General features: G+C 44.2%; 1 protein-coding gene across 2 annotated transcripts; it reads left to right on the top strand.

Moving 5' to 3' along the window:
• The first annotated feature begins 19328 nt into the window (after window positions 1-19328).
• On the top strand, window positions 19329-122059 carry LOC120985716 (proto-oncogene Mas-like). Of its 2 annotated transcripts, XM_040413818.1 has the most exons (4): window positions 19329-19471; window positions 111569-111640; window positions 117116-118135; window positions 120624-122059. In XM_040413818.1, exon 3 carries the CDS (start codon window positions 117182-117184, stop codon window positions 118133-118135), a length of 954 nt encoding a protein of 317 aa, XP_040269752.1. In that variant the 5' UTR covers window positions 19329-19471; window positions 111569-111640; window positions 117116-117181; the 3' UTR covers window positions 120624-122059. The 2 variants fall into 2 exon arrangements, with proteins under 2 accessions (XP_040269752.1, XP_040269753.1); XM_040413819.1 differs by lacking the exons at window positions 111569-111640; window positions 120624-122059 and having other exon boundaries at window positions 117116-118366.
• The last annotated feature ends 7261 nt before the right edge of the window (window positions 122060-129320 follow it).

Below are 129320 nucleotides of genomic sequence, written 5' to 3'. Positions count from 1 at the left end.
GGATGTGTTGGTGGTACATGCGGGGGGAAACGATTTGGCGGCGAAGCCTATTCGGGAGCTGATTAAGGAGGTCAAGTGGGATTTCTTACGGTTGTGGTCGTTATTCCCGGGTATGGTGACCGTATGGTCTGATATTGTTCCCCGGCAGGTGTGAAGGGAGGCTCGGTCTGTGGATGCGGTGAATAAGGCGAGGGTAAAGGTGAATAGGGAAATCAGTCGTTTTATGGCTAGGAACGGGGCGGTGGTAGTCAGGCATAGGGATTTGGAGGCTGGAACGGGGGCTTTTTGGAGATCGGACGGAGTGCATTTGAATGAGGTGGGGCTGGATATGTGGAGTTTGGCGTTGCAGGATGGCATTGAGGTGGTCCTAAGGTTGTGGAGGAATGCCCGGAGTTGAGGTGGTCAAGTCCGGTCGTTGGTGGCGGTGGGGGGGTGTTCCTTGGAGTTGGGCACGGTGGAATCTGAGGAGAACTGGGGGGGCCCCACGGTGGGGGCTGGACTCCCAGGTCGACCGAGCGGTTGTGGTGAATCGAGGGGGGGGTCATTCGGTGGTGCCTTTGAGCTGGGCGTTACGGCTGGAGGCAAGAATGGCTCACCCCGGTTTGACAGCTCAATGTTTTTGGGGCTTCAAGGACCTTCCCCCATTGGGGTTTACAGTATTATGTTATGTTATTGTTGTAATTGTTATTTAATAAACGCTGTTGTGGCCATTACATTTCCAGTTGGTGGTCTGAGTTGTTATTGAGATTGGGGCTCTGTGGCGGGGAGGTGTAATGGTAGTCAAGGGGTAAAAGAAGGATACGAAGGTAAATGGAAGAGGCGAACGAGGATAACCAATACCCTCGTCATGCAGCACAGGCCGCAAAGGTACTTTCTGGAAAAAAAGATATGATTTTTTTCACCCACAAATGAAAGAGATGGATTTAACTGATTTTCTTTCACTATCACAAATGCAGTGCAGGGCGCAAATGTACTTTTTAGCAAAAAAAAATGTATTTGTCCCCCCAGGATCTAACAGATGGATTTACTGAATTGATTACACTCACATATGCAGCACAGGGGTACTTTACAGAAAAAAAAATTGAATATGTCACCCCCTGGGTCCCTGAACTCACAGACGGATTACCTATATTATTTTCCCTTCCCCTGGCACATATGCAGTGCAGGTGCACTTAAAAAATGTGTATATGCTGCCCACTGAACTAAAAGAACAGGATTAAATTATTGTCCCTGGCACATATGCTGTGCTGGTGCACTGAACTTGAACAAAATGGTCACCGACGCCAACCTAACTAACAGACGGATAAAACTTATTTTTCTGTGTCACTGGGCTCAGGGCAGGGTACAAAAATGTTGCATTGCCCCCACACACAAAAATAAATAAATACATAAATAAATAAATAAAATAAAAAATGCTGTCGATCGCAGAGTTAACAAGTTCTGATCTCAGATAGATTCTTTCCTATTCTCTCCCTCACAGCAGCAGCATCCTATCCCTACACTAGTAAGAGCAGAGTGATGTGTGGCGCTACGTGACTCCAGCTGGGAGGCTGGGTCACATGCTGCACTGACCAATCACAGCCATGCCATTAGTAGGCATGGCTGTGATGGCTTCCAAGGGAACACGAGATAAACGCTTGTTGATTGGCTGCCCTGCAGCCTATCAAAAAGCGCCATTAAAATTGCCGAACACCGAACTTTTACTGAAATGTTCGGGTTCGGGGTCCAAAAATCCTAAAGTTCGGTACGAACCCGAACTTTACAGTTCGGGTTCACTCAACCCTACTGGCTAGAGCACCAAAATACCTTGTCCCGGCCTTGTCTGACTCCACATGAAGTTTACTGGAAAGCTTACTGAAATTGTTTTATTGCAGGTGTGCTGAAAAGTTCAGTGTTTCTTGTACTCTCTCCTATTGAGCAATCTCAGAAACTTGAGGCAAACATGAGACATTGTCTTGTGTTTTGATGATCGGCTTTAGGATGAATCACCAGTTACCTTCAGCTACCTTTAAGAAAATGCTGGTACTTGAATTGCACAAAAATGTTGCCACATTTTGAGATTTTTTATGCTGCTGTCTTCAGTGTGGCTGTGGCTTATTAGGAGGCTGTGACCTCTGCAATCTGACGGATCATTTATAGCGGAAACTGTTGTAAATTATAATGCAAATACAACACACAAACTGGAAAAGATGTGACAAATTTACTAAGAGAACTGGGCATCTTACTGTACGTCAGTGCGATTTGTAGTATTTTTAGGGGAGAATATCATAAGGCACCATATGGCAGGGCATTAAAGTATTTGCTTATTTTACAAACAGGAATATTTCAGCCAATCGCAGAGGGTAACTGCTGGGAATTCAGAGTCCTCATGACTGTTTTCCCTGGCTCTGATCACCACAATATTCTAGTGGTTTACAGCACCTGCGTTCTGTCAACAGAGAGCGGGAGTGTCATTTTGGCCGTCCGCGCCTAACCACAGCCTCTCTGCTTTGTTATTGGGACATTATAGATACTATAAACTATATCCCTGATCCTGCGCTTTCAGATCACTCTCAATTATCCACAGAGAAATCCAGCGAGAGAAAAACTAAAACAGGGTAGAAATTAAATAAAAATAAATATAGAGATCTCAGAAATAAATGAAACATTAAAAAAGCATTTTTTAGTACTATCTGCTCTTGGGAGGCGCTTTTTAGTACAGGGTATATTATAAAAGCTTAGTGCTACTTATGGAGGGGTTTCCATACCTTGTTACAGTAAAAGCAGAAGAAATCCAATCAACAAACAGCTCTCTACAGAGATGTACAGTAGTCTGAGCATTGTTTTACGTGATTGTTGATATTGTTTATACCGTATGCTAAGAGTCCAAGAAGCTCCAACATTGCCACAGAAATCTGTGTTTTGCTATCGTTCAATGTACTACAACTCCTAATGTGCATTTAATTAAAGAGAGATGTTGATTCTGCTATATCTGGCCTGGTTATTAAGTTCATGGGCACACCATCTACCATCAGGCAGGAACCTCAGAACCAGGAGCATACACATAGGAATCACTGGGCCCCATAGCAAGGATCTAAACTGGGCCCCCATGCCCCATTTATAGCCCCTCCAACTACCCGTTCCTGGCCAGTATATACAACAGTGTACTCATATATGAGGTATAAATTACAGCTCGCACCGCACATGTCAGTACACTGCAGTATATATTATATATCTTAATACACTGCATCTATTGTACCTTGTACCTCATATATCAGTACACTGTTGTATCTAATATATATCAGTACACATTGCATCTATTATACCTCACATGTCAGTACACTGCTGGATATACTATATATCTGAACACACTGTATCTATTATACCTCATATCTCACATATCTCTACACTGCTGTATATACTATATATCTGTACACACTACATCTATTGTACCTTGTACCTCAAATGTCAGTACACTGCTGGGTATACTATATATCTGTACACACTACATCTATTGTACCTCGTACTTCACATGTCAGTAGACTGCTGGGTATACTATATATCTGTACACACTGCATCTAATATGAGAATTAAAAAAAAAAAACACTGCATATGGTTCCGATTGCACTGTGGGTGCCCGCACCACGTGATGCCCTGATTACCTGTCAGGTGTGGGAGGGGTATTTATAGTGCAACCATTGGAGTTTTTACTTTTATGTCATGATGAAGGACCTACATTGACAATGGTCTGAAACATGTAACAAGTACAAGTCTGTGTGTACCGCAAGTTTTTAAAGCCGCTGGAATAACGTTTACTCCTTGAACACTTGAGATGGATTTGACAAGTTCTTTTCTGAGGTTTGATTATAGTGCAAACCAGGCGCTATGTCCGCGCTCGTAGCAAGAAGACACAGGTGAGAGCTGCTCTTTTCTGTTTTGTTACTTTGCACCTGGTCAGCGTGCACTCCCTGTGTGTGTGTTCACGCTAAGCGGTTTTGATTAACTAAGGCGGGTGAAACGAGATGTGCCCAATGGAGGAAGATGGTGATCGTATGCTCAGAATGCAGGCCGTCTTTGATATCTCGGACCAATCCATACAGGATAAACTTAATGTTAATGGACTCATGTCTTCACTAGAGAAATTGTTAGTGAAGGAGATGCGTACTTGGTGGGACTCAACCACGCTGCAGAAATACATGGCTAAGATGATGATCCAGCGCGGCTTAAGGTTGAAAAAGAAACCCACAACAGTGTATTCGGACACCTTCACAGCACAATAGCAGACGATTCTCTCAGATTGCTCAATCAAACTCATGCAACTGATTGTGCAACAGGAGTAACAAACCCTTGCAGATTTAAGGGAAGAGATAAAAAGAACTCAGGATTCTTTGATACCGTTTGTGGACAATATGGTGTTCAAGGAGTTGGATAATAAATTAAAAGAAAATCTCACAAAACTGGAGGATACTATTATTCAATCCAAACAGATAAAATATAACAGTGATTTGTTGGACTACAACACAAATACCGTATACAACTGGTCTGATTCTAGAGCTAATTTACCACGATCCATCTTGAGAAGATCTCGCTCTAAAAAGAAATCATCGTCTAAAGTCTCTTTCAGTTCAACTGACATTGATTCCTCCGATTCAGCAACCACGGACAACTCAGGGTTAACTGAGGCTACAAGTGGAGGTCTTCCTTCAACAACCGTTTCTCATCATAGAAGAGCAGCAAAAAACGAAGGGCGGGGAGGCGGCATAGAAAAAACTTGCAGATATCCCTCCCGATACAGGAAGGAGTAGAGGACTTACAGGTGGTTAACCTGTCAGCCTCTATTCTGTCGAGCGATCAAATAAATGTCTTGAAAAGGGGTTTATAGTTTTCTCCCACATATCAGTTTGATTTGTATAAGGCCTCATGCACACGACCGTTGTGTGCATCCGCGTCCGTTCCGTCATTTTTCACAGTTTAGCGGAGGTCCCATTCATTTCTATGGAGCTGTGAAAAAAAACTGATAGTCCTCTGTTTTTTCTCCGCGTCCGTGATCCGTGATTCCAGTCCTTCAAAAAAATATAACCTGTCCTATTCTTGTCAGTGGAAAACGGAGGACGGACCCATTCAAGTCAATGGGTCTGTCAAAAAAAAACGGATGCACAACTGGTATGTCATCCATGTCCGCGTCCGTGTCCGTTTTCTTCTACAAGACCTTGGTGCAATAAAATTACACTTTTCATTAACCTTAAAAAAAGGAAGACACAAGGAAACACAACTGAAGCAAAATCGGACACGGACCACTGAAGCCAAATCACTGACAGTGAAAGAACACTGTCGTGTGCATGAGGCCTAAGACTAAATTGGATGTTAATTATTTAGCCCGTAGCTTTACCTTGAAAAAACATTTTGAAGATGCGGATATTAATAATGGAGGAGAAGTGGATCAGGATCCTGCATGGGATGATTTGTCTATGCAGGACACTGATTTATCCCAGGGTAGTTCTATGATGTTTTCTGAATTAATGCAATTGGCATCTTTGCAAGAAATGCGTACAAAGCCGGGGGACCTTGAAGCAGTGAATATATATTTTTCTTTTGTGACTAGCAATAGGGATTTTTATCCCCTTCAGTCAAGGTCCCCGGCTTTGGATCGCCATCAAGAGGTGGTAGAGAACGATTTGTGTGCCCTGAATGATAAATGCAGGATGGCTAGGTACTCGGAGTCCGTAAAATGTAAGAAACATTCCAATATGTCTCCAGCTGAATTGAGAGCATTGCGGGAATTGAAGGACAGAGATGATAGTCAGGAGTGCTGATAAGGGAGGACCGGTTGTGGTGTTAGATAGTGCGGTATATAAAAACACGTCTGTTTATACTGAGTTGAAGAGCAGCCCTCTCCTCCCGTATCAAACAGAATTGATGAGTATTCTTACACTGGGCTACGATCTGGGTATTTTTAATAAGAAGGAATATGAATATATTTATGTTGCCCATCCAGTCATCTCTATTTTTCATGCCCTCCCAAAGATCCACAAAGGTATAATCCCTCCCCCATTAAGACCCATAGTGGTGGGGATTGGATCTTTTTCGGAAAAGTTATCCGAGTGGGCTGATTCCCTATTGCAGCTATTGATTCCCATGATCCCAGGGTTCCTGAAGGATACCAGGTCGGTGCTGCAGGCATTCTCAGAATTTAAGTGGGAAGATGGGTTTAGATGGATTACTGCAGATGTAGTATTATATGCAAACATCCCCATGATTTGGCCCTTAGAGCACTGTCCTAGTTCCTTGATAGGTATAGTGACTATACCAAAAAATTTCAGGAATTTATGGTTACAGTGGTCAGTTTCCTCCTCAGGCATAACTTTTTTATGTTTAATGATGTTTATTATTTGCAGTTATCGGGAGTGACGATGGGGGCTAAGTTCTCGCCCTCCATAGCCAATATTTTTATGGCATGGTGGGAGATGAGTTTTCTCCTTATCGAGATTCTCCCTTTCAGTGGTTGTGTGCAGTTGTATGGCCCCTACATCGATGACCTGCTTATGGTATGGTCTGGTGATGTGGCGGCTATACCGTTGTTCAGTAGCTACATGAATTCATGTCTGGACTCTATTTCATTTGAAGTCCACCATGATTTGGATTCTATTAATTTTTGGGATTTGTGCCTGTGGGGAGACAAAAATACAGCTGCAGTATATACAGTTACACATAGAAAGGACAAGGCAGGGAATACCATTCTCCATGCATCCTCGTGCCACCCATCGCATGTTATCAAGAATATTCCTAAGGGTCAACTTATTAGGGCTAAGCGGAACTGTACTGATGAGGAATCCTTTAGGTGTGAAGCGAATGGCATTATAAGAAAACTCCAGTGTTGGACGTATTCTAGGAAAGCAGAGTGGAACCAATTTGGAGCAGTCTCCAAACTGGAGAGAAAATCACTGATTTTGCCTGAGAATCGAGGATGTGGGGAGAGATCTCGCCAATGCCCAGATAAAAATAAAAGTAAGGTTATTACATTTGTCACTCAATATAGTGAACAGTATAGTGAAATTTGTAAAATAATAAAAAAGCATTTACCTCTTTTGAAATATGATGATCAATGGTCAGGAATTGTGGACGAGGGTATTAAATGCGCGGCTCGTAAAGCCCCGACCCTCGGGCAAATTCTTAGCCCCAGTTTGTTTAGGGATACTGTGACATCTAATCCCACTTGGATCAGTTGTAAGGGAAGTTACAAATGTGGTCACGGCAGGTGCATCTGCTCTGGTCAAATGTTAGTAACTAACTCTTTTAAATCTACAGTTAATAGAAAAGAATTTGAGATTAAAACTTATCTCAACTGTAACACCAAGAATGCCGTGTATCTGATTACATATGTAGTGTCCCACTAGGTAAAGGTGGGCACTACACAAGGGTCAATTGGGCCACGTCGTACTCTACCTCCTGTGGAACAGTGGCAGTGTATTTCACAGTACATTTTAATGCATTTTAATGTGTATTTAATGTGTATTTTTTTCCTGTGATATGTGCAGCAGGCCTATTGGGGTGTAGTTAGGCATCCTAGGCACTAGGGGGAGCCAGTGAACACTTAGTATAAATACTTAGACCCAGACAGGGAGGAGTTAGTCTGTAGTCAGGAGTCTGTGGAGACAGAAGTGAGAAGGCACCAGCCCGAGGTTTGCTGAGGGCCTCCTCCTGACATGCAGCTGGATAGTCCAGGCTGCTAGTTGCAACCAGGAGGCTAGTGAAGGATCATAGCCTGCTTGAAGTTCCCTGAGCCTATGTTAGCTCAGAAGATTAACCCCAAGAGAAGAGTTTGCCTCCTGGGAGAAAACCTGCAGTTCCCACAAGCCAAGTAGAGCCAGTGTTTCCAGCTAGTACAAGTAAGCTGAAGGGCAGAAGGAGTAGTAATGTAAAGCAAGGATGAATACCTGAGGAAGATTGTTACCAAGGATAAAAGCCAGCATTGAGGTATCAGGGCCTTGGGATAAAATCAGACAGGAGTTCTAAGGAACAGCGTACACTATTTCTGAGGAGAAGGTACAGCCTGATTCTGAGTGTGTTGTTGTTTACCCTCTGAGTATCTTGCAAGGAACAGTATACCTGCCATAATTGTGAAAGCCTGCTTGTGAAGTGCATCTGATATGTGGAACTGAATTGACATCCAATTGTACAAAGTTGAACTGTTTCTCAGTAAAGCAAAGTTTGGTTCACCATACCATCGTGTACCTTATTTACTACAACTATAAATCGGTGTGCCACCGTTACAGGCACTGGCGTCACGTTTCTTAAAGGGACCTTGCCCAGGCACATTAAACACCTGCAACATCCAGGGCACCTCATCCACCATCAGGCCTGGTCCCTAAATACAGAGTGTGTCCCAGAGGTCTACTGTGCTAGCCTCTCCTTCACTGCTGTACGCCTGCCCATGGTTCTGTAGTGTACGCTGCAGTTCTCCTACAAAACTGTGAGTAACCCTCGCTTGCCCAAAAACCGTGACCTCACAATCGCAATACCCTGCAGGTCTGGCGTGCTGCACATGTATGGACTGTTAGATACAAAATGTGGGATGTACGTCCAATGATATAAAAACAAGAGTCTGTAAGCATATTTCGGATGTGCCACACCATGAGAACCGCAACGTGTCTGCGGTTTGCTTGCACTTTGCGGTTCGGCATGGTGGGGACACATCTAAATTGAAGGTACAGGGCATTGAGAGAATCACTATCCCGAAAAAGGGGAGGAGACCAGAGGAGAAAATTGTTAAATCGTGACACATACTGGATGTTCCAGTTAGCCACACGTTACCCGGAAGGGTTAAATAAAAGACATGACCTCATACTGCAGTATTTCTCCCTGGGATCATTTGTTCATTAGCCGTGACAATTTATATGTTCTGTGAAGAGTAATGCACTGTGTTTATATTCTTGATTCAATATGTGATTTTATTGCAGCACAATGTATTTTTTCATGCTTTGCTCAATATGTGAATAAAAAAAAAAAACACTGCATTTGGTTCCGATTGCACTGTGGGTGCCCGCACCACGTGATGCCCTGATTACCTGTCAGGTGTGGGAGGGGTATTTATAGTGCAACCATTGGAGTTTTTACTTTTTTGTCATGATGAAGGACCTACATTAACAATGGTCTGAAACACGTAACAAATACAAGTCTGTGTGTACCGCAAGTTTTTAAAGCCGCTGGAATAAAGTTTACTCCTTGAACACTTTAGCTGGACTTGACAAGTTCTTTTCTATGGTTTGATTATAGTTCAAACCAGGCGCTATGTCCGCGCTCGTGGTAAGAAGATATAGGTGAGAGCTGCTCTTTTCTGTTTTGTTACACTGCATCTAATGTACTATATAACCAATGCAGAGTGTGCATGTATATAATATATATAAATAGATAGGTAAATTCAGATACCGTATTTTTCGCCCCATAAGACGCATTTTCCCCCCAAAAGTGTCTTATGGGGCGAATACTAATGAGCGCTTCCATTATGGAAGCGCTCATTAGTACCGGAGGACCAGGAAGCGGTGAAGGCCCTGTACTCACCGCTTCCTGTTCCTTGGCTGTTGGTTGTGCAGTGGCTATGCACAATGTGAGAGCGCTCTGTGACGTCATGCTGTGTGCGCCTGTTCCCAGCGGCAGGAAGAAGCATATCGTGGGCGGAGAGAAGCTACGCCGTCCAGGAACAAGAGAGGTAAGTGGGTTTTTTATTTTATAAAACATGGCAATATGGGGCTGATGTGAGGCAATATGGGGCTGATCTTTGGCAATATGAGGCTGATCTGAGGCAATATGGGGCTGATCTGAGGCAATATGGGGCTGCTGGAGGCTTATCTGAGGCAATGGGGGCTAATATGAGAGGCAATGGGGCTGCTGGGGGCTGATATGAGGCAATTTGGGCTCTTATCTGAGGTCTGATTGGAGGTAATTCACATTGGGGTCTGAGCTGAGGTCTGATTAGTGGTCTGACCTGAGGTCTATTTAAAAATATTTTTTTCTTATTGTCCCCCTCTAAAACTAAGGTGCGTCTTATGGGCCGGTGCGTCTTATAGGGCAAAAAATATGGTATATAGATAGATGGGGTGCAAATGAAGAGAAAGGAGGAGGACCTCTTCTTACCACTCCATTCTAGTCTCAGTGGAGAGCTCACCCTGCAGTCCTTTTTCATGCTGTTGAATGACCTGTGATGATGATCCGTGGAGTTCCTTTAGTAGATGTACAGGACCTGTGATGACATCACATGTCCTTTAGCCTTCTCTACTGATGATAGGGGTACTATAATTGCCTGGACAGTGATGAGTGCAATAAGGATGAAGAGCCATTGCAGTACGCAGCCCTGCAGGGTATTGCGATAGTGAGGTCACGGTTACTAGGCAAACGAGTGTTGCTCTTGGTTACTCACAGTTTATAGGATGACCCTGGGCAGGCGTACAGCAGTGATGGAGAGGCTGGCACAGAAGTCCTCTGGGGCACTCTCAGTGTATAGGGACCAGGCCGGTGGTAGGTGAGGTGCCCTGGGTGTTGCAGGTTTAATGTGCCTGTGGCAAGATCCCTTTAAGATTTGTGACGCCAGTGCCGGTAACGGTGGCACACCGATTGATAGCAGTAATAAGTGAGGAACGCAGTTTGCAGTGAACCAAAACTTTCAGTGAACTATATACAGTTCTTTAGGTTCAGTTCCATATGACAGAAGCAGTTTCAAGCAGGCTTTTACAATAATGACAGGCAACAATGTTCTTGCAAGATACTCAGAGGGTTGAACACACTCACAGATCAGGCTGCACCTTTTCCTCAGAAATCCTGTGCACTATTCCTCAGAACTCCTGTCTGTCTTGATCCCAAGGCCCGTATGCCCTATTGGTGGCTTTATCCTTGTTAAAGAAACGTCCTCAGGTATATATCTCCTTGCATTAAATAGACTCTTCTGCCCTTCAGCTCTCTTGTCTGGCTGGAAACACTTCTGCTCTGCTCTGTACTTTGTAGGAACTGCAGGTTTCTCAGGAGGTAACTCTTCCCCTGGTAACAAACTTCTGAGCTAACTTTGGCTCAAGAACCTCAGGCAGGCTAGACTGCACTAACTAGCCTCCTGGACTACACTCCTCTTTTCCTGTCTGGGACTAACTATATATATTAGGGGTTACCTAGCTCCCTCTACTGTCTTGGAGGTGGAATTACACCCTAACAGGCCTGATACACAGATAAACAGGAAAAATGCACATAAAACATCATATAAATTACAATGGTCATATTAGCCCACATTTACCTAGTGGGACACTACACCATTGCTGCACTACTATTGTATTGGAGGTACACCACTGCTCAGAACCAAGGTGTGCCCTAAGAGAAGAAAGGGTGCATCCTCCTTTTACTGCACAGCCCTAGGGAGCAATGGTTTGAGGAAAGCCACTGTGATTGATAAAGCCAGAACCACTATCACTCCCATCCTCCAGTCCAGCTCCTCCTCGCCCCACTGCACATATTTGTTATGGTATTACAAGAGGTTAAAGGGTTTTCTGAGACTTTATGCATTTTCAAACTTCCTAAAAATGAACTTGAACATGAAAGTAAAAAAAATATTACCCTATACTATAGCCATAAATGTATAACTTTCACTGGCCCTCCATTGTTGCTACCAGTCAATCCATGCCGTCACTCTTTGCTGAGAAAGTAAAATGCTAAATCCATGTTAGTTACATTATATGCTAAAGAGGCCTTATGTATGGTTCACTTTATGGGCTTTATGAAAAAGAAAGTATACAGTTTAAAAATGAACACTTTTCACTTATACACCCAGAAAGCTGTATAGCAGCACACAGATTCTTATTCTGCTCCGTACTAGCATATTGCAGAGCCACAAAGATTTTGTGTGCTGGCTTACCATATTCTGTTAGGTGATATTCTTCCCTTGGAGTTGAACAGTTCGGTAGATATGAGATCCAATGGAAAATGGATAAACAATTATAAGGCAATGAAATAAAAATAACAGGAGCAAGGGGGAGGAAATGCATAGTCCTCAGAAGCACAAAGGCTCCTTTATATTCAACCTCCCACTAGAAAGCTCCCCTAAGAAGCAACTTTTATTATATAATTTAAAAAGAAGTGTGTAAAGGGGGAATATTAATCACCAATATTTATGCAAATATCAATAATTAATATTCATAAATAGTAAGAGCCGTCTACCGATGACTCTGCCTATTTATACCTTTATATTAATAACACTATGCTTTCACTTTGCTTCACACTACCCGCTAAACTAGCTGCAAGCGCCTAACTGAGCTAGCTACCGCTAATAACAACACGTTACACAGTAGGTATAATACAAATAATACAAGATATTTATTATCACCTACAGTACACAATACACACTATACAGCACCATAAATACAGCACTAAATACACTATTCAATCCCAAGTTCCACCCACAAACTAACTATACAATACACTTACATACATTCATTAGCAGCGCACCCAACCTGACTCTAAGCTATCCCTATGGGAGGCAAAGGGTTAACACACACTCAGCTGCTGCTGGGGTAAGCCGACAGCAGTGAAGGGGTAAAGATTAAAGGGCAGCTACAGGGGTAACTGGGGCTGCCTCAAGGGTACAGGGCTGAGGTTAATGCTGCAGGAGTTCAGCAGCCAGGGTTAGGGGATAGTTGGTGAGGACAGGGCCTGCAGGGATAAGGATTACAATGGGATGTGTTGGTGGCCGGGAAGGGGTTACTATTGTTGGGGATATAGGGGGTATGTGAGGTGTAGGTAGGGGCTTGACAGGTAGATACTTAGCCCTTCCAGGGTTACTAGGCCTTCTCCAGGTGCACGTCATGGAGCTGCTCTCTCCCATGTGTCTCTGGTTGTAGTCCAGTTCCAAATGCCCCTGTTCCTGGCTTGGGCTTCATATATCAGCCTCAGAAACAGCCCACCTCCCCCTCCTCAGGGATGTGACATCATAGTGTGACTGTGACGTATGCCTGCACTCAGGACAGCCAATTGGCCCCCTGAGGCTAGCAGCACCACACGCCCAGCCATGTCACAAACACAAGGTGGGGCAGAGCATAGTAACTAGGCTGATAAACTCAACAAAAGGCCTCAGATCTATTGATCCCTTAGCTTTTGAAGTCACCAGCCACCTGGAGACATATCCACCCCACTGCAGGAACTGGCTAAACGCTGTCCCTATGGGGGCATTTAAGTATATATATGTATATAGATACTTGGGGCGCATCTATATACACATATATACTCATTATAAACCTGGGGCATACATGGGCAGTTATAGGCCTATATATATATATATATATATATATATACACACACATACACATATATATATATATATATTTATATATATACCTGGGGTAGAGCCATGGCAGATACACATATACAGATGCATGCACTGCATACACACATCCCCATATATAAATATCTACATGAGAGGGAATATATACACGGCCATACAGGAAATATATACTAACTATAAGGGGACACATACACTCACCTAAAGAATTATTAGGAACACCATACTAATACGGTGTTAGACCCCCTTTTGCCTTCAGAACTGCCTTAATTCTACGTGGCATTGATTCCACAAGGTGCTGATAGCATTCTTTAGAAATGTTGGCCCATATTGATAGGATAGCATCTTGCAGTTGATGGAGATTTGAGGGATGCACATCCCGGGCACGAAGCTCCCGTTCCACCACATCCCATAGATGCTCTATTGGGTTGAGATCTGGTGACTGTGGGGGCCATTTTAGTACAGTGAACTCATTGTCATGTTCAAGAAACCAATTTGAAATGAGTCTGCCGCACGTCAAGGCGATCTCTGTAAGACGGGAACCTAACTCTAAGTTCTACCTGTTAAGTGCCATGGCAGCGACCATGAAATTCAGGGGGTGTAGCTTCCACATGCATGCTGGGTCCCCTTTGATTTTTATCATTTTTGGTGCCAAAATGGCCTCCATTGAATACAGGGGATACAAGTACCAATATACATGGACTCGGCATGCATGTTGGTACTTGCATCCCCTGTATTCCATGGAGGCCATTTTGACATGTGGCAGACGGGCTCAAATAATTTTGTACAAAATATATTTTCCAAGCATCTCTACTTACTTTAGCATAGCATAAGCATTATAATATGTTTTTGTACTTTATTTGGTTCGCAGAGAGCTGTTGCATTATATGTTGTGTTGCTTTATGTTTCCAGTCATAGCAGCGTACACCATTTGGATGGGGTGTGCTGACCAACCCCTTTTGTGTTTCCAATATATGCGTGCAAGTATGTAATGTCATACATACAGTAGCGCAGGTTTTGTAAGTGTATGCGCAAATAAATTAAACTGAATGTCACAGATATTTAAAATGCTCAAACGTTATACAGGAGATGTAGCGCAGGTAATGTCGCTGTCACCAGCGGTGAAAAAATTCAACTGAATGTCACTGATATTTAGGATGCGCAAACCTTATACAGGAGATGTAGCGCAGGTAATGTCGCTGCTGTCACCAGCAGCTAACGTTATACAGAAGATGTAGCGCAGGTAATGTCACTGCTATGTCCAGCGGCTAACGTTATACAGGAGATGTAGCGCAGGTAATGTCGATGCTGTCACCAGCGGCTAATGTTATACAGAAGATGTATCGCAGGTAATGTCGCTGCTGTCACCAGCGGCTAACGTTATACAGGAGATGTATCGCAGGTAATGTCACTGCTATGTCCAGCGGCTAACGTTATACAGAAGATGTAGCGCAGGTAATGTCACTGCTATGTCCAGCGGCTAACGTTATACAGAAGATGTAGCGCAGGTAATGTCGCTGCTGTCACCAGCGGCTAACGTTATACAGAAGATGTAGCGCAGGTAATGTCGCTGCTGTCACCAGCGGCTAACGTTATACAGAAGATGTAGCGCAGGTAATGTCGCTGCTGTCACCAGCGGCTAACGCTGTACAGGAGATATAGTGCAGGTAATGTCGCTGCTGTCACCAGCAGCCAAACAATTGCATGCAATTTAGCACACATTGCGCTAATATATTTTGCAGCCAGATAAAACAATAGTCCTTAACCACTTCCCATCTGGGCCATTTGCCCTCTTCCTGACCAGGCCTAATTTTGCAAAACTGACATATCTCACTTTATGTGGTAATAACTCTGGAACGCCTTTACTTATCCAAGTCATTCAGAGATTGTTTTCTCGTGACAGATTGTACTTCATGATAGTCATAAATTTGAGTCAATATATTTCACCTTTATTTATGAAAAAATCCCAAATTTACCCAAAATTTAGAAAAATTAGCAATTTTCTAAATTTCAATTTCTCTGCTTTTAAAACAGAAAGTGATACAATAAAATATTTATTACTTAACATTCGCCATATGTCTACTTTATGTTGGCATCATTTTGGAAATGTCATTTTATTTTTTTAGGACGTTAGAAGGCTTAGAAGTTTAGAAGCAATTCTTCAAATTTTTAAGAAAATTGCCAAAACCCACTTTTTAAGGACCAGTTCAGGTCTGAAGTCACTTTGTGGGGCTTACATAGTGGATACCTCCATAAATGACCACATTGTGGAAACTACACCCCTCAAGTTACTTAAAACCTATTTTACAAACTTTGTTAATCCTTTAGGTGTTCCACAAGAATTAAAGGAAAATGGAGATCAAATTTTTAAATTATCCCTTTTCTGGCAGATTTTCCATTTTAATCCAATTTTTTCTTTAACACATCGATGGTTAACAGCCAAACAAAACTCAATATTTATTACCCAGATTCTGCAGTTTACAGAAACACCCCACATGTGGTCATAAACTGCTGTATGGGCACACGGCAGGGCGCAGAAGAAAAGGAACTCCACATGGTTTTTAGATGCCATGTCCCATTTGAAGCCCCCCTGATGCACCCTTACAGTATAAACTCCAAAGAAGTGATCCGATTTTGGAAACTAGGGGATAAGGTGCCAGTTTTATTGGTACTATTTTTGGGCACATATGATTTTTTGATCATTCATTATAACACTTTATGGGGCAAGGTGACCAAATATTGGTTGTTTTAGCACAGTTTTTATTTATTTATTTTTACAGCGTTCACCTGATGGGTTCGGTTAAGTCACATTTTTATAGAGCAGATTGTTACGGACGTGGCAATACCTAATATGTATACTTTTTCTTATTTATTTAAGTTTTACACAATAATAGCATTTTTAAAACAAAAAAATTATGTTTTAATGTGTCCATGTTCTGAGAGCTATAGTTTTTTAATTTTTTGAGAGATTTTCTTATGTAGGGGCTCATTTTTTGAGGGATGAGGTTATGGTTTTATTGGTACCATTTTGTGGGACATACGCCTTTTTTATCACTTGGTGTTGCACTTTTTGTGATGTAAGGTGACAAAAATGGCTTTTTTTGACAGTAATTATTATTATTTTTTTATGGTGTTTATCGGACTGGGTCGATTATGTGATATATTTATAGAGCCGACCGTCACGGACACGGCAATACCAAATATGTCTTTTTTTTTTTTATTCCTTACTTGGGGAATTTTTTTTTTTACATGTGAAACCTTTTATTTTATTTTATTTTTTTAACACTTTATTATTTTTTTTTTTTTTTTACACTTTTCGTCCCCCATAAGGTCATACAAGACCCCTGGGGGACATTTACATCACTTTTTCTTTCTTTTTTCACTGTTGATTTCTCCTGTAACTGGGGCTGACATAGTAGCCCCAGTTACAGGAGAAATACACCCCCCCAGAGAGGCTGTAAAGTGCAATACAGCGCAATACAGCCTCAGTGCAGGGCTGATCGAGGTCTCTGAAAGCGCATAGTGCTTCCTGCTCTGCATATACAGAGCTCGTGAGCGCTGTGTATGCAGCGATCCAGAAGGCAGGGACACCTGGGCACTGTCCCTGCCTTCTCTAAGGGTTGCCCTGCTGTCACTGACAGCGGGCAACCCGATCAGCAACTGCACGATTAGTGTGCAGCTGCAGTTTCTGAACGGACGTTCTGGAACGTCCATTCAGAAATAGAGAATCACCTCCCGGACGTTTATAGTCAACGTGCGGATGGGAGGTGGTTAAAAGGACTGTTGGGTCTCTAACACCTTTCAACATTCAAAACTCTCTAAAAAAAACACAATTCCTCTCCCTACACTATCTGCCCCTTCTGCTGCAGCTCGCCCTGACTAAGTCTAAGCCGAACCACGTGTCATCGGGAGCTATATAGCACCCGATGACGCGTTTTGGCAAGCCAATCACTGTAATGCCAGTAACCAACATGGCTACGGCATTACAGTGAGTGGCACTACTCTATCACACGTTTATTGGCTGCGTAGCAGCCCACAAATGTGCAGGGAGGAGACTTGAGCATCGCGCTCGAAGCACTTGCGGTGTTCGGCCGAACACCGCAATGTGCCGAGCATCGCGATGCTCAAGTGAAAATGGTGTTCAGCTGAGCATGCTCTCCCAACACCAATTCTCACAGCTCCTTCACTCATATGCTAACATACACACGGTCACATGACCCTTATTAGACAATATAGGCTTGCAGGTCCTTTAGTCTTCAGCTCACTGACAGACACACAATTTTACAATCAGGTTTCCATAACAACTGAGCCAATTTTCTTCACTGTTATAGTTCAATGTTAAGCGGGCAGGGCGATGTGGAGGTCACTGTTAAAGGGGTGGGGTACTGTGGAGATCACTGTTAAGGCGGCGGGGCACTGTGGAGGTCACTGTTACGCCTCATTCACACATCCATGTTTTGGTCACTGGTTTCCATCAGTGATTTTGAGCCAAAACCAGGTGCGGCTATAAACACAGAAGAGGTGCAGATCTTTCCATTATACCTTACGTCTGTGGAGGTTCCAATCCTGGCTTGGGCTCACAATCACTGATGGAAATCACTGACCAAACCACTGATGTGTGAATGAGGCTTTAGGAGGGACAGTTAAAAATAAAATAAACAGTGTATAACTGCTAGGGTATGTAGTGCTACTTTCCCCATTAAAAAAAACTAAAATTGATTGGCATCCTAGGCACCCTTGGAACAAATTCAGTAAACACACAAACAGACCAACACTTCATACTTTTTCTAGTTTAAAGTATTTTTTCTGTGTGTGTAGGGAGAGTATTCAAACACAGAACAGACATTGATGGCATATTGCTAGGATATGTCAATATCTTATCATATTGGTCAATTGAACACCACCACCCATGTTAAGAATTGCTTTTTTCAACTTTTCTGTGAAACAATAGAGGTACTATGTAGGGGAAAAACTAAAGAGATCTTTATACCTAACCTGTGGCCCTTTGACACTAATTAGACATAAATGACATATAACGGTGTGCATAAGTGTCTTTTTATTGGAATACGACGTTACGATTTAAGCCTCATGCAGATTTTTTTTCACGCATTTTTTACGGATTGAATAGGGACCCATTCATTTCTATGGGGCCACAAAAATGTGGACAGCACATGGATGTCATCTGTGTGCTCTCCACATTCGTTTTGGCTGTTCCGCAAATTATAGAACATGCAAAACAGACAACAATAGTCATTTTCAAGACGGGGACAATGAAAAGTACAAGATACACATGGACCACGTCCATATTTAGCGGACAGCAATAGATACGGTTTCGTGCAGGAGGCCTTAAAGGGGTTCTCCAGGCTTTTAATATTGATGGACCCAGCACCCTGCCGATCAGCTGTATGAAGGAAAGGCATGCGCTGTCTCCCTTCTATTTTCCTGCTTGCCTATAGACACAGCAGCGGCGAACAGGAAGAGACAAGGGACACGGCACACGTGCATTGCACTAGCCTTTCCTTCATACAGCAGATCGACGGGGCGTCGGACCCCCGTCGATCTGATATTGATGACCTATCCTGAGGATAGGTCTTTAATATTAAAAGCCCATAGAGAGCCCCTTTAAGCGTAATCATGATAATGTAAATGAAGGACCATTCTCCAACTAAATGCTTGAAATCTATTAGGATTCATTTCCCATTTTTCATTAAAATAGAGACATACAGAGGAGATCTCACATACCCAGTGTGAAGAAAACTTTCACAATCTGTTCAATGAATTCCCCTTTATTACTTTCAATGGATATTTTAACATTTTTAGCAACTTGTGACGATATGAATCCCTATTTAGTGCAATACCCCTGACTGATATGAAATCATGTTGATACATAGAGCTCTAGTTCTCCGCAGTGTACACAAGAAGGAGCGAATCTGTCATCACAGTCACTGGGTTGTGCAATACCTGAAGAGCATTAATGGTATTCATTTTGTTTTAGTAAGAGTGGGTGTGAGATCACCTTCCCAACAGGCTGTTGTGTACACACTTGGAAAATAAAAGCACTGATTCCGAGACCAGCCAGCAGTAAGGAGAGATGATTGTCGCTCCTGTACCTGGATACATGTGTAATAAGTTGAAGATTTACAAACCATAAGACAACTGAAATACCATCAATGTAAATGTACGGTAAGTACTTCAAATTACAAAATGCCCTGTCCTGTATTTTCTCATATATAGTGAGAATATATGTTTTCTATACAAATTCATTGAAATGTCATATTTTTACTATACCACCAGAAATGTTATAAAATGTGCGAAAAAAGCTACTACCTTCTAGCTTATGCATGACAAGAATGTACGGTATTGAATGTGAGTAAGGTGTATTATTACACCTTACAAGGACATGCATTAGAAAGAAGACAACGTATTTTTTTGCTTTTGTACTTAAACAAAGGGAATACATTTACATCTGTTTTATTAGGGGCACATATCAGGTTTTTGGAATACCTTTTCAGCTTTAACTGGTCTTTATGGATTTTCATATATTTATTTTCTTTTCAAATCAACTGAATAAAAAATGGATCCATTGTGCGCACATTGAAGTTACTAATTACTGAGGTTTCTACAGTACATACAAAAAAATGGACCAGTCAACCCATCCCATTCATTGGAATTTAACTGATGATAAAGTTCATCAGTAAAAAAAGGATAAAACAAAATGCCAGTGTGGACAGAGCCCTCCTGTGCCCATGAAAAACAATTCCTGTCATGGTCATTTTTTATTGTTCGGTCACAAATTGGAATCAATGCAAAAAAATTTACTTACAGAGGTAGAACATGGCCCAAAAGAAGTCTTAGAGTATTACAGCTCTGTGCAGTTCATAGGTTGGATGGACGTATAATACTGTTGTGTGCATGAGTCTTTAGAGGTTGTATAGAGCCTTAATACTGTTGTATGCATGAGCCTTTAGGCTGTGAAATTGGATTAACAGTAACTAATGATGGGGTAAAAGATATATATATATATATATATATATATATATATATATATATATATGTATATATCATATGCTTATACGCATCCTAGGGAAACGCTAGAAAGTTTGCCTTCTTCTGCCATCTTGTAAAATATCCTCCTGCCACAATATGAAGTATAGTATAGTAGTGTATCATCTGGTCTTATTAGAAATATGAATATTATCACAAAATGGCCAGAAGGTTAGCTAAAAAGGAAAGCAAAGGATACTGCAGGATTGGCTACATATTTACAGTAATAGCATTTTATGGAAAGTGCTTATAGGTAGCCAGCTAGGTCTAAAGGAATCCTTCTCACGCTTTTCAGAAGATAGACATTGCGTAAAGAACCATGCAGTAAAGAAATGGCCATTTGTGGTAATCAATTATCCACATCACCTGTAAGACAGTGGTTAGAACAGAGGAACTGGACTGTGCTCTTCTGTCCTCCATATTTTAATACATATATAAAAGACAGCTATACAGTACATAAAAGAAGAAAAAATGTACACTGTCATTAGTGGTATTAATGAGAGCTATGGAAGCCTATAGGTACTTCAAGTTTTTATATGTGGCAACTCGCTGCTCTCACCAGTATGGGGACCCACCAACCCAGGAAGTCAGTAAGGATTCCAGTTACCAAAAACCCAGCTATTGGGTGGTCCATTTCCAATAACAAAAAGGTCAAGTTGGACAGTGATTTCATTTTTATACGGACAGCCTGCCTAAAAGTCCATTTGTTGTAGACATTGTGAAGAAAAAAAAGTCAGATACTTTACATCCTGGGAGACAATCAGCTGCCATTGTCTGGCAGTAGCTTATTGTTCTGGCAACTGATATAAGCATGCAAGTATAGCCCATTATTGTCACATGGGGTTTAAACCTTTATACAGTAGTTGCATAATCATTTGAGTATAATACATTTTACTATGGTAAGGTACTTCTAGGATTACCCGTGCTTTGTCAATTTCAGTACGCTATACGTTCTGCCAACACTCTAAGACTAACGTCCTCTATAATCTGAACCTCCCACTCCCGTCTCCAATACTTTTCTCGAGCTGCACCATCAGATTAATTCCCAAATCACACAGCTTTAAACCTGCGCTAAAATTTCATCCATTTGGGCAGTCCTATCACATTCCCTAATATGACTCCACAGAACTTATCCCATCAGTAACCCCCAGACTTCTTCACCTTAATGCACTTTATATCTGTGCAGACACTGGCCAGGGACTGTCTCATGCAGATTTATGCTTACTACTGTACCTTGCTTAGTTTGTGTCCAAAACAAGGCTATCCAACCAGAACATATGTAGGGGCTGGTTTTTCGAGATCTCATTTTGAATTAATGCACTTTACTTGGAATACAATGTATTATTATTAATATTGGGGGTCATGGCAGTTGCTTGACTTTGATGATTATGTATATTGATCTGTGATGCTGTACAGTTTTTTACTGGAGTATTTTGTTCTAATTTTAACTAATAAAGTGCTATTTTTAGGGCCAGTTCACATGACCGATTTAGAAAAACGCAAAAAAAAAATCAGCGCAGAGCCGCATGGTTTTTTCAAGTGTCATTTTTAACCAATGGGTTTTCACTTCCATGCAAAGCTTAATTATCTGATTGAGGTTTTTGAAGCATCAAAAAAAAAAAAAAAAGCATGGGCTTACATGGAGTTGTTTTTTATTCTGCTTCCTATACATTTCAATTGGAGATTCAGCGCTGATTCTGCCCCAAGATAGAGCATGCTGCTCCTTTTTGGCACATTTTTTTTTACTGCTTCCCATTGAAATGAATGAGATGCTGTTTTGAGACAGAAACGCTGCCAATTCAGTGCCAAAAAACTCAGTGTGAACTGGCCCTTAACGTGAATATTATGCACTTTTTTCTATTAGGTTGATCCTGTAGTTTGATGAAGTGCTGTCCTGTAATCTTGTGGCAGATATACTCAGTTGCTTATTTTTTTTGACACTGTGAACCGACAGTATGTAAATAGTGATGTCGCGAACATAAAATTTTCAGTTCGCGAACAGCGAACGAGAACTTCCGCAAATGTTCGCGAACTGGCGAACCGGGCGAACCGCCATAGACTTCAATAGACAGGCGAATTTTAAAACCCACAGGGACTCTTTCTGGCCACAATAGTGATGAGAAAGTTGTTTCAAGGGGTCTAACACCTGGACTGTGGCATGCCGGAGGGGGATCTATGGCAAAACTCCCATGGAAAATTACGTAGTGGACGCAGAGTCGGGTTTTAATCCATAAAGGGCATAAATCAACTAACATTCCTAAATTGTTTGGAATAACGTGCTTTAAAACATCCAGTGTGTGTATACGATCAGGTATGATGTTGTATCGATCAGGTAGTGTAAGGGTTACGCCCGCATCACAGACATTGACAGACCAAACTCCCCTTTTAATGCACCGCAAACAGTTCATTTGCACAACCGCAAACTCCCCATTTGCACAAGGTTGGATACCAAGCTAGCCACGTCCCGGTGATGTCATTGAAGGTTTCTTCCTCCACCCAGCCACGTACAACACCAAGGGTCCCCGAAAGGTCAATTGAATTGATTTTTCGAACGGGGAGATGGTTAAAAAAACGCTGGCTCCCTCCCCTTTGTTTTTATCCACGGTGACTGCGTCTGCGCCGTGCAATTTACTGTCACACCCGATATGAGTGGTATTTTCTGTAGTACTATTCTCATCAGTTTAATCCCTCTAACGTCCCCAATCTGGGTGCCATTTATTGAATAGATTTTTCGAACGGGGAGATGGTATCAGTGGTTGGCACTGGCAGTGGGCACACTACAGTCAGTAGAAGCGGGCCTGACACACACTGGCAGCAGGCAAGCAACTGAAATTACACTAAAGTGTAAAAATTAAATGCCTTATTTATCGGCAAGCTACTGTGCCACCCGGTATGAGTGGTTGGCACTGGCAGTGGGCACACTACAGTCAGTGGAAGAGGGCCTGACACACACTGGCAGCAGGCAAGCAACTGAATTTAGACTACTGTCTAAAAATTAAATGCCTTATTTATCGGCAAGCTACTGTGCCACCCGGTATCAGTGGTTGGCACTGGCAGTGGGCACACTACAGTCAGTGGAAGCGGGCCTGACACACACTGGCAGCAGGCAAGCAACTGAATTTAGACTACTGTCTAAAAATTAAATGCCTTATTTATCGGCAAGCTACTGTGCCACCCGGTATCAGTGGTTGGCACTGGCAGTGGGCACACTACAGTCAGTTGAAGTCGGCCTGACACACACTAGCAGCAGGCAAGCAGCTGAAATTACACTAAAGTGTAAAAATTAAATGCCTTTTTTATGCAAAGTCCTGTGCCAGCCGGTATGAGTGGTGGGCACTGGCAGTGGGCACACTACAGTCAGTGGAAGTCAGCCTGACACACACTGGCAGGCAACTAACCTTAGATTAAAGTGTAAAAATTAAGTGCCTATTTTTTAAGCAAAGTCCTGTGCCACTCGGTATGACAGGGGTGGGCACTGGCAGTGGGCACACTACAGTCAGTTGAAGTCGGCCTGACACACACTAGCAGCAGGCAAGCAGCTGAAATTACATTAAAGTGTAAAAATTAAATGCCTTTTTTAAGCAAAGTCCTGTGCCAGCCGGTATGAGTGGTGGGCACTGGCAGTGGGCACACTACAGTCAGTGGAAGTCAGCCTGACACACACTGGCAGGCAACTAACCTTAGATTAAAGTGTAAAAATTAAGTGCCTATTTTTTAAGCAAAGTCCTGTGCCACTCGGGATGACAGGGGTGGGCACTGGCAGTGGGCACACTACAGTCAGTTGAAGTCGGCCTGACACACACTGGCAGGCAACTAACCTTAGATTAAAGTGTAAAAATGAAGTGCCTTTTTTTTAAGCAAAGTCCTGTGCCAGCCGGTATGAGTGGTGGGCACTGGCAGTGGGCACACTACAGTCAGTGGAAGTCAGCCTGACACACACTGGCAGGCAACTAACCTTAGATTAAAGTGTAAAAATTAAGTGCCTATTTTTTAAGCAAAGTCCTGTGCCACTCGGGATGACAGGGGTGGGCACTGGCAGTGGGCACACTACAGTCAGTTGAAGTCGGCCTGACACACACTGGCAGGCAACTAACCTTAGATTAAAGTGTAAAAATGAAGTGCCTTTTTTTTAAGCAAAGTCCTGTGCCACACGGGATGACAGGGGTGGGCACTGGCAGTGGGCACACTACAGTCAGTTGAAGTCGGCCTGACACACACTAGCAGCAGGCAAGCAGCTGAAATTACACTAAAGTGTAAAAATTAAATGCCTTTTTTATGCAAAGTCCTGTGCCAGCCGGTATGAGTGGTGGGCACTGGCAGTGGGCACACTACAGTCAGTGGAAGTCAGCCTGACACACACTGGCAGGCAACTAACCTTAGATTAAAGTGTAAAAATTAAGTGCCTTTTTTTAAGCAAAGTCCTGTGCCACACGGAATGACAGGGGTGAGCACTGGCAGTGGGCACACTACAGTCTGTGGGCCTGCAGCTCCTCACACACAGGCAGGCCAGGCAACTGCAATATGTATATAAAGGAAAAAAAAAAAGCAGACTAATGTTGCAGCCCTAAAAAGGGCTTTTTGGGGTGCTGTCAGGACGCTGTCCTTACAGCAGAGATCAGATGAGTCTTTCAGGACTGGAGTGGACACTGAATTCACTAGCCTAGCTATCGATTTCCCAATTAAATCAGCAGCAGTTACAGTCTCCCTCCTCTCACTAAGACTGCAGCTTCAGAATGAATCTAAAATGGATGCTGTGCAGGAGGTGGGAGGGTCTGGGAGGGAGGGTATGCTGCTGATTGGCTGGAATGTGTCTGCTGACTGTGAGGTACAGGGTCAAAGTTTGCTCAATGATGATGTATAGGGGGCGGACCGAACATCGCATGTGTTCGCCCGGCAGAGGCGAACAAGCTATGTTCGCCGGGAACTGTTCGCCGTCGGATAGTTCGGGCCATCTCTATATGTAAAGTCTATTTCTTGGTTGATTATTTGTATAAAATACGGTTGAACCAGTATATTTACCTTTTGTGTCATCCCAATTTACTTAATGATTGTAAGCTCTTGCGAACATGTGCCTCTTTTATCTTGTAGGAATTGTTCACTAGTGTTTTACTTTTACAATATTTGATTTTGACTAGAGATGAGCAAATTTAAAAAAAAATTGATTTGCCGAATTTTTGGGGAAAAATTTGTATCGATCCGAATATATTCGCTGAGAATTACGTAGAAAAACTGCTATTTTCTGGCTGCTGAGAGCCTTTATAGTGGTGTAGAACACTGTGCCTTGTAGTAACACGCATAGGGAGTCTGCTTTGGTAGTGAAATAATACTGTGAGTCAGTATGACACGCAGATGACAGACGTCGCTCTTAGAATCACTGCACACTTCACTTATTTGGGCAGTCACGTGGCTAAAACTGACCAAATAACTCAAGTATGGAACTCAGCCTTACAGGTCAATGTTACAGCCAAGAAGAAGCGCACTCCATTTACACCAGCTGCTTCCACATCGCCAGCTGATTCCACATAGATGTTATCAGAACCTGTTCTATTAAACGCTTATACAAGTAGGTGGAGGATCTGTGGATGGCACTGTTATGGGGGATCTGTGGATGGCATCCACAGATCCCCCATCCTATAACAGTGCCATCCACAGACCCCCCTCCATCCTATAACAGTGCCATCCACAGACCCCCCTCCATCTTATAACAGTGCCATCCACAGACCCCCCTCACACCATAACAGTGCCATCCACAGACCCCCCCTTAACAGTGCCATCCACAGACCCCCCCACCCCATAACAGTACAATCCACAGACCCCCCCACCCCATAGCAGTGCCATCCACAGACCCCCCCCACCCCATAACAGTGCAATCCACAGACCCCCCCACCCCATAACAGTGCCATCCAGACCCCCCCACCCCATTACAGTGCCATCCACAGACCCCCCCACCCCATAACAGTGCCATCCACAGACCCCCCCACCGCTTAACAGTGTCATCCACAGACCCCCCATTGCCGCTCCAGTACAGTTATAAAATGTGTAATTCAATTAATAATGATTCATGCTGCCCCCTCTGTAGTATAACATTCAATATATCCTACTCACAGGGCTACTGTTATATCGTAATGCAGGCCGGCTGGGCAGGCCTACTTTATGAATGAAGCAGGCCGGGCAGGCACGTGACGTCAGTCAGTCACGCTGCCGCTCGTCTGTCCGGCCGGCCTGCATTACGATATAACAGTAGTCCTGTGAGTAGGATATATTGAATGATATACTACCGAGGGGGCAGCATGAATCATTATTAATTGAATGACACATTTTATAACTGTACTGGAGCGGCGGGGCCGGAGCACAGTGAACGCACCGGCCCCCAGCTCCTCCTCACAGTCCCTCCCCTCTGATACATCGCAGCCTGTGATGCTGGAGCATGGCAGGCTGCGATGTCAAAAGGTGGCGGAACGCCGTTCCGGTGCGTTCCGCCAGAAAAAAAGCCCTGACTATGACTCTTCTCAGGTAGATTTGACTCTTTTCAAGGCCTGGGCTGCAATGATTATGATGCTGGTTCTCAGCAACCACTTACTTTTAGCTCATGAGTGACACGCCGCTAAAATCTGCATTTCTGTCACTATTCTATGCTGCCCTCAGTGAGGTCAGCATAAAGTTGATGACAGTTCCCTTGAACATACTGGGCTCATTACTGTGTCTTTGATTTCTTCTATTAGATATATTATATATATATTTTTTGTGCCGTCTGAGGTTTTAGGAGAGCAGACCTTTCTCCACACTTTGCTGTCCTCACATAGGTCAGCATAATCTAACATTTGATCCACTTTGAAGGGAAATTTGTAGCTATGAAACTGGCTGACCTGTTACCAGTGACAGATTATAATAGGGGCGTTTGGGTCGGCAGCCCCGGGCCCAGCACTGACCCAAACTCCCACATACTGCGGCGGGGCACTGGAGCGTATAGTTCCCTGACCCGCCGCCGATCAGCGCCACAGGCTTCAGGCCTAGTAGGCCTGAGGCCTATGCGGTAGTGAAATCCCGGCGCAGACGTGCGTGAAGACGTCATTGCGCGTGCCTGTGCAGAGACGCAGCACAGTGAAGTGTGCGCGCCTGGACATAGGTGAGTATTTAGTTTTTAGGGTTTTTTTTGTTTAATTTTTAATTTTATGTGCCAACTTTGGGGGATATGGGGGGGCAGTACGTCAAGGGGAAATTGCAGTTTGGGGGCAAATTACTATGCGGGGGGAAATATTATGGGAGAGATTACTATGTGGGGAAAATTAGTATATGGGGCAATGTGGGGGAAACTACTGTGTGGGGGCAATGTTGGGGAAACTACTGTGTGGGGCAATGTTGGGGAAACTACTGCGTGGGGGCAGTGTGGCAGAAATTACTGTGTGGGGGCAGTGTGGGGTAAACTACTGTGTGGGGGCAAACTACTGTGTGGGGGCAGTGTGAGGGAAACTACTTTGTGGGGGAAACTACTGTGTGGGGGCAGTGTGGAGAAAATTACTGTGTGGGGCAATGTGGGGTAAACTAATGCATGGGGCAATGTGGGGTAAACTAATGCGTGGAGCAGTGTGGGGGAAATTACTGTGTGGGGGCAGTGTGGGGGAAATTACTGTGTGTGGGCAAAGTGGGTGAAATTACTGTGTCTGGCAGTGTCACGACCATGGTTATGGTCGTGACTTCTGGATCCGCATGCAGTTACCTGCGGTTTGGTTTTATTGTCAACCACATGGTGAGGGCTGCTGGTATGTTGCCTCACATGTGGTTGCCGCTGGCAACATAGCAGCCTGAGCTGTTGCTAAGCAGCTTGTTGTCAAGTGCATGCGGTTGCACCTGGCTTGGTGTGTTTGTATGTGTGCACTTTCCTTGTTTGTGGTGCAGAGGTTTTGTATGTGTGTATTGTGACACTTTTCGTCACCTGCGGTTGCCCATGGCAATGTGTGGTTTGTGTACATGTGGTGGCAGTGTCTCGGCCTTCTGGCTGTTTCCCAGGACATGGTTGCCACGCATGTCGTTGCCTGCGGTAACAGCTGCAGTGTAATTGTTGATTGTACACTTTCCCTTTAAGTGGCTTTTTCCCTTGCCTGGTGCAGGAAGGGTTAACTCCCTTCTTAGTGTGTGAACACTGGGTGGGTGTATGTGTGGGTGTGGCCACTTGGGGCTATTTAGCTCCTGCTGGATGACAGACTCTGAGGGGTACTTCAGCCATGGGTAGCTGATGTCATCCTCCTGGTTATATACCATCTGCCAGTGAGGGCCACCCTTGTGCTCATAAAACTTCATGTATGATGTTATGAAGATGTTTCTGTGGTCTCTTTGTTTATTGCAGCTATGGTTTCCTGGGTTCCTGTGTGATGTGTGTTGTGTGCTGTGTCCGTTTGTGATGTTGTGGACAGCAGCACTTATACATGGGTTCCAGGCTGAGTGTCTGTGGCAGGTAGGTGTTGTACTAGTTGCATCTACCTGCCATATGCTGTTTATGTTCCCCTTTCTTTGTAGCTTGGCCAGTGAGACTCCTGTTCGTCCGTATCTAGGAGGAACAGGTCGTCTTACTCTGCTCCTAGTCCAGGGCCACCCTGAGGGCGAGTAGGAATATTAGGTTCCGGAGTATGAGCCCTCCTACCATCAGGGTTGGCTCATACGGCTAGGAGACAGGGTCAGAATTAGGGACGTATTAGGAGGTGACCTGCTCCCTGATTCCTGTCCTGGCCTTGCAGCGACCACCATCTTCAGTCATCGCACGGCTGAGGGTTTTCCCCATCCTCAGCCGTGACAGGCAGTGTGGAGTAAACTACTGTGTGGTGGAAATTACTGTGTGGGGGCAGTGTAGGGGAAATTTCTGTGTGGGGGCAGTGTGGCGGAAACTACTCTGTGTGGGAAACTACTGTGTGGGGGAAACTACTATATGGTGTCAGTATGGTGGAAATTACTGTGTGGGGCAGTGTGGGGAAAATTACTATGTGGGGGAAATTACTGTGTAGGGGCAAACTACTATATGGGGCAGTGTGGGGGAAATTACTATATGGGGCAGCGTGGGGGGTCTTGTTCTTGGGGAGGCACTGTAGGGCCAATTCTATTTTTTTTGGGGACCCTATACAGGGATTATTGCCTGGAGCACAATATAGAGTGTTATTATTACTGAGGGCACTCTAGGGGACATTATAACTGCTGTGGACACTATAGGGACATTTGGGGCAATTTATCAAACTGGTGTAAAGTAGAACTGGCTTAGTTGCCCATAGCAGCCAATCAGATTCCACCTTTCATTTTTGACAGCTCTTTTTAAAATCCAGTTCTACTTTACACCAGTTTGATAAAGGATGTCTACTGGGGTCACTATTTTTTCCAACAGTATAGTACCTGTTGAGTCGAGATACGGCTGAAAGAATTTGCCATGGCGATCTAACGGAGTAGAAGAGGAAAAGAAGGTCTACATGACAGGAGATGTCTGTGGATGTAAGAGGTAGGTGGTGCTGTATTCCCCTCCAAGTTTTTTTTATTATGGAAAGTGGAGCCTCTAGGTCTAACAACAATGACCCGGTTGCTCCTAGAATCTAATTTACATACAGTACAGACCAAAAGTTTGGACACACTTTCTCATTCAAAGAGTTTTCTTTATTTTCATGACTATGAAAATTGTAGATTCACACTGAAGGCATCAAAACAATGAATTAACACATGTGGAATTATATACATAACAAACAAGTGTGAAACAACTGAAAATATGTCATATTCTATGTTCTTCAAAGTAGCCACCTTTTGCTTTGATTACTGCTTTGCACACTCTTGGTATTCTCTTGATGAGCTTCAAGAGGTAGTCCCCTGAAATGGTTTTCACTTCACAGGTGTGCCCTGTCAGGTTTAATAAGTGGGATTTCTTGCCTTATAAATGGGGTTGGGACCATCAGTTGCGTTGAGGAGAAGTCAGGTGGATACACAGCTCATAGTCTTACTGAATAGACTGTTAGAATTTGTATTATGGCAAGAAAAAAGCAGCTAAGTAAAGAAAAACGAGTGGCCATCATTACTTTAAGAAATAAAGGTCAGTCAGTCAGCCGAAAAATTTGGAAAACTTTGAAAGTAAGGGCTATTTGACCATGAAGGAGAGTGATGGGGTGCTGCGCCAGATTACCTGGCCTCCACAGTCACCGGACCTGAACCCAATCGAGATGGTTTGGGGTGAGCTGGACCGCAGAGTGAAGGCAAAAGGGCCAACAAGTGCTAAGCATCTCTGGGAACTCCTTCAAGACTGTTGGAAGACCATTTCAGGGAACTACCTCTTGAAGCTCATCAAGAGAATGCCAAGAGTGTGCAAAGCAGTAATCAAAGCAAAAGGTGGCTACTTTGAAGAACCTAGAATATGACATATTTTCAGTTGTTTCACACTTGTTTGTTATGTATATAATTCCACATGTGTTAATTCATAGTTTTGATGCCTTCATAGTCATGAAAATAAAGAAAACTCTTTGAATGAGAAGGTGTGTCCAAACTTTTGGTCTGTACTGTATATTAAAACTTCATTTTTCTGCTGACAGATGCCCTTTAATACTTTTTGTTAAATAAAAATATAAAGACTAAGAGCTGTTTTTTCTTTCCATTTCATTACAATATACAGCTTGGTGATTCAGATAAGACCTGTTCTGAAATGAATGCATGCAAATAAGTATTTAATATGAGAAATATAAAGGGTTCTTTGTCAGATATCTACCACAAGGCCCCTTTTGTACTATGACAACATTCTATCTGTTTATATGGGTTGATGATTGTCTTCTGTACTCATCTAGAAATAACTCATTCATTGCCTGAGTTAAACTTTTAACTGAGTTAAAATTTGTAATCTTGAATCTGAAGTTTAAAAATCAAAGCCCGAAGTTATTCACTGAAGTCTTGCGAGACTTCGGAGATAAAAAAATTTCACATCGCTGGAGCCCATGCATTTGAATGCTGTCCAAAGACGGATCTCCGAACAGCATTCAAACGAAGTTTTGACCGAAGCGACTTCGGATCTATGATCCAAAGCTCGCTTCACTGAACTCTAATTTTAGTATTACAAAGTACTCATTAGTGCCAAGTCCAACAGAGCAGGAGTCACTCTCAGGGCTCATGCACACGACAGTATTTTGTGTTCCGTATACGGACCGTATTATGATTCCGTATACGGTACCATTCATTTCAATGGATCCGCAAAAGATGCGGACAGCACTCTGTGTGCTATCCGCATTCGTTGCTCTGTTCCGTGACCCCGCAAAAATGATGAGACATGTCCTATTCTTGTCCGTTTTGCGGACAAGAATAGGCATCTCTATAATTGCAGAAGGCACGCGGGCGGCATCCGTTTTTTGTGGATCAGCAATTTGCGGACCGCCAAAAACGGCACGGTCATTTACATGAGCCTTTATACAAGAGGTTATTGAGCAAGAAAGCCCACTCAATAACTTTGATATTGGATTTCATAAGGCCTAATGGTGGTGGATTTGCTAGATGTTGTATATCAGAGGTATCAATTCTTTTAAGAATTTCATTTTCTCTTGTTTGGTCAGTTGTCAAAATGTATTTATTCTACTTATAAATTTGTCCTATTCTGTTTTAGCCAATTTTATCTTCTTGTTGACTGGCTTTTATTTTACAGGAGTTTGGGGAACTTTTCCCCTTTACTTTTGCATAGAAAAGTTCCATAATGTGCCGTGATTGTTTATGTAGTGCTGATGCTTAGGCAGGGTGCTGAATCTCATTGAAGATATCGCCAAAAAATTGAACCACAATCTTCACTATATGAAAATCGAAAAACTTTATTAATAATATATAATAAATACATACATGATGATAAAAGGCAGCACAAAGGTGGACCACAAAGGTGAGGAACAGGACCCAAGGGGGGCCGAGAGGTCAGCACACCAAAGGTAGGGAAAAGAATGTAGGATGAAAAACACCAAGGTACCTCAGGACAATAAGCCCCAAACAATACTGCAATGGAGGCAAATATGAGGATGAAAAGACTTGGTGATTGGAAAAAATAAGCATACCCTGGATGGTGTGTCGATCTCTCAGCCACCTCCTGACCCAACGCCGTTTCGCCAGTAACCTGGTTCTTCCGGGGATATAGGATAATAGACCAAACTTCCCCTATTATAGTGCCCACACAGGTGTGTAAGGGAATAATTAAAAGCCTAAGGACACCTCCACCAATGGATATGGAGCTTCAAATACTGTGGGCCAATCAGCAGCATCACATGGACGTAATGGGGGCGGGGCCAAACCGACGCGGTGGTCACACAACAAAGCACGTGACCGCAGCGTCAGAACCGCACCATGGCCAACACCCCTACCATAAAGTAACGGCCAATCTGAGGCCAAGAAGGACATGCTGAGGGAGGAGCACATATGGCACGGCCGTCATGCGGCAGAGCACATGACCGCGGTGTCACAGACCCAACATGGCCACACCTCCCGCAGACCGTAAGAGAACAAAAAGGGCAGGACAGGTACGACGCGGCGGCCACGTGACAGGGCACATGACCGCAGCGTCAGAAACCCATAATGGCCACCGCCTCCACCAAAAACCGATGATCAGTCGACAGCATACGAAGAGAATATCAGGGGCAGAGCAAATATGACGGAGCGGTCACGTGACAAAGCACATGACCGCAGCGCCATAAGCACACCAAAACCGCATTGATGTGCCATCCTGGATAAGCTACCTACCTATAATCCCACTATGCAAGTCCATAAATTGAGCACCAAACGCGTTTCGGAGTGTTGCCTTACTCCTTCCTCAGTGGTAATGCTTGCATAGAGTGTTGGCTGTCTTTTATATCCCTCCTTCATAAGTTCCTAATAAAATATGGACTAGATTCCCACATAATAGTGTTCCTAGTAAGATATGGACCAGATTTTAAAAAAAAAAAACGCACTTGCGGTTTTGATGCGTTTTCCATGCGTTTTTTGGCGGGTCAATGCGTTTTTTGTCCATATAGTTCCCAATGGGCCTAAATATCATTCCCAATAAGTCATTTTCCTTTTAGACACTGCTTTATAATTAAAAATGTTGTCACTACAATAAAAACTTTAAAAACGTTAATAGTACTAGGCTTAAATAGCAATACAAATACATATAGACCAATATATGTAAAACAATATATAAATAGTATACAATACATCATATAACAGATAAAATCATATGAGGTACACCGAAATTTTTCTTCCCGCAGTCTTCTCATCTGATGTACTCCCCTGTGGACTCAGTTCTCAAAGGTCAGATGGGTGAGGGCCCCCCACGGAGGCGAATCCCCGTGCACTAAACTATACGGGGGTATCGCATCAGCGGGGGGCACCCACCCACATAATCAGGGGGGATCACAGATTCAAAGAAAGCCAAAAATTTCGAGATCGGCATTCAATCCATTAGGTAGCATACTACCAAATTCGAATATTCATCTGGATTCTGCCCTTGACATCCTAGCAATATGATCTCCACCCCTCCAATCTCGATCAATTTGTTCCAATGCTACGAATGTCAGGCCCTTCGGATCCTTATTATGTGTCATTTTAAAGTGTCTAGACAATACATGTTTTTCATATCCATTCTTAATATTTGAAATATGCTCCGCTATTCTTGTTTTTAGAGCTCTTTTGGTCCTTCCAATATATTGTCTAGCACATGGACACGGAATTAGGTATATCACATTACAAGTACTGCATGTGAGGAATTTGTTTATCTCAAATGTAAAAGAATTTTGAGTTGACACTATTTTGGTGTTTTTTTTTAGGGAAGGATGTGTTCCTACAATTGATACACCTTCCACACCTGTGGAAACCCTTCATATTTAGCCATTTTTGTATGGATCTCTCATTCGTTTTTGGATTCTTAATTGAAGGGGCTATTTTAATTCCCAAATTGGGGGCTCTTGTGTATACTATTTGCGGTAATTTCGATATTAGAGGTCCTATAGTTTTATCCTCTTGAATAAAGTGCCAATGTTTATAAATAATCTGTTCTACTTTTTTGTATTGTATATTAAAAGGGAGAATTATTCGAGGGGTTTCTTCTTCCTTTTTTTTTTGGGATAGTCCTTTATTATAAACTCTTCTTTCATTTTTATCGCTTCTTCTTGAAATTTATCATTCCTAGTACAGTTCCTCTTTATCCTATGGAACTGGCCTAAAGGAATGTTCAGCAGCCACCTAGGCAGGTGGCAGCTGGAGAAACGAATAAAGCTATTTTTCGCAACCGGTTTCTGATATGTGTTGCAAATATAGTAATCTCCATCTATCCTAATTTGTAGATCTAAAAACTCAGTACATTCATTGTTAATATTTGAGGTAAAAATAAGATTAAAATGGTTACTATTAATATCTATTAAAAATGTCAATAAATCTGATTTGTCCCCTTTCTAAATAAAAATCACATCATCTATAAATCTCTGCCAGAGCACCAGGTCTGTCCCCAGCCTTGCGTCTATAGTTTGTTGTTCCCAGGATGCCATAAATAGGTTGGCATAGCTGGGGGCAAACCTGGTGCCCATGGCAGTTCCCTGTTTCTTGAGGTAGTGGTCATTTTCTAAGTAAAATTAATTGTGTGTTAATATAAATAATACTCCTTCCAGTAAAAATTGTATCTGTTCTTCTTTAAAAACTCCACTCTGTCTCAACATTAATTCCATTGCTGCAATACCTTGATTATGATCAATAATAGTGTACAGTGACTGGACATCTAATGTCCCCATTATCCATCCTGGTTCAACCTGTAAATTTTCTACAACCTGAATAATTTGAGTCATATCTCTAATATATGATTTTGTATTTTTCACTACTGGATGAATTAATCTATCAATGTATTGTGAAAGGTTCGCTGTTAGGGAACCAATCCCTGATATAATGGGGCGACCAAGGGGTTCTGTTGGATTTTTGTGTATCTTCGGCAAGCAATAGAAGACAGGTAGTCTCCGTTGCGTGCCCAAGATATATTCATACTCATGTTCCGTCAAGATATTCTTCTCTAGACCTTTTTTGCAATATTGTGTTAATAACTCATAAAATTCTTCCGTTGGGTCTTTTCTTAATTTCGTATGTATTAAGGCAATTTGCCTGGATTTGTGGGAGGGGCTGGTTGCTACCTCTAGCCTACTTAAGGCACTCCCCTTACCTTGCTCCTTACCATTCGAGGTCAGAGTTGAATGAGGATCCACTTCCTGGTTCTCTCAGACGCCATCTTGGTTTTCTTACCCACAAGTTTTTCTGCAGCAGCTGTGTCCAGGAATCCTCTTGCAGGCCTTTTCCATCCGTCCAGCTTCTTACCCGGGTCTTCGTTGTAGATCACGTCCCAGGGACTCCTAAACCGTAAGTCAGACCTACCTGTCACGCCAGGATCGGTTCCTACGGCGCACGGTACAGCACGGGTCCTCGCCTTACGGTTTTCTCTGCACAGTCGCATTTCAAAGCCTTTTTCGCGGCGTCATTTCTTACAAATTGTTCGGCTAAATTATGCGTATTAGAGAAGCGATCATTTCGCACAAACTGTTTTTCCCTTGCTTCATTTAAACGATTGTCATTTCGGTTTGTGTTTCTGGTCGGCACTTATTCATAGTATATTCTATGCACGATTGCTGTTCGCATCAAAATGCATACGGTTAAGCTATTCATGCTAACTTCTGTTTCCCTTCATACTAAGATTCGGTTATTCTGCTATGTATTCACATAGATCTTTTCGTGAGTTACATGTCATAATTTCATGTATTTACATTTGGTTAAAAAGTTGCTTGGTTAAGTAGACAGACCATTTCATGCTATTTTTAAGGTATCACTTCTTACATCAAGGGTATGAATCCAGCTAACATTTCTGTATAGACCATTGAACTCCCACGCGTACTGGAGTTTTTTTTTTTTTTTTTTTTAATTATCCATTTCAATTTTACGTTACAGGCCTCATTTCTTTGTTGTTAACCATGACACTTAAGGATTTAATTGCTTTTCATGCATACTCGGGTTGAATCACACGTACTGATCCAACCAATCATACGTTTCCTGCACAGTAATATACATATATATAACTTACATTTTATGTTCCCCTTACACACCATTATTATAACACACATGTTGTTGGTATATAGGCCATGGCCTCCCTCAGATATCTTATTAAAGCCATGCCAACATTTCTGAGTAACACATATCTATTGCGCAGTATCAACATTTTATTTGCAATCATACGCAAGCAAACCTTAAAACATTGCTGCTACAGGCTATAAGTCTGTTTTCTTTCCAACAATCCACACTCATCATACTACTTTCTTTTACCCATTTCAGGCTGTCAAGCTTATATACACTGCTCAAAAAAATAAAGGGAACACAAAAATAACACATCCTGGATCCGAGTTAATTAAATATTCTTCTGAAATACTTTGTTCTTTACATAGTTGAATGTGCTGACAACAAAATCACACAAAAATAAAAAAATGGAAATCAAATTTTTCAACCCATGGAGGTCTGGATTTGGAGTCACACTCAAAATTAAAGTGGAAAAACACACTACGGGCTGATCCAACTTTGATGTAATGTCCTTAAAACAAGCCAAAATGAGGCTCAGTAGTGTGTGTGTGGCCTCCACGTGCCTGTATGACCTCCCTAAAACGCCTGTGCATGCTCCTGATGAGGTGGCGGACGGTCTCCTGAGGGAACTCCTCCCAGACCTGGACTAAAGCATCTGCCAACTCCTGGACAGTCTGTGGTGCAACGTGACGTTGGTGGATAGAGCGAGACATGATGTCCCAGATGTGCTCAATTGGATTCATATCTGGGGAACGGGCGGGCCAGTCCATAGCATCAATGCCTTTGTCTTGCAGGAACTGCTGACACACTCCAGCCACATGAGGTCTAGCATTGTCTTGCATTAGGAGGAACCCAGGGCCAACCGCACCAGCATATGGTCTCACAAGGGGTCTGAGGATCTCATCTCGGTACCTAATGGCAGTCGGGCTACCTCTGGCGAGCACATGGAGGGCTGTGTGGCCCTCCAAAGAAATGCCACCCCACACCATTACTGACCCAATGCCAAACCGGTCATGCTGGAGGATGTTGCAGGCAGTAGAACGTTCTCCACGGCGTCTCCAGACTCTGTCACGTCTGTCACATGTGCTCAATGTGAACCTGCTTTCATCTATGAAGAGCACTGGGCGCCAGTGGCGAATTTGCCAATCTTGGTGTTCTCTGGCAAATGCCAAACGTCCTGCACGGTGTTGGGCTGTAAGCACAACCCCCACCTGTGGACGTCAGGCCCTCATATCAACCTCATGGAGTCTGTTTCTGACCGTTTGAGCAGACACATGCACATTTGTGGCCTTCTGGAGGTCATTTTGCAGGGCTCTGGCAGTGCTCCTCCTGCTGGGTAGTGGTCCTGCTGCTGGGTTGTTGCCCTCCTACGGCCTCCTCCACGTCTCCTGATGTACTGGCCTGTCTCCTGGTAGCGCCTCCATGCTCTGGACACTACGCTGACAGATACAGCAAACCTTCTTGCCACAGCCCGCATTGATGTGCCATCCTGGATAAGCTGCACTACCTGAGCCACTTGTGTGGGTTGTAGACTCCGTCTCATGCTACCACTAGAGTGAAAGCACCGCCAGCATTCAAAAGTGACCAAAACATTAGCCAGGAAGCATAGGAACTGAGAAGTGGTCTGTGGTCACCACCTGCAGAACCACTTCTTTTATTTTGGGTGTCTTGCTAATTGCCTATAATTTCCACCTGTTGTCTATCCCATTTGCACAACAGCATGTGAAATTGATTGTCACTCAGTGTTGCTTCCTAAGTGGACAGTTTGATTTCACAGAAGTGTGATTGACTTGGAAATACATTGTGTTGTTTAAGTGTTCCCTTTATTTTTTTGAGCAGTGTATATTTGCTCAACACGGGTTTTTCCTGTAAATTTGTCATACTACCAGGTACGTACACCTGCTCATATGGTATTTCTACCATACATTTCATTTCATCCCCCTAGGTTAGAGTGATGGCAATAGGGTCACAGGCATCCCAATAGGTATTTACCCCATTTTGGCAATCGCCATCAGTTAGTGGTCCCGCGAGGCCAACACCCCGCCTCAAACGTTTCAGAGGCAAACACCCATCGAGCCACATGTTAGCTAGCCGCCTCGCATGTTGCATAGAGAGGGCCTCACCTGTCACTCCCTTCCCCTGTTTTCTGTCTTACAGTCACCGAGAGGCCTAAAACTCCTGCCACTACGACGAGTGGCCTCAATAACCCCTCGCACCAACGCATAGATAGAGCCTCTCAAGCCGCTTGGCAATTAGCAGGGCCTCATCTGTCACTAAACAAGTATAATGTTTTCGCCATTCGGCCTAGCTAGTACAATTTGGTGGTTTCCTATACTAATTAATTGTTTTGTTTATAGTATGTCTCAGGAAGGGGTAGAGGATTTCTCCCTGCCTAGCACCCCGGCTAGAGCTGTCACTCCCACACAGGGAGGAGAGCTAGCCAGTCCAGCATCGATCAGATCCTGGACGATCCCACGTATAACCACGGAATTGAGTAGACGACAAATCCCCTACCCCGCTACAGCAAGGAAAGCAGAACTTTTCAAACTGCTACGCACATCTACAAATAACATGGATGCCGGGGAAGGACCTAGCCAGTCCAACCCAGGAGATATACATGCCATGTTATCCTCACTCCATGAGCAAGGTCAACTCCAGGCTGGAGAAACTTGAGTCGGACACCACGGCCTTTACTCTAGCAGGGCCACCCGCTGCTGCTTCACAAGCACCAGCCGACTTGCCATTAGTTGCTCCAGCCATGACCCTGGATGACCAGGAAGTTAGCCCGGCTCATATGATACCTGAGCATATAAAAAGGGATATCCTGGAAGGTAAAGACGTCAACCTGGCTTCCCTGTTGATTGCCTCCCAGGATATTGTTGAGAATAAAACGTATGCTTATGATGATGTATCTGTTGTTGTCAGGTCTAGGGATGCCCGCCTATACAGGAAACTGACTATCCCTGAATTTGTACTAGCTTTTGGTATTTACTAGGATGTCATCTGTGCAGTCTATCCCAACAGAAGAGAGGAGTTTGATCTCTATATGCACAAGCTGGTAGACCTGGGCAACAAATTTGGTGGTTCAGCCTTCTATGACTACCATAGGTCTTTTTCTGCAAAAGTGTCTGGAGCCTTATCCCAGTACGGAACACGATCCAACTGGGGAAGGATTGATACCATCATTTTTTGCAGACACTTTGCAGGTCTAAGAACACTGGCTTGTGCATACTGCTCCTCCACAGCCCATACTATGAATTTTTGTCCCAAGACGGCGGACGAACATGCCTCCACGCAAGGAGCTAGTTCCTCTGCGGTTCCAGAGAAGTCGTCACGAGACAAACTGGGACGCCCAATCAAGTTTCTGAGCAAGTACCAGATATGTAATAATTTTAATGTTGGGTCTTGTAATTACAGTGGATGTAGACTATTGCATGTCTGTTCAAAATGTTTTAGGGCACATGCAAAGACCATGTGTCCAAATAAAATGTATTCCAAGCCTTACCTAACGTCCATTAATATGCCAGTATTCACTGCATTTATGTCTCAGCATCCATCTAGACACCTAATAGACTTTCTTATCTCTGGTTTAACAGAAGGCTTCCATACAGGTATCCTACACTTACCAGTCGGAACTCTGGAATGCCTTAATCTACAATCCGCCCAACACAACCCCACAGCGGTTGATACCCTCATAGCTCAAGAAGTGGCTGAGGGCTTTGTATTGGGGCCTTTCAAAACTCCCCCATTCACAGAATGGCGCACTAACCCCATTGGTATTGTCACAGGGAAATCTTCCCAAAAACAGAGACTCATCATTGACTTATCGGCACCCCACTCTTCGGCCAAACCCAGTCTTAATTCCCTCATCCCCTCTGAGGAATTCTCCCTGCAATACACCACCATAGATCACGCCATTACCGCTATCATACAAGCAGGGGTTGGAGCCTGGCTCAGTAAGACCGACATTACCAACGCCTTTAAATTACTACCAATCCACCCCACACTGTGGCACCTGCATGGCATCAAGTGGTCCGGGAACTACTATTTTTTCTCCCGGTTAACCTTTGGGTCCAAAAGTAGCCCAGCTATTTTTGACACATTTGCCGAAGCATTATGCTGGTTACTATTGAACATAGCCAGATGCCCTACGGTATTACATTACCTGGACGATTTCCTACTGGTCGAGGAGAACACTTCCCCTCCTACTAGTCTCAAAGCTACCACTAAGCTATTTGAGCAACTAGGTGTACCTATCTCCCCCAAGAAAACAGAGGGGCCAGACACGGTTATCACTTTTATGGGTATCCAATTAGACTCTGCCAATAATGCAAGCGAGCCTACCACACGATAAGATATTGAATATTCTCACTTACATAAACAGCTACCTTCAGCTCGGTACTTGCAACCGCAAAGAGCTACAGTCTCTGCTGGGATCACTAAATTTTGCTATGCGAATCATACCTCAAGGCCGCTCCTTTATATAACGACTATTGCATCTTTTTCCACTTTTCCTACATGACACGCACAGGTTGTCCTTAGATACCCAAGCTACGGCAGATCTAAACATGTGGAAGAGATTTTTATCCACTTGGAATGGTAAAAGCATGTTCCTCCCTCAATTGACTGACTCATCTCCCACCATTTGGTCAGATGCGGCATCTACCACTGGTTTTGCATCAATTTTTGGGAACGAATGGCTTTGGGGCAGCTGGCCTTCAGCAGTTCAGGATTTGGCAGGTTTTTCCACTACCTCAGCTCTTTTTTGAGATCTATCCCATCGTGGCGGCTGCCGTAGCATGGGGTCATTTATGGGCAGTTCGTTGCTACTCAGATAACCAGGCAACCTGTCACATCATCAACAAAGGTCGTGCCAAATCCCTTACGATCATGAGATTTCTGAGGAAACTCACTTGGTTGGCAGCTTGTCATAATTTTTTCCTATGTTGTTTCCATGTTCCAGGTGTATGTAACACAGCTGCTGACAATTTGTCTTGCTTTAAATTTCAGGCGTTTCATCAAGCACTCCCATCAGCGGCGCCCACAGCCACCATCACTCCAACATTTCAACAACTCATACTGGATTAGAAACCATCATGCAGCATAGCAGGACATTGTCCCAATTGGCACTTTCAAACAATACACACAAAACATACAACAGAGCTTTCACACTATTCAAAAGATTCCTTCTGGAACGTAACATCATGCAACCATTTGTTATGACATCTTTTTTGGGGTTTGCTTCCTTTTGCCACCTTTAAACTTAAAATGTCATATAACACCATCAAACTCTATCTCACTGGCATCCAACACCACATGCTAATCTTACACACAAATAACAACAGTTTCATGGCCTCTCACAAAATTAAGACCATACTCAGAGGTATTCAGAAAGCAGAACCCACACATACAGCCCAGAGGCTACCCAAAGATAACCATATCGTTAAAGCATTATCTAACCTGCTTGACTTAAAACCGTTTGACACCAATACAAACTCTATCATCAAAACAGCAATATACATAGCTTTCTATGGATTTCTAAGACCGAGAGAATTCACTACAACCTCCACGACCCAAACTACTCCTTTCCTCCTCCATTCCCACTTGACAAAACATATGGATCATTACATCCTGACTTTACCTCACTCCAAAACCAGTCAGCACATACCCGTAAACATTCCGTACTATCCCACGCACAACAGATGGTGTCCAGTCAGGGTTCTTGATGCCTACATACAGCATCATTACTACAGCTGCAAGGTTCAGTACTCACCACTACAACCTTCATGACCTATGTCAGGTCTTTGCTCACACAACTGGGCCTCAACGCAGCCAACTACTCAGGGCACTCCTTTCGTATAGGAGCCAGGTCCACAGCCTCCAGTGTAAACATCCCAACTCATGTTATCAAAACACTGGGGCGCTGGAAGTCATCCGCTTACTCACGGTACATACCTAACCCAGTACAAGAATTAAGGGATGCTTTCAAAAACATGTCTGGTTGATAAAATGTATATGTATTGGTTGTCTGTAAATAAATTTGTTTACTTCAATTTTGCCCTCTTCTTTCTCAGGCCTACCTCATCGTCGGTTCCGGCACACCACAACCGACTTGCTCTTTTTATTATCCTACATTTATCTATGGTATTTCACACTGTACTATCATAAGCACCTAACACAAGTATTAAGGCAATTTGCCTGGATTTGTGGGAGGGGCTGGTTGCTACCTCTAGCCTACTTAAGGCACTCCCCTTACCTTGCTCCTTACCATTCGAGGTCAGAGTTGAATGACCCTCCAACCACACCACATTTTAACATTTATTTCCTTTCTATTTCTTTTCCTGGGTAGGCCCTCTTCTTTCTCAGGCCTACCTCATCGTCGGTTCCGGCACACCACAACCGACTTGCTCTTTTTATTATCCTACATTTATCTATGGTATTTCACACTGTACTATCATAAGCACCTAACACAAGTATTAAGGCAATTTGCCTGGATTTGTGGGAGGGGCTGGTTGCTACCTCTAGCCTACTTAAGGCACTCCCCTTACCTTGCTCCTTACCATTCGAGGTCAGAGTTGAATGACCCTCCAACCACACCACATTTTAACATTTATTTCCTTTCTATTTCTTTTCCTGGGTAGGCCCTCTTCTTTCTCAGGCCTACCTCATCGTCGGTTCCGGCACACCACAACCGACTTGCTCTTTTTATTATCCTACATTTATCTATGGTATTTCACACTGTACTATCATAAGCACCTAACACAAGTATTAAGGCAATTTGCCTGGATTTGTGGGAGGGGCTGGTTGCTACCTCTAGCCTACTTAAGGCACTCCCCTTACCTTGCTCCTTACCATTCGAGGTCAGAGTTGAATGACCCTCCAACCACACCACATTTTAACATTTATTTCCTTTCTATTTCTTTTCCTGGGTAGGCCCTCTTCTTTCTCAGGCCTACCTCATCGTCGGTTCCGGCACACCACAACCGACTTGCTCTTTTTATTATCCTACATTTATCTATGGTATTTCACACTGTACTATCATAAGCACCTAACACAAGTATTAAGGCAATTTGCCTGGATTTGTGGGAGGGGCTGGTTGCTACCTCTAGCCTACTTAAGGCACTCCCCTTACCTTGCTCCTTACCATTCGAGGTCAGAGTTGAATGACCCTCCAACCACACCACATTTTAACATTTATTTCCTTTCTATTTCTTTTCCTGGGTAGACCCTCTTCTTTCTCAGGCCTACCTCATCGTCGGTTCCGGCACACCACAACCGACTTGCTCTTTTTATTATCCTACATTTATCTATGGTATTTCACACTGTACCTAACACAAGCACCTAACACAAATGTATTAATATCTGTAAGCTGCCTCAAACATTCAACGTTGTATTTCGCTGTTTCCCACAGGACCACAGCTCCCCCTTTATCTGCTGGGCGGATAGTCAGGTTATTTTCTGTTTGTAGCTGTTTTATTGCCTGTATTTCCTGTGGGGTTAAATTATAACTTTTTTGGGGGCGTCTGTCTGTGATTTTTCGTAAATCCATTTCTACATTTTTTTGGAATGCTGTAAATTCAGGACTAATCTCCTGTCTGGGAAATTTAAATTGATTTGAAAAATTCCCATATTTAATTCACCTTAACCCTTTGTGGTATTGGACATTTTATCTGAAGTTATTTCCCTCTTTTTTACATTGGATATTTTATCTAAGCTTTGTCTCCATTTTATGTACTATATTGTATAACATTGCCTTTATTTTTATGGTGTGTATTAGAATATTCCTATATTATATTATAGTTGCTTTTTATGTTTTTATTGCTATAGAGGTGTTTAATAAATTGTACTGTTCTAACTTTCATGTCTCTATGTGACCCCATCTGCCGAGTGCCCTCTTGCTAATTGCTTCGTGTCTTGCTAATTGCCTATAATTTCCACCTGTTGTCTATCCCATTTGCACAACAGCATGTGAAATTGATTGTCACTCAGTGTTGCTTCCTAAGTGGACAGTTTGATTTCACAGAAGTGTGATTGACTTGGAGTTACATTGTGTTGTTTGTGTTCCCTTTATTTTTTTGAGCAGTGTATAAGGCTATTATATATTATCTAGATCATAAAGACATAGGTCTGAAGACCTAGCATTATGCATACAGCAATACACAGTATTTGCAGGTGATAAGTATGGTCAAAAATTCATGATTATTATCAAAATTCATGAAACCTAAAGGAGGTGAATATAAAAGGAAGAAAAGGGGTGTGGAAAAGGGTGCAAGGGTGCACGGTGCAGTGAAAGAGCAAGGAATGGGAAGAGAACGGTGAGTGCATATAATTAATCATGTATCAAAGAACCATATAAACCCAAAAAAGTTGAAGAAGTTCATAAGCTGTCAAAATTAATTTGTGGTCACATAGCCAAAGAGGGTCATGATATTATTGGATCCAAGACCGGTTTAGGCAGAAAGATTTCCAAAGGAGGTTATATACGACAACGCTTCCACTGACATAGTCCACCGCTCCAAAGGTGTCACAGGTATACTAAAATGTGAATAAAAGAAACACAACAGGTTAAAAAGCAAGGGGATAAAGAAAAAAAATAAAGTTAAAAACAAGGGACCAGGGATGCGCAGAGGCACCCCAAGAGAACTCAAGTTATGTGTGTAAGCTCATCTGTTATAGAAAAGGGGCAAAGGACATATCCTCATTAAATCCCCTGGGTGTCATACAGTCTAACTCATGGATCCAACGCACTTCTTTTTGTGCCAAGATCTTTTTCCAGTTACCACCACGTAATGTGATATACACTCTATCAATGCCACAAATTCTGAATTGAGAGCTGTCGCAGTCGTGGAAAAGTTTAAAATGTTTGGGAATGGTTTTTAACAAGGTGATGTCATTTTCTTCCTTGGCAGCTTCGATACCCAAAATGTGTTCACGTGTCCTCCTTTTTAGTTCTCTGGAGGTCAACCCAACATAGATACGTTGGCATGGGTACATCCCCAAGTATATCACACCAGATGTATTACACATAATGGCATGTGTGATGATATACTGTTTACTATTCGTAAATGGATTACAAAAAGTGGAGGCCCTATCAATGTTGGAGCATGCAACACACTTCCCACATGGGGAACACTCCCATGTGGGACCTTTTGAGTTAGGATTCAACTTTGCCCGATGGCCAGGATGATAGCTATTAACCAGAAGATCTTTTAGATTTTTTGTGCGTCTATACGTGATAGACTGACGAATTGGGTAGTATTTTCGCCAGGGTAATCTCATTGAAGAGCCCAGTCCTGTATGGAGATTTATTGCAAGTACTCCATGGTATGGAGACCTATTGGCAATGCTCCGTGGGGAAACAAATGTGCATAGAGGTACCTCCCAAGGAAGAGAACATCTCACTGGCACCACATCTTGGAAGTGGCTCCCTATGAGTCAAAATCCAACTTTCCAACAAACATAGATAGATAGATATAATGTAGACATTATAAAACTTGTTCCATGTGTCTGTTAATCTACTTTAAATGTATTTTCACAAAATGCTGAAGATTAGCCACCACAAATTTGCGTGCTGCAAATCTGCAGCATTGTAGAGCACCAGCCAAGTGGATTAAAACATTTTAGCAACACGCTGCAAAAAGAAAATCTGCAGTATATATTGACATGTGGTGCGGATTTTAAATCTGTAGCATGTCAATTCAGGCTGTAGATTTCCACTGCGGGTGAAATCTCTAAAAAAAAAAGGCACCAATATATTAAACAAATCTGCATGTAATCAGTGGCGCACCTACAGGGGGGGTCCAGCGGGTCTGGACCCCCCCTAGAACAACCAACCGAATTTTTTTTTTTTTAATCCTTCAGGGCCGCACCGCCGATCACCACAGGCGGCGCGGCCCTGGATGTAATTTCGGCCGCGGCGGTGGGGGGGGGGGGGGGGGGCCGGGGGGACAGTGGGAGTACTAGGAGATGAGCGCTTCCATTGTGGAAGCGCTCATCTCCATATCTAATCCATCTGTATCGCCGTCCTTAGGACAGCGATACAGATGCCTGTGCTGTGCTGTGGCAGGGGAGGGAGGGGCGTGTCCCTCCCCTGTTCTTCTGATAGGCCGCAGGCACTAATGCCTGCAGCCTATCAGAGGCCGGCTCAGGCAAGATGACGTCATCATCACGCGCCTGAGCCGGGCAGCACACAGCAGAGCAGGGACACAGGCCGGAAGAGCCTGCATCGCATCGCTGCTGATGGAGGTAAGTATCAGTGTATTTTTTGCTTTATTTTTGTTGTTTTGTTTTTTTTGGAGGGGTGGAGCTGGCACTATGGGGGCACTAAAGGGGAGACTAAAGGGGAGAACGGCACTCTGGGGCATCTGGTGGTACTTTTTTTTTTAGGTGGCACTTCTTACTGGCACATTATGGGGGGGGGGGCCATGGGGGAGAGGAGCACTATGGGGGCTCTAAAGGGGCTTTTTTTTTTACACATTATGGGGAGAACGGCACAAGGGGGCATCTGGTGGCACTATAGGGGCATTATTTGGGGGGCACCATGGGGGAGAGGAGCACTATGGGGGCTCTAAAGGGGCTTTTTTTTTTTACACATTATGGGAGGCACTACAGGGGAGAACAGCACTATGGGGCATCTGGTGGCACTATAGGGGCATTATTTGGGGGCACTATGGGGAAGTGGGGGTACTAAAGGGGCCTTTTTTTCTTATTGGCACATGGGGGCATTATGGCATCTGGTGGCACTAAGGGGGCATTTTTTACTGGCACATTATGGGAGGCACTATAGGGGAGGGCGGCACTATGGAGGAGTGGAGCACTATTGGGGCATATGGTGGAACTTTATGGGGCGGCACCATGGGGGAGAGGAGCACTATGGGGGCATCTGGGGGGTCTAAAGGGGCTTTTTTTTAATTGACATATTATGGGGGCACTATAGGGGAGAATGGCACTATGGGGCATCTGGTTGCACTATAGGGGCATTATTTGGGGGCACTAAGGGGAAGTGGGGGCTCTAAAGGGGCCTTTATTCTTATTGGCACATTATGGGGGCATTATGGCATCTGGTGTCACTAAGGGGGCATTTTTTTACTGGCACATTATGGTAGGCACTATAGGGGAGAGCGGCACTATGGGGGAGTGGAGCACTATTGGGGCATATGGTGGCACTATATAGGGGTATTTTATACTGGCATACATTATGGGGACATTAGCTCAACAGCGGGCACTAAGCGGGGGTATTTCATGTACTGTCATATTGTAGGGAGAATTATTAGTACTAGGAGGTATTATGCGGAGCTTTGCTAATACTGGGGGGCTATGAGGAACATGATTACTAGTATGGGCACTATAGGGGCGTTATTACTACTAAGTGTGCTCTGGCAGAGAATTATTTCTATTTTGGGGAGCCCTGTTATTTTGGGGGGCACCCTGCCACAGTATCAGCTTAGCACAATAATTTTTGGGGGACATTATCTTTATACTATTAGTGTCTGGGCGCAGTTATTTTTTTAGAGCACTGTGTGCCAATAATTGTTGAGGGGGGCACTATCTGTGTGGTAGTAGTATTTCCAGGGGGACTGTTTCTGTAGTATAGTATTGGGGGCACAGCGGGCACAGTATTGGGGGTGGCAGGAAAGGGTGTTCAGAAGATGTGAAGATGATGGAAATGTGGGAAACTAATGTCTGTTTGTTAATCTCTGCAGAGATGGGAGATGGCTGAAAAATCATCATGGCGGTCTGGTCTGAATGGAGAAGATGAGGAAAGAGAACGTCTACAACAAAGGTGACATCACTGGATGGAAGAGGTATGGGGCGCTATGTAGGAGAGGAGATGCTCCGGCTCCTCCCCCTGCCATTTGCAGAAGGAGGATTCAGAGCTGGGTGAGGACGGTCAAGGGGGGCAGCAGGCCACGGGCGGGTGGCAGATGGTGGGGGGGAACCACAGGCAATGAGCAGGATCTGGGAGGGAGGAGAGCGGAGGAGCGTCCTGGCTGTAGCTTGTTATATAAGCAGGCAGTGCAGCCAGGACAGACCCCCCTCTCCGTATGATGTGTAGAGGCCTCAACTATAGAATGTCAGCTGTACAGTGTTTGTTGGGAGTGGCCTATTATATGTAGGAGGGGCTTTTAATAATGGGCGGGGCCACCCTTTCCCTGCATTTTTAATTATAAAGGGGGCTTTGAAAAATTCAATTAGCATAGCGCACTACACATGCCGCATTTTTTTGCCTTTCGGACCCCCCCTAAAGAAAATTCCTGGGTGCTCCCCTGCATGTAATACATGTGGAACTTGCAAACAATTCAGTGCTGTTTTGCCGTTGAAATGGCCCTAAGGGCTATAGACACTTTTACCACAGAAAAATGTATTTGACATACCTGTATGTTAGTGGTTACCTTGAATAAATAAAGTTGCACTAAGCTTCAGTATACAGTCTTCATTCCTTCCTTCATTTTCCTGTCTCCTGTTTGCAAACTGATCCTAGTTTCTAACTTTTCTCGTGTGGTTGTGTCCCTAGATGCTGGACCTTTGTGACCAGGATGATGGTGTCTGCAAACTGCCTTGTATGTGTTTTCATCCATATCTACATTCTGTGTGATCTGCCCTACTTGGGTTCTTTCCTTCTCTCCATACTCTGATCTGCCATGCACAAACTCCTCTCCAAAAATGGTCCATCACCTACTGTTATCCCATTCCCTAACACTGAAAGAAGGAAGGGCAAACAGAACCATCAGAAACAGGAGCAGCACTCTGATAGATTTATGTCAGATCCAGCAGCACCACTAGATAGGCGAAGAACACGTACACACTCAGCGGAAGAAAAAAATTGCAGGAAATGTTTTAATAAAGACTAAATAGAAGGTTGCTTTCTTTTGCATTTAAGAATCAAATGAACAAAAAAATAAGTGAAATGGTGTTCATAGACTTTGATTTTAAAACCTCTACAGACATACTCACTAAGGTGCCACATTTTTACTTAGAACATTAGCATATTCATTTACTGATGCAAAGTGTGGTATGCTTTTTGCCCAGGACTGCAAACATGTCAGTAGAGGTGGACTGAATTAGATGCACTAAAGTTTAGGAAACAAAGAAAAACACTTAAATCATACTGTACATAAGATAACTGCTGCTCAAAATTGTATTAACCCTTGTAAAGAGTATTATAACTTTGGTGATTAGTAAATACTAGAGATGAGCAAGGTTTTCAAAAATTCGATTTGGACGCTTTGCTGAATTTCTCCACGAAATTCAGTTAGTTATGAAATAATTTGTCACGAACCACGTTCAATCAGGTCTATCCCGGCCTGCAGTTAAACTTGCGGGAGAGTGTATCTTGGTGTATATCAGTGTACATTGCACCAACATGCATAGCTAATCCTTTCAGGTAGCAAAACGGTTACTGTGCGTCAGAATAACAGACAGGTCACATATATGGACGTGCGCATCATTGTGCAGGCCACCAACATTCCTAGCTAATCACTTATGTTAAACTAAAAGATATGTATTCAGCAGCTTTCATTAAAGCAAAAAACCACTGCACACTCCTGCAGGAGCTGTGTACAACTAGCTCTTTAGTGGAACAAAAGTGTGGAGAAAAAGGTTATTTTAATCCATGTTGTGGCAGTGCAAGCACATGCCTTTGAATTCCTTCTGTTAGCTGTAGAAGGACTGTGCGTCACTATTAGGCTACATGCACACGACCGTTGTGTGTTTTGCGGTCCGCAAATCGCAGATCCGCATCGTTTGCGGCCCCATTGAAGTGAATAGGTCCGCATCCGAGCCGCCAAAACTGCGGCTCGAATGCGGACCAAAACAACAGCCGTGTGCATGAGGCCTTAGGCTCTGTTCACACTTCAGTTAGTCAGTATTCCAATCATTTATTGTCAGCCAAAAGCAGGTGCGGCTCAAACCCGCAGAACAGGTGTGGACCTAATGTCTGTAGACCTAATCCGAGAGTAGACTTGGCTCCTGAATTTGGCTCACAAAAACTGACCAAATAACTGAAGTGTGAACTCAGCCTTACAGGTCAATTTTAGTGTCCGATGTAATTTATCGGCATGGACTAAACCATGCAACCCTGTAACAGAGTGGGGATAGTTTCAGCAGTAAGCTTGTGTTGATATTACTGTTTATTTTTCCCTTCTTCTGATCCATAAGAAGAACAGCCCAAATAAAGCAGATCCTGTATTTTGAGCATCCTTCTTGACATGATCAGTATTTGGTAGGCATTTGATCAGTATTTGTAAGGCAAAAAAAGAAGTGGGTTCAAAACAGATAAAATGTGATAGAAATATGTGCATCCATTATGTATTTTGGACCTACTCCTGCTTTTGGCTTCCAAATCATGATCAAATCCTGTTGCAAAACACTAACCATGTGATACGGGCCTCATGCTCAATTTTCATGCATTTTGGCCATTTGCATCTGAAATCGGTTTTATTCAGATGGAAAAGAAGCCATGCATGCAGGAATTTAATGGCCTCTATCACACGGTCAGTATTTCACCAGTATTGGTAAGGCAAAAAAACAGGATTGTGTCCAAAACAGAGATAAGATGTGATGGAAATATTTGTCTTCTGTGTTTTGGACCCACTCCTGCTTTTGGCTTCTAAATCCTGATGCAAAATATTGACTGTGTGATAGAGGAATTATGGATGCTCAAAAGACAGGACTCGTTATTTTTAGATTTCTGTTCTTCTGGCGGATCAGAAGAACATAAAAATAAATGGTGATGTCAACACGGCCAAACAGGGACACTAGTGGTACCGTAACAGACTGGTGAGGGTGGCAACAGCATAAAGAGTCATAATAGTGGCCCCGTAACAGACTGGTGAGTGTGGCAATAGGCATGAAGAGTCACAAAAGTGGCCCCGTAACAGACAACATAGTGGCCCAGTTACAGAGTGGTGATGGTGGCAGATCACTGTAGGAGCAGATAGCAGTAAAGACATCAGACGTGTGGCATCAGGTGGGTGGCAGCATCAGAATAGTAGCAGCAGCACATGGGCAGAAATCACAGGCTATTTGTCACAATGTTCTGGTGTGGCAGCACACTACAGTCAGATCATAACTGCCAGAATAATCTAGTCTGCTGCATCAGACACCGGTGTTTGGAAATTCAGGTTGATCCATGCCTAATTCATATTTTTAAAGGTTAGTCTCTCAGCATTTTGTGTTGAAAGGTAAGTTATTTTTGGGGTAACAATACCCCCTGATGCCACACTACTGGCTGGGCAGGAAAGCTTGCCCAGGGAAAACTCAGCCAGTCGCGGCCACAATTCAAATTTGGATGCCCAGTAGTCCAGGCGATCTTGGATCTAGGGTGACAGGGTGCAATCCAAGTATGCCACCTGATGGTTCAGGTTCTGCTCCATGTCCTGCTGCTGTAGGGTGGTTTTGTCAGTAGGCAGTTGAAGAAAACTACTCAGAAACTCAAAACTTAAGTTGCTGCTCCTGCCCCCTCCAGCAGTCATGCAGTGGAGAGTGAGTTCAGAGGGTCCACCCCGGTTAGACCTTTGATTAAACTGCTATGCAAGCGGGTGTGGACCCACTGCGCCACTGACTGGATTGTTCAAAACACAACCGCTGGATAACAGTGGAAGCTCTGACCTGTTGCTGCTGCTACCACCACCATTTCTTCTGCTGCTACTTTTGCTGGCTACAGCAACATTTTGCAGCAGGTGAACTAGATAAACACACCTATATATTAGACTGTCTGTTGACGCTGAGTCTGATGCACAGTAAGTCTATGTATAATAGAATATATTAAGCATAAATGGCACAGCAGATGAACTAGATAAACACGCCTATATATTAGACCACCTGTTGATGCTGAGTCTGATACAGAAACGGAAGGCATACGTTGTACCTTCCATTTTTTTTGCAGATCCATTGAAATGAATGATTCCGTACACGGTCAGTATATGGAATGCAAAAAAACAGAACATAAACAGAAAAAAAAACTGTTTGTGTGCAAGAGGCCTAAGTCTTAATGGCACAGCAGGAAAACTAGATAAACTCGCCTATATATTACACTACGTGTACCTGTTGACAATGAGTCTGACGCACAGAAGATCTACGGTATGTATAACAGAACAGATTGAGAATGAATGGTGCAGCAGCTGAACAAGATTCACAAGGCGATTCCACTGAGTCTGCACTGTCCTTACAGTGTCTAAAAACTCTCTCTAAACTGTCCCTGCACTGTCCCTATCCAATATTCTACAATTAAAAGCTTTGTGAAACACTGTCCTTAGTGCTTGTCATTTCTGTCCCTATGCTCATCTAACAGTAAAATGGCAGAGACTGGGCGGGATGAGACTTTTATAGGGCTGTGACATGACAGGGGATGGCTATCTGCGGATTGGGTGGTTGCACAGCATTATGGGTGATCTTTTCCTGGACTTCTTACTTTTACTTTGTAACATGTGTAGCTGCCATTTAAGGAAAAATAGGATTCATTACCATTAGTGTTGGGCGAGCATGCTTGACCAAACTGTTGTTCGGCTCGAGCATCGCTATGCTCGGCACATGGCGGTACTCGGAAGGGACAGAGTGTAGGGAGTCTGATCGCAATCAATTCACTAGAAAAAAGTTTCAAAGACCCAAAAGTCCTTTTAAGGACTATTGTGTGTCGTGGCAGGCTGGCAGTATTTTATAGCTACAGTTCAAATTATTTTTTTCCCCCCAGCATTTTCAATGCTTTTTCTATAGAGGGTGTATGAAGTGGCTAGAGACAGCTGTCCAATACCTTCAGTGTGTTAGGGCCAGAGATTGGAGAAATATAACTGAAATCTATTTTCCCTTTTACATACTTTTTCCATATACTGTGCTTGCTGTGAACAGTGACATCCGTGCCACATCTTGTGTGTCAAGCGTGCATATAACATTTAAATATGCGCAAGGCGAGCAGTAAGGGACGGGGAAGTGGCCTTGATGCTGATAGTTCATGCAGAGGCCGTGGCCCTGGGCGCGTTGAAACTGTGCCTGCTGCCAGAGCACAAGAAAAACAATCAGATACCTAGCTTCATGTCCCAGTTTGCAGGGCGTCGCAGGACAAAACTCTTGAAGTCAGACCAGTGCGACCAGGTGGTCAGTTGGATTGCAGCAGATAATGCTTCCAGTCGGTTAAGCACCACCCTGTCTTCCACCAAGTCCAGTCTCAGTAGCCAAGAGTCTGGTCAACATATTCCTCTCCCTGATCCTCCTTCCTCTCACCATGGAGAGTCTGGCCAAACAAGTGATCCCACACTCGGAAATTCCGAGGAGCTCTTTTCATCGCCATTACTTGATTTGGCCCTCTCTCTAAGCACGCTTGAAGAGGGACATGAGATCTTGTGCCCCGATTCCCAACCTCTTGAGCATCCACAGTCACAAGAACATGATGGTGTGGAACGGCAATTAGTGTTTAATGAGGTGAATGATGATGAGACACAGTTGCCAATGAGTCAACCGCAATTACTGTCTCAAGAGGTTGATAAAGAGGATGAGACACAGTTGTCAATCACTGAGGTTGTGGTTAGGTCAACAAATCAAGAGGATGATCAGAGTGATGAAGTGAAAGAGGAGGTGGTGGACGATGAGGTGTTCCGCAGTACGGCGCTTTTTTGAGGAAAGTGTGGACGACAAAAGAATAGTAGTTTGCAACCTGCGCCACACCAAAATGAGTCGGGGCGTGAACACTAGCAACCTCACAACAACCAGCATGATCCGCCACATGGCATCCAAGCACCATAATAAGAGGTCCGAACGCCTGGGTCCACAATCTGTGTCTGTGGGTCACACCACTGCATCCTCTTCCCCTATGGTACGTGCTGGCCAATCGCCTGTCGAAGGCGCACGAGGATTCCTCCCGCCCTGCACCTGGACCTTCGAAAGCACCATCAGCAACCACATCCACTTCTCTGTCCCAGCGCAGCGTCCAAATGTCATTACCCTAGGCATTTGAACACAAGCGCAAATACTCAGCCACCCACCCACAGGCCATAGCACTAAATGCGCACCTTTCAAAATTACTGGCCCTGGAAATGTTGCCATTTAGGCTTGTGGACACTGAGACCTTCTGCAGCCTGATGTCAGCGGCTGTCCCGCGGTACTCTGTCCCCAGCCGCCACTATTTTTCGAGATGTGCCATGCACACCAACATGTGTCCCGAAACGTCACACGTGCCCTGACCAACGCAGTTACTGGGAAGGTCCACTTAACCACAGACACATGGAAAAGTAAATTTGGCCAGGGACGCTACATTTCCCTGACAGCACACTGGGTGAACATTGTGGAGGCTGGGAGTGAGTCGTACCCTGGGATGGCACAGGTGTTACTGACGCCAAGGATTGCGGGCCCTAATTACATCAGGGTTTCCGCTAGCACCTACGTCAGTGGCTCCAACCACCACTTCTTCTCCTCCGCCTCCTCCTCCACTTCCACCTCCGAATTATCCGTGTGCAGCCCTGCAGTGATGAAGCATCAACAGGCCGTGCAGAAGCTGATATGCTTAGGAGACAAACAGCACACCACCGCAGAGCTGTTGCAGGGGATAAGAGACCAGACTGAGCTGTGGCTCTTGCCACTCAACCTACAACCAGGCATGGTTGTGTGTTGTAATGGCTGTAACTTGGTGGCGGCTTTGGAGCTCAGCAAGCTCCTACTCCTATACCTAGCCCACGTCTTAAACTTAGAGGTTAAGCGGTTTCTCAAAACCTACCCCAACCTGAGCTACTGGTGAAGGTGCGCCGCGTGTGCGCACATTTCCGCAAGTCATCTACAGCTTGAGCCGGTCTGTCAATACTGCAGCAGCACTTGAAATTGCCAGCTCACCGGCTGTTGTACGACGTGAGCACGCGCTGGAACTCGACGTTCCACATGTTGGCCAGGCTTTGTGAGCAGCAGAGGGCAGTAGTGGAACACCAGCTGCAACATGGTCATCGCCTTTCCAGTCAGCTTCCGCTAATCAGAAGCGAGGAGCGGGCATGGATGTCTGACCTCTGAGGTTTTAAGAAACTTTAAAGAATCAGCACAGATGTGAGCGGCGATAACGCTATTATCAGCGTCAATATCCTACTTCTGTGTCTACTCAAACACTCGCTGCTCACAATTAAGGATGACGCTTTTCATGTGGAAGCGGTGGAAGACATTACACAGGGTGATAGCCAGACCACCCTCCGTCCAGCTTCTCAACTCGAATTAGATGATGGAGAGGAGGAGGAGGAGCAGGAGACGGTTGCCTCCGCTACAGAGGGTAGCACCTATGGAAGTTTAGTTCCATCTGTTCAGCGTGGGTGGGCAGAAGAGGAGGAAGAGGATAAGGAGATTGAGAGTGATCCCCCTGATGACGACAGTGAAGTCTTGCCTTTTGGTACTCTGGCACACATGGCTGACTTCATGTTAGGCTGCCTTTCCTACGACCCGCGCATTATACGCATTTTAGACAACACGGATTACTGGTTGTTCACCCTTCTCGAACCCCACTAAAAAGAGAACTTCTCATCTCTCATTCCTCAGGCGAAGAGGACGAGCAAAACGGTGCAATACCAGAAGGTCCTTGTTGAAAAATTACTCCAAAGTTGTGCTCTCCGCATCCGCATTTCCGGATCGCGGCCCCGATCTTCCGGTCCGTAGCTCCACTTGAAAATAGAGCATGTCCTATTCTTGTCCGCAGCTGCGGACAAGAATATGACTTCTCTATTTAGTGCCGGCCATGTACGGCCCGGTATATTGCAATTTGCGGATCCGCAATACACCACGGACGTGTGAATGGACCCTTAGGTCAATTTCAGATGAATATATCCAGTGTGGAAAACACTCCATGTGGAAGCATAGTTTCCTGTTATGGACGCTGCTCCTCTAATAAGACCACACAGAATTATAATGATTTATAATGCTATGTGTTTCTGTCCAACCTTGCATCTACTGAATTCGAGCTCCTGCACACAACCGTATCCGTTTTTGCGGTCCGCAAATTGCGGTCTGCAAAATATGAGTACCGGCCAAGAGCCTGCCACCTTTAGGAGTTTTTTTCTTTTTACTCCTTCAACAAATGTCCTATCCTTGTCCGCAAAATGGACAAGAATTGTTCAAATTTTTTGCGGGGCCGCGAAAAGTATTTATAAATGCAGATAGTTAGATGTATAGGTCCGCATTTGATCTGCAAATAACACGGATTGGATGCGGACCAAAACTACTGCCGTGTGCATGAGCCCTTATACTAACAATACAATTCACTAGATGCATGTTTTTCTCACTCTGTAATTGTTCTTATGGCTCATGCACCGGACCTTGTTTTTTTGTCCGCATTCAATCCACATTTTTTGCAGGTCGGATGCAGGTCAATTCACTTCAAGGGGGCCACAAAAGATGCGCATGTCGGTTCCATGGCCCCGCTAAAAAATAGAAAATGTCCTATTCTTGCCCGTTTTATGGACAAGGATAAGACTGTTCTATAGAGGGTAGGATGCTCCATTCCACAAAATGGTTATGGCCATGTGCATGAGCCCTTAGTCTGCCATTTGAAGACATGAAAACATTACTATTAATGGTAAACATTCATCAGCCCCCTCACACCAAATGGTTCCTGATCACGGTTTTGCCCATTATTCAACTTTGCTACTAAGGATCCACAAGACAATATAATTATAGATGAGCGAATCGAAGCTGACGAAGTGGAATTCGATTCGGATTTCAGCAATTATTTGATTTGCACCAAATCCAAATTTCCTCACGTTTCTTGGTAACGGATCACATTTTTCCTAAAATGGCTGCTGCATTTGTGAGGACATGGAGCAAGGAACTCTGGGAAGGCTGCATCACCTATAATGCCATGCATGCAGCCAATCAGCAGCCAGCCCTGTGATGTCACAGCCCTATAAATAGCCTCAGGCATCTTGGATTCTGTCATTTTTCCAGTGTACTTACTGCAGGGAGAGACGTCAGCAGGCGCTAGGGACAGTGCTAGAAAAAACTTTATTGTGCTAAAATAACGATTTACAAGTGCAGGGAAAGATTATTCAAGGTGTAGGGAAAGGATAGGGAGGAATCATTCCACAGCATTTATGTTGAACAGGGTTCAGTAAGCGAGGTTACAGCCTGGGAAATAGGAACACTCCTATTACACCTTGCTGCACTGACTGGGGATCCAAATTGCAAATATACAGCTCTGTAATTCCAGCAAACCGTTCTTATTATTGGCGTTTTACAGCCATTAGCAGGGTTTATCACATGGAAATATTTCTACGTCTTATTTGCCCTTGTGCGGTGCAGTTATATGTTCTAAAGCATTTTTTAGCTTGTATTAGTGGGAAAAAATGGGCTTATTTGCCGTTGTGTGGGGAAGTGCGAAAATTACAGCCCTTTTTGTCGTGTATTAGTGGCAAAAGAAAATTTATTTGCTATTCAGCGGTGCAGTTATATGTTCTAAAGCCCTTTTTGTCATGTATTAGTGGCAAAAGGAAAATATATTTGCCGTTCAGCGATGCAGTTATATGTTCTAAGGCCTTCTGTGACGTGTATAAGTGGAAAAAAATAAGGGCCTATTTGCCGTTCAGCGGTGCAGTTATATGTTCTAAAGCCCTTTTTTGTGTGTATCAGTGGGGGGGGGGAAGAGCTTATTAGCCGTTGTGTGGTAAAGTGAGAAAATTACTGACTTTTTTGGGGTGTTTTAATTTCCTTTTTATTTATTTATTTTATCTAACAGTATGTCAGACAGAGAAGTGCCAAGCCCTGCACAGGGGAGTGTCACAGGCCTAAATGTTTCTGGAGCAGGCAGAGGTCGCAGCAGAGTAAAGCCTCATGCAGACGTCCGTAGAACACGGTCCCTGAGATACCGGACTGGCATTGCAGGAGAGCATGGCATCATAGCCACCAATGACGCCATGCGCTCCTACAATGCCAGTCCGGTATCTCACGGACCGCGTTCCACGGACGTCTGCATAAGGCTTAAGGGGCCGTGGCAGCAGGGGTCACAGTGCAAGCTAGCAGTCGTGTCTTGACCAGCAACCCAGCGGTTCTTGAATAGTTGACTCGATCTTCGAATTTGTCGCAAGTGACATCAGACACCTCCAGCCAAGAGTCGGTGGGTTCGTCAGACACAACCCTTAGATGGCATGGCCCGGGAGCAGGCCCTGTGCCCTCACCTGTCCTCAACCTGCTTCTTTCCTTTTCTGTTCCCTCAGCCAGAGAAGTATTGTATGCTGTGGGCTCAGCTACTCAGGACGAGCTACTAGAAGACAGTCAGCAACTACTGGCAAGCCAAGATGTGGAGGAGACATCCGCCGCTTCCTCCACTTGGCGGGCAATTAGTGATGAGGAGAGTGGCGTGGGAGCTGGTGTTGCAAGCTGTCAGGCTCCTGACCCAGAGACGGTTGAGGAGGACATCCGTGACATGCAGACAGTACTCGATGATGATGATGTAGCTGATTGCACCGGGTGAATTAGGGGCTTCATCATCAGTGGGAGAAGAGGGTGGCAGCTTGCTCCTGAGGCAGCAGCGGAGCCAGCAAGTAAGTCGCTAGCGTGTCCGGGAGTCAGCAGGGTGGCAGCAGTGGGAGGTCGGTAGCCAAACATGCCCAGGGTAGACCACCCGCTTCGCAGGAGCCTACTTGTCCAGGAAGTAGCGTTGCACCAGTTCACGCTGGTCTGCACCTCGTTTGCCTGGGCGAACGTAGTCACACGGGCTGGGGGGGACTGATACGTGTCCTTCATCAAGAAATTGAATCCTGGCTTTCTCTGCGACAACTCAAAATCGGAACCATGGTGACCGACAACGGGAAGAACATGGTGTCAGCATTGCATCAAGGAGGTCTGAGCCATGCTCCCTGCATGGCACACGTGTTCTATCTGGTTGTCAAGTCTTCCACACATCTGCAAGACATTTTAAAAATGGCCAGGAAACTTTGCATGCACGTCAGCCACTCATACACCGCAAAGCACACCCTCCTGCTGCAGCGGCAGAATGGCATACCCCAACATAGACTGATATGCCTGATATGCGACGTTTCCACCCATTGGATTTCACCCTCCATATGTTGGACCGACTGTACGAACAGAGAAAGGCCATAAACGATTTCTTGATGATCCAAGCAGACAGGAGTACTCCCCTATGTAACTTCGATGTCAGCCAGTGGCAGCTAATGCGTGACACCTGCCGTTTGTTCAGGCCCTTTGAGGAGGCCACGTTATTTGTTTGTCGCCAGGGCTATGGGATGAACAAGGTCAATCCACTGCTTCATGTCCTGGAACAGATGCTGGTAAATCTGGCTGGTCAGGGGACTGGAGACTTGGTGCCTAGGTCTCACAGCCATATGAGCCCTGTGGGGGCTGGACTGGAGGAGGAGGAGAACATTGGAGTACAAGCAATGAGTACTGAAATGGGTGGTTTTTCTACACAGGTGAGGCAGAAGACCCAGACACTCTGTGGCAGTATGCACTGGAGATGGAGGCAGGGAGTCCCTTCGAGTCACTTGCACAAATGGCCCAATGCATGCTCACTTGCTTGCGTAGTGACAGCTGAATTGTCACCATTAGGCAAATGGATGAATTATGGCTCTCCACCTTGTTGGACCCTCGCTACCAGTCCAAAATGGGGGACTTTTTTTTGCACCTGCTGAGAGGGAGGACAAACTGAACTACTATAGAGACATCCTATGTAGTGAGTTGGCCGCTGCCTATCTGCGCCATTGTCCATCCTCTCGCAGGTCTGACCGAGGGGGCTCTCTGCACTCACGTTCCACTGCCATCGCTGCTGGGGAGGGGTGGGGTGGTAGGAGCAGTACCAGCTCCATCAGCAGCAGCCTGAGTCTAGAGTCGCTGATGAGCAGCTTTCTTCACCCGCATATGGAAGAAACTAGTCACCAGCAGCTAGACATAGAGCAGAACCTGAACCAGTAGGTAGTGGCATACTTGGAGTGCACCCTGCCAGCCGTCATTGAAGATCCGTGGACTACTGGGCAGCCAAACTGGATTTGTGGCCGCAACTGGCTGAGTTTGACCTGGAAAAGCTGTCCTGCCTGGCCAGTAGTGTGGCATCAGAGTGGGTGTTTAGTGCCGCAGAAGAACTCGCCTGTCCACCCAAAATGTGAAGATACTGACCTTTGTCAAGATGAATCAGGCATGGATTAACCAAGATTTCCACCCACCAATGCCTGATGCATCAGACTAGATCATCCATGGTGCTACACCAACACTGAAAAAAGAGACTTGTTTCTTCTAACTACCTGCCTCAACTACTATTCTGATGCTGCCACCTGCCTGATGCGACACATCTGATGCCAAGTGCTCCTTCTTTCACCCACCATCTTCAGCTTGTACTGGTATTGCCACCCACCTCCCCACTCTGTCACTGGGTCACTCTGTGGTCTCCTGATGCTGCTGCCACCTCCACACTATGTCACCTTGCCACTCTGTGGTCTCCTCATGCTGCTGCCACTTCCACACTATGTCACCTTGCCACTCTGTGGTCTTCTGATGCTGCTGTCACCTCTACACTATGTCACCTTGCCACTCTGTGGCCTCCTAATGCTGCAGCCACCTCCACACTGTTATTGTGCCACTCTGTGTCCTTCTGATGCTGCTGCCACCTCCACACTATGTGACCTTGCCACTTTGTGGTCTTCTGATGCTGCTGCCACCTCCAAACTATGTCACCGGGTCACTCTGTGGTCTCCTGATGCTGCTTCCACCTCACCACTATGTCATAGGGTTGCTTTGTGGACTTCTCATGCTGTTCCCAACCTCCCCATTTCATGACTGGGCCACTATTTTGCCTTTCCGCCTCGCTGACATCATTTATTTGACCCTGAGCTGTCAGAAGAAAGGAAAAATTAGACGCACAACGGATCCTGTCTGTGTAGCAGCTGTAAGGCCTGTATGGTCCCATCAGAATTGGCTTGTGATTTGTTAGCCAAAAGCAGGAATGGGTACAAATCACAGAAGACATGCACATATTCTATTCACGTGTCATCTCTGTTTTGGATCCACTCCTGTTTTTTTTGGCATTAACAATACTGATGGATTACTGACCAAATGCTGACCGAGTGAAGGCAGATGCTCAACAGATAGGATCAGTTTTTTTGGGGTTATTGTTCTTACGGATCAGAGGAAGGGCAAAATAATCAGTGACGTCAACACAAACTTACTGCTGACACCATCTCCACTCTGTCAGGGGGGCTCTACTTGTATAAGCGTTTAATAGAACAGGTTCTGTAGACATCTATGTGGAATCAGCTTATGACGGTGTAAAAGGAGTGCGCTTCTTAGCGCTAACATCAACCTGTAAGGCTGAGTTCATACTTGAGTTATTTGGTCAGTCTTGGCCCCGTGACTGCCCAAATAAGTTAAGTGTGCAGTAATTCTAAGAGCGACGCCTGTCATCTGCATGTCATACGGACTCACAGTATTTTTTCACTACCAGAGCAGACTCCCTATGCCTGTTACTGCAAGGCACAGTGTTCTACACCACTATAAAGGCTCTTTACAGCCAGGAAATAGTAGTTTTTTAACGTGATTCGCCACAGATAAATTCGGATCGAACAGAATTTTTTTTTTAAACAAATTGGCAAACCGACCGAATCTAATTTTTGAAAAATTCGCTCATTTCTAAATATTATTTAATTAGTAGTACTGGAAATAAATGCTACAAGCAAATCATTAAATTCAGCACCAAATATGGACCTGTGTTGGCTACTATTAACATGTATTTTGGACCATTACACAGTGATATTAATAACTGTCTTTAGTTATAGAGCCAAGAAGATAGTGGAATTAAAGGATTAGAAAAGATAGCTGTTTTTTCCATAAACAGCGCAACACCTGTCTAGGAGTCTGGTACTGCAGCTCAGTTTTATTGAGGTGAATGGGCTTACACCTCCCTTTAACTGATCCAGCAGGTTGTCCGCTGCATTTTTTGTCTGGCCGAAACCAGGCACTGATGCCGAAAACAGGCTGTATCCCCACAGAATACCATTATAGTCCAGGTAGTCTAGCGGGAAACGGGAACGAGAACAGTTTGGTGGATCAGTTAGGGCTCATGCGCATGGCCGTGCCCTCTTTTGCGGTCCGCAAATTGCGGATCCGCAAAAAACGGATGCCGCCCGAGTGCCTTCAGCAATTTGCGGAACGGAACAGAGGCCCATTATAGAGATGCCTATTCTTGTCCGCAAAATGGACAAGAATAGGACATGTCTCATAATTTTTGCTGGGTCAAGGAACGGAGCAACGGATGCGGACAGCACACAGAGTGCTGTACGCATCTTTTGCGGACCCATTGAAATTAATGGTTCCAAATACGGAATCAAAATACGGTTCGTATACGGAACTCAAAATACTGTTGTGTGCATGAGCCCTTAAATGGAGGTGTGAAACTACCCTTACCAGCAATATCACATACAACCGGTGGACAGGTTTGAAAGAAAGTAGTCATATTTTTATACACCTGGACAATCCTTTTAAGGCTACATGCACACGACCATTGTGTGTTTTGCAGCTCTCAAATTGAAGATCCGCAAAACACGGATGGCGTCCGTATGCATTCCGCCATTTGCAGAACGGCACGGACAGCCATTGATATAATTGCTTATTTTTGCCCGCAAAACGGACAAGAATAGGACAGGTAATATTTTTTTTTGCGGACCACGGAACAGAGTAACACGGAGTGCTGTCCACATCTTTTGCGGCCCCATTGAAGTGAATGGGTCTGCATCCAAACTGTTTTACAGATCTAGTCTAAGGGAACAAAATTCTTCTCCGTCCATGATGTAGCCATCACACGGGTTGAATGAGCTTTTATAGGCTTAGGTACCTCAAGACCCCTCTTCTCATAACATATAGTGATAGCCTCCCTTATCCATCTGGACAAGGAGGCTTTCGCCAGTTTTTCCCTTTTTGTTTTTCCCCAATGGAAAATAAACAAATGGTCCGTCTTCCCGAACATATTCGTCCTTTGGACATATATCTTTAGGGCTCTGCCCACATCCAGAGAGTGAAGTCTAGTCTCGTCCTCTGATGACGGATCCGGGGAAAAAAACTAAAAAAAAACCTGTAGCTCAAACTGCTGGCAGTGTCCTTAGTACAGTGATTCTCAAATAGTGGGGAGCGCCAGGCTCCGTAAAGGGGGGCTCGTTCAGGGCCGGCCTTTGGGGTGTGCGAATTTCTTCTGTATAATGCCGGCAGGCAGGCCGGGCGGCCGGCGCGTCCCTCAGTGATGTCACGTGCCTGCGTCGCCTGCTTTATGAATGAAGCGGCGCAGACAAGTGACGTCACTGACGGACGCGCCGGCCGCCGGGCCCGCCTGCCGGCATTATACAGAAGAAATTCGGATATACGGTACTATTAGGAGTGAGGGGGGCATGTTTAATAACTTTAAACGGCGGCGGTCACACGGAATCTGTGGATGGCACAGTTAAGGGGTGGGGGTCTGTGGATGGCACTGTTATGGGCTGGGGGGGCACTGTGGATGGCACTGTTATGGGGTGGGGGGTCTGTGGATGGCACATATATAACAGTGCCAGCCACAGATCCCCCTGTAACAGTGCCAGCCACAGATCCCCCTGTAACAGTGCCAGCCACAGATCCCCCCCATAAGTGTCCGTCATCCACAGATCCCCCCATAAGTGTCCGTCATCCACAGATCCCCCCATAAGTGTCCGTCATCCACAGATCCCCCCATAAGTGTCCGTCATCCACAGATCCCCCCATAAGTGTCCGTCATCCACAGATCCCCCCATAAGTGTCCGTCATCCACAGATCCCCCCATAAGTGTCCGTCATCCACAGATCCCCCCATAAGTGTCCGTCATCCACAGATCCCCCCATAAGTGTCCGTCATCCACAGATCCCCCCCATAAGTGTCCGTCATCCACAGATCCCCCCCATAAGTGTCCGTCATCCACAGATCCCCCCCATAAGTGTCCGTCATCCACAGATCCCCCCATAAGTGTCCGTCATCCACAGATCCCCCCATAAGTGTCCGTCATCCACATATCCCCCCATAAGTGTGTGTCCGATCCACATTTCTTTCTTTTTTTATTCTCTTATACGTTAATAAGGATACAGTGTTATGCAGAGGTGTACTTATAACAATTTTATAGACAAATGATACTATTTACAGTCGCGCGGGGGGCGCGAAATGTTTTCTTCTTCCTAGGGGGGGGGGGTTGACAGAAAATAATTGAGAAGCACTGCCTTAGTAGAACTTTATCTTTCAGAAAGATTTAAGTAAGGCTCGGCACATGCCAGGGCCTGTATCTCACTTACCCGTTTGGCCAAAGTAATTGCCACTAAGAAACTTTCATGGACACGAACTTTAAATCTGAGTCCTGCAGTGGTTCAAAGGGAACATTGCAAAGTTGATCCAGAACCACACAAAGGTCCCACCTTGGATCGGGTCAATGACCTGAGGTCTGATTCTTCTAATTGCTTTAACAAACCTCTGTATTAGTGGTTCTCTGGATAACTGTCTGCCCAATGAAGCTGATAAAGCTAATACTGTATATGGACCTTAATTGTACCTGGCTTTAGGCCTTTGTCAAAGCCTTGCTGCAGGAATTCAGGATATCCTGAATTGTAGGAGACTGACAAGATACTCCATTTTTCCCACACCAAAAATCAAACACCTTTTTGACTCTGATGTACACTTTATTAGTTGTACATGCTCTGGACTGCGATAGCGTTCTGATTACCGCGTCTGATAACCCTGTCCTGCTGGAAGGGGGCAGTCAACATCCAGGCTGTCAATTTCAGGTGGTGTAGATCCGGACAACATCTGCCGTCCTGAGTTACTAGGTATGGAATCAGTGGGAGCCTCCAGAAGGTCTCCCTGCTTATCACCATTAGTGGTGTAAACCATGACTTTTTGGGCCATTATGGGCATATCAGGATTATCAAGACCTGATCCCGTTTGATCTTCTGTAAGACCTTTGGAATCATAGGAATGGGCGGAAGATGTCAGCCAACCTGAAGTCCCAAGGGACTGAGAGGGCATCTAGGGCCCAAGGGTTGTCTTCCCTGAACAGGGAGCAGAATAGAGGCACCTTTGCATTGGCTCGGGTAGCCATCAGATTTATCTGGGGCCAACCCCAACGCCTCTTGAGTTGCAGGAATATTTCTGGGTGAAAAGACCATTCCCCCGGTAGGGGCAAGTCGCGGCTTAGCCTTCCCGCGACAGCATTCTTCCTTCCTCTGGTGTGTACAGCTGACAGCTGATGAATATTGGCCTCCGCCCATACCAAGATACGCTCCACCTCTTTGAGGAGGGATAAGGATCTAGCACATCCCTGGCGATTTAAATATTCAATGGTGATCATGTTGTCTGACTTGACTCTTATGGCTTGTCCCTGGACCAAGGGGTGGAAATGTGTTAGGGCATTGAATCCATCTCTCATCTCTCTGAGATTTGAGGATAACAGTCTCTCTGTTGGAGTCCAGGCTCCTCTTGCCCTCTGGCCCCTCATGTAGGCACCCCAACCTGTAGCCGAAGCATCGGTAGTAATATCGGTCCATCTGTGAGGGGCAAAATTTTATGCCATTCTTTAAAGCCATCCACCACCTCAGGGATGTCCTTGTCTCCTTGAAGATGATTTTTGTACTGTCTAGAAAATTGGGGTCTCGATCCCACTTCTGCAGAATTTCACGTTGCAGGTATCTCCTGTGCCAATTCGCCCACAGAATTGTCTGACTGGCTGCTGTCATAAGAACCAATGTCTTCATCATGTGACGAAGGGATATAGGTCTGAACGGCTTCAGTATCTGTACATTCTGGCTCAGACATTCCTTCTTTTCACTGGAAGGGAACCGGTCATCTCCATGGCGTCCAGAATGAACCCCAGGAACTGTTTCTGCTGAGATGGGACGATACTGGATCTTTGTCTGTTGACTATCCAGCCTAAAGACTGGATTCTGTTGAAGATTAACTGAAGATGCGCTTTGACTCTCTCTGCGGTCTCCCCCCCCCTTACATGCCATTCGTCCACATATGGGATATAGTTATTTCCGATTCTCGGAGGCCTGCAACAACCACTGCTACCACCTTTGTGAATGTTAATGGGGCTGATGAAACCCTGAATGATAGTGCCTTAAACTGCAGATGACATAACTGGCTATGCACAGGAATTTTTTATGCTTTTTGAATGTGCAGATAAGCATCTTTTAAATCTATTGTAGCGGGGTAATCTCCTGGTTCTAGCAGGTTTAGCGCGGACTGAACCATTTCCATCTGGAACTTTTTCTTGCGTCTGAACCTGTTTAGATACTTTAGATCCACAATAATCTTCCATCTCATTTGAGGTTTTGGGACTAGGAATAACCTTGAGCCCTGAAAACTGTCTCTTTCTCGGACAGGCTGTATTTCCCAAGTCAACGGACCAGGGATTCCCAACCAGCCAAAACTGGTAATTTCTCAATATCAATGAGCCACTCTGGGGAGACCTTTTTTTTAGGAAGAATACCACTTCTTAGCAGCATAAGGAAGGGATTTCCAGATTTTCTATAAGTGGGTCATTCTCTGGCCTGAAAAGCCTATTCTGACAATAGTCCATTGCACAGAGTGTATTTTTTGAGTGGACATCTGCCCCCCCCCCCCCCAAGGTTTTACCATAAAGATCTTCTACCCACTGTACCGGGTCTGGCTAATGTCCAAGATCTGGCCCTCTATGAGAGGCAGCCTCCGCGCAAAGTACCATCCAATCTTCCTATCGGATCCGCAAAAACTAGACCCATCCTCACCAGGGGCTAAATAATTTTTATTTGGTGATGTCCACACAGCTGAGCATCGGCCCTCTTATCTGTCGTTTTCCACTATTGGCCATAAGCCTCTTCACCATAGGATCTACCTTAAAGGCTCTAGATCTTTTATTTTTTTTAGAAGTTGTTGCCTAGCTTAGGTATTGCTGAAACTCGCATTTTTTTCATTACTTTGGTGCAATTGCTGGTTTTTCAGCACACTTGCTGAAGAGGGATCGGAACCCACGCCTCCATTTTTTTCAACCATATAAGAGGGTAGCGCTGCCCTGCCTGAGGCCTTAGCAGTCGACTGTTTGAATGAATCCTTCATCCACAGCAATACATCCCTATTGGAAAGGGGCTGATCCTCCACAGGAAAGTTGTTAGCTCTGCAGTCTAAGCAGAAATAGAAGTCACTTTCAACAGTAACGGAGTGTCACATGATCTGCATGACATGTGTTCGCGTTTCCCAGCAGACTTCCTTAAGGAGGAGTTTCTATTTTTCTAAGAGAACCAGGGATTCCCATCAGTGTAATATGCGCGTATTGTGCACACAAGCCAACGATTATGAAGATCCAGCACTATTTTCCAGATCTTCGCGAATTCTCAAAGTGCTGATATTCGCAATTAGAATATTCGCGATCAACACTAAAGTGCAGGTGCATTTTTTTTTATTTTTTTTTATTCTTGTGGGGATTTGAACTCATAATCTTCTACATTAAAGACAAAACCTTAACCACTGGGCTATAAGAGACCAAACTTCAGAACCCTGAATATAACAGTTACAGCTAAGTGAGTTCATTTAACAAGCTCCACTTCATTAGAAGGAGGCTATCCAGGGGAAGGACAGAAAAAAACACTGTAGGAGGCACTGATGGCCAGTTCGCATTGTTCGCCCGCAAACACATGCGGGCTGCCATCTTTTCTCACAAGTCTGGCAAGGCACAGGTAAGCCCTTACCTGTGCCTGTGCGCGAGCCGGTCTGAAAACAAATGCGGTCAGCGGGAGCAGGCAGTTCCGAGAACAGCTCGATGAAGGCCCCTGGCGGCTTACCTGTGCCTCACCGGACTTGTGAGAAAAGATGGCAGCTCGCATGTGTTCGTGGGCGAACAATGCGAACTGGCCATCACTGGTAGGAGGTTCTAACCTAGGGAGTAATAAAGGATCTCAGATTCATTGATTAATTGACATCTCCCTGTCCTATGTTTCAGGAGGATTAGAAATCCCCGTAGGTGCTGCTGTTGAAGGACGACAAGGAACAGATTTATACAGCAGTGCACCAGAAAACAAATCTGCTGGTGAAATAAATGGCCTGTTACTTATTTTAGGTGGAGTATGCAAGGGGTAGAAATAATGAATGGCAATGGTTCTACTCCTCTGAGGCAGTGCAAACCGAACATTGACAGCAAATCTGCAACAATGCCCCCAGACTTTCAGATTTCGGCTGTTGAAAATACATATAAGATTTTAATTTGACATGTGAGCATAGTGGAGATACATGCAGACAACGGACTTAATTTTAAGCCCTTGCACACGAGCATGTGTGCCCCATGCCTGTACTGCGTACCACAAACAGGGGCCTGCAATGCACTGACACTGTCTGTGTGCATGCCGTTTGCGGATGCGGACCCATTGACTTGAATGGGTCCGCAAGAGATGGTCCGTACCGCAAAAAAATGGGACATGTTCTATTTTTTGTGGTGTGGAGGCACGGACCAAAATCCCACCGAAGTGCTTTGTAGTGCCTCCGTGGACTTCCGATCCGTGCCTCTGCTCTACACCGCTCCGTATCTTGAGATTGCGAATCCTCCATTAAAGTCAATGGGTCCACATATCGTTATACTGAGTGCACGTGGCTGAAGCCTGTATATTGCAGACCCGCTGTTTGTGGTTCACAATATGGGTACAGGACACACACGCTCATGTGCATGAGCCCTAAAGGGAATATGTCAGAGTAAGGCCTCATGCACACGACCGTATGTATTTTGCGGCCCGCATAAAATGGATCCACAAAAAATACGGATGACGTTTGTGTGCATTCCGTATTTTACGGAACGGAACAGCTGGCCCCTAATAGAACAGTACTATCCTTGTCTGTAAAGCAGACAATAATAGGACATCTTCTATTTTTTTGCGGAACAGAAATACGGACATACGGAAATGGAATGCACACGGAGTAACTTCCATTTTTTATTGCGGACCCATTGAAATGAATGGTTTTGTATACGGTCCAAAAAAAAACGGAACGGACTTGGAAAGAAAATACGTTCGTGTGCATGAGGCCTAAGGCCGAAAGCGGTCCGTGGTAACACGACCTGGATTCCTATTGAGAGCAAGAGCGCACGGCGTCATTGGTTGCTATGACGCCGTGCACTTCATGCCGCCGCTGCACTACAGTAATCGCCTTAGGCCTCATGCACACGAATGTCCAGCACTGAGATAAAATCTTCCATTTTTATTCCACTTGTAATAAAAAAATACATCTCCACAGGGAATGCATTAACACTACCATCTTTTTACTGGATTAATTACGGACTGGACCCGGTCCTTGTATGAGAAGCCATACAGTTAGTGCTGCCTTGATCCTTTCACTCTTGGTATTGTCAGGCAAACCTGTTGTTTTCAGCTTGACCATCCAATAATCTAACCTCTATTGGTAGGTCCCGAGTCTCCAACGATATCATCAAAAGGATCAGAAGCTTTGAATTTCATGGCTTGGATTCCATCCAAATCTGCATATTTTGCAATGCAATACAGAGGAAACTTTCAAAATGGCGACCACCATTTTACAGATCAGAAGACAGAGAAGAAGGCATCTGCAACAAATAGGAATCATTTGTGGACCATAATGTAATAAAAAAATAAAATCTGACAGCACAATGCGTTTTTAAACAGACTGTTTGTCACCACCGGCTACAATCTGGCCATATATACAGTATCACTGTCACATTGATATAACTACTGCTGTCTTTACATTGAAGACCTTGTAAGGGGTTGTTGCAATCTGAGCAGTTTCAATTTGAGCCAAATTTATTCATACCCGAATCGAAACTTCTGACCTATTCATTAGAATTTGACCCAAGACTAGGGATGAGCGAACCCGAACTGTATAATTCGGGTTCGTACCGAATTTTGGGGTGTCCGTGACACGGATCCGAACCCGAACATTTTCGTAAAAGTCCGGGTTCGGGTTCGGTGTTCGGCGCTTTCTTGGCGCTTTTTGAAAGGCTGCAAAGCAGCCAATCAACAAGCGTCATACTACTTGGCCCAAGAGGCCATCACAGCCATGCCTACTATTGGCATGGCTGTGATTGGCCAGTGCACCATGTGACCCAGCCTCTATTTAAGCTGGAGTCACGTAGCGCCGCACGTCACTCTGCTATGATCAGTATAGGGAGAGGTTGCAGCTGCGACGTTAGGGCGAGATTAGGCAGATTAACTCCTCCAAAAGACTTCATTCTGTGATCGATCTGCAGCTGTGGATCATTGAAGTGCTATTATTGACTTGCTCACTTTTTTGAGGCTGCCCAGAGCGTTTTTAGATCACTTTTTTTCTGGGGTGATCGGCGGCCATTTTGTGACTTGTGGTGCGCCAGCACGAGCTATCACCAAGTGTATTTAACCATCGATAGTGTGGTTATTTTGTGCTATATCCTACATCAGCTGCAGGCTGAGCCTGTGTCACCGAAGTGCATTTAACCATCAACAGTCTGGTTATTTTTTGGCCATATACTACATCAGCTGCAGGCTGAGCCTGTGTCACCCAAGTGCATTTAACCATCAACTGTCTGATTATTTTTTGGCCATATACTACATCTGGTGCAGGCTGAGCCTGTGTCACCCAAGTGCATTTAACCATCAACAGTCTGATTATTTTTTGGCCATATACTACATCAGCTGCAGGCTGAGCCTGTGTCACCCAAGTGCATTTAACCATCAACAGTCTGATTATTTTTTGGCCATATACTACATCAGCTGCAGGCTGAGCCTGTGTCACCCAAGTGTATTTAACCATCGATAGTGTGGTTATTTTGTGCTATATCCTACATCAGCTGCAGGCTGAGCCTGTGTCACCCAAGTGCATTTAACCATCAACAGTCTGATTATTTTTTGGCCATATACTACATCTGGTGCAGGCTGAGCCTGTGTCACCCAAGTGCATTTAACCATCAACAGTCTGATTATTTTTTGGCCATATACTACATCTGGTGCAGGCTGAGCCTGTGTCACCCAAGTGCATTTAACCATCAACAGTGTGGTTATTTTTTGGCCATATATTACATCAGGGGCAAGTTGAGCCTGTCACTCAGCGCCTAAAAAATAGACCTGACATTTCTATTCAACCAAATCTGTACTGTTTTAGCTGGTCAAGTTATTTGTATTGACCGTAAAAGCACACTTTTTTTTCTGGGTTGAAAAAGCATTCCCAAATTTGCCATTCTCAAAATAACTAGTTTCTGGTATTTGAGGCCTACTTGAAATCTATCCCAAAAAGAAAATCTTACATTAAAGGTATTGATAGTGTCATTCAGAAAAACCTAAGACACACGCTAGCGTGCTGATAGAAGTGTCATTCTGTGATTAAACCTATACCTGTCACACAGCGCCAAAAAAAACAGGTCTCACATCTCTATTCAACCAAATCTGCACTGTTTGAGCTGGTCAAGTTATTTGTAGTGACCGTAAAAGCAGACTTTTTGTTCTGGGTTGAAAAAGCATTCCCAAATTTGCCATTCTCAAAATAACTAGTTTCTGGTATTTGAGGCCTACTTGAAATCTATCCCAAAAAGAAAATCTTACATTGAAGGTATTGATAGTGTCATTCAGAAAAACCTAAGACACACGCTAGCGTGCTGATAGAAGTGTGATTCTGTGATTAAACCTATACCTGTCACACAGCGCCAAAAAAAACAGGTCTCACATCTCTATTCAACCAAATCTGCACTGTTTGAGCTGGTCAAGTTATTTGTAGTGACCGTAAAAGCAGACTTTTTGTTCTGGGTTGAAAAAGCATTCCCAAATTTGCCATTCTCAAAATAACTAGTTTCTGGTATTTGAGGCCTACTTGAAATCTATCCCAAAAAGAAAATCTTACATTGAAGGTATTGATAGTGTCATTCAGAAAAACCTAAGACACACGCTAGCGTGCTGAAAGAAGTGTGATTCTGTGATTAAACCTATACCTGTCACACAGCACAAAAAAAAACAGGTCTCACATCTCTATTCAACCAAATCTGCACAGTTTTAGCTGGTCAAGTTATTTGTAGTGACCGTAAAAGCACACTTTTTTTTCTGGGTTGAAAAAGCATTCCCAAATTTGCCATTCTCAAAATTGTGGTGAACGGGAACAATGAGGAAAACATCTAATAAGGGACGCGGACGTGGACATGGTCGTGGTGGTGTTAGTGGACCCTCTGGTGCTGGGAGAGGACGTGGCCGTTCTGCCACAGCCACACGTCCTAGTGAACCAACTACCTCAGGTCCCAGTAGCCAGCAGAATTTACAGCGATATTTGGTGGGGCCCAATGCCGTTCTAAGGATGGTAAGGCCCGAGCAGGTACAGGCATTAGTCAATTGGGTGGCCGACAGTGGATCCAGCACGTTCACATTATCTCCCACCCAGTCTTCTGCAGAAAGCGCACAGATGGCGCATGAAAACCAAGCCCATCGGTCTGTCACATCACCCCCATGCATATCAGGGAAACTGTCTGAGCCTCAAGTTATGCAGCAGTCTCTTATGCTGTTTGAAGACTCTGCTGACAGGGTTTCCCAAGGGCATCCACCTAGCCCTTCCCCAGGGGTGGAAGAGATAGAATGCACTAACGCACAACCACTTATTTTTCCTGATGATGAGGACATGGGAATACCACCTCAGCACGTCTCTGATGATGACGAAACACAGGTGCCAACTGCTGCGTCTTTCTGCAGTGTGCAGACTGAACAGGAAGTCAGGGATCAAGACTGGGTGGAAGACGATGCAGGGGACGATGAGGTCCTAGACCCCACATGGAATGAAGGTCGTGCCACTGACTTTCACAGTTCGGAGGAAGAGGCAGTGGTGAGACCGAGCCAACAGCGTAGCAAAAGAGGGAGCAGTGGGCAAAATCAGAACACCCGCCGCCAAGACACTCCGCCTGCTACTGACCGCTGCCATTTGGGACCGAGCACCCCAAAGGCAGCTTCAAGGAGTTCCCTGGCATGGCACTTCTTCAAACAATGTGCTGACGACAAGACCCGAGTGGTTTGCACGCTGTGCCATCAGAGCCTGAAGCGAGGCATTAACGTTCTGAACCTTAGCACAACCTGCATGACCAGGCACCTGCATGCAAAGCATGAACTGCAGTGGAGTAAACACCTTAAAAACAAGGAAGTCACTAAGGCTCCCCCTGCTACCTCTTCTGCTGCTGCCGCCTCGGCCTCTTCTGCTGCTGCCGCCGCCTCGGCCTCTTCTGCTGCTGCTGCCGCCGCCTCGGCCTCTTCCTCCGCCTCTGGAGGAACGTTGGCACCTGCCGCCCAGCAAACATGGGATGTACCACCAACACCACCACCTGCGTCACCAAGCATCTCAACCATGTCACACGGCAGCGTTCAGCTCTCCATCTCACAAACATTTGAGAGAAAGCGTAAATTCCCACCTAGCCACCCTCGATCCCTGGCCCTGAATGCCAGCATTTCTAAACTACTGGCCTATGAAATGCTGTCATTTAGGCTGGTGGACACACACAGCTTCAAACAGCTCATGTCACTTGCTGTCCCACAGTATGTTGTTCCCAGCCGCCACTACTTCTCCAAGAGAGCCGTGCCTTCCCTGCACAAACAAGTGTCCGATAAAATCAAGTGTGCACTGCGCAACGCCATCTGTGGCAAGGTCCACCTAACCACAGATACGTGGACCAGTAAGCACGGCCAGGGACGCTATATCTCCCTAACTGCACACTGGGTAAATGTAGTGGCGGCTGGGCCCCAGGCGGAGAGCTGTTTGGCGCACGTCCTTCCGCCGCCAAGGATCGCAGGGCAACATTCTTTGCCTCCTGTCTCCTCCTCCTCCTACTCAGCTTCCTCCTCCTCTTCTTCCACCTGCTCATCCAGTCAGCCACACACCTTCACCACCAACTTCAGCACAGCACGGGGTAAACGTCAGCAGGCCATTCTGAAACTCATATGTTTGGGGGACAGCCTTTATATAAAATAATAGGAGAGTACCTTATAAGAAATAAATTAATATTACAACTATATAAAAAATAATAAATATAGCATATATAGGAAGAAAGAGGTAAGTGGCCTTTGACCCCTCTTTCTCTAAATGCTATTTGATCAAGTCCAGTAACTTTGGAATGAAGAAGGATGGAGGGAATGATGCAATTTGCGCACTTATTCATAATAAAGAAAATCAAATGAGGGGGGAAAAAATTATAACCTGAATGAAGTTGTAAGAGCACTAACATGTACCCAATAATAGATCACTAGTATTGGGGTGCATGAGACGTATATATTCAAATGTGGGATGTAATGGAGGATAGACATATACTTCATAATGCCATCCCTCAGCCTGTCGAATTATGAGATCTAAATATATCCCAAATATATAGGTTAGAAAAGCAAATGACTAATACCTTAAAACATCTAAATATTGGCGCAAGAGCTCCAATGTAATTTTCCGACCATCGATCTATAAGTTTATGCTCATGCGCAGAATGTAGCTATGGACGCAAGATGTGACTGCATCACCCAAATATTTGGGTAAAATTTTTAAGTGCATGCGCATGCTTAGGAAGATCGCCCCACTAATTATGGTTTAGAAAGTTATAGCGCATGCGCAGTATGTATCACTGCAGTCTGGATCGCTGTCTCTAAATATTTAGATATGGACGCAGGCGCATTCATTATCTTGCAATCATTGTGTTGTAAGTTTGTGCGCACGCGCAATACGTAGCGATAAGATACATTCTGCGATCACACAGTGAAAACCAGGCTATTTTTCAAAGTATATGCGCATGCCCAGTAATACCGCCTATTTAGCCATTGGTTTGAAAAGTTTGGGCGCATGCGTAGCTTGGATTACTATCTGGGGACACGTTACCTCTTGATCGCCAAACTATGAGTTCACACGCATGCGCGGTATGAGAAGCGACCGCATAAATAATTCTCTAAGTATATGCGCATGCCCAGTAGCATCGGTTTCCTGATTCCTAATGAAAAGTTCAGACGCATGCGCAGTTCGGAACGCGACCGCACAAATAATTTTCTAAGTATATGCGCATGCCCAGTAGCATCGTCTTCCTGATTTCTAATAAAAAGTTCGGACGCATGCGCAGCTCGGAACGCGACCGCACAAATAATTTTCTAAGTATATGCGCATGCCCAGTAGCATCGGCTTCGTGATTCCTAATGAGAAGTTCGGACGCATGCGCAGTTCGGAGTACCATACACTGGACGCGATGATATGACGCAAAGATAGTAACCAACACATTGATTGGGCCACTAAACCCTCAATCAGAATGCTTGAGCAGCGATTGGCTGCAATACCTATAATGACCCACCCATAGAGGTTAAAAGAGCTCCGTGGTAAAGCATTCTTGTTGACAGTAGCTCCTTTCCCCTGATAAAGCCACGTTACAGTGGCGAAACATGTTGGGGGAGCTCTAGCCTTTACATTTTTAGATTAGGTTAGGCAGGGATCCTGCCGCGGTGAGAAGTATCTGCAGACTTCTCTGGACCGTGACCACTAATGGTGGAGAGACTTACTTGAGACATACCAAGAAAATAATGAGTGATAACCATTAGGTGACCCTCCAATTCCATAAAAGGAAATATACCGCCGAACCAAAGGTGGATGGATATATGTTAGGGAATGCAGAGTATACGGGTGAAATTAACCCTTCACTCTGCATAGTGATCCTGCCAAACCTAGAATTTTAAAGTTTTTCCTTTGTTCTCCCGTTTTATGTTATATTTTTAATAGTGAAATAAATAAATGTTATATTTTATATTGACCAGAAATGGGAGCCTATTAGTCTAGGTAACTAGACTATTTGAATTATATATACCTGTGTGCCCTGTTGCGTTGTTTCGAGTACTCCACCAACATGGCCAGTGGCGATGACGCCGCTATCAGCGTTACAATACCACTTCTATGTCTCCTTGAGAAAACACTTAGGGCGATGATGGAAGAGGAGGTGGCCCAGGAGGAAGAGGAGGAAGAGGGGTCATTTTTAGCACTTTCAGGCCAGTCTCTCAGAGGGAGGTTTTTTGCAACACCAGAGGCCAGGTACAAATGTGGCCAGACAGGGCCCACTACTGGAGGACGAGGAGGACTAGGATGAGGAGGAGGTGGAGGAGGATGAGGATGAAGCATGTTCACAGCGGGGTGGCACCCAAAGCACCTCGGGCCCATCACTGGTGCGTGGCTGGGGGGAAACTCAGGACGATGACGATACGCCTCCCACAGAGGACAGCTTGTCCTTACCTCTGGGCAGCCTGGCACACATGAGCGACTACATGCTGCAGTGCCTGCGCAACGACAGCAGAGTTGCCCACATTTTAACGTGTGCGGACTACTGGGTTGCCACCCTGCTGGATCCCCGGTACAAAGACAATGTGCCCACCTTACTTCCTACACTGGAGCGTGATAGGAAGATGCGCGAGTACAAGCGCACGTTGGTAGACGCGCTACTGAGAGCATTCCCAAATGTCACAGGGGAACCAGGGGAAGCCCAAGGCGAAGGCAGAGGAGGAGCAAGAGGTCGCCAATGCAGCTGTGTCACGCCCAGCTCCTCTGAGGGCAGGGTTAGCATGGCAGAGATGTGGAAAAGTTTTGTCAACACGCCACAGCTAAGTGCACCACCACCTGATACGGAACGTGTTAGCAGGAGGCAACATTTCACTAACATGGTGGAACAGTACCTGTGCACATCCCTCCACGTACTGACTGATGGTTCGGCCCCATTCAACTTCTGGGTCTCCAAATTGTCCACGTGGCCAGAGCTAGCCTTTTATGCCTTGGAGGTGCTGGCCTGCCCGGCGGCCAGCGTTTTGTCTGAACGTGTATTCAGCACGGCAGGGTGCGTCATTACAGACAAACGCAGCCGCCTGTCTACAGCCAATGTGGACAAGCTGACGTTCATAAAAATGAACCAGGCATGGATCCCACAGGACCTGTCCATCCCTTGTGCAGATTAGATATTAACTACCTCCCCTTAACAATATATTATTCTACTCCAGGGCACTTCCTCATTCAATACTATTTTTTATTTCATTTTACCATTATATTGCGGGGCAACCCAAAGTTGAATGAACCTCTCCTCTGTCTGGGTGCCGGGGCCTAAATGTGTGACAGTGGCCTGTTCCAGTGGTGGGTGACTTGAAGCCTGATTCTCTGCTATGACATGAATACAGATTCTGCGCTGACATAAGGCCAGATTCTCTGTTACGGGACCGCTCTCCTCTGTCTGGGTGCCGGGGCCTAAATGTGTGACAGTGGCCTGTTCCAGTGGTGGGTGACGTGAAGCCTGATTCTCTGCTATGACATGAAGACAGATTCTGCGCTGACATAAGGCCAGATTCTCTGTTACGGGACCGCTCTCCTCTGTCTGGGTGCCGGGGCCTAAATGTGTGACAGTGGCCTGTTCCAGTGGTGGGTGACGTGAAGCCTGATTCTCTGCTATGACATGAATACAGATTCTGCGCTGACATAAGGCCAGATTCTCTGTTACGGGACCTCTCTCCTCTACCTGGGTGCCTGGGCCTAAATGTGTGACAGTGGCCTGTTCCAGTGGTGGGTGACGTGAAGCCTGATTCTCTGCTATGACATGAAGACAGATTCTGCGCTGACATAAGGCCAGATTCTCTGTTACGGGACCTCTCTCCTCTGCCTGGGTGCCTGGGCCTAAATGTGTGACAGTGGCCTGTTCCAGTGGTGGGTGACGTGAAGCCTGATTCTCTGCTATGACATGAAGACAGATTCTGCGCTGACATAAGGCCAGATTCTCTGTTACGGGACCTCTCTCCTCTGCCTGGGTGCCTGGGCCTAAATGTGTGACAGTGGCCTGTTCCAGTGGTGGGTGACGTGAAGCCTGATTCTCTGCTATGACATGAAGACAGATTCTGCGCTGACATAAGGCCAGATTCTCTGTTACGGGACTGCTCTCCTCTGTCTGGGTGCCGGGGCCTAAATGTGTGACAGTGGCCTGTTCCAGTGGTGGGTGACGTGAAGCCTGATTCTCTGCTATGACATGAAGACAGATTCTGCGCTGACATAAGGCCAGATTCTCTGTTACGGGACCTCTCTCCTCTGCCTGGGTGCCTGGGCCTAAATGTGTGACAGTGGCCTGTTCCAGTGGTGGGTGACGTGAAGCCTGATTCTCTGCTATGACATGAAGACAGATTCTGCGCTGACATAAGGCCAGATTCTCTGTTACGGGACCGCTCTCCTCTGTCTGGGTGCCGGGGCCTAAATGTGTGACAGTGGCCTGTTCCAGTGGTGGGTGACGTGAAGCCTGATTCTCTGCTATAACATGAAGACAGATTCTGCGCTGACATAAGGCCAGATTCTCTGTTACGGGACCTCTCCTCTGCCTTTGGTGCCTGGGCCTAAATGTGTGACAGTGGCCTGTTCCAGTGGTGGGTGACGTGAAGCCTGATTCTCTGCTATGACATGAAGACAGATTCTGCGCTGACATAAGGCCAGATTCTCTGTTACGGGACCTCTCTCCTCTGCCTGGGTGCCTGGGCCTAAATGTGTGACAGTGGCCTGTTCCAGTGGTGGGTGACGTGAAGCCTGATTCTCTGCTATGACATGAAGACAGATTCTGCGCTGACATAAGGCCAGATTCTCTGTTACGGGACCGCTGTCCTCTGTCTGGGTGCCGGGGCCTAAATGTGTGACAGTGGCCTGTTCCAGTGGTGGGTGACGTGAAGCCTGATTCTCTGCTATGACATGAAGACAGATTCTGCGCTGACATAAGGCCAGATTCTCTGTTACGGGACCGCTCTCCTCTGTCTGGGTGCCGGGGCCTAAATGTGTGACAGTGGCCTGTTCCAGTGGTGGGTGACGTGAAGCCTGATTCTCTGCTATGACATGAAGACTGATTCTGCGCTGACATGAAGCCAGATTCTCTGCTATGGCATGAAGAGACTGATTCTCTGCTGACGTGAAGCCAGATTCTCTGCTATGGGACCTCTGTCCAATTGATATTGGTTCATTTTTATTTTTTTAATTTTTATTTTAATTCATTTCCCTATCCACATTTGTTTTCAGGGGATTTACCTACATGTTGCTGCCTTTTGCAGCCCTCTAGCTCTTTCCTGGGCTGTTTTACAGCCTTTTTAGTGCCCAAAAGTTCGGGTCCCCATTGACTTCAATGGGGTTCGGGTTCGGGACGAAGTTCGGATCGGGTTCGGATACCGAACCCGAACATTTCCGGGAAGTTCGACCGAACTTCTCGAACCCGAACATCCAGGTGTTCGCTCAACTCTACCCAAGACATTTTCTCATCTCTATGTATAACCAGTCAATAGTCTTCATATTAGATAAAGCACCAGTACTCCTTCATCAATACATTGTCTGTACATTGACTAATATTCTTGGCTAGTTAGTTCTAACTGATCAATAAACTTTCCAGTGCAATGTAAGGTCAGATTATTGTAAATGATCAAAGACCATGGCTGATCCTTACACATAATGCTTTCTACAAGGGCAAGCTGTGACTTGATGTAGAATAAATATGAAGGATAATTGTGGTTTATAGGCTCATTGTGCTGAAAGGATGGGATATAAATAAAAGGACAAAGTGGTAAAAGTTCAGTGAAAACTTTCTGGTGCCACCCAGAAAAAGGCGCTCAGCTAACTCACACAGAAAAGATGCACTCCGCTAAATCACACAGATTTAAAGGCTCTCAGCTAAACATAGAAAATAGTGGTGCAGCAAGCGTGGCCTGCAAGAGGGGAGGGGGGAAATGCACTGGCAGGCGGAGAGGATGAGAGTGGTGGTGTGGTGGTCGTAGTCCTCACGGCAGCTAATCCTATTCTAACTCTCCCCTAGGCCACAGCTACAGTGATTTGAGAGGTGCACCCTCTCTTCCCCTCGTGGCACACCGTGGCTTTGAGGACTCCTGCCTGATGGTGGTTGGGGTGTCTTTGATGGTGGATGGATGGGTAGTGGGATGCAAGGCAGGAAGACAGCCTACTGCCTACATGCACTGTGCCTTTTATGGTCTTCATCCTTCTATAAAAGTCTGTTCTGCTCTCCCTCAGAGGTTGGCTCTTAGCACAGCTGTTTTTCTGGCAGCTTGAAATCTCACAGGAATGGTGTCTCCCTGAACAAGGCTTCTGTCTAACACCAAGAACTGCCAGTTAACTATTTCCTTCCCATAAACAGCCTTTCAGAAAACATAGGGACACATTTATTAAGACTGGCATTTTAGACCTCAGTCTTAATAAAGCCCCATCGGTGGTGGAGGATTCGCTGGCCTCTCCATAACTTTGGTGCATCCAGCACCAGTTCTAAATGTAAGACCGCTTCCAAGCTGTCTTACATTTAGACCATTTTCTATGCCTAAAACAAGCATAGAAAATAATGAATGAGACGGGCCTGCTGGCCTGTCCCCTTCCCCACCCACGCCTCGCCAACAATTTTAGACATGACGTGAGCAGGGCGAATTTGCAGATTGTGGTTCAACTAACCATTGCACCGCCATCTGCACCTGAAATACACCTAATTTAGGCATATAATCAATGACCCCCATAGTGCACAATACTGGTATAGTAACCATTTAATCCACTGAAAGTGCATAGTTAGCATACATTAACTCTTTTAACAGTGAACCAGTTTAGATTATAGCATTAACTCTTTAACCGTGCTCTATTGGGTCACCACAAGAGGCACTAAGCTAATGCAGACAGAAAAGAGGCACTCCGCTAACTCACACAGTAAAGAGGCACTAAAATAACTCACACACAAAAGAGACTCTCAGCTAACAGAAAAGAGACACTTGGGTAACTCACACAGGTAAGAGGTATTCAGCTAACTCACATAGAAAAGAGGCACTCAGATAACACATAATTCTATACCAGTAAACAGTGGGGGAGATTTTTCAAGACTAGCAATCCCATATAACGATCCCCTGTGAGCCAAATCGATATGTGCCTAAGGCCTCTTGCTCCTGACCGTATGGCTTTTTCAGTATTTTGCAGTCCGTTTTTAACGGATCCTTTTTTTACATTTTTTGTTTCAGTAGTGTTTACGCTTCCGTTCAGTTTTGCCATTCCGTTTTTCCATTTGTGATCAGTTTTTTGCAGATCGGAAACGGAAGCATACAATAATGTTTAAACAGTAAGTACATAAAAAAATTGGGCTGGGCATAAAATTTTCAATGGATGGTTCTGCAAAAATGGAACGGATACCGAAGACATATGGATTTTTTTTGCAGAACCATTGACTTGAATGGAGCCACGGAACGTGATTTGCGGGCAATAATAGGACATGTTCTAGAACGGAAATACAGAAACGGACTGCATACAAAGTACCCTCCATTTTCTTTTTTGCAGACCCATTGAAATGTATGGTTCCACATACGGACCGCAAAAGGAATTCGCAAAAACGGAATGGACACGGGGAAAAAAAACGTTTATGTGCAAGAGGCCTAATTCAGGGGCATAGTGAGTGGGAAGGAGATGGGGAACACGCGCACCTGCCCAGCAGTTCCTTTCACCGTCGAGCAGTTTGTTTCCCTAGTGAAGCAGGGAGCCATCTACTCCCAGCTTCACTGTTCTGCTGAGCTAAGGTGGTCCCCCCTCAGGCTATACACATCATGCTGCTGGCTGTGGAAGGAGCGCTGAAAGCCCAGGAATAAGCCTCCTGCACAGTCAGCAGCACGATGTGTGTGTGGGAGAGCATCGTCAGGTCAGGAAACCAAGTAAGTATTTGTGTTTTTTTTTCTTTCATGGAGATGGAGAGGGCACTGGGGGCCAAAGGGAGGCCACAAAGAGGACATAGCTACTGTGAGGGGGCACAAAAGTGGGCATTCCTAATGTGAGGTGCACAAAGATGGATATATCTACAGTGAGTGGTCACAAGGATGGGCTTAACTACTATGAGGGGCAAAAAACTGGGCATATCTACTGTGATGAGCTCAAAGGTGGGCATAACTACTGTGAAGGGGCACAAAGACGGGCATAACTACAGTGAAGCTCCACAATTAGGACATAACTACTGTGATGAGCACAAAGGTGGGCATAACTACTGTACAGTGAGGGGCCACAAGGAGGACATAACTACTGTTAAGGGGCACAAAGGTGGGCATAACTACTGTGAGGGGGCACTGTGGGCAGTTAGAAGGAGAGAGCTATCTGTGGCCACCAATATGTACCCTACAAGTGCAGTCTTGTGGTGCCTAGCAGTTGTATAGTAGCCAATAGCCTTCTAAAGGGCCCCAGTCCTTGCATGTTGTGGCCGCTAATACATCCTGCCTCCAGAAGGAGTCATTTTGCTTGTCAGGAAGGCTATGCACGGTAATGCAGAATTATTGTAGTTTATAGTGCAGGAAGGTTCAAGTCTAAAAAATACATTTCAAGAACGTTTTTAAAAATATATAAAAAAAAAATTCAAACTTTTTTCCATTTTTGTATATAAATAATGAGCATAATTGATATCTGCAACAACCCAATCTATAAAAATATCCCAATTTTTTTAACCCACACAATGGATGCTGAATACTAGAATTATACTTTTTTGGTCCTCACTCCTCCAGTGGCGGATCCAGAGCCTGGTCTCGGGAGGGGCACTTTCAGATTTTTTTCTGTCCGCCGCCACAAAACAATGGTGCTTATAGAACAGACTACACAGTGTAGCGGTATACTGTATATTGTGTGGCACAGTGTAGGCTATATGTGTATAACAAACATATTTCACATGAAAACTTACAGTTACTTGGCTTGGCCCTTGGGGATCTCGGACACCACTTCAACACTTTGGCCGGGGGCTCGGCAGAGCTGATGTGTTTTATCCTAATGAGAAAGATTTCATAATAAGGATTTGGAGAATGGGCAAAGGGATAGCAGAGCAGGGTGAGGCTGGTGCTGCTACTAGGGGGTTCATACCATGGGGGAGTAATAAAGCCCACCATAATTCCCCCCCAGTAGAAATAATTCTCCTTATAATGTGACAGTGCAAAAAATACCCCCTTGTAATGCCACCAGTTGAGCTAATGTACCCATAGTGCCCCCATAATGTGCCAGTATAAAATACCCCTATATAGTGCCCCTAGTAAATGCCCCCATAGTGCTCCACACCCTCCTTCCTCCTAGTGCCCCCCATAATGTACCAGTATAAAATGCTCCAGTAGATGCCCTCAGTGTCCCCCATAATTTGCAAGTATAAAATACCCCTTCTTAGTGCCCCCCGTAGATGACCCCATAGTACTCCTCTCCCCCCTTCCCCATAGTACCCACCATAATGTGTCCCAGTATAAAATTGTACTGTACAGAGCCCCCCATATAAAACACCCCTTCTTTGTGGCCTCAGTAGATGCCCCTATAGTGCCCCCAATCATGTGCCAGTATTAACAGCCCCCCCTTGTGCCAGTATTAACAGCCCCCCCATGTGCCAGTATTAATAACAGCCCCCCATGTGCCAGTATTAATAACAGCCCCCTATGTGCCAGTATTAATAACAGCCCCCATGTGCCAGTATTAATAACAGCTCCCCATGTGCCAGTATTAATAACAGCCCCCCATGTGCCAGTATTAATAACAGCCCCCCCCCCCGTGCCAGTATTAATAACAGCCCCCCCTGTGCCAGTATTAATAACAGCCCCCCCTGTGCCAGTATTAATAACAACCCCCCATGCCAGTATTAATAACAGCCCCCCCTGTGCCAGTATTAATAACAGCCCCCCCTGTGCCAGTATTAATAACAGCCCCCCCTGTGCCAGCAATAACAGCCCCGCTGTGCCAGCAATAACAGCCCCCCCTGTGCCAGCAATAACAGCCCCCCCTGTGCCAGCAATAACAGCCCCCCCTTGTGCCAGCAATAACAGCCCCCCCTGTGCCAGCAATAACAGCCCCCCTGTGCCAGCAATAACAGCCTTCCCCCCCCTGTGCCAGCAATAACAGCCCACTCCCCCTGTGCCAGCAATAACAGCCCCCTCCCCCCTGTGCCAGCAATAACAGCCCCCCTCCCCCTGTACCAGTAATAACAGCCCCCCTGTGCCAGTAATAACAGCCCCCCCTCCCCCATGTGCCAGTAATAACAGCCCCCCCCTGTGCCAGTGATAACAGCCCCCCTCCCCCTGTGCCAGTGATAACAGCCCCCCCTACCCCCTGTGCCAGTGATAACAGCCCCCCTTCCCCCCTGTGCCAGTAATAACAGCCCCCCCCCTGTGCCAGTAATAACAGCCCCCTCCCCCCCCCGTGCCAGTAATTACAGCCTTCCCCCCCTGTGCCAGTAAAAGTATTGTATATATATAAAAAAAAAAACATACTTACCTCCATGTCAGCGATGCGATGCAGGCCTCTTCCAGCCTGTGTCCAGCGCTGTATGGCTCAGGCGGCGATCGCGCCGCCTGCGCCGGCCTCTGATAGGCTGCCGGCCTAGTGCCTGCAGCCTATCACAGGAAGGGAAAGGGACACGCCTCTCCCTCCCTTGCCGCAGCGTAGACATCTGTATCGCTGTCCTGAGGACGGCGATACAGATGACTGGAGATGAGCGCTTCCACAATTGCCCCGTTGCCCCCTCCCCTTGGATCCGCCACTGCACTCCTCCCCCAAAATATTCAAAATTAAAAAAAATATAAAAAGAACCCATGTATCCCAAAATGGTATCAATAATAACTATTGCTAACCCTACAAAAAATGAGCCTCACACAGCTCAGTCAACAGAAAAATAGTTACTTTTTTAAAGTAGTAAAACATAAAAAAAAAAAATAGTATCTCCATAATTGTACTGATCAGCAGAATAAAGCTAAAAAATCATTAGTACTGTGCAGTGAACTAAAAAAAACATAAAAAATGAAACCCCAAAAACAATGGTGGAATTGTCTTGTTTTTTCACAAGTTATACAATTCACTTTTAAATTAAAATATAAATATAAATATAACTTGTCCAGCATAAAACAAGCCTTCATACAGCTATTTCTAAATAAAAAAGGTATAGTTATAGAACAAACAGCAGGTGGCAATATACAGATGCATTTTATTAACCACTTAAGGACCACAGGTTTATACCCCCCTAAAGACCAGGCCTTTTTTTACAAATCGGCACTCCACAACTTTAGCGGTTTATTGCTCGGTCATGCAACTTACCACCCAAATGAATTTTACCTCCTTTTCTTCTCACTAATAGAGCTTTCATTTGGTGGTATTTCATTGCTGCTGACATTTTTACTTTTTTTGTTATTATTCGAAATTTAACGATTTTTTTGCAAAAAAATGACATTTTTCACTTTCAGTTGTAAAATTTTGCAAAAAAAATGACATCCATATATAAATTTTGCTCTAAATTTATTGTTCTACATGTCTTTGATTAAAAAAAAATGTTTGGGTAAAAAAAAAAAATGGTTTGGGTAAAAGTTATAGCGTTTACAAACTATGGTACAAAAATGTGAATTTCCGCTTTTTGAAGCAGCTCTGACTTTCTGAGCACCTGTCATGTTTACTGAGGTTCTACAATGGCCAGACAGTACAAACACCCCACAAATGACCCCATTTCGGAAAGTAGACACCCTAAGGTATTCGCTGATGGGCATAGTGAGTTCATAGAACTTTTTATTTTTTGTCACAAGTTAGCGGAAAATGATGATTTTATTTATTTTTTTTTCTTACAAAGTCTTATATTCCACTAACTTGTGACAAAAAATAAAAACTTCCATGAACTCACTATGCCCATCAGCGAATACCTTGGGGTGTCTTCTTTCCAAAATGGGGTCACTTGTGGGGTAGTTATACTGCCCTGGCATTCTAGGGGCCCAAATGTGTGGTAAGGAGTTTGAAATCAAATTCTGTAAAAAATGGCCAGTGAAATCCGAAAGGTGCTCTTTGGAATGTGGGCCCCTTTGCCCACCTAGGCTGCAAAAAAGTGTCACACATGTGGTATCTCCGTATTCAGGAGAAGTTGGGGAATGTGTTTTGGGGTGTCATTTTACATATACCCATGCTGGGTGAGATAAATATCTTGGTCAAATGCCAACTTTGTATAAAAAAATGGGAAAAGTTGTCTTTTGCCAAGATATTTCTCTCACCCAGCATGGGTATATGTAAAATGACACCCCAAAACACATTCCCCAACTTCTCCTGAATACGGAGATACCACATGTGTGACACTTTTTTGCAGCCTAGGTGGGCAAAGGGGCCCATATTCCAAAGAGCACCCATTTTTTTATACAAAGTTGGCAAGATATTTATCTCACCCAGCATGGGTATATGTAAAATGACACCCCAAAACACATTGCCCAACTTCTCCTGAGTACGGCGATACCACATGTGTGACACTTTTTTGCAGCCTAGTTGCGCAAAGGGGCCCACATTCATTTTATGAGGGCATTTTTAGATATTTGGATCCCAGACTTCTTCTCACGCTTTAGGACCCCTAGAATGCCAGGGCAGTATAAATACCCCACATGTGACCCCATTTTGGAAAGAAGACACCCCAAGGTATTCAATGAGGGGCATGGCGAGTTCATAGAAATTTATTTTTTTTGGCACAAGTTAGCAGAAATTGATTTTTTTTTTCTCACAAAGTCTCCCTTTCCGCTAACTTGGGACAAAAATTTTAATCTTTCATGGACTCAATATGCCCCTCACGGAATACCTTGGGGTGTCTTCTTTCCGAAATGGGGTCACATGTGGGGTATTTATACTGCCCTTGCATTCTAGGGGCCCTAAAGTGTGAGAAGAAGTCTGGAATATAAATGTCTAAAAATTTTGACGCATTTGGATTCCGTGAGGGGTATGGTGAGTTCATGTGAGATTTTATTTTTTGACACAAGTTAGTGGAATATGAGACTTTTTAAGAAAAAAAAAATTTCCGCTAACTTGGGCCAAAAAAATGTCTGAATGGAGCCTTACAGGGGGGTGATCAATGACAGGGGGGTGATCAGGGAGTCTATATGGGGTGATCACCACAGTCATTGATCACCCCCCTGTAAGGCTCCATTCAGTTGTCCGTATGCGTTTTGCGGATCCGATCCATGTATCAGTGGATCCGTAAAAATCATGCGGACGTCTGAATGGAGCTTTACAGGGGGGTAATCAATGACAGGGGGGTGATCAGGGAGTCTATATGGAGTGATCACCACAGTCATTGATCACGCCCCTGTAAGGCTCCATTCAGACGTCTGTATGCGTTTTGCGGATCCGATCCATCTATCAGTGGATCCGTAAAAATCATGCGGACATCTGAATGGAGCTTTACAGGGGGGTGATCAATGACAGGGGGGTAATCAATGACAGGGGGGTGATCCGGGAGTCTATATGGGGTGATCACCACAGTCATTGATCACGCCCCTGTAAGGCTCCATTCAGACGTCCGTTTGCGATTTGCGGATCCGATCCATCTATCAGTGGATCCGTAAAAATCATGCGGACATCTGAATGGAGCTTTACAGGGGGGTGATCAATGACAGGGGGGTAATCAATGACAGGGGGGTGATCAGGGAGTCTACATGGGGTGATCAACACAGTCATTGATCACGCCCCTGTAAGGCTCCATTCAGACGTCCGTATGCGTTTTGCGGATCCGATCCATCTATCAGTGGATCCGTAAAAATCATGCGGACATCTGAATGGAGCTTTACAGAGGGGTGATCAATGACAGGGGGATAATCAATGACAGGGGGGTGATCAGGGAGTCTATATGGGGTGATCACAACAGTCATTGATCACGCCCCTGTAAGGCTCCATTCAGACGTCCGTATGCGTTTTACGGATCCGATCCATCTATCAGTGGATCCGTAAAAATCATGCGGACATCTGAATGGAGCTTTACAGGGGGGTGATCAATGACAGGGGGGTAATCAATGACAGGGGGGTAATCAGGGAGTCTATATGGGGTGATCACCACAGTCATTGATCACCCCCCCTGTAAGGCTCCATTCAGACGTCCGTATGCGTTTTGCCGATCCGATCCATCTATCAGTGGATCCGTAAAAATCATGCGGACATCTGAATGGAGCTTTACAGGGGGGTGATCAATGACAGGGGGGTAATCAATGACAGGGGGGTGATCAGGGAGTCTATATGGGGTGATCACCACAGTCATTGATCACGCCCCTGTAAGGCTCCATTCAGACGTCCGTATGCGTTTTGCGGATCCGATCCATCTATCAGTGGATCCGTAAAAATCATGCGGACATCTGAATGGAGCTTTACAGGGGGGTGATCAATGACAGGGGGGTAATCAATGACAGGGGGGTGATCAGGGAGTCTATATGGGGTGATCACCACAGTCATTGATCACGCCCCTGTAAGGCTCTATTCAGACGTCCGTATGCGTTTTGCTGATCCGATCCATCTATCAGTGGATCCGTAAAAATCATGCGGACATCTGAATGGAGCTTTACAGGGGGGTGATCAATGACAGGGGGGTAATCAATGACAGGGGGGTGATCAGGGAGTCTATATGGGGTGATCACCACAGTCATTGATCACCCCCCTGTAAGGCTCCATTCAGACGTCCGTATGCGTTTTGCGGATCCAATCCATCTATCAGTGGATCCGTAAAAATCATGCGGACATCTGAATGGAGCTTTACAGGGGGGTGATCAATGACAGGGGGGTAATCAATGACAGGGGGGTGATCAGGGAGTCTATATGGGGTGATCACCACAGTCATTGATCACGCCCCTGTAAGGCTCCATTCAGACGTCCGTATGCGTTTTGCGGATCCGATCCATCTATCAGTGGATCCGTAAAAATCATGCGGACATCTGAATGGAGCTTTACAGGGGGGTGATCAATGACAGGGGGGTAATCAATGACAGGGGGGTGATCAGGGAGTCTATATGGGGTGATCACCACAGTCATTGATCACGCCCCTGTAAGGCTCCATTTAGACGTCCGTATGCGTTTTGCGGATCCGATCCATCTATCAGTGGATCCGTAAAAATCATGCGGACATCTGAATGGAGCTTTACAGAGGGGTGATCAATGACAGGGGGATAATCAATGACAGGGGGGTGATCAGGGAGTCTATATGGGGTGATCACAACAGTCATTGATCACGCCCCTGTAAGGCTCCATTCAGACGTCCGTATGCGTTTTACGGATCCGATCCATCTATCAGTGGATCCGTAAAAATCATGCGGACATCTGAATGGAGCTTTACAGGGGGGTGATCAATGACAGGGGGGTAATCAATGACAGGGGGGTAATCAGGGAGTCTATATGGGGTGATCACCACAGTCATTGATCACCCCCCCTGTAAGGCTCCATTCAGACGTCCGTATGCGTTTTGCCGATCCGATCCATCTATCAGTGGATCCGTAAAAATCATGCGGACATCTGAATGGAGCTTTACAGGGGGGTGATCAATGACAGGGGGGTAATCAATGACAGGGGGGTGATCAGGGAGTCTATATGGGGTGATCACCACAGTCATTGATCACGCCCCTGTAAGGCTCCATTCAGACGTCCGTATGCGTTTTGCGGATCCGATCCATCTATCAGTGGATCCGTAAAAATCATGCGGACATCTGAATGGAGCTTTACAGGGGGGTGATCAATGACAGGGGGGTAATCAATGACAGGGGGGTGATCAGGGAGTCTATATGGGGTGATCACCACAGTCATTGATCACGCCCCTGTAAGGCTCTATTCAGACGTCCGTATGCGTTTTGCGGATCCGATCCATCTATCAGTGGATCCGTAAAAATCATGCGGACATCTGAATGGAGCTTTACAGGGGGGTGATCAATGACAGGGGGGTAATCAATGACAGGGGGGTGATCAGGGAGTCTATATGGGGTGATCACCACAGTCATTGATCACCCCCCTGTAAGGCTCCATTCAGACGTCCGTATGCGTTTTGCGGATCCAATCCATCTATCAGTGGATCCGTAAAAATCATGCGGACATCTGAATGGAGCTTTACAGGGGGGTGATCAATGACAGGGGGGTAATCAATGACAGGGGGGTGATCAGGGAGTCTATATGGGGTGATCACCACAGTCATTGATCACGCCCCTGTAAGGCTCCATTCAGACGTCCGTATGCGTTTTGCGGATCCGATCCATCTATCAGTGGATCCGTAAAAATCATGCGGACATCTGAATGGAGCTTTACAGGGGGGTGATCAATGACAGGGGGGTAATCAATGACAGGGGGGTGATCAGGGAGTCTATATGGGGTGATCACCACAGTCATTGATCACGCCCCTGTAAGGCTCCATTTAGACGTCCGTATGCGTTTTGCGGATCCGATCCATCTATCAGTGGATCCGTAAAAATCATGCGGACATCTGAATGGAGCTTTACAGGGGGGTGATCAATGACAGGGGGGTGATCAGGGAGTCTATATGGGGTGATCAGGGATGATCAAGGGTGAATAAGGGGTTAATAAGTGACAGGGGGGGGGGGTGTAGTGTAGTGGTGCTTGGTGCAACATATTACTGAGCTACCTGTGTCCTCTGGTGGTCGATCTAAACAAAGGGGACCACCAGAGGACCAGGTAGCAGGTATATTAGACGCTGTTATCAAAACAGCGTCTAATATACCTGTTAGGGGTTAAAAAAATCACATCTCCAGCCTGCCAGCGAACGATCGCCGCTGGCAGGCTGGAGATCCACTCTCTTACCTTCCGTTCCTGTGAGCGCGCGCGCCTGTGTGCGCGCGTTCACAGGAAATCTCGGCTCACGAGAGATGACGCCAATCGGCGTTAGCGTAGCCTGGGGGAGCCGCAGAGATGACGCCTTTCGGCGTTAGCTTAGCGGCAAGTGGTTAAAAAGCTCACTGGTTATACTACATTTTAAATCACAAAAGTATTCAGTTCCAGGTGCTGGTTTGAAAAATGTAGAATAGACCATGTTACACAACCCCTTTAAAAGTTAAGCTATGTTTTCACAAAAATGCTACAGCACTTTAGAGTTCAACAAAGCAAACTATGATAGTGGAATCAGTCACCAAGTGGTGCTGGGTGCAATTAAAATAATCGGATCTTGGTGGCAAGTTCCCCTTAATAACAAGTTGTATATAGTTCAACTTGAAAACTATGTCCCATTTCCCAAAGAAAGTTATTTAGTATTGTATTCATTTTCCAAACTGCCATGACTAGAGAGTATAACTATATAAGGAACAGACTTTGTTAGATGATACAAATAAAAATAAAAATATTATCAATTGATAAATTTCTAAGTCACTCAAAAAAATTCCCCGTTGTTTGGTGGTTTTTCTTTCAGTTGGATGCATAGTAATGATAAAAGCTGATTGCATCTCTATCAGTCACACAAGGAACTGTGACAGTTTCTTTACAAGTGAATGATTAATGTTAAACCTTCAAGTAAAAATATTTTTAAACTTCTTAAAGGCACACACAAAACATTTTAAACACAATACATGCTAGTACAACAAAGTTAGATAGGATAGACCTCAAAACTTGGAGTTACATCAGATAAATTAATACTACAGAAAATTATGGATATAAACTATAGCTTAGAGATGTACAAAACTGGTTTTGTGTCCAATTCATCGAAATTTTCAAAAAATCTGATTAGTTTCCAAATCAATTCTACAAGAATCAAATATTCTCAGATTGGCCTCCCTCCATTAATCTCTTGAATGCAATGACAGCAATAGTAAATAATTTCAGATTGACACTGACATTAATAGCTATGGGTAAACGCATCATTTACGGTGTTAACAAACACTGCACAGTCACATGCTTTTTGATAAAAATGTTCCCTTATTGGGGGCAGATGGTGTTTAAACTAACAGTGTTATGACAAAAAAAATATTGGGGGGGGGGGGGGGGGTAGAACCAGAACCTTGCCCCTGTTTATACACACACGGTGTTAACCCTTTCAACCCCAAAGGATTTTCCATTTTTGCATTTCCATTTTTTAATACATGCCTTTCCAGATCGATAACCGTTTTATTTTTCCATTCACATAGCTGCATAAGGTTTTTTTTGCAGGACAAGTTGTACTTTCTAATGTCGTAATTTAATATTGCATACAATGTAGTGGGAAGCTGAAACAAAATTGGCGAACTGGCCATTTTGATATTTTTTTTCATTATGGCATTCATTGTACAAGATAAATTAATTTATATTTAACCACCTCCTGTCTGCCCATAAACTATAAACGTCCAGGAGGTGGTTCTCTATTTCTGAATGGACGTTCCAGCTGCTGATCGGGTTGCCCTCTGTCAGTGACAGCAGGGAAATCCAGAGAGAAGGCAGGGACAGTGCCCAGGTGTCCCTGCCTTCTGGATTGCTGTGTATGCAGAGCAGGAAGTGCTATGCGCTTCCTGTTCCGGCCCGGCGGTCATGTGATCGCCGGGACCGGAGAGTGCAGGAGCTGTGTGAGGTCTTTCAGAGACCTCAATCAGCCCTGCACTGAGGCTGTACAGCGCTGTATTGCGCTGTACAGCCTCTCTGGGGGGGGGGGGGGTGTATTTCTCCTGTAACTGGGGCTACTATGTCAGCCCCAATTACAGGAGAAATCAACAGTGAGAAAAAAAGTGAAGTAAATGTCCCCCAGAGGTCTTGTATGACCTTATGGGGGACGAAAAGTGTAAAATTAAAAATTAAAAAATAAAGTGTTAAAAAAATAAAATAAAATAAAAGGTTTTACATGTAAAAAAAAAATTCCCCAAGTAAGGAATAAAAAAATAAATTTAAAATAGAAAAAATAACATAAAATAGACATATTTGGTATTGTCGTGTCCATGACAGTCGGCTCTATAAATATATCACATGATCGACCCAGTCCGATAATCACAATAAAAAAATAAAATAAATAACTGTCAAAAAAAGCCATTTTGGGCACCTTACATCGCAAAACGTGCAACACCAAGTGATCAAAAAGGCGTATGTCCCACAAAATGGTACCAATAAAACCGTCACCTCATCCCGCAAAAATTTGCCCCTACATAAGAAAATCTCTCAAAAAATAAAAAAAATATAGCTCTTAGAACATGGACACATTAAAACATAGTTTTTTTGGTTTGAAAAATGCTATTATTGTGTTAAAGTGAAATAAAAAATTAAAAGTATACATATTAGGTATTGCTGCGTCCGTAACATCCAGCTCTATAAAAATATCACATGACCTAATCCCTCGGGTGAACACCATAAAAAAAAAACTGTGTCAAAACAAGCAATTTTTGTCACCTTACATCACAAAAAGTGCAACACCAAGTGATCAAAAAGGCTTATGTCGCACAAAATGGTACCAATAAAACCGTCACCTCATTCCACAAAAAATGAGCCCCTACATAAGAAAATCTCTCGAAAAATAAAAAAATTATAGCTCTCAGAACATGGACACATTAAAACATATTTTTTCTGTTTCAAAAATGCTATTATTGTGTAAAACTTAAATAAATAAGAAAAAGTATACATATTAGGTATAGCCACATCTGTAACGATCTGCTCTATAAAAATGTCACTTGACCGAACCCCTCAGGTGAACGCTGTAAAAATAAATAAATAAAAACTGTGCTAAAACAAGCAATTTTTTGGTCACCTTGCCCCATAAAGTGTTATAATGAATGATCAAAAATTCATATGTACCCAAAAATAGTACCAATAAAACTGGCACCTTATCCCCTAGTTTCTAAAATGGGGTCACTTTTTGGGAGTTTCTACTGTAAGGGTGCATCAGGGGGCTTCAAATGGGACATGGCATCTAAAAACCATGTGGAGTTCCTTTTCTTCTGCGCCCTGCCGTGTGCCCATACAGCAGTTTATGACCACATATGGGGTGTTTCTGTAAACCGCAGAATCTGGGTAATCATTATTGAGTTTTGTTTGACTGTTAACCATCGATGTGTTAAAGAATTTTTTTTATTTAAATGGAAAATCTGCAAAAAAAGTGAAATTTAAAAATTTGATCTCCATTTTCCTTTAATTCTTGTGGAACGCCTAAAGGGTTAACAAAGTTTGTAAAATCGGTTTTAAGTAACTTGAGGGGTGTAGTTTCTACAATGGGGAAATTTATGGGGGTATCCACTATGTAGGCCTCACAAAGTGACTTCAGACCTGAACTGTTCCTTAAAAAGTGGGTTTTGGCAATTTTCTTAAAAAGTAGAAGAATTGCTTCTAAACTTCTAAGCCTTCTAATGTCCTAAAAAAATAAAATGACATTTCCAAAATGATGCCAACATAAAGTAGACATATGGGGAATGTTAAGTAATAAATATTTTATGAGGTATCACTTTCTGTTTTAAAAGCAGAGAAATTGAAATTTAGAAAATTGCGAATTTTTACAAATTTTTGGTAAATTTGGGATTTTTTCATAAATAAAGGTGAAATATATTGACTAAAATTTATGACTATCATAAAGTACAGTACAATGTGTCACGAGAAAACAATCTCTTAATGACTTGGATAAGTAAAGGCGTTCCAAAGTTATTACCACATAAAGTGAGATATGTCAGATTTGCAAAATTAGGCCTGGTCAGGAAGGGGCAAATGGCCCAGATGGGAAGTGGTTAAGTAGTTCGAGCATTTTAGGACACAGTGATGCCTATGATGTTTATTTTGTATTGTTTATTTTTACTTTAGTTATGGGGAAAGAGGGTGATCTGATTTATATAAGGAACACACTTTTTTAGATGATAAAAATTTAAATTTAATTGTCATTTGATGAATTTTTAAAAGCCACTCAAAAAGATTTTCCTTGTTGTTTGGTGGTTTTCTTTCAGTTGGATGCGTAGTAATGATAAAAGTTGATTTAATCTCTATCAGTCAAACAAGAAACTGTGACAGTTTCATTACGCATGAATGATTCATGTTAAACCTTCAAATAAAAACATTTGTAAACTTCTTAAAGGCACAAACAAAACATTTTTTTTGTACATACTAGTACAAGAAAGTTAGAAGTCCTAGACCTCACAGGACAAGTTGTACTTTGCCACCATTTAATATTGCATACAATGTAGTGGGAAGCTGGAACAAAATTGGCAAACTGACCTTTCATCATGGCATTTATTGTACAAGATAAATACATTTATATAGTTTGGGCATTTTAGGACACAGTGATGCCTATGATGTTTATTTTTTATTGTTTACTTATACTTTAGTTATGGGGAAAGGGGGTGATCTGATTAATATAAGGAACACACTTTTTTAGATGATAAAAATAAAAATTGAATTATCAGTTGATGAATTTTTAAAAGCCACTCAAAAAGATTTTCCTCGTTGTTTGGTGGTTTTCTTTCAGTTGGATGCGTAGTAATGATAAAAGCTGATTTAATCTCTATCAGTCAAACAAGAAACTGTGACAGTTTCATTACGCATGAATGATTCATGTTAAACCTTCAAATAAAAACATTTGTAAACTTCTTAAAGGCACAAACAAAACATTTTTTTTTGTACATACTAGTACAAGAAAGTTAGAAGTCCTAGACCTCACAGGGCAAGTTGTTCTTTGCCACCATTTAATAATGCATACAATGTAGTGGGAAGCTGAAACAAAATTGGCAAACTGACCTTTGCTATGTTCATGTAGCGTCCTGCCACATGGGGGGCTCCATAGGAACTACAGCTCTAAAAGCCCTAATTTCTTCAGAGAGACCAGGGCTGTCACAGACAACTAACAGTAATCACAATTTGAAAGCAGGGGAGCCACTCAGGATCCAGGATGACATAGCTCTCTGGTTTTCCACAGATGCCATGGTAACATTTGACTATGACATCTGAGGGGTTAAATGTTTGTGATTGGCACTATCACCAATCACAGACATTATTCCCAGAAGTTTGCTGTAGGCACCTGGCAGCAATGATGCTTGCTCCACTCTGGAGTGGGTGCCATCTTAAAAGAGGGTACTTCCACCATACATGTACAGCAGTGGTGATCAAGGGGGTTAATGTCATAAAAAACAGAGGCTTGTTCTGCACATGTGCTCAAAAATCATGCATTAATGGTGTCAGAATGCCTGCCCATATTTATACACATACAAGTGTTAACAGTGGCTTGTTCAAAAGTTGAATAAGCCTGGAAATATTCTCCCTTTTAATTGGGAAAAAAGTAAATAAATAAATAAATTTAGCACACAACCAGATATCAATTTTCAATTATTTGTTTTGTAATGGGTGACTCAATGGGATCTAATTCTTAATAATTAGTGAGTGTACTTCCTAAAACTTAGCTTTTAATAAATATACAATTAAAATTCGGCCCATGTACATATGTCTCAAAATATCTCAAAATAATGCAAAATAGTGCAACATACCTGCATGCATATAGTGCTCATGCATACAGAAATAATGAAAGATAAAAGACTGAGAGGAGGATGGTATATAGTGTCATTGACGGAAAAGAGGTTAAAGGGAACCTGTCACCTCCTAAATGCATGCAAAACCGCCAGCAGTACCTCAGGGTAGCCCGCAGTATGATACTAATCATACTTTTCTTCCTGCAGTCCGATGCTGCATAAGGTCAGAAAACGATCTTTTATCCTCCGTCCGCGCTAATTTGCATGTCAGCTTGAAGTCAAGGGGGCAGCGGCCTCCTTGCTTCAAGTCAAGGTAACCACGTTCCCTCTTGCCTTTGAGTGAAAGCCTGCAATTCGGCTTCCCTTTCCAAAGTCTTGCGCATATGCTGTGCCCTCTGTTTTACTGCGCGATCCCATATAAGGGAAACAACTGAACAAAAGTACACTCATACCAATTCCACAGGATGTTCCAACGCGTTTCAGTGGCCAACTGCCAAATCATCAGGGGACTGGTACATCTGCAGTGGCAACCAAGTGCCAAATAGCCGTAGTACAAGCTGAGTATACAAATCAACAGTTACTAAATCAAAAGTCAGCGATGATCAGTCGCTGGCTAATGTGATACTTAAGTGTCCATAGGTTGGTAATAGAGTTGAGCGAACACCTGGATGTTCGGGTTCGACGAGTTCGGCCGAACTTTCGAAAAATGTTCGGGTTCGGGATCCGAACTCGACCCGAACTTCATCCCGAACCCGAACCCCATAGAAGTCAATGGGGACCCGAACTTTTGGGCACTAAAAAGGCTGTAAAACACACCCGGAAAGGGCTAGAGGGCTGCAAAAGGCAGCAAAATGTAGTTAAATCCCCTGCAAACAAATGTAGATAGGGAAATGATGAGTTAACATAAAATAAATAAAAATTAAACAATATTAATTGGAGTGAGGTCCCATAGCACAGAATCAGGCTTCAAGTCACCCACCAATGGAGAAGGTCACTTACTATTATTTTGACCACAGCACCCAGACAAAGGAGAGAGGTCCCACAGCAGAGAACCAGGCATCATATCACCCACCACAGGAGTAGGCCACCATTTAGTTACTTTGACCCCTACACCCAGACGGAGGAGAGAGGTTACACAGCAGAGAATCAGGCATTTAGATCACCCACCACAGGAGTAGGCCACCATTGAATCAGACCCCGGCAACCATGTCAGATGGCACAAGCATAAGCTTTATATCAATCAGCACAGGAGAAGGCGACTTTGACAGACTTTGACCCCTACACCCGGACGGAGGAGAGAGGTTTCAACGCAGAGAATCAGGCATTTAGATCACCCACCACAGGAGAAGGCCCCAATTTAATGGGACCCCGGCAACCATGTCAGATGGCACAACCATCAGCTTCATATCAATCAGCACAGGAGAAGGCGACTTTGAAAGACTTTGACCCCTACACCCAGACGGAGGAGAGAGGTTTCACAGCAGAGAATCAGGCATTTAGATCACCCACCACAGGAGTAGGCCCCCATTGAATCAGACCCTGGCAACCATGTCAGATGGCACAACCATCAGCTTTATATCAATCAGCACAGGAGAAGCCACCATTGAGTTACTTTGACCCCTGCACCCAGGAAGAGGAGAGAGGCCCCACAGCACATATTCTGGCATCATATCAGCCACCACAGGAGAAGCCACCATTGAGTTACTTTGACCCCCGCACCCAGGAAGAGGAGAGAGGCACCACAGCACATATTCTGGCATCATATCAGCCACCACAGGAGAAGCCACCATTGAGTTACTTTGACCCCTGCACCCAGGAAGAGGAGAGAGGCCCCACAGCACATATTCTGGCATCATATCAGCCACCACAGGAGAAGCCACCATTGAGTTACTTTGACCCCCGCACCCAGGAAGAGGAGAGAGGCACCACAGCACATATTCTGGCATCATATCAGCCACCACAGGAGAAGCCACCATTGAGTTACTTTGACCCCTGCACCCAGGAAGAGGAGAGAGGCCCCACAGCACATATTCTGGCATCATACTAACCACCACAGGAGAAGCCACCATTGAGTTACTTTGACCCCTGCACCCAGGAAGAGGAGAGAGGCCCCACAGCACATATTCTGGCATCATATCAGCCACCACAGGAGAAGCCACCATTGAGTTACTTTGACCCCCGCACCCAGGAAGAGGAGAGAGGCACCACAGCACATATTCTGGCATCATATCAGCCACCACAGGAGAAGCCACCATTGAGTTACTTTGACCCCTGCACCCAGGAAGAGGAGAGAGGCCCCACAGCACATATTCTGGCATCATACTAACCACCACAGGAGAAGCCACCATTGAGTTACTTTGACCCCTGCACCCAGGAAGAGGAGAGAGGCCCCACAGCACATATTCTGGCATCATATCAGCCACCACAGGAGAAGCCACCATTGAGTTACTTTGACCCCCGCACCCAGGAAGAGGAGAGAGGCACCACAGCACATATTCTGGCATCATATCAGCCACCACGGGAGAAGCCACCATTGAGTTACTTTGACCCCCGCACCCAGGAAGAGGAGAGAGGCACCACAGCACATATTCAGGCATCATATCACACACCACAGGAGAAGGCCTCTTTCAGTGATTTAGGCCTTTGGACCCAGACAGAGGAGAGAGGCACCACAGCACATATTCTGGCATCATATCAGCCACCACAGGAGAAGCCACCATTTAGTTACTTTGACCCCTGCACCCAGGAAGAGGAGAGAGGCACCACAGCACATATTCTGGCATCATATCAGCCACCACAGGAGAAGCCACCATTTAGTTACTTTGACCCCTTCACCCAAACAGAGGAGAGAGGTTCCACATCAGAGAATCAGGCATCATATCAACCACCACAGGAGTAGGCCACAATTTAGTTTATTTGACCCCTGCACCCAGGAAGAGGAGAGAGGCCCCACAGCACATATTCTGGCATCATATCACACACCACAGGAGAAGGCCTCTTTCAGTGATTTAGGCCTTTGGACCCAGACAGAGGAGAGAGGTCAGAGATTAGCTTCATATCCCCCAGCACAGCAGAAGACCGCTTTATTTGACTTAGGCCTCAGCACCCAGACAGAAGACAGAGGTAGCATGGCAGAGGTTATGGCTTCATGTCACCCGTTAGTTTAACCGGCCACTTTCATCTGGTTAGGCCCCGGCGCCCAGACAGAGAAGAGTTTCATTCAACTGTGGGTTTCATAAAATTTGTATCAAATAAAGAAGTGGCCCGTAGCACAACAAGACATGTTTTAGGCAGTTAATAAGGACTACTCTGCACAAGGGAGGGACAGGTCCTGTGGGATCCATGCCTGGTTCATCTTTATGAAGGTCAGCTTGTCCACGTTGGCTGTGGACAGGCGGCTGCGCTTGTCAGTAATGACGCCCCCTGCCGTGCTGAATACGCGTTCAGATAAAACGCTGGCCGCCGGGCAGGAAAGCACCTCCAAGGCATAACATGCTAACTCTGGCCACGTGGACAATTTCGAAACCCAGTAGTTGAATGGGGCCGAACCATCCGTCAGGATGTGGAGGGGTGTGCAGACATACTGTTCAACCATGTTAGTGAAATGCTGCCTCCTGCTAACACGTTCCGTATCAGGTGTCGGTGCAGATAGCTGTGGCGTGGAGACAAAACTTTTCCACATTTCTGCCATGCTAACCCTGCCCTCAGATGAGCTGGCCGTGACACAGCTGCGTTGGCGACCTCTTGCCACTCCTCTGCCTTCACCTTCCACCTGTTCCCCTGTGACATGTGGGAATACTCTCAAGAGCGCCTCTATCAGCGTGCGCTTGTACTCGCGCATCTTACGGTCGCGCTCCAGTTCAGGAATTAAAGTGGGCACATTGTCTTTATACCGGGGATCCAGCAGGGTGGCCACCCAGTAGTCTGCACACGTTAAAACGTGGGCAACTCTGCTGTCGTTGCGCAGGCATTGGAGCATATATTCGCTCATGTGGGCCAGGCTACCCATGGGTAAGGACAAGCTGTCCTCTGTGGGAGGCGTATCGTCATCGTCCACCGTATCCCCCCAGCCACGCACCAGTGATGGGCCTGGGCTGCCACCCCGCTGTGAACTTGCGTCATCCTCGTCCCCCTCCACCTCCTCCTCCTCATCCTCCTCGTCCTCCAGTACAGTGCCTTGGCTGGCGACTTGTGAACCTGTCCTCTGCTGCTTAAACAAACCTCCCTCTGAGCCACTTCGAACAGACTGGCCCGAAAGTGTTAGAAACGAGCCCTCATCCTCCTCCTCCTCCTCCACCTGGGCCACCTCCTCTAACATCATTGCCCTAAGTGTTTTCTCAAGGAGACATAGAAGTGGTATTGTAACGCTGATAACAGTGTCATCGCCACTGGCCATGTTGGTGGAGTACTCGAAACAGCGCAGCAGGGCACACAGGTCTCGCATGGAGGCCCAATCATTGGTGGTGAAGTGGTGCTGTTCGGCAGTACGACTGACGCGAGCGTGCTGCAGCTGAAACTCCACTATGGCCTGCTGCTGCTCGCACAGTCTCTCCAGCATGTGCAAGGTGGAGTTCCACCGGGTGGGCACGTCGCATATGAGGCGGTGAGCGGGAAGGCCGAAGTTCCGCTGTAGCGCAGACAGGCGAGCAGCGGCAGGATGTGAACGGCGGAAGCGCGCACAGACGGCCCGCACTTTATGCAGCAGCTCTGACATGTTGGGGTAGTGGTGAATGAACCTCTGCACCACCAAGTTCAGCACATGCGCCAGGCAAGGGATGTGCGTCAAACCGGCTAGTCCCAGAGCTGCCACGAGATTTCGCCCATTATCGCATACCACCAGGCCTGGCTTGAGGCCCACCGGCAGAAACCACTCGTCAGTCTGTTGTTCAATACCCCGCCACAACTCCTTTGCGCTGTGGGGCCTGTCCCCCAAACATATGAGTTTCAGAATGGCCTGCTGACGTTTACCCCGGGCTGTGCTGAAGTTGGTGGTGAAGGTGTGTGGCTGACCGGATGAGCTGGTGGAAGCAGTGGAGGAGGAAGCCGAGTAGGAGGAGGAGGCTACAGGAGGCAGAGAATGATGCCCTGCGATCCTAGGGGGCGGAAGGACGTGCGCCAAGGAACTGTCCGCCGGGGGCCCAGCCGCCACTACATTCATCCAGTGTGCAGTTAGTGAGATATAGCGTCCCTGGCCGTGCTTACTGGTCCACGTATCTGTGGTTAGGTGGACCTTGCCACAAATGGCGTTGCGCAGTGCACACTTGATTTTATCGGACACTTGCATGTGCAGGGAAGGCACGGCTGTCTTGGAGAAGTAGTGGCGGCTGGGAACCACATACTGCGGGACAGCCATGGCCATCAGCTGTTTGAAGCTGTCTGTGTCCACCAGCCGGAATGACAGCATTTCAAAGGCCAGCAGTTTAGAAATGCTGGCGTTCAGGCCAAGGGCTCGAGGGTGATTCGGGGGGAATTTGCGCTTCCTCTCTAAGGTTTGAGATATTGAGAGCTGAACGCTGCTGTGTGATATAGTGGAGACGCTAGTTGACGGTGGCGGTGGTGGTGGTGTCGGTGGCACATCCTCTGTTTGCTGCTCGGCAGGTGGCAACATTCCTCTCGAGGCGGAAGCCGAGGCAGCAGCGGTAGAGGGAGCAGGGGGAGCCTCAGCGAGTGCCTGGTTTTTAAGGTGTGTACCCCACTGCAGTTCATGCTTTGCATGTAGATGCCTGGTCATGCAGGTTGTGCTGAGGTTCAGAACGTTAATGCCTCGCCTCAGGCTCTGATGGCAGAGCGTGCAAGTCACTCGGGTCTTGTCGGTAGGACATTGTTTAAAGAAGTGCCATGCCAGGGAACTCTTTGAAGCTGCCTTTGTGGGGCTGGGTCCCTGTTGGCGATGTCCAGTAGCAGGCGAACTCTGGGGGCGGCGGCTCGTCTGCTTTGGCCCCCTGCTCCCTCTTTGGCTTCGCTGTTGTCTCGGTCTCACCACTACCTCTTCCTCTGAACTGTGAAAGTCATCGCCACGACCTTCAGTCCATGTGGGGTCTAAGACCTCATCGTCCTCTGCATCGTCTTCCACCCAGTCTCCCTCCCTGACCTCCTCCTGTTCAGTCTGCACACTGCAAAAAGACGCGGCAGTGGGCACCTGTGTTTCGTCATCATCAGAGAGTCGGTGACTCTGCTGTGGTGGTATTCCCATGTCCTCTTCATCTGGAGACATAAGTGGTTGTGCGTCAGTGCATGGTATGTCTTCCTCCACTGGGGAAGGGCTAGGTGGACGCCCCTGGGAAACCCTGGAAGCAGAGTCTTCAAACAGAAGAAGAGACTGCTGCATAACTTGTGGCTCAGACCGTTTCCCTGATATGCTTGGGGGTGATGTGACAGACTGATGGGCTTGGTTTTCAGGTGCCACCTGTGCGCTTTCCGCAGAAGACTGGGTGGAAGACCATGTGGTGAACGTGCTGGAAGCACTGTCGGCCACCCAATCGATTAATGCCTGTACCTGCTCAGGCCTTACCATCCTAAGAGCGGCATTGGGCCCCACGAGATATTGCGGTACATTCTGCCGGCTAGTTGAGGGAGTTCGTTCCCTACTGTGTGCGCCTGGGGCCGAACGGCCACGTCCTCTACCAGCAACAGAGGCTCCACGGACACCACCACGACCGCGTCCTCGTCCCTTAATAGTATTTTTCTTCATTGTTGCGATTCAACTCGCACCACAATGAAATATATTATTTTTTATAAGCAAAATCCCCTCACTGGAATACTTTCAGTCTTTTGACTGTATGGATTACAGATGGAATGACTGTTATATGTGAGTACCGCTTTCTTTGACAGATTCTAGTATGGGTACATATATGTTTTCCCAACCCCAGCACATTAGTTTGCTAATTCCAGATGTATGAAACGCAGGCCTAACTGTATCTAGTATATTGAACGCCAGATAAACTAACTTGGCCTTTTTTAAATAAAAAAAAAATTCCCTCACTGGAATACTTTCAGTCTTTTGACTGTATGGATTACAGATGGAATGACTGTTATATGTGAGTACCGCTTTCTTTGACAGATTCTAGTATGGGTACATATATGTTTTCCCAACCCCAGCACATTAGTTTGCTAATTCCAGATGTATGAAACGCAGGCCTAACTGTATCTAGTATATTGAACGCCAGATAAACTAACTTGGCCTTTTTTAAATAAAAAAAAAATTCCCTCACTGGAATACTTTCAGTCTTTTGACTGTATGGATTACAGATGGAATGACTGTTATATGTGAGTACCGCTTTCTTTGACAGATTCTAGTATGGGTACATATATGTTTTCCCAACCCCAGCACATTAGTTTGCTAATTCCAGATGTATGAAACGCAGGCCTAACTGTATCTAGTATATTGAACGCCAGATAAACTAACTTGGCCTTTTTTAAATAAAAAAAATCCCCTCACTGGAATACTTTCAGTCTTTTGACTGTATGGATTACAGATGGAATGACTGTTATATGTGAGTACCGCTTTCTTTGACAGATTCTAGTATGGGTACATATATGTTTTCCCAACCCCAGCACATTAGTTTGCTAATTCCAGATGTATGAAACGCAGGCCTAACTGTATCTAGTATATTGAACGCCAGATAAACTAACTTGGCCTTTTTTAAATAAAAAAAATCCCCTCACTGGATACTTTCAGTCTTTTGACTGTATGGATTACAGATGGAATGACTGTTATATGTGAGTACCGCTTTCTTTGACAGATTCTAGTATGGGTACATATATGTTTTCCCAACCCCAGCACATTAGTTTGCTAATTCCAGATGTATGAAACGCAGGCCTAACTGTATCTAGTATATTGAACGCCAGATAAACTAACTTGGCCTTTTTTAAATAAAAAAATCCCCTCACTGGAATACTTTCAGTCTTTTGACTGTATGGATTACAGATGGAATGACTGTTATATGTGAGTACCGCTTTCTTTGACAGATTCTAGTATGGGTACATATATGTTTTCCCAACCCCAGCACATTAGTTTGCTAATTCCAGATGTATGAAACGCAGGCCTAACTGTATCTAGTATATTGAACGCCAGATAAACTAACTTGGCCTTTTTTAAATAAAAAAAATCCCTTCACTGGAATACTTTCAGTCTTTTGACTGTATGGATTACAGATGGAATGACTGTTATATGTGAGTACCGCTTTCTTTGACAGATTCTAGTATGGGTACATATATGTTTTCCCAACCCCAGCACATTAGTTTGCTAATTCCAGATGTATGAAACGCAGGCCTAACTGTATCTAGTATATTGAACGCCAGATAAACTAACTTGGCCTTTTTTAAATAAAAAAAATCCCCTCACTGGAATACTTTCAGTCTTTTGACTGTATGGATTACAGATGGAATGACTGTTATATGTGAGTACCGCTTTCTTTGACAGATTCTAGTATGGGTACATATATGTTTTCCCAACCCCAGCACATTAGTTTGCTAATTCCAGATGTATGAAACGCAGGCCTAACTGTATCTAGTATATTGAACGCCAGATAAACTAACTTGGCCTTTTTTAAATAAAAAAAATCCCCTCACTGGAATACTTTCAGTCTTTTGACTGTATGGATTACAGATGGAATGACTGTTATATGTGAGTACCGCTTTCTTTGACAGATTCTAGTATGGGTACATATATGTTTTCCCAACCCCAGCACATTAGTTTGCTAATTCCAGATGTATGAAACGCAGGCCTAACTGTATCTAGTATATTGAACGCCAGATAAACTAACTTGGCCTTTTTTAAATAAAAAAAATCCCCTCACTGGAATACTTTCAGTCTTTTGACTGTATGGATTACAGATGGAATGACTGTTATATGTGAGTACCGCTTTCTTTGACAGATTCTAGTATGGGTACATATATGTTTTCCCAACCCCAGCACATTAGTTTGCTAATTCCAGATGTATGAAACGCAGGCCTAACTGTATCTAGTATATTGAACGCCAGATAAACTAACTTGGCCTTTTTTAAATAAAAAAAATCCCCTCACTGGAATACTTTCAGTCTTTTGACTGTATGGATTACAGATGGAATGACTGTTATATGTGAGTACCGCTTTCTTTGACAGATTCTAGTATGGGTACATATATGTTTTCCCAACCCCAGCACATTAGTTTGCTAATTCCAGATGTATGAAACGCAGGCCTAACTGTATCTAGTATATTGAACGCCAGATAAACTAACTTGGCCTTTTTTAAATAAAAAAAATCCCCTCACTGGAATACTTTCAGTCTTTTGACTGTATGGATTACAGATGGAATGACTGTTATATGTGAGTACCGCTTTCTTTGACAGATTCTAGTATGGGTACATATATGTTTTCCCAACCCCAGCACATTAGTTTGCTAATTCCAGATGTATGAAACGCAGGCCTAACTGTATCTAGTATATTGAACGCCAGATAAACTAACTTGGCCTTTTTTAAATAAAAAAAATCCCCTCACTGGAATACTTTCAGTCTTTTGACTGTATGGATTACAGATGGAATGACTGTTATATGTGAGTACCGCTTTCTTTGACAGATTCTAGTATGGGTACATATATGTTTTCCCAACCCCAGCACATTAGTTTGCTAATTCCAGATGTATGAAACGCAGGCCTAACTGTATCTAGTATATTGAACGCCAGATAAACTAACTTGGCCTTTTTTAAATAAAAAAAATTCCCTCACTGGAATACTTTCAGTCTTTTGACTGTATGGATTACAGATGGAATGACTGTTATATGTGAGTACCGCTTTCTTTGACAGATTCTAGTATGGGTACATATATGTTTTCCCAACCCCAGCACATTAGTTTGCTAATTCCAGATGTATGAAACGCAGGCCTAACTGTATCTAGTATATTGAACGCCAGATAAACTAACTTGGCCTTTTTTAAATAAAAAAAATCCCCTCACTGGAATACTTTCAGTCTTTTGACTGTATGGATTACAGATGGAATGACTGTTATATGTGAGTACCGCTTTCTTTGACAGATTCTAGTATGGGTACATATATGTTTTCCCAACCCCAGCACATTAGTTTGCTAATTCCAGATGTATGAAACGCAGGCCTAACTGTATCTAGTATATTGAACGCCAGATAAACTAACTTGGCCTTTTTTAAATAAAAAAAATCCCCTCACTGGAATACTTTCAGTCTTTTGACTGTATGGATTACAGATGGAATGACTGTTATATGTGAGTACCGCTTTCTTTGACAGATTCTAGTATGGGTACATATATGTTTTCCCAACCCCAGCACATTAGTTTGCTAATTCCAGATGTATGAAACGCAGGCCTAACTGTATCTAGTATATTGAACGCCAGATAAACTAACTTGGCCTTTTTTAAATAAAAAAAATCCCCTCACTGGAATACTTTCAGTCTTTTGACTGTATGGATTACAGATGGAATGACTGTTATATGTGAGTACCGCTTTCTTTGACAGATTCTAGTATGGGTACATATATGTTTTCCCAACCCCAGCACATTAGTTTGCTAATTCCAGATGTATGAAACGCAGGCCTAACTGTATCTAGTATATTGAACGCCAGATAAACTAACTTGGCCTTTTTTAAATAAAAAAAATCCCCTCACTGGAATACTTTCAGTCTTTTGACTGTATGGATTACAGATGGAATGACTGTTATATGTGAGTACCGCTTTCTTTGACAGATTCTAGTATGGGTACATATATGTTTTCCCAACCCCAGCACATTAGTTTGCTAATTCCAGATGTATGAAACGCAGGCCTAACTGTATCTAGTATATTGAACGCCAGATAAACTAACTTGGCCTTTTTTAAATAAAAAAAATTCCCTCACTGGAATACTTTCAGTCTTTTGACTGTATGGATTACAGATGGAATGACTGTTATATGTGAGTACCGCTTTCTTTGACAGATTCTAGTATGGGTACATATATGTTTTCCCAACCCCAGCACATTAGTTTGCTAATTCCAGATGTATGAAACGCAGTCCTAACTGTATCTAGTATATTGAACGCCAGATAAACTAACTTGGCCTTTTTTAAATAAAAAAAAAATTCCCTCACTGGAATACTTTATGGCTTTTCACTGTATGGATTACAGGTGGACTGGTATTAGTAGGGGTGACACAAGCACACCCAAGTCCCTGATGTAGGATTTCTATGGCACAGACCACTATTACAAGTGATTAATGGACGTTGGGAGAGATTGTGCTGCAGCACTAGTCCCAAGATGGCCGCCGCCTATCAGCCCAGTAACATGTGCCACAAAATGGTCTGCACAACCTTTAAAAAAAATAGCCTTGGACTGTGCTGCTAAATCGCTATTGGTCTGAATCCCAGGTGTAGATGTCTGACTTGTTTGGAGCTTTGGAATGCACACTGTGGCAGCTTCTGCTGCAGCACTACAAGTCGCAAAATGGCGGCCGGCGGTCAGCCCAGGTACATGTGGATGGAAAAATCACTCTGGCCACTCTAAAAATAGCCAATCCCTATCAAAAAAGCAGCTCAGCTGCAGTTGTTCAGATGAATCACAGGTGGAGGAGAGAAATTTGCTTCCAGTTATTCAATTATCCCTGCCTATTCTCGCCCTAGCATCAGCTGCGTCTATCCCTGTTCTATTCACATCGGGAGTGAGCACGTCCCGACGTGCGCACAAGCTTATAAAGAGGCTGAGTCACATGCTGCACTTGGCCAATCACAGCCTTGCCAATAGTAGGCATGGCTGCGATGGCATCTTAGGGCAAGTAGTATGATGCATGTTGATTGGCTGCTTTGCAGCCTTTCAAAATGCGCCAAAATACATGCCGAACGACGAACCCGAACCCGAACTTTTACGAAAAAGTTCGGGTTCGGGTCCGTGTCACGAACACCCCAAAATTCGGTACGGACCCGAACTATGCTCGAACTGTTCGCTCAACACTAGTTGGTAACCATGGTTCAGGATTCCATCCCGTCCTGCGTATGGCAGCGTATGGACCCTTCTGAGTTCCGACTCTGCAGCAGCCACTACCCAAGCTTCCACTATAGCTATGCCCTTGCGGCTCGTTGTTGTGGAGCTGCTTCACTGCAAAAACATGAACGGCATGTACTCTCCCTGCCTATAAGAGCTGCTACAGGTGTCCATGATGGTATTCAGCTTGCTGCAAGAACCCATGTTCTCCGCCCCATGACAATACATTGCTGGGATGGCTTTTTTGGAGAAATAATGTTGGCCAAGTATCTCTCAGCAAAGCTGAGCTCATACTAGCAGATCCCTAAAGGCAGCAGAATCAACTAAGTGGCACAGCAGTGACTGCAACAGCAGCAATTGGCCAGATGGGACTTAAGTTTGTTGGGCGAGTAGAGTTGTTTCCTGGCCACACATTCCATTATTGTTGGCTGACGGAAGGGAGTCAAAGGAGGAGGGTATAGTGGGTGAAGCAGTAACTGATGATTTGAGCCGGCACTCACAGTATCAGTGGCATTGCCAGTTCCCGAGCTGACCATAATAGAAGCAGATCTGGTAGTGGCAGTTTTTGGGAGGTTCTGACCATACGTCACCGTTACTTTTTATTGTTGCTGCCGCAACAGTCACCACTCTCCTCCTCTAACGTCATCTCCTCCTCAGAGTCCTAATCTGGCTCCCAGGTCAATCATCATACCCACTCTCTCCTCCTCTTTTATCAGACTATGGTATGTCATTGTGGACTCCTTGGCCACCCTCTGGAATCCCTGCTTTGTATTTGCCCCGAGTGCCCTTGTTTCTACCACTAACCCTACTGCCACCACTGTGGCTTCAAGTGCCACTACTACCACCACCAACATAGCTATGCATGGGATCCTCTGCCTCTGCCTGAATGTCCTCCTCATGGCAGTCCAAACACTGATGCTTATGACACATGTCATCAACAGCGAGACTTTATTGAGTATCCTCCATAACACATTAGGTTTTGTTGCCTCTTCTTAGGAAAAAAGAAAGGCAACCCGCTAGGAGGGGGCAGTGTAGAATTAATGCAAGTAAAAGGCTTTTCTGGGAGCGCAAGGAGGAGCAGCAGGAGGAATGCCAGGACTCCTGGCTCCAAGGCATGGTGTCAGACTCTGATGTGACATCCACATCACTCTGCCCGTGACTGAGAGGAGAATTGAGCCATCCAGTCCACAATCTTATCCTCTCTCCTCAATAACAATGTGGCACCTATCAGAAGCTATGGAGAACTGTGGCTTTCTACTACTACTGGCTGGATAGCTGTTGCTTTTACTGCTGCTACTTTCCACATTTTTACTCTAGGATGATGAGGCATGAGTCGTTCGTTTTCCAAATATTTTATTACTAGGCTATAAATGAAAAGTCATGGGTTTCCTATAGATGAAAAATCATAGGTTTGGTGCACCGATTACTAAACATAACTAGCAAAAATATGACTTGAAAGTGTTTTTTCTATAATTTGAAGACAGAGGTGCAATTAAATGTTCATCACCTACTACAAACACACTGCACACTAGTATTGATAATTTAGTTTGATAAAAATGAAGTTTTTGCAGTAAATGTCTTTGAACTACACATTATTATGCAATAATGCATTCACTAACATAGATATAACAATACAATTTTATAGTAAAATGTCTTTGAACCACATGGTATGATGCAGTAATGCATTCACTAATACAGGTATAACAATGTAATATTTTTCTGTAAAATGTCTTTAAAGTGCATGGTATGAAGCAGTAATAGAATCACAAACATGCAATTTTTGCAGTAAAATGTGTTTGAACTTTAATACAACACTTTTTTTGCAGTAAATCTAAAATGCATTCAAAAACAGAGGCATAAAAATGGTGTTACTGCAGTACTGCTTTTACTGTAACTAACCATTATCTTGCAGTAATATGCAATACATTTAATAACATGGGTATAAAAATAGCGTTATTGCAGTATTGCTTTTGCTTTAACTACTCGTTATCTTGCAGTAATATGTAATGTGTTTAATAACACTCTCGAGAGTGCCCAGTGTATTTGTTGTTTATTGTGATTCCATTGAATAGATTGGGTGAATCTACTCTACTGAGAGCACCTCATTTGATCTCAGGTTCATCCAGTGCATCACATTATTTTATATTTTATATTTGTTTAATAACACTGTTATAAAAATTGCATCATTGCAGTATTACTTTTGCTGTAACTACTGTTATCTTACAGTAATATGAAACATGTTTAATAGCACAGGTATAAAAATGTAAGTATTGCATTGTCTTCTCAGCAAATGGACCTGCCTGCCTACTATTCCCTGATTGGCAGATCAGGCTGTCTTTCAGCCTCTGAGCCAATAGGGGCAAGCCCCCACCCGCCCCCCAGTGTTATGTGATCTTCCATCTTCTTCTTCCCTCCTGGTTTTCCCTGCAAATTTTCACAGTAAAATGGTGCTAAGCACTGTTTTTACGCTTTTCATCTAAAGCATTTCGCAAAAACTTTGATTTCATGTGGTGGATGAATTCTTGGGAAGTTCATAACAAATCGATTTATTTAGAATCGATTCACTCATATCTACTATGAATGACTAATTGACTTTTTTGCAATTCATTGAAAAAGGAAAATGAGCAATGAGCAGGGCAGTAGTAGATTTTGTCTACTTAGCCATGTCTTGTTTCATCTCTACAGCCTCATACTAAAAACTGCAAAGCTGGATGAAAAGAGTCTGCTTGTGCGGTGGCAAGCAGAGTCCCTTTGGTTCCATATTATGGAGCCATAGACACTTCACTTCAGTGGTGTCACTAGAAAAGAACATCTGGGGTGCAAGCTCAGGATTTTTGTTCCAGTGCCCCACATCTCTAGGTGACAGCCACTTTCACCTGCATCCTCAGGATGCAGATACTGTGTAATACTAGGGCTGGGCTGTCAGCATCCTGGGCTGTCATTTACTCTCACACGCTATAGGCTAGGTCTTAATTCTATGAGACTCCAGGATGAACACCTGCAACAGTGTGCTTCGTGATTGTGCATTTATTATTTAAAACGCGTGTGTGTGGTAATAAGCACCCCAAAATTGTCATCAGATATAACAAGGTGTAATATGATATAACAAATAAGTGATCTTTATTATTGTTTAATTTGTCTTCATTATATTTTTAGCCTTTTGGTGCACGTCAGGAATCTTACAGCTTAATAATTCTGGAGACTTTTCAGGGCGTTCTCACAAAATAGGTGAGATATTTTCAATGTTACCTTTCTATAGTAAATATTAGTCTAAGAAAGCTCCCGGTAAACCCCCACTTAAAGGGTATGTTCACGTGGCGAATTTTGACGTGTCAGAACCCGCAATGCATTCTGCGTCCGAAACCGTTGTGGTTTCTGCCATGGTTTTTAACTGCAGACCCGCTAGAGGTTTAGTTTTATCGAATAAAGCTAAACCACAATCGGACATTTGCCACTGCTTCCTCTGCTTGCCATGAGCAAGGCTGAACTGACTCCCATTGCAAACAATGAGCGGCGGACACCACAAAGTCATCAGTCGAATTTTGGTCCAGACCTCGCATTAAAATTCTGATGTCAAATTCTGCCCTTTAAACGGGCCCTAAATGATCATTTTATTTTTGGACCAAACGCTTTCTGTTTTCCTGATACTCTGTTCCAAATCCCCCGATTAGACATGGAGTTAAAGAGCACGGGTCACCTCTCCTGGCATGATTATTTAGTAAATACTTGTATTCTTCATGAAGTAACAACTCTGGAGTCTTTTAGAAATCCATGGAGTGCCAATCCAATTACAATATCAAATGGGAATGTTGCTACACCTTGTCAGACAATGGGCACAGGGACATGCCCCTAGATCAGGGTTGCATAACCCGCGGCCCGCGGGCCACATGCACCCCACAGAGCCAAGACTTGCGGCCCCCGTCCTCCTGGACAGAAACACAGCTGATCGTGCGATCAGCTGTGTTTCTGCCTGCAGTGCTGCGCGATGGAGCATTACATCAGTGACAGCAGGGAAGCCAAGGAGAAGGCAGGAGCAGTGTATCAGCGCTTCTGCCTTCCCCTCAGATAGGTGAGCGGAGTGCTATGCAGGGTGGACCCAGCTTGGGGGAAGAGGAGTGCAGAGCTGCAGGGTCAGGAGACCCTGATCAGCTGTGCTTGTGTAAAATGTCCCCCACAGCAGACTGGTTTCCCCTGTAACTCTGGATCCTTTAGATGCCCCAGTTACAGTGAAAATAGTGCAAAAAAAAGGTCTGTGTCCCCAAAGCTCTTAGGGACAAATTATGTGAAAAAAATATATAAAAAAATAAGTTCAAAAGTTATTTTAAAAATAATTGAAAACAAAAAAAAAAACAATATAATAAAACACAAATAAAAGAAATAAAATATGATCTGGCGAAAAAATATAAAATTATAAAAAAGAAATTACAAAAATAAAGTACAAATAAAATAAAAAAATAAAAAGGAAAAATTGCAAAATAAAAGTGTTCACTGTCCCCTAGCAGTATTTTTATGATCCCTGGGGGACACATTATTTGGCAAAAATATATTAAAAAAAATTATAGAAAATGTAAAAATTTAAAAGAATTAAATACAAATAAAATAAAAAAATAAAAAGTGCAAAATAGTAAAGTGTTCATTGTCCACCAACAGTCTTTTTATGACCTCTTGGGGGACATATTATGTGGCAAAAATGTATGAAAATAATAAGTAATAAACCAATTATAAAAAAAAGATACAATAAAATATTAATAAAAATACAAATAAAAGTAATAAATAAAAAGGAAAAAGTGAAAAATTAACAAAAAGTGTCTTGGGGATATTATTTGTAGCAGAAATATATTAAAAATTAAGTTAAAAAAGATAAAAAATAATAAAATACATAAGAAAAAACACCCACACCAACCAAAACCGTCGCCATTATCACCCCATTCATGTGAAACTATACATATTATATAACAAAACAACTAACACAAAATAGGTAACTAATTATAATAATGGTGGTAGTTTGCATATTTAAAGAATAATGAGCTATAGTTTGAAAAAAAAAAAACTTTTTAAAAATAAAACAAAAAAAAGGTAAAAAGGCCCTATGTGTCAAGTGAAAAATTGTTGCAAAAATCATTTTGGTATTCCCAACACATAAAAAAGTTACAACCATTGGAACCACCACGTGCGCTCAATCACAAAAAAGAAGTGTCTGTTCAGGCCTGGTTATTAAAGTGTTAACCAATAAGCACTTTCCCCACTAGTAAGGGAAAATTCTTACTGGTTATTGCATGGTGCCTATAACTGGCAGGAGGTGGTAATAACCAGGGAGCGCTGTCCTCTTATTTGCGGTGCCTTGAAATAGAGCGATGTGACAATGTGGTCCTCAGACCAAAAAAGATTGTACACCCCTGCCCTAGATTGTATCATCCAGTTTTCAAGTTATTAAAAATAATTCCAAGAGGAATGACATAGGTTTAATAATAGATCGTACATGCTGCTGGTATGGGCTATCGTGCTCCCTCACAAACCGACCCCCCACCATACCCCCGAATAACGACACATACACCAGGTTGGAATGAATTTGGCCACAGCAACTGTTTATTAATACATAAATTAAAACTTTCCTTGAAAATATATAATAACCAACCCATATGCAACGGCATATGTATGACAACATTCTCTCCCCAACATATGTATGACATATAAAACCTATTAATTACGAGGGAGGTCCTCGAAGCCCCAAAATGTTTAATATCAAAACCTTAAACCTCCATCTTTTGCCCCCAGCCGATGAGCGCCAGCTCGGAGGCACCACTGATAGACCTAAAACCCCAGCCCCGCAAATACCAACCATAGGAGTCCAGCCCCAACCATGGAGCCCTCCCATCCCCCATAACCTGTTATTCCACCAACTCTGAGGACCTCCCGCCGCCTAGACTGCCGTGACTGTAAACGTGTACTCCCGTCTGCTGTGACCTGAAAAACAAAAACAACCTCCTCCAACCCCCAGACAATAATAACAACGACTAGAAACAAGAATTTGGGGACGGTGGGTGGAAGCTGTTTAATATAATCTCCCTGTCTGCCCTAACTTTTCCAAAAATGGCTGCCACCTCTCTCCCGGCACCCCTATTTCACCCCCCACTTTTGAACCCCCCCAATCCTGACCTGGCAGGGGTTCACTGACGCCCCACCTGCGTCATGCCGGCCTCCCCCCAGGCTACGCCCTCTAGTCAGGCCATACTGAACTGTTATTACATGAAGAGTACATGTATTTACAAAAACCGACATGTCAGGACTCAGGAGAGCTCCTCCATCCTCTTTCATAAGGACATTCCCTCCTTAGACCCCTGGCCATAAAGGGCTCAGGTTAAAAGAGAAACTGTAGAGAAACTAAAGGCCCCTATACATTACACAATTTAGCAGACGATTATTGGGAAGGAAGCATTCCTTTCCAGCAAGTGTCTGCTCTTCGGTGAAGGAGACTGCAACATTTACATGCAGCGATCTCCTTCACAGTATGTGGAGGAACAATCGCGAATGCCATCACTCGTCCCCATACAAAATCATTGTTTGCCGGCAGTACAGCATGTTTAGGCGGCACAATCTGCTGCTGGCAAATGATTTTGGTGATGGCACAAACGAGCATATTACCTGATGAACGAGCGTTGTGTCCGTTCATGAGGTATTCAGCAGCACATTATTCCCTTCCAGATTATCGCTAAAGAGCAATTCTATGAACTGATGATGAGCGAACTGAGCTCGGCCTGCTGTGCCCGAACCGGATTCGTTTCTGTACATAAGTGATATTGCTAAGGAATCCGTAGCTCCGTACATGCATATAATGTATGGCCTTCAATGAGTCTTTTCCAAGATGGCGCTTGGTAACGTGAGACTTCAATTGCCGTTACTGTAAGTAATGGCGCTTGCATTAATGGATTACATTATGCATCCGAACCAGGTTTGTAGATGCGCTTCATAATCATTAAAAATTTGTAATGTAATACATTAATGCATGTCTAGTAACAGCAAATGCACAAGACAAATGAAGTCTCGCGTTACTCTTGGAAGAGCCTCACAGAGGCCATACATTATATGCATGTACAGAGCTACAGATTCCTTACCAATATGACTTATGTACAGGAACGAACCAGGTTCGGACAGAGCCGGCCGCTCATCACTACTACGAGTGCTTGTTAGCGATTATATGGCTGATTCTTGTCACAAGGGAAAGGGAATCATCACTGATAATGTCCCTGTCAGCTACTACTAAAGAAACTGACAATGCTACTAGACCTCCTAAGGAGCAGAGCTGGATACAGTATATAGTATATAGGGTGGGAGTCAGTGGAATCACAGCTGTAGTTTCCAAATTATAGGCACTTACGGGCACATTTATTAAGACCAGTGTTTTAGGCGCCAGTCTTAATAAAGTCCTGCACTGGTGGTGGATCCGCCGGAGTTATGAAGGGGCTCCGGCCTCTACATAACTTTGGCATATCCAGCGCCAGTTTAAATTTAAGACAGCTCCCTTGCTGTCTTACATTTAGACCATTTTCTACTCCTAAAACAGACATAGAAAATAATGAATGAGAAGGGCCTGCTGGTCTGTGCCCTCCCCCCCCCCCACACCATGCTCACTTTTTTAGACTTGGAGTGTGTGGGGAAAAGTCGCAGATTGCGATGCAAATAACCTTTGATCTGCAATCTGTGCCATAAATAAGCCCAATAGAGGTGTATTTCTGGATAGTAAATGACCCCCCTGGCATCCACACTGAGGGATTTTGAATTATCCTGATAAACTGAATGATAACAGTATTAATACACCTGATGTGTGAGTTGGTGTGTTTTGCATACCAGTAGTGAATTTTGTTCACATTTTGCTACATCCAGCAACATTTGTGTTGCTTATTGTAATGATATCCTTCTAGATCCGTTGCTTCATTCTAGAGAAAATGTACTTTTAATCCATATGCAAATAGACAGTTAAATGCACCAAGCGTGGGCCCAAGCCACTCTTCATGCTTTCTCTGCAAGTCCTTCTTGATTGACAGGTCCAGGTTCCTACATAGCTATCTCGCCTGGCCTTGTCAATCAAGATGGAGAGCCTGTCAGAAGAAGCAAGAAGAGCAAGGGTGCACAGAGTAACTTCTCCAGAATGAAACAACGGATTGCTATGTGGAAGGATTCATTACATTCAGACGAGCTAGACCTAGGAGACATTGTGCCTTGTTTAACAGTGCATTTCCAGGTGACAAATTCCATTTAATAAGGATGTAAAAGGCATAATTCAGTTCAGTGAAATATTTTTTTCTGGTTTTAATATTAAATCAATAGAGTTGTAGTCAGATGTTCCATGAATGTTATTATCGTTGGACTTCTGGATCTAGTTTGGTATACTTGTATTTTACTTACTATAACAGATTTTTAACTGATAAAAAGTCATCAATGGGCATACAAGGCAATACAAACTGATAATGTCCAAAGGTGTAACCTCCAATAATAATAACCATAGCAATTGCTATGAAGTTGTATGCCGTATGGCTCGAAAGCTTGGGATACTCTTATTGGGCCGTTGAGCCACATTGATGCCTCTCATAATATAACGAGTCATAAAAGATGATAAATGTGATGCAATAACTGTAAAGTAAATGTAGCTAATGTACAGCAATGGCTGCTCTATTAATGTAGTGCTTTTTTTTTTTTTTTTTACAGAAGTTGGAACATTGACGTACCAGAAAAACTCAGCTTGTTGTTTCTGGAAGCTTTTCTAAACTCATCATGGCTGAATCGGGAAACCTTTCATCAAATGGTACTCAGCTGTCAAACAGAGTTGACACTGTGGTGTACTCCGTTGTGGCTTGTTTCGCAGTTATACTCTGTCTGCTTGGAATGATGGGAAATGCTATTGTTGCCTGGATTCTTACCTTTAACATAAAAAGGACCAAATACACTGTGTATATCCTTAACCTTGCCATTGCCGACTTTATCTACCTTCTGTTTGTTGCCGTTGTCGTGCTCTTGATGGTTGATACAATGCTAAACCGCAACACTCCAACAACTACAACAATATTTGCATTGGAGGTCATGTATGACTTTGGATACGATGCTGGTATGCTCTTCCTTACAGCTATAAGTGTAGAAAGATGCCTGTCTGTTCTCTTTCCGATATGGTACAAGTGTTACCGGCCAAAGCACTTATCATCCTTCAGTTGTGGTCTTATCTGGTTGCTGGGTGCTCTCTTATCACTTTTGAATAACTTTATCTGCCCTTCACAGTCCTTTATGGCAGCGACAAAAGAGTGTACTGGAATCCAGATATTCTCAACCATTGTCACATTTGTCTTCATCATACCATTGATGCTCACATCCAGTTTTATTTTAATCTACATCATAAAAACAACATCAAAGAAATCCCGACCACCCAAGATCTATCTTGCCATAATAATCACTGTTTTGGTTTTTCTCATTTCCGTAGCACCTATCAGATTGTTATGGTCTTTACTCTATTTCAAGTCGTTCACAAACACATTGACCGCTTTGGCATTCTTTTTTGCCACCACATATTGCACTGCATTTAACAGCAGTGCAAACCCTTTTATTTACTTCTTTGTGGGCAGACACAGGAAGAAGAGGTTTGGTGGTTCCATTAATGGAGCTCTAAGTCGGGTGTTTAAAGATGATGAAACTGAGCAGACAACTGATGTCAGCACAATTAACACAAGCATGAACTAGGTACCAGCCATTCATTTCACTTGAATATGGGTTTTTCATTTCTATGGTACGCTAAGAAAAGAGCAGATAAGACTTAAATACTTAACAGAATGGTTATTTGTCTTGTATACCACAGGTTGGTTACTTGTAGCTTGGGTTATAGGTTTGACAACTGTGAATTCTATCAGATTTAATAGTTAGGAGTCTCCAGATTATTACTTGGGTTTGTTTTGTTTGCATTTAACAATGGCAGCTTTCTTTTAACACGTCTGAAAAATGAATCCCTAACTGCATCAGAGTACATCAAGGGTATATTTTATATGGGAACCATACCTTCAAGCTAAAACTTGTATCTCACATGAGAAGAAAATGATGGGTCTAATATTACATCTCAAGAAGCCACAGTAAAGCAATAGCTTTGACCATATCAATTGCTTATAACATGAAAGTTACTGTTTGTGAGGTGCCTTTGTACTAACAATGCAAGAAATTATTTTAGCTGAGAAAGTAGGTTTGACCAGGTAAAACATCTTAGAACATAGATGATGTGTCCAAAGTGAACTCTGCATCTATGGTGTGAGAGCATCAAAAAGTGGAGATGCCATAAATTTACAGTCACTAGAGATATTTTGCTTTACATAGGCTCTATCTATTTTCATAAAAGAGCATTTTCATTTTCACTCACAGCACATATTGAAAATTCTTCAAGAGAAGAGGTACATTTCTTGTGGAAAAGGATGGAACAGAGCAAAGACAATGAGGGCATAGCGGTGGGGTGGGGATAGTCAATATGACAACGTGATGATAGGTTAAATGGAATCAGAAAAGAAAAGAAAAATAAACCAGAAATCAAAGCCCCATATTTACAATACTTCTAAAGTACGGACTCTTTAAGCGAGTCAGTAGCCCTGGGCAATTATCAGAAATGAACATTTCTTCCTGATCATTGCCCCTTCATTTTCTGCATATACATGCAGCGATCATCAGGGCTGGATGGGGATGAACTATTGTTACTATGATCATTCATCTCTACCGGGTCTTGAGTGTCGGCAGTACATCCTTGTTCACACAGGGCAATGTGCAGCTGACAAGAATATGTTTTGTGGGGGGGGCTACATAGATTATTGGATCAGCCAACAAATGAGTGTTCTGCTCATTTACTTATAATCAGTCCAATAATCTGCCATTTTAATAGGGCCATAATGTGGGGGTTTTGTTCATAATTAGCTTTTCTCTCTCTCTTAACACTCCAAGGAAACCTGCTATGCTATGTTATGCCTAGTGTGGGCCTTGGGGGTAAAGCAGACATTCTCTATTTGGTCTTCTCAAGATCCCATTAACTTGCACTTTTCCTCAGGCCCTGTACTAGGCATAAGAAAATATATCAGTTTTTCCACAGAGTGCTCTTAAGGGAATCCATCAGCAGATTTGATCCTGCTAAACTGCTAACAGAACTAGGTGGGGGCTGTACAAACATACAGTTTTCTTAGCTTTTATCATCAAAGGTGGTGAGGATATGCAATTTTATTCTGCCTGATTCTCCTTCCTGAGGGCAGTAGATGTGGAACTTCACTGTCAAGTGCTCTCTGCATTGAGTGACAACTGTGGTCTCCTGGTTGTATGCTATTGTCATCACTAAAAGCAGAGGGAAAAGTAAAGGACGCTTCACAGTGAAGCCTTGTCTCTAGTGCACCTGCTGAAGCAGAATCTGGCAGAATAAAAGTTCATATTATCACTACCCCTGATGATAAAAGCTCAGAAATGGTATGTTTGTACAGAACTACCTAGTGCTGGCAGCAGTTTAAAACTACTGTACATTGACAAGTCATGTAATGCTTCTTAATTCAAATTTACCTACAGCATGATTACTGATGTTTTCCCTATGTGGTGTGCTAACAAATATGTGGTACATGCTGAGGTCTAAAATCAGATTATTTTGAATAGCAGTAGTTTTCAAAATAATGTATACTTTTACAAACATGAATGTCTTCATCATTTGCCCTGTTTGTATAATGTTAAAGGAATCTTCCCATAAACATAATTTATAACTAGGCCCAATTTGAACAAATTGGACGGAAGATTCGATTTGAGTACAGATAAATTCAACATAAATGAGAAGTGTTCAGATTGCCCTGAAAGGTCATGTATAACCCTCTGAGGTCTCTTTAAAGGTGAAGACATTAGTAATGTCAATTACATATACAATACATTATTTTAGCATTTCTTTTTCAACAAAAAAGCTAAGATTTCTAATATTCTGTTTTTAGTTTCTCATTATGGGGTACTGAGTGCAGAATGGGGAAATCTTGAATTTTTATTTGTATTTTAGCACAAGGCCGCAACGTAATAAAATATGAAAAAGTGAAAGGGTCTAAATACTTTCTGTCTATAGGTAAATGCATGGTAGGCAGTGGTAAGAAACAGTCTGTTTAAAAACACACTGAACTGTGCAATTTGTTATGCTTTTTAATATTTAAAAAAGGTCAAAAATTATCCTTTTCTGGGACAGATGTCTACCGGTGGTTATACACACACAGTGGTATTGGAAGAAACAGTCCAAAAGTTATCCCTATTAGGAGAAGAAGTCTGCCGGTGTTTACACACACAGGGTGATATCGGAAGAAGCAATGCCTTGCTTTGAACATGTGGTCCAAAACTTATTCCTTTTTGGGAGTAACAACATGTTTGGTGGACCAGTTCCTGCCACTGGTCCAATCTTCTGATCCAGATGTCTATGAGGCCAGGGCTTAGGGTATGTGCCAGAGAAAGGGCACAAACCAGGTACATCTGAACCTGGTTGTTCAGGCAACTCATACAGTATCTGTGCGATAAATTTAATTTTTGTAATAAAATTTCCACCATTTTTTTATTTTTATGAAATGACACAGAACAACACATCAGGTACAATAGTCTATGATTAATGGAATTTTTGTAATAAAAATCTTAAAAGGTTTTTTCTTTCTAAATAAAATAAGCAATCAGAGTCCACAACAATACACAGTGATGCTGGGAATATATGTCCAGTCAGGTTTGGTATACTTCTTTTCAAAAGTTTTTCACCAAAAGATAAGTGATAAATACATAATCAGTGAGGGTCAAACCACTGGGACCCTGCTCCATTCATTTTTATGGAAATAATGGAGACAGCCAAGCATTGTACTCTCTAGCCCCAGAGAAGTGAACAGAACAGTGGTCAGAACAAGTGAACAGAACATGCGTACCACCACTCCATTCACACAGGGGACTAGGGGGCTCCCCATTCTCATGATGCACTTCATATATATAGGATAGTAATAAATCATAATGATGTTTATGAAAAGTTTGTTGTATTGCTGGAGACGTTTTAATATATAAATATATATATATAGAGCTGTGAATGTACTTTTTAGCACACAAATGTATACATGATAGTTTATGTTTCCTACCATATATTTCCTACTATATTATAGTGATAATGAATAAAAATCCTTAAAGACCAACACTTTGACTTTTCAAATATACAGCATGTTATGTGTAGACAGGAAACCAGTTTCTCTATATTTTAACATGGAAGATGCAATGTCATTCTCATAGGAAGGAATAGAGAAGTAACTGAGTGTCAGTCACATGACACAGCTAAGACTCAGAAGGGAGGTTATAACTCACAATCAAAGTCACTGGTGAGAAGATTACCTGCTCTACAGTTTACACTATGTACCTTTCTAACAGATCACAGAATAACATTTTTTGTGGGAGTTCTTCTTTAAACACTGTCTCTGGATATACATCTGAGAAGTGTTCACAAGAATGTTTGTACATTACTGTACCTATGATCACTGTATCCTAGTGAAATTACACTGTTTATTTTCTTTGCCTTATTTATAACTTATCTTTTTGGAAAACTGTCAAACAATGTGTATCAACACTTGTGTAAATTCATCTATTATGTACCTTAATAAACTTTATATCTAGAATTGGGCAAAGGCGATTCATTATTACTTGGCAGGCTGATGGAGTTTGAAGGTGTAGTCAGATGAATGTCAGGTTATTATTTCAGATGTAAAAGGTTGATCGGGTAACTGATGACTCATGTATTGACAGAGATTATAACGTGTGAACAAGGTGTTCATAATCCGTTTCAAAAGAGGGATTACTCTAACAAAAATAATCATGAGAGTACAAGTGATCATCTTGGATAAAGAAGGTGTGATCAGTCCTAGATGTGAACTGCCACTTTCTGGCACAGTGCAGCAATGCAATAGCCAGTATATAGTTGTATAAATGCATAGATTTGTATCTCTGGCTGAAACTGTTTGTGCTGTGTATACTGTCAAAGGTAGTAAACTGGGGGCGAAACTGGGACCTAATGAGGGGAGTTACTTCCTATCACCTGGTGTTAAGTAACTCCTTCACTGCACTAGACCACAAAACCAGCATCAGACTCATCACTTCCATATACCAGTAGGAAAAATGTACTGTACTAAAGGAGTTGCCCAGAATAAGACATGGCTACTTTATTCCTAAAACAGCACTACAAATGGCCATGAAGTATGTGTGGTACTTAGGGTTGCAACCTTTCCCACCAAAAAAACGTTCAGTCACACCCCAATGTGGGTTGTAGTTGTGTGGGCGTGGCTTAACACAGGGTGTTAAGTTGCTGTCATACTGTGGCTCGCAATAAGGGTTCATGCCCACTACCGTGTGGCGGAAGGGCCCATGCTGCGGACCACAAATTGAGGTCTGCAATGCACGGGTACAGACCGTGGGGCTACTGCATGCGGATCTCAGACCCATTCACTTGAATGGGGTCCGTGATCAGCATCCGATGGGCCACACCGCAAAAAAGTAGCGCGTGAACTACTTTTCTGCAGTGCGGAGGCACGGACAGAAACCCTCTGATCCGCGCCTCTATTCAGCACTGCACCATATATCCCGGATTGCGGACCCATTCAAGTGAACGGGTCCGCATCTGTGATGCGGTGCCAGAACGGCCGGGGCTTGTATTTTGCAGACCCATTGTTTACATGCCGCAATACGGACCCCGCCACCACACCGTCATGGGCATGAGCCCTAATATTAATGCCCCCATTAGTACCGCTCAGAATTAATAATGCCCCCATTAGTGCCCCCGAGCATTAATTAGCCCCCATTAGTGCCTCCAGTAATAGTAATGCCCCCATTAGCACCCCCCAAAATTAATACTGCCCACTTTAGTGCCTCAAGTAATATTAATACCCCCGTTTGTGCCCCCCAGTAATAGTACTGCCCCCATTAGTGCACCCCGGAATCAATGCCCCCCAGTAAGAGTAATGGCACCATAAGTGCATCCCAGAATTATTGCCCCCCCAGTAAGAGTAATGGCCCCAGTTAGAATAATGCCCCCATTAGTGCCCCCGGTTAGCATAATGTCCCCAGTGAGAATAATACCCCCCCCCCATTAGTGCCCCGAGTTAGAATAATGCCCTCCATTAGTGCCCCCAGTTAGAATAATGCCCCCCATTAGTGCCCCCAGTTAAAATAATGTCCCCATTAGTGCCCACAGTAAGAATAATGCCTCCCATTAGTGCCCCCAGTTAGAATAATGCTCTCCATTAGTGTCCCCAGTTAGAATAATGTCCCTAGTAAGAATAATGCCCCCCATTAGTGCCCCTAGTTAGAATAATGCCCCCCCCCCCCCCCCCCCCCCAATTTGTGCTCCCTTTTCTGCTTCTGGGGGGGAAAAAACACTCACCTCCTCCATTTGCTTGCGCCGCTGGGAACGCCCCCTGCTGGCTGGAAGTTTAGGACACGACCTGTGCTGGGATGTAGTAAGTGTTGCACTCTATGGCTGCACTGTTCAATACTGAGAAATAATGTCCTATATGGTGCTGCTTTTGGGTGTGTGCTACAGTGAGATGGATCTCATGTATGTGTGTGGTGTACAGGAGACATTGTAGCAGCTGGTTTTCACTAACTTTAGAGCCGCATATGGAAACGTTGGTGATAAATACAAGTCATATGATGGTCACATATATTGTTATTCCTTGTGTATTTATGTAGATGACAGCTTAATTTTAAAAAGTCACATGAAAGCTTAGCCACCAGAAAACACAATATTAATCAGGACCAGGACAATAGGTAATAGGGTAAGCTTGCTTATTGACATAGAGAGAAATACTGTATGTAGCTGCCTAACACTTTAGTTAGCATTTATTTCCCACTTGGGCTACTCACATATAAACTTTTGTCTAATTAAATGTATATTGCCAAAAACAAACTAATATCTTCTTTATTACTTGCAACAGGCGCCTCCCCCCGGGGCCCTTCCTATCGTGTAGAAAATGCCAAGTGGTATGTTGCGGCCTAAATTGTCTCTTTATGTGTGTCACGGTGCTCCTACCTGGATATGGCTGGACCCCAGGCTTTGGCTCCGAAGCAATAAATAGGGGTGATAATTGAGGGATTTGAAGAAATAACTTGAGTCCAGACCTTGAGATGAAGTTCAATGGCAGCTTTACTTGAATAAACATTTCTCTAAACAGTTTTAGGCTTTGTCTTGGTTCCAGCAGGCTTTAGAATTAAACTGGCAGGCAAACTCAACTCTGCTATATTTTTCTCTCACTCTGCTGTACTGACAAGCTAACTTGGTGTCTTTGTTTCCTCTTTATGCTGCACTTCATTCTTGTAGTCAGACTTATATTCAGCCAAAAAGTAGGTTAGAAGCCTGGCAGCTCCAACATGGAGTCTCAACCAGAACAAACTAGAACTGCCCCACCTCCTTCTGGTAGCCAGCAGGACTCGCCCACTTGGGAGAATGGAATAGTGAGTTCTGTTCTGTCTAAGATAGCTCTGCCAGAAATGCTGCCACCTGCTGGTGAACCAGGCACATTACATATGAACAATTGCATAAAGATATTAGGAATGGACATTGTGGAGGACCTGAACAAAATACATAAGATGACGTTTTGTTAGCCTATTTGAGATAGTAGCAGGGTACAGGAGTGGTAACACCACTCTGGGGTGTTACATACTCACTTCACATCCAGACAAGTTTAATGCAGATCTCTAGATATCATTTAGGTATTATCTAAACATTTTTGCCCAGCATCTCGGAAAGGTTAACTGAATATTAAAACAAATTCCTCCTTGGATCCCCAGAGAAGCCTTTCATTTGCATCCTCTCTTGAATGCCCCCACTTAGTGAGGCATCTTCTTTTTTCCTAAAAAGAGACAACAAAACCCCACCATGCGCTACAGCAGTTAGTCAAGGTAGTCTCCCTGAAATATTGTAGCAGGTGGCTTTCACTCACTTTAGAGCTGAGCTTAGTGAAAACTGACAATTATATGGAGGTTGCATGTGGAAATGGTGGTGATAAATACAAGTCATATCATGATGGTCAAATAAATTGGTATTCCTTATTCTGAAAAGTCTCATGAAAGCTTAGCCCCCAGAGAGCAGTCAGTGTTTGGACTGCCATGAGGAGAAGGTTCAGGAGGAGGTGGAAGACCCCATGCATAGCTGTGTTGGTGGTACTGGTGATGGCACTTATAGCCACGGTGGTGGATGTAGGGGCAGTGGTAGCTACAAACACACTTGGGGCAAATACAGAGCAGGGAATCAGGAGGGGGCCAATAATCCCACCAGGTGGGGAGGGTGATGACTCTGATGATGAGTGTGTGTTGGACAGGACCTGAGAGCCAGATCTGGGTGCTGAGGAGGAAGAGGAGACATCATAGGACAAGGTTGGTTGCTAGAGATGAGCACCGAAGCCAAATTATCTCATGCTTCGCATCACATTTAAAATGGCTGCTGCACGTGTTAGGACATGGAGCAAAGAACTCTGGGAACGAGGGATCACCCACAATGCCATGCATGCAGCCAATCAACAGCCAGTCCCTGGGATGTCACAGCCCTATACATAGCCTCAGCCATCTTGGATTCTGCCATTTTCCAGTGTGCTTAGAGAAAGGAAAGTTAGCAGGCGCTGGGGACAGTGCTAGGAAAGACTTCATTGTGCTGAAAAAACTATATTTACAAGTTCAGGGAAAGATTATTCAAGGTGTAGGTAAAGGATAGGGAGGCATCATCAACACTATAAAAAGAGAACAGGGTGCAATAGGAGAGTGTAGAGCCTGGGTAATAGGAGCGATTCTATTACACCTTGCTGCATTAATTGGGGATCCAAATTGCAGTTATACTGCTGCTTTTAGGTTGTTTGCGCTATATGATACCATATAATTCCAACAAACCTTGCTTGTGATTGGGGTGCAAGTTCTGTATGATACAGCTATTTACCGGGTATTAATAGGAAAGATATGTATGCCCTATTAGCCGTTCTGCATTGATTTTATGTTTTACTTTTTTTAGGGGTGTATGAATAGGAACAAAAAAGGGAAAAATATATGTCATAATTGCCATTCAGCTGTGAATTTACATTGTACTACAGCCATTTACGGGGTGTATTAAAAGGAAATATACATACGTCCCATTAGCCGTTCTGCAGTGAACTGTGATTGTTATATTTCTTTTTTTGGGGTGTAGTAATAGGAAAAATAATACATCTTAATAACCATTCTGCAGTAAAGTTACATTGTACTACAGCCATTTATGGAGTGTATTGAAGGGAAATAAACCTACTTCCTATTATCCGTTCTGCACACATATGTAGAACAGAAGGTGGGCCAGTCCTTAACCACCTCCGGACCGCCTAACGCAGATTTGCGTTCCGGAGGTGGCAGCCCTGCGCTCAGCGACGCATATACGCGTCATCTCGCGTGAGCCGAGATTTCCTGTGAACGCGCGCGCACTCACAGGAACGGAAGGTAAGAGAGTGGATCTCCAGCCTGCCAGCAGCGATCGTTCGCTGGCAGGCTGGAGATGTGATTTTTTTAACCCCTAACAGGTATATTAGACGCTATTTTGATAACAGCATCTAATATACCGGCGACCTGGTCCTCTGGTGGTCCCCTTTGTTTGGATCGACCACCAGAGGACACAGGCAGCTCAGTAATATGTTGCACCAAGCACCACTATACTACACCCCCCCCCCCGTCACTTATTAACCCCTTATTCACCCTTGATCACCCTTGATCACCCTTAATCACCCCTGATCACCCCATATAGACTCCCTGATCACCCCCCTGTCATTGATTACCCCCCTGTCATTGATCACCCCCCTGTAAAGCTCCATTCAGATGTCCGCATGATTTTTACGGATCCACTGATAGATGGATCGGATCCGCAAAACGCATACGGACGTCTGAATGGAGCCTTACAGGGGCGTGATCAATGACTGTGGTGATCACCCCATATAGACTCCCTGATCACCCCCCTGTCATTGATCACCCCCCTGTCATTGATCACCCCCCTGTAAAGCTCCATTCAGATGTCCGCATGATTTTTACGGATCCACTGATAGATGGATCGGATCCGCAAAACGCATACGGACGTCTGAATGGAGCCTTACAGGGGCGTGATCAATGACTGTGGTAATCACCCCATATAGACTCCCTCATCACCCCCCTGTCATTGATTACCCCCCTGTCATTGATCACCCCCCTGTAAAGCTCCATTCAGATGTCCGCATGATTTTTACGGATCCACTGATAGATGGATCGGATCCGCAAAACGCATACGGACGTCTGAATGGAGCCTTACAGGGGCGTGATCAATGACTGTGGTGATCACCCCATATAGACTCCCTGATCACCCCCCTGTCATTGATCACCCCCCCTGTCATTGATCACACCCCCTGTCAGGCTGCATTCAGATGTCCGTATGATTTTTACGGATCCACGGATACATGGATCGGATCCGCAAAACACATACGGACATCTGAATGGAGCCTTATAGGGGGGTGATCAATGACAGGGGGGTGATCACCCCATATAGACTCCCTGATCACCCCCCTGTCATTGATCACCCCCCTGTCATTGATCACCCCCCTGTCATTGATCACCCCCCTGTAAGGCTCCATTCAGACATTTTTTTGGCCCAAGTTAGCGGAAATTTTTTTTTTTTTCTTACAAAGTCTCATATTCCACTAACTTGTGTCAAAAAATTTAATCTCACATGAACTCACCATACCCCTCACGGAATCCAAATGCGTAAAACTTTTTAGACATTTATATTCCAGACTTCTTCTCACGCTTTAGGGCCCCTAGAATGCCAGGGCAGTATAAATACCCCACATGTGACCCCATTTCGGAAAGAAGACACCCCCAGGTATTCCGTGAGGGGCATGTTGAGTCCATGAAAGATTGAAATTTTTGTCCCAAGTTAGCGGAAAGGGAGACTTTGTGAGAAAAAAATAAATAAAATCAATTTCCGCTAACTTGTGCTAAAAAAATTTTTTTCTATGAACTCGCCATGCCCCTCATTGAATACCTTGGGGTGTCTTCTTTCCAAAATGGGGTCACATGTGGGGTATTTATACTGCCCTGGCATTTTAGGGGCCCTAAAGCGTGAGAAGAAGTCTGGGATCCAAATGTCAAAAAATGCCCTCATAAAAGGAATGTGGGCCCCTTTGCGCATCTAGGCTGCAAAAAAGTGTCACACATCTGGTATCGCCGTACTCAGGAGAAGTTGGGCAATGTGTTTTGGGGTGTCATTTTACATATACCCATGCTGGGTGAGATAAATATCTTGGTCAAATGCCAACTTTGTATAAAAAAATGGGAAAAGTTGTCTTTTGCCGAGATAATTCTCTCACCCAGCATGAGTATATGTAAAAAGACACCCCATTTTTTTACCCAAACATTTTTTTTTTATCAAAGACATGTAGAACAATAAATTTAGAGCAAAATTTATATATGGATGTGGTTTTTTTTGCAAAATTTTACAACTGAAATTGAAAAATGTCATTTTTTTGTAAAAAAATCGTTAAATTTCGATTAATAACAAAAAAAGTAAAAATGTCAGCAGCAATGAAATACCACCAAATGAAAGCTCTATTAGTGAGATGAAAAGGAGGTAAAATTCATTTGGGTGGTAAGTTGCATGACCGAGCAATAAACGGTGAAAGTAGGGTAGGTCAGAAGTGTAAAAAGTGGCCTGGTCTTTAAGGGTGTTTAAGCTATGGGGGCTGAGGTGGTTAAAGGGAACCTGTCTGGGGGATTTTGTGTATAGAACTGAGGACATGGGTTGCTAGATGGCCGCTAGCACATCCGCAATACCCAGTCCCCATAGCTCTGTGTGCTTTTATTGTGTAAAAAAAACGATTTGATACATATGCAAATTAACCTGAGA

Source organism: Bufo bufo, chromosome 1, assembly GCF_905171765.1.
Source record: "Bufo bufo chromosome 1, aBufBuf1.1, whole genome shotgun sequence".
In the NCBI taxonomy this organism is placed as follows: domain Eukaryota; kingdom Metazoa; phylum Chordata; class Amphibia; order Anura; family Bufonidae; genus Bufo; species Bufo bufo.
This window is presented reverse-complemented; position numbering and strand designations above follow the sequence as displayed.

What these genes read in the sequence shown, in the direction of transcription:
- LOC120985716 (XM_040413818.1), top strand. Translation starts at nt 117,182, where the DNA reads ATGGCTGAATCGGGAAACCTTTCATCAAATGGTACTCAGCTGTCAAAC.